Below are 144,179 nucleotides of genomic sequence, written 5' to 3' on the forward strand. Positions count from 1 at the left end.
GTACCCCAGAAAAACCATGTTTCAATCCTTATCCAATCTTGTGGGAGCAGCTGTTTCTTTTAATCCTGATTCAATATAGTGAATGGAAACTTTTGATTAGATAATCTCCACAGAGATGTGGCATGCCCAATTGTGGGTGTGACCTTCTGATTAGATGGATATGTGACTCCACCCATTCAAGGTGTTTCTTGATTAGTTTGCTGGAACCTTTTAAAAGAGGAAGCATTTTGGAGAGACTAAGAAATGACAGAAGCTTCAGAATTTAGTAAGGAGAGACTAAAAAATGATAGAGCCAACAGAAACTTCAGAGCAGAGCTGAATCAGATGCTGACACATGAAGAACAGAGATACAGATGTTTGGAGATGCTTGGAGACCAACAGATGTCACCATGAGATGTTAAATCAAGACAGATCCTGGAGAGAGCCAAGAGAAACCAAGAGATGAAAGCCAACCCTGGAAAAGCAGTCTGAGGAGCCCCCAAAGGGACAGAGGCTGAAAGCAATGGAGCCAAGGAGCAAGGGAACAGCAGATGCCAGCCATTTGACTAGTCGGCTGATGGAGGTGTTCCTGACCCATCAGCCTGCTTTGAGTTATGGTGTCTTTCCCTGGATCCTTTAGCTCAGACAATTTTATAGCCTTGGAACTGAAAACCTGTAAACTATTAAATTCCCCTGTTTAAAATCTGTTCCATTTCTGGCTTACCACATTCTGGCAGCTTGCAAACTAACAAAGATTTTGGTACTGAGAATGAGTGCTGAGGTGTGCAAATGCCAGGATGTTGGAATAGCTTTATAAATGGATAAGGGGAAGATTATGGAAGAGTTGTGAAGATTTTAATAGAGGAGGCCTGAACTGCTTTGCAGAGACCATTGGTAGAAATGTGAACTCTATGGATGTTTCTGATAAGGCTTTAGACAGAAATGATGAACATGTCATTGAAAACTGGAAGGAAGGCATTCTTTGTAGACAGAAGACAGAATTGGAGAGTGATGAACTTGGATATTTAGCAGAAGAAATTTTCAAACCAAATGTGGAAAATGCTGTCTGGCTACTCCTTGAAGATTATTGTAAAATGTTGGAGCCCAGTTCAGGCTTTTCATGAAGCAGGCCTCTGACTGCTGGTAAGCCCATGTCAGAGTAACCTTGGAGGCAAGGCCCCTTGGTCTCCTGTGGAATGAGGTCTGGCTTTGGCTGCTCCATATCTAGTCTGGCCTTACTGTGGGAAAGTTCTGCCTGCACAGTTTCAGGTAGGCTAGTTAATGCTGACTCTGTTCTCAAGAAAGTTCTGTATCCCTATTCATTATGTCAAGCATATTCTCACATACTGCGCTGCCTTATCTGAAATTCTATTATTAAACAGCATAAAATAAACTTGCACTGGCTTCTCAGGATTGTTACCTTCAGTCAGACAATGAATCACCTCACCCCTGCTTACTCTTAATTCTGCATTGTGTCTTTCTTAATCTCCCACTGCCCCTTCTGACCCTGTTTGGGCAGTTGCTTGAGCTGGACTTGGCAGTAAAATGCAAGAGGAAAGAGATAAGTTGAGAACTGAACTCTTGCATACAAAAAGAGAAACTGGTGTTCTAGAAAATTCTGGGCTTCCAGAAAATGAGACACCTGTGAATGAGTCTCCACCTGAGGGTTTAGCGAGCAGAGAAGGGTTCAACCATTACAGGACAAGTGAGGATTGGAGATGGAATTATCTAGAAAGGATTTGTAGAAAGTCCAATAGTCTGATGGGTATTGATCCCAGTATATTACATAGAAAACCAACAGGAGTACTGAGGGATCTGTATAAACACAACCACTGCCAGTCTGGACTAAAAGGGATAGGAAAGGGACAAAGTGAAGGAAAACTATCTTCAGAGGCAGAGCCATGAAGGCTAAGGTATGGAGCCAGAAAACCTTGGGCCAGGAGAGGAGAGGGTGATTTTTGCCCCTGAAGCAGCAGATGGGTCTTCTATTTCATTTCTTATGAAAGGTTGTGTCTCCTCAGGCCTCAGAAAAGGTAGAGCCCATAAACTGGGGATTACCCTAACAATGTAAGGTTGATCCCTGGGATACAATGTTGGTTTGACATCCCAAAGTCAATTAATATGTTACATCTTATCAATAGAGTAAAAACAGTTATGACATGATTATCACAATAGATGCATACATTATTTGACAAAACCCAAACCACTTTCATAATAGGTATACTCAATAAACTAGGAATAGAATGGACTTTCCTCATTCTGATAATGATTACCTATGAAACATCCACATCCAATATCATACTTAATGGTGAAAGGACTGAATGATTTCTGTGCTGGTTTGAAAGGCTATATATACCCTAAAAAAGCTATGTTTTAACCCTAATCCCATTATGTAAAGGCAGCCGTTTCTTCTAATCCCTATTCAGTACTGTATGTTTGAATCTGTAATTAGATCATCTCCCTGGAGATGTGACTCAATCAAGAGTGGTTGTTAAGCTGGGTAGGTGGAGACATGTCTCCACCCATTCGGGTGGGTCTTGATTAGTTTACTGGAATACTATAAAAGAGGAAACATTTTGGAGAAAGCAGGAGATTCTGAGAGAGCAGAATGATATAGCTACAAGAAGCAGAGAGCCCACCAGCCAGTGACCTTTGGAAATGAAGATGGAAAATGCCTCCCAGGAAGCTTCATGAAAGGAAGCCAGGAGAGAAAGCTACCATGATGCCATATTCACCACTTGCCTTTCCAGATGAGAGAGAAACCCTGACCCTGTTCACCATGTGCCTTCTCACTTAAGAGAGAGACCCTGAACTTCAGTGGCCTTCTTGAACCAAGGTAACTTTCCATGAATGCCTTTGATTGGACATTTCTGTAGACTTGTTTTAATTGGGACATTTTCTCAGTCTTAGGACTGTAAACCAGCAACTTATTAAATCCCCCTTTTAAAAAGCCGTTCCGTTTCTGGTATATTGCATTCGGGCAGGTAGCAAACTAGAACAATTTCTTTCAAAGGTCAGGAACAAGACAAGGTGTTTGCTTTTACCACTTACATTCATCATTGTAATGCAGGTTTTAATCAGAGAACTTAAGCAAGAAAAAGAAATGAATGCCATCCAGACTGGAAAGGAAGAAGTAAAATTATATTCAGAGATGACCTGATTTTGTATGTAGAAATTCCTAAAGAATCCACTAACAACTGTTACTGCTAATGAGTTCAGAAAGGTTACAAGGTATCAATTGTATTTCTTTAAGCATATAAAGAAATACATGTATAATCACCATCACACCAAAAAACGATAAAATTCTTAAGAAAATTCTAAAAGTTTACTTTCTGAAAACCAGAAAAGTCAATGGAGAATGTAGATGATTTAAATAAATGGAAAATCATCCTGTGTTCATGAATCAGAACACTAAATATTAAAATGGCAGTAATTCCCAAACTGATCTATAGAATCAATGAAATCCCTATCAGAATCTCAGCTAAATTCTTTGTGGAAATGACCAATCAGATTTTAGCATTCATATGAAATTGCTATTACCAAAGCAACCCTTTAAAATAATGATAAATTTAGATGAGCTATGCTTCCCTATTTTAAAATTAACTGCAAAGCAAAATTAACAAAGATGGGTTATATACATATATATATATATGCACACACAGTATACACTTCATTTGATTTCTTTTGTGAAGAAACAGGAACAGTGCTAAGGTGTCAGACATCATATCCTAAGTTTCTTTTCTGTTCTGGTTTTGAAGTTGTTTAATAAATCAAGTACAGGGCAATTCAGCTGTGAGAATATGTGACTAGACCGCCCAAGGTATATTTCCAGGCTGAGACACCTTTGAGTTACACTGAATGCAGTTCCAAATCATACAATCAGTTGAAGAGCTGGAAGACTAAAATAATCATCCTCTGACTTGCAGGAAGATTGGCGTGGGGTTGGCAGAGAGTATTTGACACGCTGTATACCTCAAGAGGTTTTGGAGAGTTGTTTATGTAAATCAAAATGCACTTTAAGTCTGATTGACTAAGTACAAGAAAGACTTTCTATTTTGTCAAGAAAGGTGGGGAATAGGCCAAGGTGGGGAAGATTAAAGCATTTCGCCTTGGACCAGCTTTGTGGGTTCAAATTACCCTGGTCCTGGAGTAACTTACATAATTTATCTCTTCACAATCTTGTTTGAGCAGTATGAGCAGTAGCTTCTGCTGGTTTTAATGGTATTAACAAAATAGCTCCTTGTCCACCTCACAGATGGCAGATTTTCAGGGTGCTGGGCATAAAACAACAGTGTCCTTCAACTTTTTTTTTTCTTTTTTAGCAGGAAAGCTACTCAGAGAGATATCACCAGACTGATCCTGAGACCTTGATCGGAAGAATATCAGAGTCAAGGAAGGGGATTATGACTTCTGGAAAACTCAAGGCCTCAGGGACTCAAAGACACTTGGACCATGCCAAATTGCAAACTGGGAAAACCAAAGTGACTTTACATGTAAGCGTTCAGTGTCCAGTGCAGAGATCCAGGCAGCCTCTGAAAGACTTCTTAGACCTTACCCTAACCCAGAATTGAGGAACATCCTTACTCTTGAAAGCAGCAGTGTTTATGGGTGTCTTTATTTGAAGGAGCTCAAAGCAGTTTACAAACTCTTGGGAGGTAGGAAGTGAGAAAGCTTTGGGTCAGAAAGGATAGGCAAAAGAAAGGGGCTCATTTCAATCCCTTGAAGTTCTTGTTTGGGACCTCTTTTTTCCAAGTTGGTCTCAAGTGAGGCAATGATTTCTAATGTTGGACTTCATTTTGTTAATGCATTACTATTAAGTCAAGTGTGCAAATTCTGTTTTGATCTTGTTTTGGTAATCCTTCCTGAGTGTGAGTAGAGAATAGTGGTTCACTATTAGTGATGATAGGCAAGAAAAGATAAGTACAGACCTTTCTCTAAGATATTCTTGTTTGTGGTGTCTGGGACCTCATGAATGTCCAACCCGTGGGCAGAGCCAGAGGCACCTTTGTGAGCCATCTCACTAACTCTAGCTGGGTAATCTCCCAGATTGCCAATGGCTGATCCATCTTCCGATAATGGTCAGGTGACTGCAGCAGGAAGTATCTCTGTTCACTTTCCTGGGAATAGGCTTCTGCATCTCCCCTTTGTTCTTGTTGTATCTATAAGGCCCAGATGGGCAGATGAGTACCCACGACAGAGGCAAGGCCAGTCTAATGAGTTCTCTGACTCTTCTGAATCACCAAAGGAGTGGACATAGGACCCTGCCCCTGCAATAGCCCCAGTTGCCCCAACCACTCCAACCACCCCAGCAGCCACTCTCTGACCTCTGATACTGAAGATGTGCTCTCTTCTAATGCACCACTGCAGCTGGACGCCTGCACCTCACCATACATAAATATGCATTTCAGCTAGAACAAAGACCTGAATGTGAAAAACAAAACTTTGAAACTAATAGGGAAAATACGAAGACAAAAATAAGTTATGGGGGAAAATTGAAATTAGAAAAAAATTTAGAAGAATATATTCTCCTTATACTTTGGATTCAAGAAAGCTGCAGACAAGAGTGCTTGGGCAGCCTGCTGTTCATTTCATTTCCTTGCAGCAAGTAATAAGTCTCAAATAAGTGAAATAGCACCAGGAAAGTTTCAATCAGGCCTGTATATGGATGAATATAGTGATAATCTGAGCAATAAAGATAGGATTCTCTTCATTAGAGAATGCAATGATAAATTTATTAATAATGTGTTGTAAGAAAAGATTTTTAGCAAACAGTATCTGCTTAAAAGTCTTTCGGCAAAGAAAGTAACTGGCCAACACCTTTTTTAGGCAGGATTACCAAATATGTAAGGAGCAGATAAATTTAATTTTGTTCAAGATCTATCAAAGAATACTAAAGGAGAAAACACTCCCTAACCAGTCCTACAATGTTAATTTAACACTGATACCAAAGTAGAAACAGAACATAGAAAAAAGTTATATGATAAACACACTAATCAAGATGCAAAATCCTAAACAAAATATTGGGAAACCGAATTTAGCAAAGTACAGCACTTACACCATGATTAAGTTAGCTTATTCCAGGCATGCAAGTTTGAGTCTTAATAAGATTTTAATGATTTAAACCACTGTATTTATAGATTTAAAAGGAAAGAACTCATGTTAATCTCAATAGATATGGAGAAAGCATTTGGTGCAGTTCAAAAACTCTATGTAATAATAACACTCAGCAAACTAGAAACAGAAAAAAGTTCTCTATCATGGAAAAATACAATTGATGTGATACTTAGTGGTGAAAATGTTAGATATTGCCTTTTAACTTAGCAGTCAATTATGGAGTCTTTTGCTTTATCTAATAAACATGAAAAACTAGAAGTCAAAACCAGCACAAAAGGACACGAAAAAGAAATGTTACATGCTACTCTCATTATTCATTGATGATAAGATTATTTCCATAAATAAAAAAATAATTTGCATTTCTTTACATATGGCTCAAACAGACTTTGCCCTAGCTCTAGGTTTACTATCTTCTAGATAAAGGGAAAGCAGAATACACTGATAGGGAAAAAAAGCAGGATGATAGTGAGTTAAAAAAGGAGTTAAAAACATTATTTTAGGGCGGGCCGCGGTGGCTCAGCGGGCAAAGTGCTTGCCGGCTATGCCGGAGGACCTCGGTTCGATTCCCGGCCCCAGCCCATGTAACAAAAACGGAGAAACAGAATACAATAAAACAAGAAAATGTTTAAAAATGTTTCCCTTTCTTCCTTCCTTCCTTCCTTCTATCCTTCCTTCCTTCTCTCTGTCTTTCCTTTAAAAAAAAAAAACATTATTTTAAGTGGGCAGGTACAAACCACAGAGGCCCTAAGAAGATATCCTGACTGGTGTATGAGAATGAGTGGACAGAATGGTACTAGTTTTTAGACAGATTTCTTAGTTTAATTTTCACTGAAGCTCACCCATAGGAATGCTAGAAACATTTATTAGGTGTGGTTTAGCCAAACTTTCCTAATTATGTCCATTGTGGAGAACACTCATCACTAAAGTCTGGAGAATTTCATTGATGAGGGTGAAAATGGAGGTTGGAACCAAGAGTTGTTTTATAACTGTGATACCGTTGCACTGCAATTGCATATGCACATGGAGAGATCAAGTAATAATGCTAAGAGCTAATGATCTTTGAGTACTTACTGTAGTGCAAGACACTATTCTAAGTATGTTTCCATTTTTAAGGTGTGTGCTCTGCATAACAACCATATGAGGAATGTATTATAATAATATGGAGCTTACAGAGGAATAAGCTTAGATGCAGTGAGTTTAGGCAGACAACCAAATATATGATTCTGAACCACAGAGGAACTGACATAGCTGGAGATGGAAACTTGAGCACCATCCGCAGTAGACAGCTGTGAACCTGAGGAGAAATAGAGACAGTGTGATAAGGGAAAAGAGGACTAAGTACTTATTTCTAGAATGATCTGATATTTAGAAGTCAAGTCAGATAAGTTTGAGTTGTGCAATGATATGTCCTAGCTCATGGGACTGCAGTCAATGGCAGTGAAAAGTAAAAACTTATGCCCTCTCTAACAATTTACAGATATGCTAATTTTTGTAATGCTAGCATTGCCACTCTGGCTCTCTTCTTTTCCAAAATTAGAAGTAAGAAGTTGTACATAGTATAATGCCCTCATACAGTCAATATTTACTCACTTTTAAATATCTGTAATGTATGTTTGAGCTAGAGCAATATTATTATTTCTGTTTGAATGACTGTGCATTTAAACACAGCCCAACCAAATGATTTCTGTGCTTCCACATCCTACAGTGTCTCCCTCTAATGCAAAGTTAAGGATGGCATATTTTATTTGTGCAGTCTAACAGTTTTTTCTATCACTTCATTATACATACTCTTTTCTTAGTTTAAAATATTCTAAACTATATTTGGAATAGTCTCAATTTTCTTATTCATCTTTTCACTGGTAAAAATAAAGAGAGCTGGGCATTGTTAAGAATCCCAACATATTCATTTATTCATTTATTGATACAATAATTATTTTTTGAGCACTTACTAGGTTCCAGACACAATTACAGTTACCAGAGATACATTGACAAACAGGGCAAACTTCCATCCTCATGGAATTATTATATGGAGGAGGCAGGTGATACACAAGCCAAACAGCATATAGATAATATAACATCAAGGAATTGTTATTTTAGAGGCATCCCAAATTTTAAAATTTTCTAAAAGATTCTGTGGGGTCATTTTATGTGGAAAAAAATAATTTATATTTGTTTATTGCTTTTATCTACTGCCATGTTGGAATTTACCTTTTAATATAATTTTGCAGCTGACAGTAGAACACAAAGCCATTCCTGCTTGTGGGAATGACAGATGCCTTTTGTGGAGGTGTGAGGATTATGTAATACCTCCAAGTGACTTCCAGAGGAGGTGTAAAGGTGAAGGCACCACAAGGAATGGTTGGTGAGTTATATCTTCTCTTTAAATACTTCCACATAGGTTATTATGCAATAAAAACTTGTCTTCTTATCATCTTGCTACTTTTAAGAGCAAAAGAGTAAAAATGTTTGCTATAAGATGATTGATTTAGCTTGCTAAAGCTGCTGGAATGCAATAGACCAGAAAATAAACAACTTTTAAAAAAGGAAATTTATTAAGTCGCAAGTTTATAGTTCTAGGCCATGAAAATGTCCAAATTAAGGCACCTATAAGAGGTTACCTTCATTCAAGAAAGACTGATTCTGGGCCACGGTGGCTCAGCAGGTAAGAATGCTCGCCTGCCATGCCAGAGGACCTGGGTTTGATTCCCGGTGCCTGCCCACGTAAAAAAAAAAAAAAAAGAAAGGAAGAAAGACTGATTCTATCTTGAACACCTGTCAGCCGGGAAGACATGCAGCTGCTCTGTTGGGATCTTTGGCCTCTGGACACCTCTCACCCTTGGAAGGCACATAGCAATATCTGCTAGCTTTCTCTCCTCATTTCATAAGGCTCCCCAGGGGTGTTTTCTTCTGCATCTCCAAAGATCCCTGGCTTTGTAGGCTCTGTTGGCTCTGAAGCTTTTTCCAAAATGGTTCCCTCTTAAAGAACTTTATTAAGCAACTCCACCTTAAATGAGTGGAGACATATTTCCATGGAAACCACCTAATCAAAAGGTACCACGCACAATTGGGTGAGTCACATCTCTATAGAAGCAATCAAAGAGATCCCACCCAGCAATATTGAATGAGGATTAAAGAACATGGTACATGCACAACAGTTTCAAACCAGCACAGTGATAGTTCAATTAATAAGTGCACAGGACATTAAGTTGCCCTGGGGAAGGAGAAAGGACTGATGGGCTGAAGAGGAATTGATGATGGCAGAGATGGAGAAGCCTCCAGGGATTTCCGAAACGAGAGTTTGAGCTCACAGCTGTTATCCTGACCTCTAGTTCACTTATTCTTTCTTCTGCCTCTTTACATCTGCTGTTGTGTGTCTCTAGTCTGTTTATTTGGTCAACAGAGTCTAGTCTCTGTGATATCTACTATTTTTCTATTTATTCTTTCAAATTTCTCTTTATGCTCTTCTACTGTCCTCTTGATCTTCTTTATGTCTTTAGCCATCCCATTTATTTTATTTAGTAGAGTTATATGAACATCTTTGATTAGTTGTTCCAATGTCTGTCTCTTCAGGTGTTTTAATTCGGTCATTAGGCTGGGCTATATCTGTCTGCATTGTAATATGCTTAGTAATCTTCTGCTGTTTTGATGCATTTAAATATCTTGATTTACTTTGGGAATTGATTTTCTTCAGTAGTCTAAAGCCTTGTGTTTGCAGGATGGATGTGTAGCCTGATGCAGAGCATGGGGCGGGGCACGACAGTGTGGTGATGTGTTGCAGTGCAGGTATAGGTACAGGCTGGGGATGCAATGCTGGTGCCTGTGAATGTGGGTGCCCAGTGGCCAGGGAGGATGTAGTTGTGCAGGTGCACAGATCTAGGGGACATAACCCTTGTAAGCACTTGTTTAGGGTGTGGAGCCCTTTGTGTGTATGCACAGGGCTATGGCAGAGGGTTGGCATTATGCAAGCATGGTCTGGGGGTGGATGTGACCCCCTGCACAGGTCACTGATTTCCCAGAGCTGGGGGATATGACTGGGGCCGTGTGCAGGGCTCAGGTGGGGGTGGAGTGAGTCTGTGCAAGTGTATGGGCTGGGGGGTGGGTGTATCCTGGGTATGGAGGTAGGTGCCTACAGCCTTTAGGCACTGGTGACAGCCTGCAGGGAGCAGAGAGAGGAAGGCAGTGGTCAGGAGAGGTGCAGGAGAGGTGAATTGGACTGCACTTGGGGCGGGGGTGGGGGACAGGTACGCATGTAACATGTTGGTGGGAAGAGGGTGCTTGGAGCACAAGGAGTGGGGGTGGGTGACGGGATTCAGGTGTATAGGGTATGGGGTGAGTCATGGGTCGCGGGGCTCTGCTGGTGAAGGTAGTGTGCGTGTTCAAGGAATATGACTTAGCTGACTTCCGTGTCCCTGTCTCCCCATCTATGCACTCCTGTGGGCTCCAGGCTTCTACTTTAGGCTCCAGTTCTCTGCCTCCCAGTTCCTCAGCTTTTGCAACCAGGGCCACCCTAAGTGGTACATAAGACTCTCCCAGGTCAGTTGTACTCTGGAATCACTGTCTCATTCACCCTCCCATCCCTTCTCTAAATTTTCCTTGGAACAGGGCTGAATGCGATCTACCCTTTTCTGCCATCTTCCCAGAACTTGTAACTGACATCTTTAAAGTTTAGAGGAACAGGAGCTGTGCAAGGCTGTGGGGAATCTTGCCTGCATGGGAACAATGGTCCACCCTTAAGGCAGTGAAAAGAAGGGCATGACAAGAGGACAGGAGGGGATCATGAAATAAAGTGAGTTCATGAAATCCCAGTAGTTGCCTCATAGGGAGAAACTGAATTTGAGTTTATGATAAATTATTTCCTCTTAGTTGAGTGGAATTGCAGTGGTGTAGGAAAATTCCACTGAGTTTTTCTGGATATGACTAGAACCAGAAGTTCATGAATAACTGCTGCAAAAGATTTCCTTGAATATATGAGAACACTATTTTTTCCTTTTAAACAGATTTTACTGTGGCTTTACACACATCATTGACCCCTGTTGGCCTTTACTTTTCTCTTCTCTAACCTGACCTATCCTGAGATCATTAACTGGAATACGATAAGCTGAGAGTAATGGTGAAGAAGGGAGGGCATGTTCTCCTAAAGCTGGACAGAACAACAACTTATATAATTAGTGATGAGGATGGGAAGGGCAAATTCAGAACCAAATTCAATAATAGGCAGAAAAGCCTAGTCAGACTCACAGCATCAAGTCCCAGGGCCTGGGAAGCCCTGGAGGAACCAGGAGCATGTCCACTTCGCTGAAGGAGAGGCCCAGAATGGCATGGGAAAGTCTTCATTGAAACTGGCAGGGGGGTCAGGGCCTCTGGGACTATCACATCCATTCACAATGTAACCTATTTTTTTATATGCTACAATTTTATTTCAATTGCACACATGAAGTTAGTGTGTAGGAAATTTAAATGAAACGGTTTGGTAAAAATAGCAAAGAATTGAAAAAAATAAAAAGGATGTATACCTTAAAGCATGATAATTCAACATTCATTAGTGTTTCATCTTCAGTTTTGATTGACACTTGATGCTTGCAAATTTTTAAACAAACTTTTAAATCATGATGACTATTCTGAAGAGATTTCAGCACCAGTACTAAGATTTGTACATTCAGTTTGTTTGCAATTGACTTGTTAGCCATTTATAATAGTGTATTATAATTTTGATTTGTCACAGATCAGATCACAATGTTGAGAAAAGCAGTACCTTTCTGTAATTAGAAAGGATCCCCTAAACTGTACTTAGCTTAAGACTTCCAATGTACAAAAGCACAAAACCATCATAATAATGTGGTTCCAAAGAACATAGTTTTGTAATAAGGAAAACAACTTAAGTTTCTTTTTCCCATTTTAATTACTGAAATCTCTAACAATGACATGACTGTCATGTATGATAGTGAATGTATACAGTAATTCAATGAAACTTCTTGGAAAGGACACATTTAGTAATTTGGGATAATGCAAGAAATATATATCGTGTGATTCAACCTGGTTTCTTTTTTCTTTTTTTTTTTGTCATTTTACACAGACATTGTGTTAATTTTAGACCAAGGCACAAAATGTTTAGTGCATAAACCAGTTTCTGTTAAGATCTAGGATTTTAAGTCTTTTGTCTTACTTTGGATCACTGTACCCAGTACTTCATCTCTCCTACCACAGACTATATAACTTAACCAACAAAATCAAGAGATTTCTGACCAGATTTATAGGGGGCATAAACGTTCATATCCTCAAAGTGTTTGGATAACCAAAATTACATTAATAAAGATGAAGATGCCTCCTTTATCTTTTAGAAAGCAGAACTTTTCAAGCTTGCTGCATCTTTAATGGATTTATTACCATTGCATGACAATGAATAGTTGATGGTAAAAAGAACTGTATATTTATTACTATTGTATGACAATGAACAGTTGATGGTAAAAAGAACTGTATAATTGAATTATGATAGTGCATCCGTCATAGTTTAATCTTAAAAAGAAGTTTCTATAGAAATAGGAATTATTTAAATATTAAATAATATATTATTTAATAATTGTTAATAATTATTACTTAATAAAGGAATTGCCTAAAACTTTCTTCATTCTAATCTCTTTGAAGAGATAATGGCTGTAAATCTGCAGCATTTAGAAAACAATGCTATCAACAACCTTTTGTCTTATGAACTGAAATGTTTAAGAACTCTAGAAAGCAAATTAAATGAATTTCATCCAAATTTTAGTAAAGCTTCTGATAATCAAAGATTTCAAAACACATACGACACAAAACAACTCAAGCATAAATCAAGATGGAGAGCATGGAGAATTTTTGATTTGCTAAATTTTCCAAAGAGCTGTCCTTGCAACATATAGGATTTCTCCCCGATTTTAATCTTATGTTTCAAAGAAAAGAAAAGGGAGTGGATTACTTATGAATACACTTCCCACCACTGAAGTCTCACTTTGTTTATTAAAATAAATTTATGCAGAACTTCTCCTTGGTTTACCATTACCTAATGATTTCTGTGACCCTAATTGCTGCCATTCTTGTTATTTCTTGTATTTCAACCAGAAACATGTACCTAAACACCAATCTAACTGCAGGGGCATCTTGGTAGTAATAACTGCCAAATTCAGCGGTCAAGCTCTTGAGTTCCAAAATAAGATACTCTTCATGTGAAACTCAGAATTCTGTTTCAGGTCATTGAAATTACTGAAGTTAAAATATAAGTAGCTGAAGACATGATTTAGAAGATTAAGTACTTGGTTCTGTTAACATCTTTATCAATTAAAGTCACAAAATATTCCTCATCATTATACGTGCAAGAAACCGAGAAAAAAATAGTGTGAAAATTAACTTTAAATAAAATATTATTCCTTCCTTTCCTCCCACTCCCCTATACTCTACATAATGTTTTCCCTGGGACTAGACCTTGAAAAGCCCACTACATATTACTGTGGCATGCATTACTGTCTTCAATTTAAAAAGCTAATTTTGTGGTGGTTATAAAATATTTACATGCATAAATCTAAAACAGGTTGAAAACCTAGAGTAAATCTACAATATATTTTCTTACATTTGACCACTGGTTTGTGTCATGTAGGAGTCATAGATTTGGTAAAACATTGTAACAGTTTAGAGAACCATCTAACTCTTTAAATTCTGGATGGATTTTATGTTTTAATCTACAAAATTGCATGAAGGCTAATTCGAGAGACTGCCTGTCATCTAAAATTCCTCAAGCTGGACGAATCATTTCTAAGACGCTTTCCTATAAATATCACTCTCTGAAAACACATACAATTCCATTTGTTCCATATTTTCTGATCTTTGCCTGTAAAAGGCTAATCTCATTTATTCATGTACTAGCAAACATAATAGGGAAACAAACCTGAGAGAAACATTTACAATACAATAGCATAACTTTCTAAATTCTTCATCAGGACACTCTGGGAAAAAACCTTCTTAAGTCTTTGTCCTCTATAAGCAATGGATTGTGGAAAATGTGCAATTTTATCTTGGCATGAAAATATTTTGATGCACTGTGATCTTGCCTGATAAATATAGTTTTTTCTGCATAACTGTTAAAGGAACTCTTCGACGACTCTCTTCCACATGTCATAAAGGTCAGAAAAAAAGCAGCAGACTAGGAGTGAAATAGATTTTCGCCAGAGTAATATGTCTGAAGATTTTCTACATATGTTGGTTTCCCCTCCTTCCAACTGTGTCTCCATTTTCTTCCTACAGCTAACAAAAGGTATGATGATAACAGTTGCTGTTTGTGGGTATTTTTTTTCCTCCAGATTAAAATCTGACCTCTCCTTAGTTTTTTTCCTTATGCAGTGTTTGACTTACTCAGTTCCTGCCTGATTGCATCAATGAGCTCTTTTGGTTTCATTAACTCTTTTCTCATTTAATCTAAAATGTGCTGCTTCAATCTGTCATAGTCTAGCCCTTCTGTCTGGACTCCATTGGCACTGGGCTGGGATAAGGGTGAAGGTTTTGATCTGGAGATAACAGGTGACTTGCTGTCATTCATTGTATTTGTTCTTTCCCAAGGTTTTCTTGTTGGTTCAGGTGTACTTGTGAAGAGGCCTTAGAAGTGCTGTTTCTATCACTGATCCCTTTTCAGCAATTATTCTCCTCCTGGCCAGTAGGACACTCATTTCTTCCACTAAACCACTGCCAGTATCTGTCTTGGATGAGGCCGAATTCACACCAGTGATATTCTCTTGGGAAAAGGCATCCTTCATCCATGATGCTTTCCTAAGTTTTGGTCCAGCAATTACAGCTGGAAGTCCAGTCAAAGGGCATTTGTCTTCTGACCTGGATCTCACAAAAAAATCAAGATGCAGGGAGGGGAGGAGCAGGAGGTGGTGGAGGAGGAGAGGGTACTTGATTAGGAAGAGGGGATGGAGAGGGGGTGGTGGATGCCTGGAGAATGGAAGTGAAGGGGGTGGAAGGGGTTTGGGGGGAAGAGGAAGGGCTGCTGAAGGCTAAGTAGGACCAGCGGGAATGGTGGAGGAGGAAGGGGGGCAAGTGGTTCCAAGATAATGCCCTGTTGGACTGGAGTCTCAGCAGGCTGAGGGGCTGCCTGCAAGCCTGGCTCAGAAGCAGAGGAGTCTCCTAGCACAGAGTTTAGAGTCTCAACAGAGGCAGGGGAAGTAGCATATGATATTCTTCCCTTTCCCTCACATTCCAACTGCTCCCTTTTTAGCTGTTCTTGTCCCTCTTTTTTGCCTTTCTCATTCAAGTCTTTCCCACTCCTGCCTTTGCCTCTCCCGCTCCAGGCATTCGTGCCTTTCCCTTTCTTGTGTCTCTCTCCAGCTGCTCCTGTTCCAGCCATTCCCTCTGGGGCCTTTCCCTTTCTAACCTCTCTCTCCAACCTGTCCCTTTTCATTCTTTCTCTCTCTAGCCTTTCCAGCTCCAGCTCCTTTTTTCATTGCTGCTCTCGAAGTTGCCGTCTTTGAATTTCCAATTCTTCTTGTGATGGGACATTTTGTACTTGGACAGGTAGTTGTAAATTTTGTCTAGCCAATGTTGGCCCTGTTTCTTGTGCATTTAACACTTTTAAGGCATATATCATAATACTTGCAAAGACACCGGCATCTTCTTTGCAAGATGCACTGGCATGGAGACCATACACCTGTCTAGCATCTTACTATTGGTGGAAGGCCTGTGTAGCTTAATTGTACTTCAACCCTTTAGGAATGGCACAATTTATCAATGTCCTGAATCTCCCCCCGCCCCCATTCTGAATGTGTTGTTGCCTGTATGGTGATATATATGAATTCTGCTGAAGCCAGCCGAGCCACCAGCTAGCACCCACTTCTTACTGGCATCTTCATAAACCATCACAGCAGCTCTTGCCTGACTGATACTCTGTTCACTGATGATGCCGGTGGTGCCAAGGCTTCTCCAGCAACTGGGGAATGCGAGAGGCACTAAGCCGAGAAGGGTATTCTCCAGGGGTAGGGATGCAGCTCAGAGATTGGAGATACATGTCCAGCTCTTCCTTCTGATGACAAGGTAGCTACACCATCTCCTCGCAGAAAGCCCAGGTGCCCCATATGCTTTAGTCTCTGTGATATCTGCTTTTTTTCTATTTATTCTATTTATTCCTCTTTATTCTCTCTTACTGTCTTCTTGATCTCCTTTATGTCATTAGCCATCCTGTTGATTTTATTCAGTAGAGGTATATGAACATCTTTGATTAGTTGTCTGTGTCTCCTCTGGTGTTTTAATTTGGTTGTTAGGCTGGGCTGGCTGTATCTGTCTGCATCATGATATGCTTAGTGAGCTTCTGTTGTCTTCGTGCATATAGATATCTTGGTTGGTTTGCTTTGGAAGTCGACCTTCACTAGTCTAAAACCTTGTGTTTGCAGGATAGATGTGGAGCAGGATGCAGAGCTCAGGGCTGGGCACTATAGTGTGGTGATGCATTATAGCACAGGTATAGGTGCAGGTTGTGGATTCTATGCTGGTGCCTGTGAGTGTGGGCACCCAGCAGAAGGAGCATGTGGCTGTGCAGATGCACAGGTCTAGTGTGTGCTGTTCTAGGGCACAGGGCACTATGTGCACACGCACAGAGCTCAGGGCAGCAGGTCAGTGTTGCATCTGCATGGGCTATGGGCAGATGTGGCTCTGCTGTGCAGTCAGCACTTGCCCAGAGTTGGGGCATATGATTGGGGGCCAAGCACATGTACAGATATGGGAGGGCTGTAAAATGATGTACACATGTGCAGAGCTCTGAGGGAGGGGTGCGAGGGGGGGCAGCTGCACGACTGTATGGGCTGGTGGCAAATGTAACCTAGGTATGAATGTAAGCGCCAGCAGCTTTTATGCACTGGTGATCACCTGCAGGGGGCAGGAAGGAAGCAGTAGGGCTTGGGAGGGGTCAGGCGAGACTGTACTTTTGCAGGAGAAGTGGGTTGGGCTGTGGTAGGCATGCCTGTTCTTGGGGTGGGGGTGGGGGATGGGTATGTGCTTGGGGGGTTGGTAGGGCCAGGGTGCTTGGAGCATGGGGAGGGGGGTGGGTTATGGGGTTCAGGTGCGTGGGGTATGGGTGAGTCACGGGTCACCAGGGCTATACTGGCAAAAGGTAGCATGTTCAAGGAACACAATTTGGCTTACTTCCTAGTCCCTGTCTCCTGCTCAGTGCACTCCTGAGGGCTCTGGGCTTCTGCATTAGGCTGCTTGCACCAGCCAGATGGTCTCCAGTTTTCTGCTTTTCAGTTCCTCAGCTTTTGCAACCAAGGCCTCCCCATGTGGTGCAGAATAGGCTCCCAGGTCACTTATACCCCAGAATCACCATTTCAGTCATCCTCCCGTCCTTTCTCTAGCTGTTCTATGGAGCCTGGGTGAACTTGACCTATCCTATTCCTGCCGTCTTTCAATATGCCATTTTGAAACCCACATCAATAGGATGTTGTTGAAGGAACAAGGAGGACATTTAACTCTTAGATATACCAGAAATAACCATGCTTCCAGAGACCAAATGAATTTGAAGTTTAGTGTACCTGGAAGATGAGATTGGATAGAGTGAGTCCTAAGGCTAAACATTCCTGATATTTGTAGAGCACCAGGAGAAATTCAAATACCATTTATATATGATCTATGTATACCAGGTATTTTAATTTCCTAGCTGTTAAAACAAATACCATAAAATATACTGGACTAAACAATGGAAATTTATTGGCTCATGGTTTTGTGGTTAGAAGCCTTTATTTCCTCTTCAGTCAGTAGCTTATGACTGGCTGGTAATTTGGGGGTTCCCTGAAGTTTCTATCACATGGCAATGTACATGCAGTGTCTTCTCTTTTCTCTTCCTAGGCCATGTTTTTTCCTTGAACCATTTTTCCTTTGCTTTTGAAGACATTCACCCTATTGGATTAAGATATACTTTTATTCATTTTAGACACACATTTAATAACATCTTCAAAAGTCCTATTTACAAATGTGTTCATGCCCAAAGGACCATGTGTTGGGACCTGGGCATGACTTCTCTGGGGTACATGATTCAATCCCCAGTGTGAGGTCAGGGCCATCACATCTCTGTCTTAATTTCTTCATCTGTAAAATGGGGGTGATATATTAACTAACTCATATTCTACATGGTAAAGTAAAAAAATACATGTAGAGTATTTTGAAATAAGCTACATAAATACTGATTAATTAACATTGTTAATTAAAATAATAATTAAAAGTGTTATTTTGTTGTTATTGTTATTATTTAGTTTTTATACCCAGTAGTCCTTTCTGAGCCCACAGTCTGACCATTCAAGTCCTCCCTGGCAGAACTATGAAGTTTAAGACCTAAGATATTTTAGCAATTGAGAACATTTTCATACAAGGTCAGCAAAACTATATAGAAATATTTGATTACTGTTTACAACATGCCAATCACAGAAAATAAGTTAATCTTTAAAGAGGAAATGGTTACTGTACACAGCTTTTCAATTTTAAAAAAAATAGTATCAAATGTCTCCATATGAATGATGTATGAAAGGATATTTAACCTCACTGGCTACTAGGGAAATGCAAATCAAAACCACAATGAGATACCATCTCACACCTACTAGAATGGCCATTATAAAAAAAAAAAAAGAAAATTACAAGTACTGGAGACGATGTGGCAGAAGAGTTATCCTTATTCACTGTTGGTGGGACTGTTGAATGGTCCAACCACTCTACAAGACAGTTTGGCAATTCCTCAAGAAGCTAGGTATAGAATTGCTGTATGATCCAGCAATCACATTACTAGGCATATACTGAGAAAACAGAATATCAGGACACAAACAGACATTGTGCACCAGTGTGTATAGCGGCATTATTTATGATTGGCAAGAGAGGGAAACAGTCCCAATGTCCATCAATGGACATGTGGATAAACAAACTGTCATATACATATATATATATATTGGAATATTATGCATCTATAAGACAGAATTAATGACATATGCAACAACATGGATGAATCTTGAGGACATTACATTGAGTAAAATTAGCCAGTACTATATGGTCTCACTAAAATGAACTAACGATAATGAGCAAACACAGAGTTAAAGTTGAGAATACAGGTTATCAAATGATAGAAAGTAGGTAGAGATTGGACATTTGATGCAGAAAGAGTAGAAAATGTTCAACAGGATTGATTTAAAGATCCTGAAATGGATAGCACAATACTATGTGTTAGCACAATACTGTAAGTATAATGAACAAAGCTGAGGATCAGTATAGTTGAAAGAAGAAAGTTAGGGGCAAGTATGCACCAGATGAAAGAGAAAGGATAAAAACTGGGACTGAATAACTAAGCAAAACCTAGTGTGGACAAGGATGGTGATTAAATGTACAAATATAAATACATGTTTACATGAGTGATAGCAAACGAATGTCATAATGCAAGGTATTGAAATTGGATGGTATATGGAAAAACATAATCAAAACAAGCTAGAGTCTATGGTTAACAGTAACATTGTAATATTTTTCCAGTTACTGTAACAAAGGCAATATATTAAAGCTAAATGGTAATTAGAGGGGACATAAGGGAGGGATATGGGATTCTTGTGGTGGTTGTTTCTCCAATTAATTATTTTTTATTCTTGATTTTAAAAGTTTCTGCTCTATTTGTGGAAGAAATGGAAATGTTCTCATATAGATGGTGGTGAATGCATAACTATGTTATTGTACCCGGAACCATTTATTGTTCAGTTAGCATGACTTGTATGTTGTGTGAATAAAACATTTTAAAACATAAACAGAGAGAAACAAGTGCTGGAGAGGATGTGGAAAGAAACATACACCTATTCCTTCCAGGTAGAGAGGTAGAAGGAACAAATAAAACTGCTTGAACGCAAGATTGAAACAAGGCATGCAGTATAAAAAGAGACAGACAATCTTAGTATGAAATTTTGCTGAAGATCATAAATTTGCCTCATCAGTTTAGAGACGCTTACACGGATGATGGCATCTTGGGATCAGCCAATAAAAGGGAACCATAAAAGGGGGATTCCCTTGTCTACAAATTGACTGTTGATCTGAACAAACTCATTGATAGAACGTTTTCCTTTACTCAACCTTTATTCCTCATTTTGTAAACCATTATTTTGTCAAATGAAAGGGAGAAGCATTTAGAGAAATACTCTTGGGAATATATTTTATATTCAGTATGTTTATTTACATAAAGTGCAAATAAACCATCTTTTGGATAATATTGTCAAGGTTTAACTAGCCTTAATGGGCCAGTACCAATCAGTCTAGGTAGGCAAAAGGTACCACAATTCCTCTGTGCACTAGGCTTTCAGATGTCTCAGAAGAATCTCCCAGACTCTAAAAACTGACAGCATGGCTCCACAAGACTCTACTAATGGGTGCTGCCTATATAAAATGATCCAGAAGGGGTAAGAAGGTACCCTGAATTTCCTTTAACTGAGGAGGTAAAAAAAAGGTCTTTAAGCATTGTAGAATAGGGTCTAGCCAAAGACTGATTACTGTCAAGGAGTGACAACTGCTTCAGAAACAAAATAAAACAAGTTTCAAGTGGCTACTACTTCATCAACTTTTGTAGGAAATCACCACCAGAGAGGCTCAAGGGACTATCCCCAATGTTTGAAAACCTCCACTGGGTACTAAATATCTACCTAAATCCATGGGAAACCATCTTCAGGGACATGCACCCAGCTGCTCACAGGAAGGAGTCCCTCTGTGGAAGGTGCTGAGACTAGGAACGGTGTAAAGAGGTGAACATATTCATGTTTTATCTGTACAATTACAAATTAATGTTAAAAAATGTAAAATTATGTCTGAGCTTAGGTGAGAATTTCGAAGTACCCTTAAAGACTGGAAATTTCCACCCTTTGGACCTCCAACAGGCCCTTCTGCATTGACACTGGGTCCCTCTAGGCTCTAATCTCCCTCTCCCAAGATACCCCATGCTGTCCTCACCCCACTCTGGGAGCCCTTGCTGGCATTAACCCCACGGCCTTTCCAAGTTCTAGCCAAGGCCATCCTTGGCTGGAGGGGGCCTTCCTGCAGCTGCTTCACCATGCATCCTGGTGCCTACTCAGGAAGACCTGCAGCAGCTGTCTTTGCTGGCAGTCCAGGCAGCATGGCCTTGGGTCAAGAGGCCTAGGTGGGACCACCAGCAGCCCAAGTTCCCCATACCCTGGCGAGCCATCGAGTTGTGCCCTGGTTGCCAGAAGCTTGAACATGGCTTTCATGGCCAACCCAAGGTCCGGTGGGGATCCTTCAAACACTGGAGCACTGAGTGAGTCCTAGGAGGATCTAAAAGCCAGGTGAGAGAAATACTGTGCCAGCAGTCAGGAGGCAAGCAGACCAGGAATCAGATGGAGAAAGTTGGATAAATCAATATTAATTATGTGTTAGAGTCTGGGAACACAAGGAAGGATAAACAGATAACAAGGGATGCTGGGGCTAGTTGGTGTATTGGTATATAGTATGGAGGTTCCAAAATAAATATTCTTCAGCGGTTTCATTTTGGAACCAAAGTTATGTCAAATTAGAAGGGAGTTGGATTATTATCCACAGTTATGAGAGAGCTTTTGTTTATTTTTTATATTTAAAATTAACATTGCTCTATTGATTCATGTAATTCCCCACTATAATGCTTCCAGGAAGGTGCACATATTTTTGTTTATGCAGCTGAAGCCACAGAGGCACAAAGAGGCCAAGTAAATTGTAGATGCTCTCAGAGCTCATACTGTGATATGATTTCAGTGTCTCAACATTTAATGGACACTTGTATATGCTGTGACAGAAGATGTGTCAGAAAAATGGATAAACCAGTAGTTCCTGATTTAGAATATGTATGGAGAACAATCCAGTTAATCTAGAATAGGACCTAACAAATGCTCAATCAGTGTGGGTAGATATTTTTAATAATATCATCACCATAACATTCTTCATTGTCATCATCATCATCATCATTCAGTGCTGATTTCCCAAAGCCAGAATAATATTGAACTGGCTTCTTCTGGAGCTGATGACTCATGGATCAAGGGCACAGACTATAGACTTGGCACATCTGGAACCACCCCACATGTGGGTGATATGCAAATATAGATAAGCTTATTCCTTTTTCACAGGGCTGTTCAAAGATAGACATGCATTATCGAGTATAAAGTATGCACGCATGGAACGCTGTGAGCCATCACTGTTAATATTTACATCCAGAACACTAAACGCAGGTCTCAGCCAATATATGTGCATTAGGACAAGAGTTCAGGGTTCTGTGGATGTATCAGTGACCCACTGTACTCATTTGTCTCTGCCCATGTCTTTATGACAGTTGTCTTCCATGTGTAGCACTTCTTATGAGACTGTCTTAGTCTATTGGCTAGGTGGATCTTCTATAGAACATTAACCTAATAAATAACAAGAAACTTTGAAGATAGAGGAAGCTATATAAAACAATGTTGCTTTAGGTTCTACAGGAAATTTGCTAAGAGTTATGTGATAAAATCAGTAGGACACATTTAAATTTAAGGCAGCTATAACAGAACAGTGAGGCAAAGAAAAAGAACACGATCAACATCACATACCCAGGCTTCTGACTAACCTAAGTCACAGATATCACATTGTATTGATCTATTAAAGAATGTGGTAATGAGACCACTCACTCAATGGTCCTTACTTTCCAGGAGTGGACACGAGGAATCTGCATTTGCAAAAAGTGAACCAGGGATTCTGATATGGAGCGGAATATTGAACTTTGTGAAAGTGTGTTTGTTAAGCTAAATACCAATCTTAACATAGTTCTGTTCCCCATCAGACATAGCCAAGGTGTATACTCCCATGTTGCTCATTCCTCCATTGAAATGAAGGCCCCAGCTCAAACTGCACACCATTTATGGGCCACTAACTAGTCTGTTTTTTGTATTGTACATGCATTATTATTTCACTGGGACCTCCCTCCTATTCTCAATTTTATCTTATTGGACTTTTCCTCATCTGTCAGAAATCTACTTACATATATCATCTAGGGAGCCTTCTTGAACATTCAACCCAACATTGTTCTATTTTGTGACCTCTCAAATCTCCCAATCTCCACAACAAGACACATACCACTTTTCAACAGTGATTTTTAGCTCAAATTTCTCCTCTTCTGGACTGCTTCAGCTGAAGAGAGTAGAGAAGGCACCTGACTGGATCACCCTTGTACCACAGTACCCACAGAGTGTATGCTGTATGAAGAGACTCAACAAATGTGATCAATGTATGTAATAAGGAATAATTAATATAGAAAAAAAAAGTCTTTGATTTAGACCTATGAGGATTGGGACACATTTCCCAAACTTGCTCTATTAGCTAGGGTTCTCAAGAGAAACAGAATCAGCAAGAAATAGCTGTAGATATAAAATTTATAAAAGTGTGTCATGTAACTGTGGGAACATAGAGTCCAAAATCCTTAGGGCAGGCTGTGAAGCTGACAACTCCGAAGGAAGGTCTGGATGAACTCCACAGGAGAGGCTCACCGGCCGAAGCAGGAAGAGATCCTGTTTCTTCTGAACCCTCCTTAAAAGGTTTCCAGTGATTATGTTAAGGATCACTCACTGCAGAAGACACTCCCCTTGGCTGATTACAAATGGAATCAGCTGTGGATGCAGCTGATGTGATCATGATTTAATTCTATGAAATGTCCTCATCACAACAGACAGGCCAGCACTTGCCCAACTAGACAAATGGGTACCACAACCTGGCCAAGTTGACACATGAACCTGACCATGACACTTGCCATTTGGGATCAATCTCTCTGCCTATGTTTATACCTAGTAAAGGGATGGGAAATGTTTAAATCTTCTACTAAAAATGAAAATGGAGAGACCATTGAGAGAATATCATCCTGGACTGAGCCCCCAATACTTTAAACATCCAATTCCTCTCAGTGAACATTCAGGATCTGAGGACTGCCTACATGCTGATAGCCTTTCTCTGTTCTGGCAGCCTGTTTTCTTAAGGGATTTTTTCTCAATGCAGTGATTAGAGTGATAAATTGCTGCAATTGCCAACTGTGGCATGAAAAACTTAAGGAGAAAAAGTCAGAGATATCCTTGGGCCCATAAGTTGTCCCAACGCCAGTATTCAATTGGTAATACTGAGAAAATGGTTGGGAAATAAGTGGAAGTGCATTACTCAGGCATAGAAAGTGAACTGTCCTTCATGCTCTATTACAATACTGTGGTTTTAGATTCCCAACTTCACTGTGTGGGGACATACCACTGTCCATATAATGGAGAAAGAGAGAAATTATCCTCTTGAAAGTTAAATCCTAGGAATCCTTTTGCTCTGGCTTTAGGTACAAAATATTTCATATGAAGATTAGGTTAGTAGTGATAACTTTTCCCCAGAAAGATTGTCTATGGACAAGTAAAGATAAATGCTTGAACAATTTTTAGAGAACTCAATAAAACAATGGGAACATTTAATTATGTTTAGTTTTTTTGTTTTAGAAGCTTAAATCTACATATTAGACTATTTTATTGATTTATCAACTTTTATCCATATTGAATGATGTGAGCAATACCATAACATAATTGCATTTCTTTTGAGGCCATTATTTCTATGAAAAGCAACTTTCCATTGTCATATTATGCATGGAAAAGTTTTTTCTGTTTGTCATTTTGTTTTTATTAGAGAAGTTTTAGGTTTACCAAAAACATTATGCAGAAAATACAGACCTCTCACATACTTCCCTTGCCTTCTGAGTTTTCCTGATTACTAACACTTCGCATTACTGTGGTAATTTTGTTACAATTGAGGAAACAATATCATTATAATTTTGCTATTAACTATAATCCATCACTTACATTAGGGTTCACTATTTGTGTTGTACAGTCCTGTGTTGTTTTTGTTTTTACATTTTTGAGTATCATATATAAACTTAAAACTTTCCTGCTAACCACACTGAAATATATAACTCAGTGCTGTTAATTACATCCACATTGTCATGCTATCATTACCACCATCCATTACTAAAACTTTTCCATCACCTCAAATGGAAACTCTTTACCAGATAAGCATTAACTCCCAATTACTTACCCCAACCCCACTCTCTGGCAACCTGTATTCTAGTTTCTAATTCTGAATTTGCTCATCCTAATTACTTCAGATCAGTGAGATCATCCAGTATTTGTTTTTGTGCCTGGCTTATTTCACAGCAACATTTTCAAGGTTCACCTATGTTGCTACAGGTATCAGAACTTCATCCCTTTTTATGGATGAATAATATTCCCTTGTATGGATATATCACATTTTGTTTATTCATTCATTAATTGCATGAGACTTGGGTTGCTCCCACCTTTTGGTAATTGTTAATAATGCTGCTGTGGACATCAATGGGCAAATATCTGTTTGACTCCATGTTTCAATTCTTTTGGGCAAATTCTTAGAAGTGGGATTTCTGGCTTATGTGATAATTCTGTACTTAATTTTCTGAGGAACCATCAAACTGTCTTCCACACTGGCTGCACATTTTAAATTCCTACCGACAAGGAACAAGTATTCACATTGTTCCACATTCTCTCCAACACTTACTTTTCATTGTCTCAATAGTTAGCCATCCTAGTGAATGTGGTGCCTGTTTATCTATATTGTATCCTCACATTTTCCTGAAAGTATAACTGGGAAGAAATGTTTGGCTGGGATGAAAATCATTTTCCCCAGAATCTGAAGGGTATTGTGCCATCTTCTAGTCCAAGCAGAATGTGTATTTCTGAATTCTGACCATTTGTCTGTGACCTCGTTTCTTTCTCTGGAAACTTTTAGTATATCCTCTTTGCTTCAGTGCCGGGGTTACGCGGACACGCTTGCAGTGAAAGAAATACACAAACACAACAGGATATGGGTGAACAGGGGACTGCTCTCTTGTTAGAACAGCCTCCAGTACTTAAGAAAGCAGACTTTTATTCACACAATGCCCAACTTTCTCATGAGTAACGGCCTTAGGCAAAACAGCGATCTTAGGTTTATGTCTTATGGACACAGAGTCTGGGAAGCTTATTGGTTCTTATTTTGGGGAACATTTTGCACAAGGTTTATTGAAAGCACCCCTCCCAATTTCCTTGAGACTAGTCACACACAACACTCTTCACTGCCAAGTCAGGAACACTGCCTTCAGTAATCCATGTCCTTGGGCTGGCCTGATTCTGACCTTTTAGAAAGCAGGCCCCTTATTACAACATTCCCCACCATTCATCATGCACTCCTACACTCCAGTGCTTTGGAAATTCTCACACAACGCATCTTTACGCAGACCTCTTTCATCCTTGGTCTTGGGCCTGCCATGGACTCTTTTAGTTCAGAAACTCACACTATTCAGTTTTAGGAAAACTTTGTGAATTATTTTGTGGATTTCTCTCCTCTCTTTATTTTATGGAAGTCTCATGATCAGATGTTGGATTTATTTTTTGTAAGGTACAATAATGTGGCTAAGTACATGAAGAGCATGAGCTCCGGAGCCATTTGACCTGTGCATCTCCATTCCCTACCATGTGATGCTCACTTCTGCTCCCATTTTCTCACCTCTTAAAAAGGGGCACTAAGTGTATCCATTCCACTGGGTTATTATAAGGGTCACGTGAGTTCGTGTGCATAAAGAAATGACAACAATTCCTAGCACACAAATAACCTGGGGGGTGTATTGATACATCACTGTCAAATTTTACAGGGGAAGCTGTGACCAGAGAGTGGTGCCTGTGGCTCCCCTAGTGAGGACAGAGTGGTCTGCCCTATCCAACCCTTCCTCATCCTCTAGTATTGTGGAGGCCATTGGTATTCCAAGTAGCTACCAAGCACTAAAGAGTACTATGACATTATCTGTTTTTTGTTTATCATTATACAGTTTTGAGGATTTCAAGTTTATCTTTCAACCCTTCTATTGAATTGCACATTTCCACTCATGTTTTTAATTTGTAAGAGATCTTCCTCATTTGCCAAATGTTTCTTTATGGCCTCCTGTTGTTTTTTGGAAGCAAAATCTCCAATATCTTTGCAGATATTGCTTTAAGTTTTGGGTTTTTTTTTTTCTCAGCTTCTTTTATCATCTCTGTTCCTTTTAAGTCCCTCTTCCTTTGGTATTTCCCTCTCATATCTGGTGATAATGGGATTTTCAGCTGCATGATCAGGGAGATGCTCCTAGTGCTCCTAGATCACAGGCTGCTGAGGCTTGAGCCTGTAATCTGAGTAGGCTATTCTGCTAGGGTATCCCTATGTTGGTTTCTTCCAGCTTAGACAACTGAATTCCAGGTTTGGGACTGTGTCCAGCACGTGACAATCGCTCAGAGCAGCTCTTCCAATACTATGGATGGCCATGCTTAGTCCCTTTCGGGACTAAAGGGACTCTGCTTGCATACCCTTTAAGACAGACTGGTTTCATGTGCCCCATCTGTTGGGTTGTAGTTCTACCTATTGTTTTCATCAAATCTATGATGCCATCAGTTTTAAGATGCGTTGTTTCCTGAATCACTAGGAAATAGAAAATGTTACCAAATCAACAAGAATCCACCACTCATTGCGTGTTTATTTTAGAGATGTTAAAATGCAGAGTATGCCTGTTAAAATCGATGAAATTACGGCGGTTCTTTCGTCATTTGATAGTTTGGGGGGATGGGCTTCCGTGACTGCGGAGGCGCCTTCATCCTAGAAAGAAGGCGAGCCTTCCCTCCCCAGCCAGTCGTCGTTAGAGTGAGAGCAGACGACGCCCGAAGCGCAGTTCTTCCTCTTTCCGGTGATACCGAAAGAAGCCCTGCTATCGCGAGAGTTCGGTACTTCCGGGAGCTTCCGCCATTCCCACAGCCTGTTAACCAAGGGGAGGAGCGTGGTGGGTTGTCTGAGGCGTCCGCGCTGACGTGAAGATGGCGACCGTAGGTCCGGTAAGTGAGTTCGCCATTCAGGTGGGGTAACTGCATTTTATAGGAGAGGGTCGCTGGCTTGTCCTGGGGCATGCAGGGCATCCCCTGGAGGTGCGGATCCGTCATCCATCCCGGTTGTGCTCACGCCGCCCTTCCTCGCGGAGGGTGAGGGGGGCGGGAGCGTGGCGGCGATACCGAATAGAAGTTTTTAATTGTCTTCTTTTATTTCAGTCAATGAAAATCGACTTACAGAGATGGGGCTGTTGTAATACCATAGCATTAAGGTTTCAAAAAGACTGTGTGTATTAAAATTACGAGCAGTCCCTTGGCATTGCTAGTTCAATACTTCCTAATGGTCGTGATCAATTCGAATACATTTGATAAAAATTTCGAAAGCATGGAACTTTTCAAACTTTTGAAAACATAGGAGAGTTATCACGCCATGTTTCTTGATACCTTAATGTACGTTAGAGACAATTTTGTATACTAACTCATTATTTCTCACAAAATGTAACGAGGTAGTCAGTTATTTTTCACATTGATAGATGAGAAATCTTAGGCAGAGAGGATATGCGACATGACAAATTAGGACAATCAATAGAAGTTGTCACTCGGAATCATCCTCAAGGTGCCTCAGGATGAGCATTTTTAGCTTAAATAATATGTAGTATTACTGTTCCCACTTCGTAGAGTGGAAAATGAGAGCATAGAAAGGCAAAGAATCCGCAAGATCTCACCTACCCTTTGAACCCTCAACTTTTCAGCTAATTATCCTGGTTCAACTTTTGCAATAAAAGGCTTTGCAAGAGTTAGTACACAAACAACTCTGTTCTTTTTTTTGACGTTTGGTCCTTGCATTTCCTTTACCTCAGCCAGTTCCCATTTTCGAAGACCCTGACATCCTGCTTCTGTAACGATATGGTCCTTATCCTTTCTTTGAGATCAGGTATGATGTTGCCAGGGATTGGGGATTTCCTTCTTATTGAATGACAAAAATAACTATGTAATTAAGAATAGAAATATCTACTACAATGTACATGAAATATCCATATCCCAAAAAGCAAAATCCATCTTTAAATAGATCATGGACCCACCAAACAAATGATTCATAAATTAAGATGGAAGAAAACCTCAAAAGTTTGAAAGGGGGCGGGCCATGGTGGCTCAGCAGGTAAGAATGCTTGCCTGCCAAGCCCGAGGACCCGGGTTCGATTCCCGGTGCCTGCCCATGTAAAAAAAAAAAAAAAAGAGTTTGAAAGGGATAACCAAAATTGCCTATTGAAAAGAAAATAGATAATCTATGAACTGAAAATTAGTGGGGAGAACTCTTCTAAATAAACTTGGCAGAAGTTTTTTAAATGTTCATTATGAAAAGAATAGCAGTTGAATATATTACATAAAATTGCTATAATAACAAAGCTAAATCGGTATTCCCAGGGAAAACTATTGGCCTTATGTTGTGAAAAATTCTTATAGTGATTAAAATAAATAATTAAATGATAACCCCTACCTTAAGAAGTTAACAGAAATGCAATAAAGCGTGATTTGAGGAAAGATAGAAGGGAATTAATGGAACAAAGCAAAATATAAATCATTTATAAATAGAAAAATTAGAAAAAAGATCTAAGATCCAGTTTAACATGCCTCGTAGTACTTTCTACAATGAAGATAAAGTTCTTTATCTGCACAGTCCATTACAGAACCCACTAGCCATATGTGGTTAGTGGACATCTGAAGTTTGGCTAGTTCTACTGAAGAACTGATTTTAAAATTTTAATTAAATTTATTTAATTTAAATGTGATGTCCACAAATGGCTTAAAAGTATTCTATGTTTGTAGTATTGAACAGTAAAAACCTAAAATCTTGAAGGAGGCAATTAAAAGTGATGAAATAAATTGAAGACAAAATGGAAAAAGGACACAGTCAAAATAGGAAATGAGTATGGTGAGGCCAAAGTTGGCACAATAAAATGTAAGATGTTGGTTTGATATTAATAAAAGTCTGAATATAGTCATGACTTATAAAAGTGTAAGTAAATGAGGCTTGCTTACATCTGTCCTTTGAAGAACTTACCAGAACTCAGAAATTGGAAGACTGAAGTCAACAAGGTTCTGACACTGGTCCGAAGGAAAGCTTCGCTTTGCTCTTCCCCCCAAATTCTGCCCTGTCCAGCTTCTGCTTCTCAAGGTGAACATTACCCCTGTTTTGTATTGCCTTTGAAACATTGAATAGACCTAATAAAGGCTATATTTCAGGGGACACACCCTGATTACACAAAATAAACATAGTCAGTGCTTCATTCTGTGGGACACTCACTTGTTCATCTTGAGTGGAAATACCAGACTAGTACAAAATTATAATCCTCCATGATGTTGGATGTGGAATGCAATTGTAAAGGGTAGTTTTGTAAATGAAAATTCGTTCAGCCCTTTATTCATAAATATTTTTTACTGTATTATGTGTTCCAGGAAATATTCCAGGTCTTGGAGATTCAGCAGATAACCTAACATACTATCTTTGTACAAGGAAATGGCTGGAATTTCCTGAGATAAATCTGGAAATAAAAATATATGGAGAATGAATAAATATGAATGTTTGCCACATGCCTAATGATGTTACAAAAATGTAACAGGGTACTCAGATGAAGAATAGAGGCTGGGAGTGGTAGAACTCTCTAGAACAGGTTAAAAATATTATCATAAGCAAAATTGGAAGCCAATTTTATACACTTCTGTTTGATAAGGGGACATTATGTAAAATATATATTACATAACATAGTGCAGGACATAATTTCATTACCGTATCATTCCCAATTGAATTACATTTGAGAAGAACTGAAGTATTTTTATTTTGCCATATTTATTTTTCTCTTAATATAGTGCCATTTTTGCTTGAAAAAGAAGTGAGAAAATGTGTTGATTAAAATTTAGAACTATTGATGATTATGTTTATATATAAAAATTTAAATATATATTACATTCCAGAGGAAATTAGACATCTTTGAATAAAATATCATGCAGTTATTATGCTTGGGCTTATCTGCACATCTTTTTATTGAAGTGAAATTCACATAACATAAATTTAACCATTTTGAACAGTATAATCTGCAATATTTAGTACCCAGGGTTGTTCGACAGCTTTATCTTACTTTCACAGCATTTTCATCACCTCCAAAGGAAAGCTCATACCCAGAAAAGGAGCCATTCTCCATCCCATACTTGCTTCAGTCCTTCCACCCATTAACTTTTCTCTCTCTATTGATTTACCTATTCTGGATATTTCATGTAATGGAATCTTTAAAAAATGGTGTCCTTTTTGAATCTGACTTCTTTCACTTAACATGTTTTTTGGGATTTGTCCATGTTTTAGCTTGTACCATTACTTCACTCTTCTATATGGTTGAAGAGTAATCCAATGTATGGATATAATATTTTGATAATCCATTCATTAGTGGACAGATACTTAGTTTGTCTCCACCTGTTAGATATTGTGAATAATGCTGCTAAGAACATTTCTATAATGTTATTTGGATATCTTTTTTTTTCAGTTTGAGTGTATATCAAGTAGAATTGCTGACTCATCAGCTAATTCTGCATACAATTTATTAAGGAAAGTACCCCAATATTTTCCACAGTGGTGGCACCATTGTACATTCTCACCTGTAGTGTACAGGGGTTCCAATTTCTCCACATGCTCACCAAACAGTTATTTTAGATTTTCAAAAATTTATAGCCATCCTAATGGGTGTAAAGTGGGCATCTCATTGTGGTTTTGATTTGCATATCCCTAATGACTAAAGATGTTTAGTGTTTTTTCATGTGCTTGTTGGCCATTTGTATATATTCCTTGAAGAATGGTATATTCAAATCCTTTTCCCATTTTTCATTATATTATTTACATGGTAAGAGATTTTGTATATATATATAGTCTGACTATTAGGCCCTTCTCCAATATATGTTTACAGGTATTTTCTCCCATTCAATAGGTTGCCTTTTCATTTTCTTGCAGGGATCCTTTGAAGAACAAATTTTTATGAACTTTAGTATACCTATTTTTTCATTTTAGTGCTTTTAAAGTCATATCTGATTATTAATTGCCAAATCTGAAATCATGAATATTTACCACTGCTGTTTCCTTTTAGAAGTGTTCTAGTGTTCGTCTTACATCGAGCTCTCTAAATGATTAATTTTTTGTAAATGCTGTATAGTAGGAATCAAACTTCATGTGAATATCCAGTTGTCACACCACCATTTGCTGAAGACACTGTTTTTTTTTCCAGGATGTAAGATCTTGGTCCCATGTTCAAAAATTAATTGACCATAGATGCATGGGTTTATTTCTAGACTGTCGGTTCTGTTCCATCAGTCTATGTGTTTATCTTTTTTTTTTTTTTTTTTTTTTTTTTTTTTTTTTTTAAAGGAAAGACAGAGAGAAGGAAGGAAGGAAGGAAGAAAGGGAAACATTTTCAAACATTTTCTTGTTTTTATTGTATTCTGTTTCTCCGTTTTTGTTACATGGGTTGGGGCCGGGAATCGAACCGAGGTCCCCCGGCATAGCAGGCAAGCACCTTGCCCGCTGAGCCACCGCGGCCCGCCCTATGTGTTTATCTTTATGCGAGTATCACACTATTTTGATTAGTGTATATTTGTAATAAGCTTTGAAATAGAGAATTGGGTGTCTGCCAACTTTGTTTTTTTCTTTAACAATATTATTTTAACTAATCAGGGTCTCATAATCCCATATAACTTTAAAAGTCAAATTTTACATTTCTTTTTTTTTTAAAAAAAAAAAGGGCTTTGGGATTTTTATAGTATTGTAGTGCATCGCTACATCATTTTGGGAGAGTATTGCCACCTGAACTATATTAAATCTCCCAGTCCACGAAATGGCATGTCTTTCCATTTATGTAGTCCTTTTTAATTTCTTTCAGTAATATTTTATAGATAATCAGCATACAACTCTTGCTTGCCTTGTTTAAATTCATTCTTAGGAATTTTATTCCTTTTCATGCCACTATAAATTAATTTTTTTTTCTTAATTGTCTTTTTTGATTCCTCATAATTTGTATGTGTAAATATGGCTGATTTATGCATTTTACTCTTGAACCCTGCAACTTTGCTGTTTTTATTTGTAAGTTTTCATAGGGTGTGTGTGTGTGTGTGTGTACACCCATGAATACAAGTGTGAATGTGTGTTTGTAGTTTATAGGATTCTCTATATAACGTCATGTCATCTACAATAGAAATAATTTTACTTCTTTCCAATTTACATGTCTTTTATTTCTTTTTATATTCAAATGTGCTCTGGCAAGAATATCCAATACAGTTTTTAATAGGAAATGAAAGCAAGCATCCTTGTCTTATTACTGATTTTAGGAGGAAAGCTTTCAGATGTTCTCTGTTGTTTTAAAATCTATTAATATGGAACCCTTCCCTCTGTACTTCCTTTCCTGCCCCACCCCCTCATCAGAATACTGCTCCAAGACATCCAGTTTAGCAAGACCATTCCCGATTACAGCTATTCCTCTGTATTAATATTAAAAAAGGTGTTATTTTATACTCTTTACTTTTAATATATATTGTTTACTTCCATGCATCTAGAAAGACTAGATATTTCAAATAAGGACTTAAATTTGGCCCTGATACAGTAGCATTGAATAAACCATTCACATACAATAAAGAATATAATCTGAAAGTGTCTTCTAAATAGGAACATTCTGCCTAGAATTCTTCTCTTCTTACCTCTATCATCCCAGTTGTTGCATCTGTAATGCTTGTAAGGCATTTTAACAATTTTGCTTCTACAAGTAACATTTTATCATTTTTAGAACGAAATCTTAAATATAAATTTTAACACAATGTACAAATGTATTATTAGTTTACTAACTCTACTTCTGTCAGACACAGGAACCTTCTTTAACATATAGAAAGACTAGAAAAAGAAAATTAAAATCCATTTGTCCATCATATCCACAGTAAAGTAAAAAAAAAAAACAAAAAAACCACAGTACATATATAGTCATGGTTTACCTTACCCAGCTATAGACTTACTGGCATAAAGCCCTTGGAATTTCCTTCTCTCTTCTCCCGGAATCAGCACAAACAGAATGTGTGTTGCTCTGGAGGTGGTTTGATCATTTACTTCCCAAAAGATATTACATATGAATTTTACAAAACAATATCTGTAAAATGTGTTGTTTTACTACTTCTACTTTCAACATAGTTTGCGCACTTCTAGACATCTAGAAAGACTAGATGTTTTAAATAATGACTTAAATTTGTCCACCATATACACAGTAGTATTGAATGAACTACACACTTGTAAAAATGATTATATCTGAAAGTGTCTTCTCAATAGATGCATTCTGGTCTAGAGCCATTCATTCTCCCAGTCCCTCCTGCCCACCACAACCCCAGTGGATGAGTTACAGGAACATGTGTCAATTAGATAAGGTTTTACAATTTCATTTCTTAAAGTCATTTTCAGAAGATAGTCTTTCTATGAATTTTAACACAAAGTATACAGAATGTGTTAATTTACTCACTCTGCTTTTGTCATACATTGACAGCCTCTTTAATATCTAGGGACTAGATATTATAAATTAGGAGTCAGTTGTCCAGTATATACACATTACAGTATAGCAAAGTTAAATGAATGCACATACGGAGCAATGGATGATCAGAAATTTTCTAGTACACACTAGCAAAACGCCATTTGCAATTTCTTCCCCGTTACCCCCCTCAAACCAGTGAAAAAATACAAGGAGTATAGTGTTCAGGGGTGGTTTAACAGTTCCATTCCCAAAGAGTATTTTCCATCAGTTTCTTTTTCCCCAGTTTATTTTTTTAAACTTTTTTTTTATTGTATAGTATAACATATATACTAAGCAAAGAAATAGAGCAATAGTTTTCAAAGCACTCTTCAGCAAGTTGTTACAGGACAGATCCCAGAGTTTGTCATGGGCTAACTTACGATCCTGTAACATTTTTCCTTCTAGGTGCTCCAGAATGTAAGAGGCTAGAGGGCTTAAATATTTTTTTATCATCACAATTGACTTTTTTTCCTTCTTTTTTTGTGAAAAATAACATATATGCAAAAAAGCTATAAATTTCAAAGCATAGCACCACAATTAATTGTAGAACATATTTCAGAATTTGACATGGATTACAATTTCACAATTTTAGGTTTTTACTTTTATCTGTTGTAAAATACTGGAGACTAAAAGTGATATCAGTTTAATTATTCAACACTCATATTCATTTGTTAATCCTGTCTTCTCTGTATAACTCCACCATTACCTTTGATCTTTCCATTTCCCATCAATTTTTAAAAGCTGTTTACAGTGTTGTCCTACTTTATTTTTAAGCACATCAAGCACTTGCAAATATTTAGAATGACTAGGTATTTCAGATAAGAACTTTTTCATGGATACATAGTATTGTTCAATAAAACTACATACACATAATGATTGTAATCTCATAAACATGACCATCATGGCCTGGAACAGTTCCTTCCTCACTTCCTTTTCTCTACTACCAGTTTAGTGAAGAAGTACAAACAAGCATAATGCTTAGAGATAGTTAAACAAATTCGTACCTGTTCTAGTTTGCTAACTGCTGGAATGCAATATAACAGAAACAGAATGACTTTCAAAAAGGGGAATTTAATAAGTTGCTAGTTAACAGTTCTAAGGTTGAGAAAATGTCCTAGTTAAAACAAGTCTATAGAAATGTCCAATCAAAGGCATCCAGGGAAAGATAGCTTGGTTCAAGAAGGCCAATGAAGTTCCAGGTTTCTCTCTCAAGTGAAAGCGCACATGGCAAACACAAGTCTATAGAAACATCCAATCAAAGGTATCCAGGGAAAGATATCTTGGTTCAAGAAGGCCGATGAAGTTCTGGGTTTCTCTCTCAAGTGGACGGGCACATGGCGAACACAGTCAGAGTTTCTCTCTCATCTGGAAAGGCACATGGTGAACATGGTCAGGGTTCCTCTCTCATCTGGAAGGGCACATGGAGAACACAGCATCATCTACTAGCTTCTCCTGGCTTCTGATTTCAAAGCTCCCCAGAAGGCATTTTCCTTCTTCATCTCCAAAGGTCACTGGCTGGTGGACTCTGCTTCTCGTGGCTGTGTTCTGCTCTGCTCTCTCTGTATCTCTTATTCTCCAAAATGTTTCCTCTTTTATAGGACTCCAGAAACTTATCAAGACCCACCCAAATGGGTGGAGACATGTCATCACCTAATCCAGTTTAACAACCACTCTTGATTAAATCACATCTCCAGGGAAATGATCTGATTATAGTTTCAAACATACAGTATTGAATAGGGATTATTCTGTCTTTATGATGGAATTTAGATTAAAACATGGCTTTCCTAGAGAACATACATCCTTTCAAACCAGCACAGTACCCAAACATTTACAGAAGGCAAGCTTTCCAAAGAATTCGAACACGAAGTATACAAAATATGCTAGTTTTAATAGACTAGATGTTGCAAACTTAGCACTCATTTGTCCATTTTATACACTGTAGAGAGCCAAATAAAATGCCAAAACGTACAGAAAAAGTTTTGTCTGAACAAATTAGCATATTACCTATTCCAATTACTTCACTTCCCCCTACTACAGCCCACTGAACAAGTATATGGAAGTAGTATGCTATTTACAGAGTTGGTTTAATCCTATTTCCCAAAGACACTATTTTCTATGAATTTGAATAAAACTATACTTGCAAAGTATTATTTTACTACTCTATTTTAACATGTGTTCTAAACATCTAGACAGGGTTGGTATTTCAAATAAGGACCTAGTTTGCCCACTATATACAGAGTAGTCTTAAATAAACTGCATGCATGAAACAACGATTCTGAATGTGTCTTCTAAATATGAACATTGTGGTGTAGGAACCTTCCCCTTTATAACTCCTCCAGCAACTCTGAGGGCTAAAATGCTCAGAATTTCAGAAGAAAATCTTTACTAGGGATTTTAGTACAAAATATATAAAATGTACAAGTTCACTAACTTTGTTTTTCTAGCAACCTCATTAACATCTAGAAGACTATATGAATTCATCCATCATTTGCACTATATACATAGCAAAGTAAAATCGAATGCACCAACTTAGGAACAGTGGTTAATCTTGCCTCATTATAAACACACTGGCATTGAGCCCTTTGCACTTCCTTCTCTCTCCTGCCCCAAACCATGCACAAAATGTGTATTACTCAGAGATAGTTTGGCCTTTCCAAAAAACCCCACTATTTCACTTGAATTTTGAAACAAATAGATAATTAACAAAATGTGTTCTTTTATTGCCTTTACATTTAACATATATCAGGCACTTCAGAACATCTAGAAAGAGGAGATATTTTTAAAAAGTACTTAGCATTTAAAAAGTACTTAGCATGAGGAATAGTACTGTATATGAAGAATAAAATGCGCACACAAAACAATTGTTGTAATCTGAAAATATCTTTGATATACGACCAGTCTGGCATAGAATCTTCTCTTCCTCTTTTTAGTCTCCTCCATGTCGTCTAACTGACAGAACAAGCATGAATATGGATCACTTCTGGTGTCAGTTCCAGAGGCAGTCTAAATTATTTCAGAGTCATTTCCTGAAGACAGTTCTATGATATTTTTTCTAACCAAATTGGCATCACAAGGTATGTGATTTTCTAACTCTACTTTACCATGCATAGACAACCACTTTACATCTAGAAAGCCTGTATTTACAGAAATTTTATTTTAAAAGTTTGGGTGGGAAAGTTGAGAGTTGCTCTTTTATATTATATGTGCAGGCCTTCTGTAAATGGCCAGCACATCTTCCCAAAGGGTGGTGGGCACTTCTTATTGGCCAGATAGGCATATTGTTCCACCATTTCTCTTCCAGTATCAGAGAAAGTCTTATAAAATGAAGACTAACTGCCCAGAGACCCGCTAACCATTCCACCCTGTCCAGGCTCCATTCACCTTCTAGACTCTTTATGGCTTTGTCCATTGTTGGGATGTGCTGGCATCTCATCCAGTTGGGACAGAGTGGTCACTTCAGGTCCTTGATCTGCATGTCCCCATGGTTTGAAGTGATGGCCTAGCTTGAGTCCTTGCAAAGCTGCCTTCTTGGTGCTCACATCCCATAACTGCCTTCTGCTTTTGGGAAGCTGCCATTCTTTTCTTACCACCATGCCTGAGCATGGCAGGTTTGGGGAGGGAAACTTGGTGGCCAGAGGGGACTGGGTTTTGAGAGGCTACTGCTGCCTCAAGGCCTGGACCAGCCAATGGGCAGTTTCAGAGTGGGCTCTGTCTGCTCATTTGATATTTCATATGTCTGATTCATTTGATATTTGTGCAGGTATCTCAACTCTCTTTTGGTAATAACTTGCATGGTATATATATTTATTTTTCTGTTCTTTTACTTTCAATCTACCTTTTTTTTTTCAATCTACTCAATTTATTTTAGCCTTTATTGCCCCTATTATTTATTTCTTACCCATATTTTTTACTCATCTATCCATACCTTAGATAAAAGGAGCATCAGACACAAGGTTTTCACAGTCTTAGTCACACTGCAAAAGCTATATCATTATACAGTCATCTTCAAGAAACATTACTACTGGGAACCAGCTCTACAGTTTCAGGTACTTCCCTCTAGCCACTCTAATACACCATAAACTAAAAAGGGGATATCTATATAATGCATCAGGATAATCTCTCAGCTCTGAAATCTCTCAACCACTGACACTTTACTTTGTCTCATTTCGCTCTTCCCCCTTTTGGTCAAGAAGGTTTTCTCAATCTCTTGATGCCAAGTCCCAGCTCATCCTAGGATTTCTGTCCCATGTTGCCAGGGAGGTTCAACCTACCTATGTTTTTGAATTTAAGGTGTGTTGGTTGTGTAAGGCATATAGTTGGGATATGGTTTTTTATCTATCCTGCTAATCTCTACCTTTTGACTGGAGAGTGAATTCATTTACATTTTTATGCAATTTTACTAAGATATGTTCAAACAGCAAATAATCATAGTGTCATAGTGACTCATAATAGTGTCATCATATAGCTTTCATTTATCACCACAATAAATTTTAGAACACTTTCATTACTCCAAAAAAAAAGGATTAAAATAGAAAACCCAAAATATCCCATACTCTTTATCCCCTCCCCATTGTTTACTTATTTTTGTCTTTATTACACATCTGTCCATGGATTGGATAAAGGGAGTGTCAATCCAAGGTTTTCACAATTACATAATCACATGATAAAATCTATATAGTTATAAAATCATCATCAGGAATGCAGTCTAAAGGATTACAATTCAACAGTTGCAGGAATTTCCTTCCAGCTTTTCTTATATACCAGGAACTAAAAAGGAATATCTCTATAGTACATCAGAATAACTTCCAGAATGATCTCTCAATTCCATATGAACTCTCTACTGAGCCACTGAAACTTTGCTTTGTTTCATTTATTTCCTTTTGGTCAAGAAGTCATTATCTGTCATATGATGGCAGGGGCAGTCTCATCCCTGTAGTTAGGGAGGGTAGTGAGTTGGCTGATAGGCTACATCTGAGCAACAAAATGGGGGTAGCTCTTAGGCACAATTATACGTAGGTTTAGCTTGCTTGCAGGAATATTTTATAAGGGCAGGCCTCAAGATCAAGGGCTTGTTTTACTAAGTTGGGAGTCCATAATGCTTGCAAGAATATCAGAAATTCCCCAAGCGAGCAATTTAAAATTTCTGCAATTTTTCCCAGTCCCTCAAGAGACAATTACATTTTTATTTTCTCTCCAAATACTCTGGAGAATATTACAGTATTATATTACCTTGTACGGAATGACAAGGTTTCATTCCCTCTTCGAGGTTCCATGTAATTATATTGTTTTAAATAAGCTGACCATACAACTAGGTTAAATTAGATATAAAATAGATAAATATAATTTATAGAAAATATAAATTTTGGACCAAATAAACATCTCTTCCTTTGGTCTTACACAGAAATTGAAGTTTTAAAACTACTGTGAGTAGCATCTATTACTTTGTATTCTTATTTACCTCAGTTCTAACCAAGTCCATTTCATTCATATCTGTAATTGAAATATGATCTCTTTTTCTGATTCTTTAACAGTTACTCTATGGACCAATGCTGACTTTCAGAGCTGCAGAACTTAATTCTGAATCTCGTGACACACAGATACCCAAAGTTCCAAGGAACTACAAGGTTATACACAAAGAGCTTAGTATCACAGAATTTTAAAATGACAGTTAAAACTCAGGAATAGATGTGACTGTTGTATGAGCTTACAGTTCTTGAACCTTTACAATAAGCCTTATTGAACATTCTGTAGTCCATAAACATCAATTGCCCAATCTGTTTGCATTCCTTCCCCTGATAATGTATGCTTTCGAATTCAGTTCCCAGCATTTGCTCATTATACTAAGTGGATATTAGTGAGGCCTTAGAATATTTGTCCTTTTGTTTCTGGCTTATTTCACTCAATATAATGCCCTCAAGGGTCATTCACCTAGTTGTGTGCCTCACAGTTTCATTCCGTCTTGTAGCTGCTCAATATTCCATTGTGTGCTTACACCATAGTTTGCCCTTCCCTTTATCCATCTGTGTAGTCTTAGGCCACCTCCATGCATTGCAAAGCATGCATAATACCGCTATAAATACTGGGGGCAAATGTCTATTCCTGTCCCTGCTTTCAGTTCTTCCACGTATATACCGAATAATGGGGTTGCAGGATCATATGGCAGCCCTATGTTTAGCCTCCTGTGGCGCCACCACACTGCCCTGCAGAGGGGCTGCCACTCTTCTTCCCTACCAATAGTGAATAGCACTATCTCTCCATATGTTTACCACTTGTATCTTTCTGTTCATTTTTTTAAAAACAGTTTTATTCCCACCCCAGACAGTTGATTCCAAGTGAATAATCAATGGCTCCCAGTATAAACACATATTATATATTCACCATCTCTGTCTAAATATAAGGACACTTCCATTTCCTCCAGAAAGAAAGAGGAGGAATAATAATGCAAATTTAAAAAGAAAATAATTAAAAATAAACAGGAGAGGGCAGTGTAGGTGGTGGCTCAGTGGCAGAATTCTCACCTGCCATGTCAGAGACCTGGGTTCAATTCCTGGAGCCTGCTCATGCCAAAAATAAATAAATATATACATCAAAAAAAATAAACAGAAGAAACAAGACCACCACCACCAAGAATTCCATATCCTCCCTTATTGACCTTTAACTTTGAAGTATTGTTTTTATTACAATTAATGGAAGACTATTACAGGGTTACTGTTAACTATAGACTGTAGCCTGCATTGATTGTAGTAGTTCTGTATAGCACATAGAAACAGTTATGTACCCCTACATGTTTTATTTCTTACAAATTATATCTTTGCACATTGTAAGTCCAAAACCATCAATTTTAATTGCTTCTTTGTGCATTTGTATCTTAATACCTGCAAGAAAAACTGGAGTTACATAACAAAAAATGCAAGGTTTGGTGTTTTTAAATGTCCACAACGTTACCTTTATCAGAGGTTGTTGTAGGTTTATGCTACTTTATCCACCGTTTACTGCCTTTTCCTCTCAGTCTGAAGAACTCCTTTTAGTATTGATGATAGGGTAGATCTGGTGGTAATTAATTCCCTCATCTTTTATCTGGGAATTTCCTACTCTCTCCCTCAGATTTGAAAGGAAGTTTTACCAGATGTAAAATTTGGTTGGAATTTGTTTTCTTTCAGCGTGTTAAATATTTCATACCACTGCCTTCTGTTTCCATGGTTTCTCAGTATAAATTGGGACTTAATTTTATTGGGATTCCCTGATATATACCTTGTTGCTTTCCTCTTATGGTTTTCAGGGCAGTCTCTTTGTTCATTGCATTAGACAGTGTGATTACTATTTGTCTGGGTATGGTTATCATTGAATTTCTTGTTTGTGATGTAGCAGTGGAAAACTCTGTCCAAAGTTCTTTGTTTCCAGATTATATAGGCTAGTAAGCAAGGTGGGAGTTACTATGGGAATGGGCCGTAAATACTGGGAAGGTATGGAATTTCTTTTGCCTGAGATGGGACATGCACAGAGGACCCCGGTCCACTGATGTGACTAAGAGTAGGGTCTGCGGATGTGACCAGGGGCAGGGTCTTCGGATGTGACCAAGAGCAAGTGGACATCACAGACATTTTGTTTTACTTCCTGCTTTCTGTATACTTTAGGAGGACGTATACATAAATTTCATACATAAATTCATAAGGTGATATGTACAGATGCACAAAGTAATACACATAAATTCATAGTTATACAATAATAATACTGATGTTAAATTTATGAACTACCTCATTCCCCCCTTTTGGTGATATTATTCATCACATTATATTTTTTAAGACAGCACCATTTTCATTTGTGGAGACTGGCTAATATCCATGGTAATTTGTGGGGTTCAGGTTTCTGAGATGAAGTAGGTGGGAGGCAGTTTTTCTGTCTATTAATGCCTCTTTGGTTTGACTCACACTTTTTATTAAGCAAGGCAGAAGGCAGGGGAGTATAAGACATATACCAAATAGCACTAAAACACTTCCAATCAGAGTTTTGAACCCTTCAAAAGTTGAAAAACATTCTCTGAATAGGTTTTTGGAGTCCCAGCTCTTCCAAGTTTGAACTGGGACATGGTGATTTCCTCTGTTGCCTTCCTTTGGTCATCTCCTTCCAAGCAACAGTTGGAAAGGTTGAATTTTCCACATACCTCACTTTCCTTGGCTAACAGATAATCAAGAGCCAATCGATTCTGATAGATGACTATTCTAAATTTTGTTTGTTGTCATGCCAACAGATTCAGAGCATGGACAGTTTTTTTTGTGATTAGTTCCACTACTGCTTGAAGCCAAATGATGTGGTTTAGCACATCCCCATGATCCATCCTGTGCCCACATTGCCAGCCCATAATACTGGATAATACACAGGATACCAATCATTGTCTTTCTGGTTCCCTATTTGTATGCCTTTTTTTTTGAACCCTGCTATTTTCTGATTCTTAGATGGGATATCTTAATAGTTCCCCTTGCTTTAGGGGAATTAGGAAGAAATAAAGGCGGATGGCTCCTAACACACAGGCTCCTGACCATCCTTCAGGCAATTCAGAATAGGCTGTTCTGCCACAGATGCAGTAACACCCTTCAGAGGCTTTCCAAACCCCTGGAGCTGAAGTATTGCTCCAAAAACGTTTTAGGGTGGAGAAAGAGGCTAATGGTGACAGATCAGGAGCTGTGTGATTTTTATTTGATCCCCACTATAATATGACCTTTAGTACTGTTGCCCCAGACAGACGAGGTTTCCGACTGGAACTGGGAAGTTGTTTCCCCATCTGACTATGCAGTTTTTTCTGATTGTGGAAGTTGTTAGGTCCCATTTACTGGGTCCAGGCTGGGAGATGGTTACATTTTTCTGTTGGCATTAGTTCCCTTACCTCCCACAGTTATTGGTCCCCTATATTTGTTCCTCTACAGACATAACAGAAGGAAACATTTAGGGAAGAGGCCACCTGTTCTCTGTTGAAAGAACAGATTTTGAGTGCTTATGGGAATGGTTGGGGGTTGTACTAGTATTTCCTTATAGAAGTGGAATACTTGGAATTTTTTTCAGTTGTAAGAATTCATGGTTCTTTTTAAATAAAGGGTGGGGCCATAGGTGGATTTTTCTTTTATGGAGTACACCAGGACTTCTTTGTCCTACTGAGTATCATAAATGTTTAGAATGGTAAAATTGGTGTGATTTTATTTTCTTTGCAGGAGGGTACCCTAGGGGCTTCCCACTCAGTTTAATTCACAGTCTCCAGCCGAGTCGGGATCAGGGCAAATCATTCAAGTATGAAAAAAGCAAAAACACTGCTTGTTGGCTTTTTGGAACAGTGGTTTTGCTTACTAGTGCTTCTAGTTTGAGTTTTTCTTCCCAGAATTTTAATTCTACCATAGTTAGGTGCTCAGGCTTGCTAGGGTCATGGCAGACATAATGATGGTCTTCCCCAGGGTCACAGATTGAGTAAATGGTTTGATTGTAGGTACAGAAGCTCTTGGGGATATCTTGACAAGTGTAATGGATAGAGGTAATGGTGCTTCTGGTTCGGGTTGTATGTACACACTTGTAGCAGGAATCTGGGGCAGCGAACCCAAAGGGACAGCGGGAAAGGGCAAACAGAATTAAGAATAAAAACATTTTTTTTTTTTAGCTTATATAGGAAGGGAGAAGTTACCTGTGTACCAAGGATCCTACCAAATTAGGGTAAAGTTAGTTCTTGGGAAGAATTCAGACCACCTTCTTCTAGAAGGACTAATAATGCTAAGTGGAAAGCAAACACAACGAGTTAGATAAAGACAATTAGTCCACAGACCTGGCAGGCCGGAATGTCCATGCATTGATTCCTCATGCATAGATCACGATTGGCCATGCATAGATCAGTCAGCTTCCAGGGTGACTGAAGCAGGGCTCGAAGATTTCCTCAGGCTTCAGCCATGCGTAGACCAGCCAGCTTCCTGAGTGGCTGGAGCAGGGCAGGTAGGTCTTTTACGCAGGGTTAGACACAGCATGGTTTGGGTCAGTTTGGCACTTCCAAGATGGAGTCGACCCGTTTCCAGGCTTCACCTGGGAGTGGTGGAACCAAGGGGTGATCTCAGCGACCTTGACAGCTGTAGGAGTAGGAAGGAAGACCGTATAGGGTCCTAACCAAGTGGGTGTTAATGCCTAATTTTTCCAATCTTTTACCAAGACTAGTGATCCCGGGGTAAAGGCGTGCACAGGAGGTGCTAATTATAGTGGGAATCTTTCATTTACCCAGCTATGCAACTGAGACAGCCTGGAGCTTAGGCCTTGGAGCTGCCTTTTTAAAGTTAACACTCCTAATTGTGTAATGTTTCCTTGGAGTTCTCTTATCATTGGTAGAGGTCATCCGAACAGAACTTCAAAAGTGGAAAATCTGGTTTGTTTTGTGGGACTGCATCTTATTTTTAATAAGGCTATAGGGAGAACATCAGTCCATTTTATATTGGTTTCCTGACAGAGTTTTTTCAGATGTGGCTTCAGGGTGCAGTTAATTTGCTCTGCTTTTTCTGAACTCTGTGACCTATATGCTGTATGGAGGTTTCACTTTATGTGGAGGGTTTTATTGAGATTTCGTATGATGTGGGCCACAAATGCCAGTCCATTGTCAGAGCCCAGGGAGCTTGGCAGGCCATAGCTCGGAATGATTTCTTTGCTCAAGAAATGGACCACTTCCTGGGCAGGCCATGGTGGCTCAGTAGGCAGGAATGCTTGCCTCCCATGCCAGAGGACCCGGGTTCGTTTCCCGGTGCCTGCCCATGTAAAAGAAATAGACCACTTCCTGGACTTTTTCTGAGTGAGTGGGGGATGGCTTCCACCCATCCTGAGAAGGTTCAGACTCCTACTAGCAAGTAACTCCCTTACCTGGGGGAGTTCTGTGTCATCAAACGGTATCTGTCGCATGACTTGAATTCCTAGGGGTGGTTTTAGTTCTTGTTGGGGGTTGTTTTGAGCACAAATTATACATTTAGCATAGACTGCTTGGGCAAGCTGGTGCGGTTAAGGAATGTAAAAGTACTGTTGGAGATACTGCTCCGGGGCTGTCTTTCCGTAATGACTATTTTCATGAAGTTATGAAACTACTGTTGGGCTGAGTGCTTCTGGGGTTGCTTATCGACCATCCTTGAATTTCCACTATCCGTTCAGCAAGATGGCACCACCCTCTTAACTCAGCCAGGTACATTCAGTCTCATTATATTTTGGCTGTATGCCACTTATGGGTTCCAGTAGAAATACTGCTGTTAAGGGGGGGTGAACTTCCCTTAGGGCTACTGCCTTGGCTTCTGTGTCAGCTAGATAGTTCCCTCAGACTATTGTTGTGTTACCTGACTGATGCTTGGGGCAGTGGATAATGGCAACCTTTGCGGGGGGCTGTACTGCCTCCAGGAGGGCCAGGATCTCTGGACCGTGCTTTATTTCCCTCTTCCAGCATTGATTAATCCTCATATATAGGTCCCCGTGCACCTGAGTGGTGTTGAAGGCATACCTTGAATCAGTGTAGATGTTGATAATAGAATTTGTCCCTAACAGCAGGGCTCTGGTGACTGCTGTGAGCTCGGTTTTTTGAGCCAAGGTGCCAACAGGGAGGGGCCCAGATTCTGCAAGTGAGTCCAGGGTTACTGCATACCCTGCTTTTCGCATCCTGCTGTGGACAAAACTTTTGCTGTCTGTATAGTATTCTGGATCAGGGCAGAAGAAAGGCTGGTCCTTTAAATCTGGTCTGCTGGAAAACACTTCTTCTGAGGTTTCTGTACATTGATGTTTCAGTAGGCCTTCTCCTGTCAGCAAGAGAATAACTGGGTTTAGGCTGTGTACGGATTCCATTTGAGTATTCGGGTTGTCGTATAAGAGGGCCTGATATTTTAGCAGTCGGGAAGTAGAAAGTCAATGATGCCCCTTTTGCTGGAGAACTGCCTTGATTTGATGTGGGATGTGAAGAGTTAGCTGCTGACTGAAGGTTAGCTTTTCAGCATCATGAGTTAAAGTGACAGCAGCAGCTATAGCCCACAGACAGGGAAGCCATCCCTTGTCTACCAAATCCAGCTGCCTTAACAAGTAAGCCACTGGGCGAGCTCAAGAGCCTAGCTTCTGAATGAGGACCCCTGTAGCCATTCCCTGTCATTCATGAACGTACAGAGTAAAAGGTTTGTCAATATCCAGGAGACCCAAGGCTGGGGCTTGGGTGAGTTCCTTTTTTAGAGTTTCAAAGACTTTTTGTTGTTTGGCTCCCCAGGGCAGAGGTGAACTTTTAGCTCTTCGCATAGCCTCATATAGGATAGGGCTTGGCATCTGTGGTGAAGTTAGGTATCCGGATGCGGCAGAATCCTGCAATCCCTAGGAATTCAAGGACTTGTCAATGAGATGTGGGTGTAAGAATCTGACAGACACTTGCTTTCTTTCAACCCCCAGGTGCCAGGTGCCCTGAGCAGTGTGAAATCTGAGGAATTTCACCTGTTTCTTGCAAATGTGGGCCTTTTATTTAGGTGCCTTGTAGCTTCTTTGATTTAAGTTGGTCAGGAGTACCTTCTAGACAGTCTTGTGAGGTTGTGCTGGCTAAGGGTAGATCATCCACATATTGGAATAAAACGCTTTTATACTTTTTATTGTGGAATTCCTGCAAGTCCTTCCTAGGGTCTGGCTGAATATAATAGTGGGAGATTTTGAACCCTTGAGGCAGGTGGATCCAGGTAAATTTTCTTCCAGTGCACGGATGTTCCCATTCAAAGGCAAAAATGGGTTGGCTGACCCGTGCCATACGAACACAGGAGAAAGCATCTTTCAGTTCAAGGCAGAAGAAAAATAATGCTGTTGCAAGAATTAGGCTCAATAGAGTGTATGAATTTGGTACTATGGAATGTAGGGTAACGGTCACTTTGTTAAAGGCCTGCAAATCTTGAACAGTGTTGTAGTTGTTGGTGCCTGGTTGTTGTACCAGTAGCAGAGGAGTGTTCCATGGGGACTCCATGGGGACTGGCATTCCCATAGTATACCATGAACAAGTAGGCAGTTGATGTGTGGCTGAGTTCCCACCTGGGCTTCCCAGGCGACTGGATATTGTTTATGACGCACTGGGGCAACTCCAAGATGAAGTTCCATGAGGACTTGGGGGAGGGGGCGGGGGGATTCATTGCTAGCTCCAGTGGACTGTTTTCTGCCCAAGCAGAAGAATTAACTTCTGGCATCTGTGGATAGTCAGGCTGGTTTCGGTTTTCCTTGGTGAGAAAGAGGTACCACTCTTTCATCTAGGTGGCTTTCAGGGTCACCATGACCTTTCTCTCTCTGGGTTTTTCAGCATCAGGAAACATTCCCCTTCTGCATTGAAACTTATCTGGACATGGAGCTTTGTCAGGAGGTCTCGGCCTAGTAGAAGTACTGAGTAGTCAGGAAGGTAAAAAAATTGTTGAGCTACTTCATGAGACTCTAGCAGACACTTGCAGGCTGTTAAGAAAGGGAGGTTGAGCCGAGATGCCAGTGGCCCCAATAATGGTGGTTTGCCTTTTAGTTTTAGTCCCGATTTGCTGTGTGACAATAGAATGTTCTGCGCTGATGTCTACCATAAAGTCCATTTTTTGGCCCCCTACTGTCATCATGACCATGGACTTGACTCCCCAAGATCAAGTATGAAGGGGCCTGATCTGTCTCAGTCCGAATTGTCTTCAAGGCCTGCCTGGACCTACAAAATCAGTAGCCTTGGGCTCCTCCTAGTTAACAGGGTGCTTGCTTCCCCTTTCCAGTTTTTTGCTGGGGCATTCTGCTTTCCATTGTCCTTCCTCTTTACAGTAAACACACTGTTTTCTTCCCAGTGGTGCTGCTCTCCTCCATTCTCCAGGTGGTCCCCAATAAGTGGGTGTTTTATTTTCTGGCCCTGGACCCCTGAAGGTTCTGGGTTTTGAGAATGGAGGCTTTCTGGTGCTCTCGGTGAGCTCCACAGCAAGCAGGTCTACTTTTTTCTTTAGTTGGTGATCTGCTTCTCTCTACCTCTTGATCTCGGTTCATGTAGACTTTTGTAGCTACTTCAAGGAGTTAGGATATGTTCATTCCAGAGAACCCTTCTAATTTCTGAAGCTTTCTTCACATGTCAGGCTGGGCTTGCTGAACAAATGCCATGTCAACAAGTTTCTGGTTTTCTGGTGCCTGAGGGTCAAAAGGAGTATACTGTCTAAAAGATTCACAGAGGCTCCCGTGAAACTGGCTAGGGGCTTCATCTGGCTTTTGCAGGACCTCAGCAGTTTTTGACGCATTTATTGTTTTTTTTTTTTTTTTTTTTGGCTACCTTTTTCATGCCTTGAATGAGTGCATCTTGGTAGAGATTCAAACTGTTTATGCCAGCTTCGGTGTTTGGATCCCACCATGGATCAGCATCTGGGAAGCAGTTTTGAGCATATTGGAATGCATTCCTCGTCCCTTCAGGAGCATTTTTCTCTCACTACTTCAGGGTGGCTTGTGAAATTCATCTGCACTGTTCTATGTTGAAGAGGGTGATGCAGAGCTGACGACAATATTGCCATGTTGGTTGATGGGTGTGTTTAATAAGCTGGAGTAGGTCGGTCATAGCCTAGGGCTTCTCAGTGTAGGAGGGAGTATGGTTTTTCAGTTTATGAGGTCAAGTTGAAAAAGGCTGGTAGATGAACATGGCAGGCCTCCCTGCAACTAACCTTTGGGTCATATAAAATGGTGCTTGAGTTTCTTGCAGGGGCAGTTGTAGAGCTCCTGGGGGTACCACAGGCTTTTCCAGCTAGGGAGCAAAGGTTCCAGGTTTGCGAGATCTCTGGAGAGAGTTTGGGCAGACTGGGACCCAGTGAGATGGGAAACGGCTGTGAAGAGCTGGCTGGGGTCCCTGGCAGATGGAGTTCCCAGTAGAGGGCATCTGGGGAGCTGATGGTGCCTCAGAAACCAAAACCAGTGCTCTAAGGTGGGGGTTGGGGGGCTGGAACTGAGTAAGATGGAGGCAATGTACCTTCTTCTCCACCTGGGAGGAATAGAGGTTTTCCAGGGTTGAGGAGTTAGGAAGGCAGGGATAGAAAATCTCTGTCAGTGGTGGGGAGGGTATTGAGGCTCAGACAATCGCGCCTTGATGTGTGCAGTCACAAAAAGCTTCTTTCAGCAGCGGGGAGCATGCTGAGGCAGGGACAATTGCGCCGTGGCACATGCAGTCACTGGGAGCCAGGGCTGGGAGTAGAGAGCAGTGGCAGCTCGTTTCTTTCACCCAGGTGGTCAGGGTTTTTCTCTTTCAGCAGTGGAGAGCCTTCTGGGGTTGGAAGTTTTGTGGCTGTGCGGGCTAACTTCTTTGCAGCAACTGCTCTGGGCAGCAGAATGCCCAGGTTGGCATGGGCCACCAGGCCTGCCACATGGCTTTCAATGCAAGCTTTTAGCCATGGTGGTGAATTTTGAACAGTTTGGAGCCAGGAGTCAATATATGGAAATTTGTCAGAGTGTCCAGGCTGTCCCGTGATAACTTGCCAGATGGCTTGGATCAGTTGGGGGTCAAACGACCCTTCAGATGGCCATCTGATGCCAAAAATGAGCCAGTCCAATTGGCGAAATTTGTGCAGCTCCTGGGGCTTGAGCTTCACTCCGTAGTCTCCAGAAAACCCTTTCCTAAAGTTCTTAATGAGGCACGCTAAAGGAGTTTTGCTTTCAGTACTACCCATAGTGATCCTCCCAGGTTACCAGACAACAGGTAAATAAAAAACAAGATGACATTTGCTTCATCCATTTCTGGCTGCTTCCCACAAGGGAGAATTTAGGGTTCTCTTGGATTAAGATGGGTTGGTATAAATCCCCAGCCCAGATTCTCACAAGCTCTTTTCTTCATCGCGAGCACCACCATGCAAGCTATTATGTGATCCCATGGACCTGCAGATCGGGACATATACTTTACCACCTGGGTGATACAGCACTGAAGCCTCTGGACAGAGCCATGACTCATTCACACACTTTCACACACCAGGCACTTGACAACACAACAAATTATGTATGACTCCTTCCCAAAACCAGAGTGTATCTAACTGCCGGGGGTTTCTCCTACACCTTCTCTGATGTTACTTGGTCTGGTTTAAGGGGGTATCAGCCTTCTGTTCTGCCTGAAAGGCAGGATCTGACCATCCCTTATACCTGATAGGCAGGCTGTCGGCGAATGGCCATTCTTACCAGTCCAATGGGCAGAGCTCTGGTTCAGTTCTCAGGGCTGCTGAGGTCACAGTCCGGGGAAGCTGGTGCTCCATTCCAGTCAGGTCATCTTGAACTGGAAGAAAGTTCCGGGGGCATCCTGGGAATCATCAAGATTGGTCTGCAGCTCGGGCCTCCCGGAGGCGGGAAGGGAAAACAAGGGTGTCTTTTCCTTGGGATGTGGAGTTTCCTGACCAATGCACCAGAAATGTAGCAGTGGAAAACTCCGAACGACACCCAAGAAAGCACCAGAACCTCTGAGAAGTGGACAAAACTTTTATTGCCAGCAGTCTCAGAGGACTCTGTCCAAAGTCTGAGCCCTGAATATTCTTTGTTTCCAGATTATATAAGCTAGTAAGCAAGGCAGGAGTTACTATGGGAACGGGTGGTAAACACTGGAAAGGTACGGAATTTCTTTTGTCTGAGATGGGACATGCACAGAGGACCTCTATTCTGCTGACATGACCAAGAGGAGGGCCTGCGGACATGACCAAGGGCAGGGTCTGCAGACGTGACCAAGGGCAAGCAGATACCGTAGACATTTTGTTTTATTTCCTGCTTTCTACATACTTTAGAAGTACATAATTTCATATATAAATTCATAAGGTGATACACACAAATGCACAAAGTAATGCACATAAATTCATAGAGTTATACAGTAATGAAACTGAGTTTAAATTTATGAACTAACCTCAGTGGTTCATTTAAATTCATGAATGCATATTCATGTCCTTCATTAAATTTGCAAAATTTTATTTTTCCTTCAGTTATCTAATGTTTGAGTTCACTCATTCTTCTGATTTGCTGTTGAAACTGTAGAGAACTTTTCATTTCAGTTATTGTGTTCTTCAACTCTGGTATTTCCCTGGAGAGATTCCTATATTGTTCCTTCATTGTTTCCTCATACCCTTTAGTTCTGTCTGTTTGTTCTCCATTATCACCTTGAGCATTTTGAAGATCATTATTTTAAAGTTTCTCCCCAGTAGTTTCAGAGTCTGGGCCTCTTTATGTTGGTTTCTTGATTTTCGTCTTGTTCTTTTGGATGGTCCATCATTTCCTGGTCTTGTAATCTTTTGTTTGCACACTATAACTTTTTTTTTGTTACACACAATAAATTTTAATAATTTAGGGTGCTTGGGTGGTTCAGTGATAGAATGCTCACCTTCCATGCCAGAGACCCAGGTTCGATTCCTGGACCATGCACCTAAAAAAAAAAAGAAAGAAAGAAAAAAGACAAATCTAAATTTTAATAATTTAATTCTGGGATTTAGTGCCTGGGCTCTCTGTTCCTTAAGATTGTTTTCAGCTAGTGATAGTTTTTCTTGAATGCTAGGAGCTAATCAAAACAAACTAGACAAGGCAAAAATCATCTTTCACTGTCTTTGCAAAATGTCTTTGCTTTGGCTGTCAATCTCCTTCAGAATAAGATTACCAGCCTAAGGCAAATGGGAAGTTTAGGGTCCTCTATGTCTTTTCTGAGCTTCTGTGGGGCTAAAGCTGGGTGTTCTGCTTCTTTAACTGGGCTTAGGCTCACTAGGAGCTTTAAGAATTCCCCATTTACAGTTTTTAGGAGCGTAAGTGAATGCCCCCATTCCTTCTTTCAAAATAGATTTCCTCCCCCTCTGGGTATTCTCTTCCATTAGTTGATGCTGCCAGTCCTTGGCTCCAGGCTGCTTCAACTTAAATGTTCCTTATAATGTCCCAGCTTCTGTGTGGAGCATCTTTACCCTCAGGACAGACTTTGGGATGGTGAACCCAAGACATATACCCTGACTCTGTCTCAGATTTCTGTATGATAGATTCGCAAAATGTATTTGTACCCTTGTGTGCACAGGGGAAATTCTGTTCCCTGCTGAACAGGGCCCAGGACCCATAGTGGAAGTGCAAATTTGGCTGTACTTTGCATTGTGGAGGGATGAGGGAGGGACCACCCACTGAGCCAGGAGCAGCTTCTGTATCTTTTGAAGCTGTGTTTTCTTGATTCAGCCCTTGTCTTGTTAATGTAGCCTTTTAACATTTTGAGGGACCTTACTGTCTTTAGGAATCTTTGCCTATCTTTACCAGTGTGGGTTTGGACAAGGCCAACTCTCAGAATTGACCTGCAGTGATCTGAATTTGCTGATCAAAGTCGAGATCTGTGATCAGACCACACCTCCACAGGCTAGAGTTTGAAGGATGATGTCTTTGTGTCCCACCCTCTTACCAGTTGGCTGCATCAGGAGCCTGAACTCCATTCCCTGTACTCCCTTCATTAGCCTGCAGTAAAGGGGATGGTACCGCCTGGAGAAAAGGAGAAAGTCACTGATATTTATCATAATTTGCCAGCTTCTGTCTCTTTTTTTTTTTTCTTGATGCTGCAGTGTTCTGCTAGACTCCAGAGTTTAAAAATAGTTGATTCAGATAGTTCCTACCAGTTTGATAGTTTCATTCGTGGAGGAACTGATTCCTGGAGTTTCTTACGCCACTCTCTTCTCACAATCACTCCACTCTAATCTGGTTCTAAAACTCTCCAAGGAATATTTAATGTCTGTTTGGTTCCTTTTTATAATCTCCATCTCTTTATTGATACTCTATTTGTACTCATCTGTGATTATCCTGATTTCCTTTCATTCTTGTGCATGATTTCCTTTTGCTCTTGGAGGATTTTTCTTCTTTAATGTATTTTTTTTAGCTATATTCACACACCATAAAGTCCATTGAAAGCATTCAATCAGTGGCTGACAGTATGATCACATAGTTGCACATTCATCACCATGAGAAATTTTGAAACATTTTTCATTACTCCAAAAGAAAAAAAGGAAAAGAGAATCCAAAAATTGCCTCAAAGTGTTTTAGTGTTTACCTTAGTGAAACACTTTTTACTTATACTTTTCTGGAATAGGTGGGCATTTTTCTCCTCCAGGAGGCCACATCTTCTATTCCCTGTAATTTCTTCAGTTGACTAAAGAGCAGAGTAATAAGGGAAGATATCAGTAATACTAAATATTAGTGGACCAACCTTGTATCATAGTCTTGGGACATGGTGATGTTTTGTTATAATTAACTCTGAATTATCATTTTTGAAAAATATATCAAAAGTTAGTTTTAAAAATATATTATGGCTTATTTGAGGAGGTCTCGAGAAGAAGAAAACACATTTCTGAAATTCTGTATGATCAATTCTGTATCATTGATTTAATGATAATGTTTGGGTTCTCACATCTTATGCTAGTTTGAAAGGATTATATAACCTAGAAAAGCCATATTTTAATCCTGATCCAATCTTGTAGGAACGACTTTTTTTTCTTTTCTTTTTTTTTGTATGCTATATGGCGGGGACACATTTCATTATTTTTCCATGTGAGTGTCCTGTTATTGCAGCACCATTTTGTTGAATTTTTGTTTGTTGGTTTTGCTTGTTTGTCTTCTGGGAAGTGCACAGACCAGGAATCGAACTCAGGTCTCCTGCGTGGCAGGCTAGAATTCTACCATTGAACTATCCTTGCAATCCCGACCTTTTCTTTTAATCCCTAATTTACTACTATAGGTTGGAAACTCGATTAGATTATCTCCACGAAGATGTGACATACCTAATTATGGGTATTAATTAGGGGGAGATGTGACTCCACCCGTTCTAGGTTGGACTTGATTAGTTTACTGAAATTTTTTAAAAGAGAAAGCATTTGGAAAAAGCTTAAGAATAACAAGAGCCAGAGCCCATGCAACCTAGGCCCTTTGGAATTGAAGAGAGAATATGCCTCTGGGAGAGCTTCATGAAAGAAGAAGCCTGGAGAAAAAGCTGTGCAGACATAGCCAGTGTTTGCCATGTGCCTTTCCAGTTGAGAGGGACACCCTGGACTTTATCGGCCTTTCTTGAGTGACGGTAACCTCTTGTTGGTGCCTTAGTTTGGATATTTTTATAAACTTGCTTTAATTGGGACTTTTTTTAGCCTTAGAACTGTAAACTAGCAACTTATTAAATTCCCCTTTTTGAAAAGCCATTCCATTTCTAGTATATTGCTAAACTAGAACATATCTCAAGAATTATAAATAATAGAATCATACATTTAAAACTCTGTCTTAAGGACTGTCGTCTAGCAAATTTCATGTTGTATTCATGCACATGTAATAAAATGATTAATGTTCACAGTAAACTTCCAAAACAATTAAAATTGCACAATTATGTAAAATGAAATGTGTACATTGAAATGTAACTTATTTTGAAATTTAAAATCAGTGACCTAACTCTTGAAACTATTTTTATGACACAATCCACAATTTTCAGATTGAAGTAATTGAGTTGCCAATAACTTGAATATCCAAAGAACATACTCTACCAGCAAATATCATAATTGTAGTATGCATTTGTGTGAATTACTTCAGATTTCAAAGTGGTATATTAAACCAATGTAGGGAATTTCTTTATAAATATACAACAAACAATTTTATTACATGAAAAATAAAAGGCTATTAAATTAAAGCATAATTTGAAGTAATCTATCCTGCAAATGTTCCCTTTTTATCAGTTAATTAAAAAGTGGTAACACTTTATTTGTTGGCCACAGGACACCTCACATAACTTCTGTATAATATTACTGACTTAGAAGTCATTCCATTGTAAATTTATTTAAATTTCATATTTTATTAACTCTAACTAATTAATAATAATGTATTCTCTTATTCAAACTTAATCCTATTCATTAATATCTTAACACCTTATAATTAATATTAATAATTCATAATTATATTTTGATAACTACTTAGTGTAAGGGTGTACACACAGATAATATGAAATGTTTATAAAAATGAAAATTTATATAATTTTTATTAAAATATCACATAATTCAAAGTTGATTATGCTAATCTTTAATATTGCAATTATATTATCAGTTTAAGTCAGATTTCCATTTTAATACTAGGTATTTTAGCCTTGTTTGGTTCTCTGTCAAGATCCCACTAGTTTTTCTTTCAAATTCCAGAAATGATCACAATTAACATCTTATCAAATCCTGTCATTCTGAAACCTGAGGTCTCTTTCTCACTATGTGCTACAGGAAAAATTATAACTAAGTTTTCATCTCAATCATAACTTATATCTAATATTTTATTTAGAAATTTCAAAAAGCACAAATCTCCAATAGTATTCATTTCATTCAATATAGTGGAAAGTGGTACATATGAAATATGTGCCACTCAGAACTATTCCATGCATATGTAATCATGTATCACCAATTAACACCACCCCGTTAACATTTCTGTTAAGTTATCATGGATAGGTGTTAAGCTGGGAAACTATATGAGATCCTATGTGAATATTATTTTAGACTAAAACCTAGAAAACACAACTTAAGTAGCCAGCAGCAATGTAATAGTATTCAGACATTCTCATTTCCTTACTACAATTTTGTGTCACATCAGAACTTCTACCTTTGACATTACGTCCATCATAGCACACATTCATCATCTTTTTTTTTTTTTTTTTTGCACGGGCAGGCACCAGGAATCAACTCCGGGTCTCTGGAATGGCAGGTGAGAATTCTGCCATTGAGCCACTATTGCATCATGCTCATCATCCATTTTTTTCCCCTATTATTTATTTTTATTCCATATGTTCTACTCGTTTGTTGACAAGGTAGATAAAAGGAGCATCAGACACAAGGTTTTCACAATCACACAGTCACATTGTGACAGCTATATCATTATTCAATCATCCTCAAGAAACATGGCTACTGGAACACAGCTCTACATTTTCAGGCAGTTCCCTCCAGCCTCTCCATTATGTCTTGAATAACAAGATGATATCTACTTAATGCATAAGAATAACCTCCAGAATAACCTCTCAACTCTGTTTGGAATCTCTCAGCCATTGATACTTTGTCTCCTTTCCCTCTTCCCCCTTTTGGTCAAGAAGGTTTTCTCAATCCCTTGATGCTAAATCTCATCTCATTCTATGGTTTTTCTCAGTCCTTTGATGCTGAGTCGCAGCTCACTCTAGGATCTCTGTCCCACGTTGCCAGGAGGGCCACACCCCTGGGAGTCATGTCCCACATAGACAGGGTGAGGAGGGTGGTGATATTGCTTGTTGTGTTGGCTGGAGAGAGAGGCCGCATCTGTGCAACAAAAGAGGCTCTCTTGGGAGTGACTTTTAGGCCTAAATTTTAAGTAGACTTGACCTATCCTTTCTGGGGTTAAGTTTCATGTGAACAAACCCCAAGACTGGAGGCTCAACCTATAGCTTTGATTGTCCACACTGCTTGTGAGAATATCAAGAATTCAACTGGGGGAAGTTGAATTTCTCCCCATTCTCACCATTCCCCAAAGGGGGCTTTGCAAATACTTTTCCACTCACTGACTGAATCACTCTGGGATTCATCAGGGCATCACTCTGGACAAACCAACAAAATCTCATGTCCTACCTGAGATTCCAAGTACTTATAGTATTCAATCAAACTATCCACATAAGTTGTATTAGGAAATGCACTAGTCAAAATATAAATTTTTTACCAAATAAACATTTTTTGCTTTAGTCTCACACATAAGGTTACATTTAAAAATATTAATTACCATCTACTTTCAGCACCCTGCAATAATGACATTCCTTTGTTCTTCCTCATGCAAAAACATTTTTTAAAATTTGTACATTGTACATTTCACTATTGTTATATACTCTAGGCATTCCTAGATTATACCATCTCAATCTTTAACATCTATCTTTCTTTCTGATTTCATTAATGTCCCCAGCCCTCCTCCCTCTATCATTCTCACATGCAGCTTCATTCAGTGTTTTAACATAATTATATTACAGTTAGATAGTATTGTGCTGTCCATTTCTGAGTTTTTGTATCCAGTCCTGTTGCACAGTCTGTATTCCTTCAGCTCCAATTACCCAATATCTTATCCTATTTCTATCTCCTCATGATCTCTGTTACCAACAACATATTCCAAGTTTATTCACTAATGTCAGTTCATATCAGTGAGACCATACGGTATTTGTGCTTTAGTTTTTGGCTAGTCTCACTAAGCATAATGTTCTCAAGGTCCATCCATGTTGTTATATACTTCATAAGTTTATTCTGTCTTAAAGCTGCATGATATTCCATCATATGTATATACCACAGTTTGTTTAGCCACTCATCTGTTGATGGACATTTTGGCTGTTTCCATCTCTTTGCAATTGTAAATAATGCTGCTATAAACATTGGTGTGCAAGTGTCCGTTTGTGTCTTTGCCCTTAAGTTCTCTGAGTAGATACCTAGCAGTGGTATTGCTGGGTCATATGGCAATTCTGTATTCAGCCTTTTTGAGGAACTGCCAAACTGCCTTCCACAGTGGTTGCACCATTTGACATTCCCACCAACAGTGGATAAGTGTGCCCCTTTCTCCACATCCTCTCCAGCACTTGTCATTTTCTGTTTTGTTGATAATGGCCGTTCTGGTGGGTGTGAGATGATATCTCATTGTGGTTTTGATTTGCATTTCTCTCATGGCCAGGGACATTGAGCATCTCTTCATGTGCCTTTTGGCCATTTGTATTTCCTCTTCTAAGAAGTGTCTGTTCAAGTCTTTTTCGCATTTTGTAATTGGATTGGCTGTCTTTTTGTTGTTGAGTTGAACAATCTCTTTATAAATTCTGGATACTAGACCTTTATCTGATATGTTGTTTCCAAATATTGTCTCCCATTGTGTAGGCTGTCTTTTTACTTTCTTGATGAAGTTCTTTGATGCACAGAAGTGTTTAATTTTGAGGAGATCCCATTTATTTCTTTTTTTCTTCAGTGCTCTTGCTTTAGGTGTAAGGTCTATAAAACCACCTCCGATTATAAGATTTATAAGATATCTCCCTACATTTTCCTCTAACTGTTTTATGGTCTTAGACCTAATGTTTAGATCTTTGATCCATTTTGAGTTAACTTTTGTATTGGGTGTGAGATACAGGTCCTCTTTCATTCTTTTGCGTATGGATATCCAGTTCTCTAGGCACCATTTATTGAAGAGACTGTTCTGTCCCAGGTGAGTTGGCTTGACTGCCTTATCAAAGATCAAATGTCCATAGATGAGAGGGTCTATATCTGAACACTCTGTTCGATTCCATTGGTCAATATATCTATCTTTATGCCAGTACCATGCTGTTTTGACCACTGTGGCTTCATAATATGCCTTAAAGTCTGGCAGGGTGAGACCTCCAGCTTCGTTTTTTTTCCTCAAGATACTTTTAGCAATTCGGGGCACCCTGCCCTTCCAGATAAATTTGCTTATTTCTATTTCTGAAAAGTAAGTTGTTGGAATTTTGATTGGTATTGCATTGACTCTATAAATCAATCTAGGTAGAATTGACATCTTAACTATATTTAGTCTTCCAATCCATGAACACGATATGCCCTTCCATCTATTTAGGTCTTCTCTGATTTCTTTTAACAGTTTTTTGTAGTTTTCTTTGTATAGGTCTTTTGTCTCTTTAGTTAAATTTATTCCTAAGTATTTTATTCTTTTGGTTGCAATTGTAAATGGAATTTGTTTCTTGATTTTCCCCTCAGATTGTTCATTACTAGTGTATAGAAACGCTACAGATTTTTGAGTGTTGATCTTGTAATCTGCCACTTTGCTGTACTCGTTTATTAGCTCTAGTAGTTTTGCTGTGGATTTTTCAGGGTTTTCGACATATAGTATCATATCATCTGCAAACAGTGAGAGTTTTACTTCTTCCTTTCCAATTTTGATACCTCGTATTTCTTTTTCTTGTCTGATTGCTCTGGCTAGGACTTCCAACACAATGTTGAATAACTGGTGATAGTGGACATCCTTGTCTTGTTCCTGATCTTGGGGGGAAAGTTTTCAATTTTTCCCCATTGAGGAGGATATTAGCTGTGGGTTTTTCATATATTACCTTTATCATTTTGACCAAGTTCCCTTGTATTCCTATCCTTTGAAGTGTTTTCAACAGGAAAGGATGTTGAATCTTGTCAAATGCCTTCTCTGCATCAATTGAGATGATCATGTGATTTTTCTGCTTTGATTTGTTGATATGGTGTATTACATTAATGGATTTTCTTATGTTGAACCATCCTTGCATACCTGGGATGAATCCTACTTGGTCATGATGTATAATTCTTTTAATGTGTTGCTGGATTCGATTTGCTAGAATTTTCTTGAGGATTTTTGTATCTATATTCATTAGAGAGATTTTTCTATAGTTTTCTTTTTTTGTAATATCTTTGCCTGGTTTTGATATGAGGGTGATGTTGGCTTCATAGAATGAATTAGGTAGCTTTCCCTCCACTTCAATTTGTTTGAAGAGTTTGAACAGGGTTGGTACTAATTCTTTCTGGAATGTTTGGTAGAATTCACATGTGAAGCCGTCTGGTCCTGGACTTTTCTTTTTGAGAAGCTTTTGAATGACTGATTCAGTTTCTTTACTTGTGATTGGTTTGTTGAGGTCATCTATTTCTTCTTGAGTCAAAGTTGGTTGTTCATGCCTTTCTAGGAACTTGTCCATTTCATCTACATTGTTATATTTATTAGCATAAAGTTGTTCATAGTATCCGGTTATTACCTCCTTTATTTCTGTGGGGTCAGTGGTTATGTCTCCTCTACCATTTCTGATCTTATTTATTTGCATCCTTTCTCTTCTTCTTTTTGTCAATCTTGCTAAGGGCCCATCAATCTTACTGATTTTCTCATAGAACCAACTTCTGGTTTTATTGATTTTCTCGATTGTTTTCATGTTCTCAATTTCATTTATTTCTGCTCTACTCTTTGTTATATCTTTCCTTTTGCTTTCTTTGGGGTTAGTTTGCTGTTCTTTCTCCAGTTCTTCCAAATGGACAGTTAATTCTTGAATTTTTGCCCTTTCTTCTTTTTTTGATATAGGTATTTAGGGCAATAAATTTCCCTCTTAGCACTGCCTTTGCTGCGTCCCATAAGTTTTGATCTGTTGTGTTTTCATTTTCATTCGCCTCGAGATATTTACTGATTTCTCTTATAGTTTCTTCCTTGACCCACTGGTTGTTTAAGAGTGTGTTGTTGAGCCTCCACATATTTGTGAATTTTCTGGCACTTTGCCTCATATTGATTTCCAACTTCATTCCTTTATGATCTGAAAAGTGTTTTGTATGATTTCAATCTTTTTAAATTTGTTGAGACTTGCTTTGTGACCCAGCATATGGTCTATCTTTGAGAATGATCCATGAGCACTTGAGAAAAATGTGTATCCTGCTGTTGTGGGGTGTAGTGTCCTATAAATGTCTGTTAAGTTTAGCTTATTTATTATAATATTCATATTCTCTATTTCTTTATTGATCCTCTGTCTAGATGTTTTGTCCATTGATGAGAGAGGGGAATTGAAGTCTCCAACTATTATGGTAGAGGTGTCTATTTCCCTTTTCAGTGTTTGCAGTGTTTGCCTCACGTATTTTGGGGCATTCTGGTTCGGTGCATAAATATTTATGATTGTTATGTCTTCATGTTGAATTGTTCCTTTTATTAGTACATAGTATCCTTCTTTGTCTCTTTTAACTGTTTTCCATTTGAAGTCTAATTTGTTGGATATTAGTATAGCTACTCCTGCCCTTTTCTGGTTGTTATTTGCATGGAATATCTTTTCCCAACCTTTCACTTTCAACCTATGTTTATCTTTGGGTCTAAGATGTGTTTCCTGTAGAAAGCATATAGAAGGATACTGTTTTTTAATCCATTCTACCAGTCTAGGTCTTTTGATTGAGGAGTTCAATTCATTAACATTTTGTGTTATTACTGTATGGGTAGTAGTTTCTTCTACCAGTTTGCCTTTTGTATTTTATTGTCATATCTAATTTTCCTTCTTTCTACACTCTTCTCCACACCTCTCTCTTCTGTCTTTTCATATCTGTCTCTAGTGCTCCCTTTAGTATTTCTTGCAGAGCTGGTCTCTTTGTCACAAATTCTCTCAGTGATTTTTTTGTCTGAAAATGTTTTAATTTCTCCCTCATTTTTGAAGGACAATTTTGCAGGATACAGAATTCTTGGCTGGCAGTTTTTCTCTTTTAGTAATTTAAATATATCATCCCCCTGCCTTCTTGCTTGCATGGTTTCTGCTGAGAAATCTACACATAGTCTTATTGGGTTTCCCTTGTATGTGATGGATTGCTTTTCTCTTGCTGCTTTCAAGATCCTCTCTTTCTCTTTGAACTCTGACATTCTGACTAGTAAGTTTCTAGGAGAACTTCTATTTGGATCTGTTCTCTTTGGGGTGCACTGCACTTCTTGGATCTGTAATTTTAGGTCTTTCATAAGAGTTGGGAAATTTTCAGTGATAATTTCTTCCGTTAGTTTTTCTCCTCCTTTTCCCTTCTCTTCTCCTTCCGGGACACCCACAACATTCATATTATCATTCAGTTCCCTGAGTCCCTGCTCATATTTTTCCATTCTTTTCCCTATAGTTTCTGTTTCTTTTTGGATTTCAGATGTTCCATCCTCCAGTTCACTAATCCTATGTTCTGTCTCTTGAAATCTACCATTGTAGGTTTCCATTGTTTTTTTCATCTCTTCTACTGTACCTTTCATTCCATAAGTTCTGTGATTTGTTTTTTCAGACTTTCCATTTCTTCTTTTTGTTCATTCCTCACCTTCTTCATATCCTCCCTCAATTCATTGATTTGGTTTTTGATGAGGTTTTCCATGTCTGTTCGTATATTCTGAATTAATTGTTTCAGCTCCTGTATCTCATTTGAACTACTGGTTTGTTCCTTTGACTGGGCCATATCTTCATTTTTCCTGGTGTGATTTGTTATTTTTTATTTTTTGCTGGTGTCTAGACATTTAATTACCTTAATTAGTTTATTCTGGTGATTGCTTTCACTTATCTTACCTAGGGTTTTCTTGCTAGATGAGTTTGTTGTCTATCTGTTCTTTGACCTTCAGTTCAGCTTTTTCTGGACCTCTAGCTTAGGTTTTGTTTAACGGAGGATAATTTTTCAGTTCTTGTTTTATTGTTTCTTGCCCTGCTTCCTTAGGAGGGTCTACATAGGTAATATAGACTCCAGCCAGGTTTTCCCGGACTAAGCTGGACTCCCCTCAGGGGAAAGGAGTCACCTGCGTCAGTTTTTCCTGAGGGTGAGGCCCAGCAGGTTAAAAGACTTTCCTGTGAAGTCCCTGGGCTGTTTTTCTTATCCTGCCCAGTTTGTGGCACTTGCTTGGCTGCGGGTCCCACCAGCAAAAGATGTTGTGGCACCTTTAAGTATGGGAGGCTCTCCCTGCTGGAGGTGTGGTGGAGACAGAGGAGAGGTTGTAGGCTGGTTTTAATGGCTTCAAATTGCCGAGCCCTGGGTTCTAAATTCCTTGAGAGAGGGATTGCACCTGAGTTGGGTTTCACCCCTCTCCTGGTGAAGGCACAGGTGGGAGACAGCCCTGAAAGCAGTCTGTTTCTGCCTATGCCTGGGGCTGTTGCAGCCTGAGTAGTCCCGCCGCTGAATTCCCAGGTAGCCAAGCCTCCATAGAGACGGCCACAAAAACCTCGGTTTCATCCCCTTTCCTCTTTTTCGATTAGCCCAATAAGCGACCTCTGCCTTGACCAGGTTTGCCTGATTGGGAGCCTATTTTTAGTAGTCAGAATTTGTTAATTAATGCCCCAATTGGTGTTTGGTTGGACTCAGTCCCTGCTACTGTTGAAGTGTCTTTCCTTTCCCTCTGGAAAGCCACCTGTGGGGGAGGGGTGCCGGGCACCGGCCACTGTGGCTTGGGGAACTCACGGTTCTGGGGGGGCTCACAGCTGGTCCAGGTGGTCCAGACTGGGGTACGCTGTGTGTCCAGTCACTGTCGTGGCTCCGGGAGCTGTTCTGTACTGTTTCTAGTTATTTAGTAGTTGTTCTGGAGGATGAACTAAAACGTGCACCTTGCTAAGCTGCCATCTTGGCCCCTCCTCCTAGCTCTTTCTTCATATACTGTAAGATATAGCAGACAAATAGATGAGAATCAGGAGTGGTATGTTTATTTTATTTTACTAGTAAAAAAATAATGTCATATAAAAATTAATGATAGGTATGAAAAAATCAGTTACATTAAATCATGACATTATGCTATAGCTTCATGAGCAAAAGATTGACAAAGAATTGGTATTTAAAGCTATTTTGAATCCTTGTGAACAAAGATCTTTGAGGGAAATGGATCCTGTCATCAGTTGGCAAGATGTACAGAGTAGTGCCTTCTGTTTAATGAGGCCATGAATTAGGATAGATGATTTCCATTTTAAATGTAAAAGTAAATACTTATTTAAAACAAATATTCAAACTACGGTGCAGTTTTTATAGACACTAAAATTGTGTTTGTTTTGAGCTATATGTCTCCAGAAAAGACATGTTCTTAAAGTTAATTCATTCCCATGGGGATGTTCCCCTTGTAAGTAGGACCTTCTGATGAGGCTACATCAGGTTTAGTGTGAGCCACCTCATGCGGTATGGGTCTTAGTCCTGTTGCTGGAGGCCTTTGTTAATGGAAGCAAGACAGAGAAACATGGAAACAAAAAGCTGAAGCCAATGAAACTTGATTGATAAAAGCAAAGAAAAACAGTTACTGCCATGTGGCATGTGGGTCAAGGATCACCAGGATCTAGTCTTCAGGAAGAAAACATCAACTTGATGATGCTTTGATTTGGTCATTTTCCCAGATTCTAACTTGATATGTTAGTAATACATTAAGATGAATAAATAAATTCCCATTTCTCAAGGCAACCCATTCCCTGGTGTTTGCTGGGGCAACATAGGAAACTAAAACAGATTTTGGTAGCAAGAGTAGGGTTCTGCTATTGCAAATATTAAACATGTGAAAATGGTTTTGAAATTGTAGTTAGCAAGAGTAAACTCTTGCTAAATACATACAAAATTGACAAGTTTTTGGTGGAATCTGTATGAATCAGACCACTGCCAGCCTGGACTGAATGTGACAGAAAAGGGACAGACTGAATGAAAAATGTTCAACATCTTTAGTCAGTAGGTAGATGCCTATCAAATCCACAATTAGATTCTATTTCACAACCACTAGAAAGACTGTTATTGAAAAGCATGGAAAGTGATGTGTTGGAGAGGACATGGAGAAATAGGAATACAAGTAATTGCTGTTGGGAATATAAAATTGTCCAACAAATGTGGAAAACAGTTTGGCATTTCCTCAAGAAGTTAAGTACAGGATTACTACAAGACCTGGCAATCCCACTTATTCATGTATACCTAAAACATGAAAGCAGGGACTAGACAAATATTTGTACATTAATATTCATAGCGACATTCACAACTGCCAAAATATGGATACATCCCAAAGCCCTAACAAGTGAGTAGATAAACAAAATGTGATATATATATACATGGAATATTTAGTCATAAACAAAAGAATTTTTTATATGTGTGAGAACATAGATGAACCTTGAAGACATCATGTTGAGTGGAATCAGCCAGACATAAAAGGGCACATACTATAATATCTCACTGATGTATTAGGCAGTGGTTTCAATAAATAGAATAACAAACTCATTAGAACCGGAATCTAGAATATAGGTTAAAAAGGGATAGGATGAGTGTAGGGAATAGGCAGTTAATGCTTAAAATGTAAGTTTCTGTTTGGGATAATGAAAATTATTTGCTAAAGGGTGATGTTTGTGGTGGCATATCACTGTGAATATAATTAATGTGGTTTAAAAGGTGACTTGTGGATTGTATACATGCTGCTAGAGAAAAATCTCTGGAAATACACAACACAAACAGTGGACCCTAAGTTAAATTATGGGGTATATTTAGAATAATTATAAAAAGTGTGTTCATCAATTTTAACAAATGCACCACACTGAGGCATGAACTTGATAATTGTATTTAAGGTGGTTGCATAAGTTAATGTTCTTGTGATTAATAAATATACAAGGAAATATTAAGTGTTCAGGGAGCTTGATGTTTACATCAGCCTTTTCTCAAATGTTGAGAAGATAGATATATAGATGATAGATAGATTGATAGATACATAGATAGAGAGAAAGATACTGAAAGTGTGGGAGAACTTTAAAAGTTTATGTTACATTCATTTTTTTCTCCTTCATGTAAACACTTAGCTTACTTATATTTACATATATTCCCCATCATTGTTCACTCTATGTTTTGCTAAATTATACATTTGCAGTTTTTATCCTCTGTCTTTCTTTCTGATGATATAATTCCCCTGGCCTTCCTCTTTCAACCATATTTACACAGCTTTGTTGATCATCCTTACAATGTTGTACTGCCATCACACAGTATTGGACTATCAATTTCTGAAGTTTTACATTGAATCCTGTTGGACATTCTGTACTCCTTTAGCATCAAATGCCCACTTTCTACCCTTTTTCTGTCTCCTAAAAACCTGTGTTTTCAATTTTAACTCTCAGAATTTGCTTATTATAGTTACTTCATATTAATGAAACTATACTGTATTTGTCCCTTTGTTTCTGGCTTATTTTGTTCAACATACTCAAGATTCATCCATGTTATTGCATGACATCGTGACTTTACTTTGTCTTACAGCTGTGTATTATTCCATCATATGTGTATACCACAGTTTGTTTATCCACTTATCTGTTGATGGACCTTTGCGGTGTTTCCATCTTTTGGCAATCGTGAATAATGCCACTGTAAACATACGTTCATGTCCTTGCCTTCATTTCTTCCGAATATATATCGAGTATTGGATTTATTGGATCATATGGCAATTCTGTACTTAATTTTCTGAGGAGGCATCAGACTGCCTTCCAGAGCACTTGTACCATTTTACATTTCCACCAACAGCCTCTTTTTCCTCATCCTCCCCAGCATGTGTAATTTTTTTTTTATTGGCCATTCTTCTAAGCATGAGATGATATCTCAGCATGTTTTTTTATTTTCATTTCCCTAACAGCCAGTGAGGTTAAGCATCTTTTCATATGCTTTTCAGCCATTTGTATTCCCTCTCTGGAAAATGTCTGTCTGTATCCTTTGCCCACTTTTTTATGGGCTTGTTTGTCTCTTCTTGTTGAGGTGTAGAATTTCTTTATATATTCTGGATATTATGCCCTTTTCTGATATGTGGTATCCAAATATTGTCTCCCATTGTGTCCCATTTTTACTTACCTCACAAAATCCTTTGATGCACAAAAGTGTTAATTTTGAGGAGATCCTATTTATCTCTTTATTAATTGCTTATGCTTTGGGTGTAATATCTAGGAAATAACCTGCCATCACAAGATCTGTAAGATATTTCCCTATGTCTCTTCTAAAAGTTTATCCAATATTTCAGTCACTGGCCCTTTTTGGAATAATTTTTTAATAAGGTGTGAGTTAAGAGTCCTCTTTCTTTTTGCTATGCACAGTGAGCTCTCCAGGCTGCTGTGTTCCACTTTCTTTAACTTGACCACAGTATCAACGATTAATTGTCTGTAGAGGAGAGGGTCTGTTGATGAACATTCAGTTTGATTCCATTAGTCAGTATACCTATCTTTATGTCCGTACCATGCTGCTTTGACCACTGTAACTTTTTAATATGCTTTAAAGTCAGATAGTGTGAGAACTTGCACTTCACTTCTCTTTCTCAAGATGGTTTTAGCTATTTGGAGCACCCTGCCCTTTTAAATAAATTTGGTTATTCATTTAACTTATGCCTAAATATTTTATTCTTTGTCTTGCTATTCTAAATGGAATTTTTTCTTGATTTCCTCCTCAAGATTGTTCACTTCTAGCATAACGAAACACTACTGATTTTTGGGTGTTGATCTTGTTCCCTCTCAACTTGTTCTACTCATTTATTAGCTCTAGTAGCTTTGCTGTAGATTTTTCATTTATAGTATCTTGTCATCTGCAAACAGTGAAAGTTTCACATCTTCATTTCCAATTTGGGTGACTTATATTTCTCTTTCCAAATTGTTCTAGCTATAACGTCAGCAGAATGTTGAATAACAGTGCTGACAGTGGGCATCCTTGTCTTGTTCTTGATCTCAGAGGGAAAGATTTTAGTCTTTTCCCTTTGAGTATTGTTAGCTGTGGATTTTTGAAATATTCTCTTTTATCATATTGAAGAAGTCCACTTATATATTAATTTGCTAAATGCTGCCAGAATGCAATATTCCAGAAATGGATTGGCTTTTATAAAGGGAATTTATTAAGCTACAAGTTCATGGTTCTAAGACCCTAAAAATGACTAAACTATAGCATCCAGGGGAGCATGTGTTGACTTAAGAAAGGTCAATATCTGTCATATGAGAAGGTGTGTGACTGATGTCTGCTGGTCTTTATTCATGGTTCCATTGCTGCCAGCTTCTGATGCCAGTGGGTTCCTCTCTTGGTTCTGGCTTGCTTAGCCTCTCACGGGAAGGCACATGATGACTGCTGGCCTCTGAATCTCCACACATCCATCTCTTAGGTGTCTGCTCTTTCTGTCTGCTCTCCAAGCATCTCCAAATGTCTGCATCTCTGTCAGCTGTGAAGCAACTGTTTTCAAAGTATCTGAGTTTCCTCTAAAATGTTTCCCCTTTTAAAGGACTCCAGGAAACTAATCAAGATACACCTTGAATGAGTGGAGTCATATCTCCCTTTAATCAAAAAGCCACACCCATAACTGGATGCATCACATTTCCATGGAAACAATATAATCAAAGGTTTCTACCATATATTATTGAAAGGACATGGCTTTTCTGGGATACACAACACTTTCAAACCAGCACACCTTTGAATCCTATCCACTGAAGTGTTTTCATCAAGAAAGTATGTTGACTCCCATTGCATAGCCCACCTTTTTACTTTCCTAACAAAGGTCTTTGTTGCATAAAAGTGTTTAATTTTGAAGAGTTCGTATTTATCTATTTCTTTTTTCAATGTTTGTACTTTGTGTATCAATCTAGGAAACCAAGATTTGTAAAATATTTCCCTACATTTTCTTCTAAAAGTTTTGTAGTCTTAGTTCTAATGTTTAGGTGTTTGATCAATTTTGAGTGAATTTTTGTATGGGGTGTGAGATATGGATCCTCTTTCATTCTTTTGCATGTGAATATACACTCCTCCAAGCACCATTTATTGGAGAGGCTGATCTGTCTTAAGTGGATTGGCTTGATCACCTTATCAAAAATCAATTGTCTACAGATGAGAGGGTCTATATCTGAACAATATGTGATTCCATTGGTCAGTATGTCTATCTTTATGCCAGTACCCTGCTGTTTTGACCACTGTAGCTCCATAATTTGCTGTAAAGTCAGATAGTTTGAGATCTCCCACTTCACTTTTCTTTCTCAAGATATTTTTAGCTATCCCGGGCATCCTGCCTTTCCAAATAAATTTGATTATTGATTTTTTTGGTGGTTGATATTGCATTTAATCTCTAAATCCGTTTAGGGAAAATTGAGAACTATATTTAGTCTTCTAATCCACATGAACACAGTATGCCCTTTCATTTATTTAGGTCTTTGTGATTTCTTTTAGCAATGTCTTGTATTTTTGTGTTTATAGGTTATTTGTATCTTTAGCTAAATTTATTCCTAAATATTTCATTCTTTTGATTGTTATTGAAAATAGAATCTTTTTTCTTGATTTTCTTTCTCAGATTGCTCATCACTAATGTATAGAAACACTGTGGATTTTGAGGGGTTGATCTTTACCCTGTCACTTTGCTAATAAATTACCTAGAGCTAATAAATTACCCTGTCATTTATTAGCTCTACTATCTTTGCTGTAGACTTTTCAGGATTTTCATCATATAGTACCATATCATCTGCAAACAGTGAGAGATTTACATATTTGTTTCCAATTTGGAAGCCTTTTATTTCTTTTTCTTATCTAATTGTTCTGGCTAGAATTGCCAGCACAGAGTTGAATATTCTTATACGTTATATAGATTCCCTTTTTAGTTTATGGTATATTGGAGTAGCTGGAGGGAAGTACCTGAAACTGTTGAGCTTTGTTCCAGTAGGCTTGATTCTTGAAAACAAATGTATAAAGGTATAACTTTTACAGTGTTGCTGTGTGATTGTGAAAACTTTGTGTCTGATGCTCCTTTTATCCAGGGTATTGTCAGATGAGTAAAAAATATGGATTAAAAAATACATAGTAGCAAGGATAAAGAGTGAAATAAATTGGGTAGATGGAAATACTAGTGGTCAATGAGAGGGAGGGGTAAGGGGAATGGGATAAATGAGTTTTTTCTTTTTTTTATTTCTTTTTCTGGAATGATGCAAATGTTCTAAAAATGATCATGGTGATGAATAGTCAACTGTGATGATATTGAGTGCCATTGATTGTATAACATGTGATGACTATATGTGTGAAAATCTGTCAATAGAAATATATTTTTTTAAAGTATGTTGAATTTTGTAAAATGTCTTTTTTTGCACCAGTCGGCATGATCATCTGGTTTTTCCCCTTTGATTTGTTGATGTGATGTATTATATTGCTTTTCTTGTATTGAACCAGCTTTGCATATCTGAAATAAATTAGTAGTGGTCATGGTGTATAATTTGTATAGTGTCCTACTGAATTTGATTTGCAAGTATTTTGTTGAGGGTTTTTGCATCTATATTCATTAAAGAGATTGGTCTATGATTTTGTAGAATCTTTGTCTGGCTTTAGTATTAGGGTGATGTCAGCTTAATGAATGAATTAGGTAGCTTTCTCCTCCTCTTCAGCTTTTTGAAGGGTTTGAGCAGAATTGGTACTAATTCTCTCTTGAATCCTTGGTAGAATTCACATGTGAAGCCTTCTGTCTCTGAACTTTTATTTTTGGTTACTTCTTGATGACTGATTCAATCTCTTTACTTGTGATTGTTTGTTGAGATTGTCTGTATCTTCTCGAGTTAGTGTTGCTCATTCATGCTTTTCTATGAAGTTGTCCATTTCATTCACATTGTCCAGTTTACTAGCATGTTAGGTGCACATTGTATTCTCTCATTATCTCCTTAATTCTGCAGATTGAGTAGTTATGTTCCCACTCCCATTTCTGGTTTTATTTGCATCCTCTCTTTTTCTTGTCAGCCTGCGTAAGACTCCATTGGTTTTATTGAATTTTTCTCAGAGAAACACCTTCTTCTGTTGATTCCATTATTTTCATGTTCCGTATTTCATTTATTTCTGTTCTAATCTTTGTTTTATATTTCTCGTGTTAATTAGTGAGACACAAAGGTCTATACAACCCCATTCAATCTTGTTCATCTTCAATATGCTAATATTACTTATAGACTAGAGAACCGCCTTCACTTCTATCTATTCCCTAACTTTGGAGTTCAACCTTATTAGCTGACAGTTCACCCATCTCTAGCTTCTATGTATCTCTAAGTCCCCTATATTCTGTATTATAAGCCTCTGATTATACCTTTATACTGATCACAAACGTGGAATCATACAGTATCCTTTTGTGTCTGGCTAATTGCACTCAGCATAATGTCCTCAAGTCTCATCCATCTTGTCATGTGCTTTAGGATGTCATTTCATCTTACTGATGCATAATATTCCATTGTATGTATATGTCACATTTTGTTGATCCACTCGTCTGTTGATGCACATTTGGTTTATTTCCATCTTTTAACAATTGTGAATAATGTTGCTATGAACATCGGTGTGCAAATGTCTGTTTGTGCCATTACATTCAGCTCTTCTGGGTATGTACCAAGTAGTGCTATTGCAGAGTCAGTTGTAGGGCAACTTGATATTTAGTTTCCTAAGGAATTGCCAAAGAGTCTTCCATTGTGGCTGCACCATTATATATTCCCACCAGCAGTGCATAGGTGTCCCACTTCCTCCATCCTCTCCAACATTTATAGTTTCCTATTTGTTTTATCCTCAACTACTCTTCCTAGCCCTTTACTCCTCTTTTCTCCTTCTGGGACATGAATGATTCTTAGATTTGTGTGCTTTATTTTGTCTACAGTTTCCCTGAAATCCAATTCAAATTTTTTCCATCTTTTTTGCCATGTGCTGTTTTGAGTCTTCAAAGTCAGTTATCTTGTCTTCTATGTCACTTATTCTTTCTTCTGTCTCTTCATATCTGGTGTTGTGTGTCTCTAGTATGTTTCTTATTTGTTCAACAGAATCTTTAATCTGTGATATTTTTCTATTAATTCTTTCAAATTCCTCTTTATGCTCTTCTACTGTCTTCTTGATCTCCTTTATATCATTTGCCATCCCACTTATTTTATTAAATAGAGTTGTATGAACATCTTTGATTAGTTGTTCCAATGTCTGTATCTCCTCTGGTGTTTTACTTTGGTTGTTGGACAGGGCTATATCTTTCTGCATTGTGGTATGTTTAGTGATCTTCTGTCTTCGTGGCATGTAAATAACTTGATCAATTTACTTTGGGAGTTGATTTCTTCAGTAATCTTCTTGTGTTTGTGGAATGGTTGTACAGTAGGGAGCAAGATATGTGGTGTGACAGTCATTGTAGTGATTTGTTTCAGGGCAGGTATAGGCGCAGGTTGGAGATGTAACGCTGATGCTTGTGAACTTGGGCACTCAGTGGCCAGGGAGGATGTAGCTGTGTGGTCTGGGGTGTGTAACCCTGGTATGCACTGATTTGGGGCCATTTGTGTATATACGTAGTGCTGTGGCAGCAAGTCAGCATTAGGCCTTCATGGATTGGTGGCATATGTGACTCAGCTGTGCAAGTCAGCACTTTCTCAGAGTTAAGAAGTGTGACTAAGGGCTGTGTACATGCGTGGTTCTAGTACCGCTGTAAATTGAGGTTCCCAGAGGTGAATGATGTGCTCATGTGTGGGTCTAGGAATGCCGTAAACTGATGTACAGAGCTCATGCGGGGGCTGGGAGAGGCAGTGTGGCACTGGGCAGGGGGGCGTGTATAGCCTGAGTATGGAGGTTTGTGCCCACAGCCTTTATGCGTTGGCAACAGCCTGCAAGGAATGAAGAGGGGGAGGGTACTGCTTGGGAGGGGTGGAGGAGAGGTGGGTTGGGCTGTACTTCAGTGGAGGGGTGTGGCAGGTACGTACCCTGGGGGCTGGTGGGGTGGGGGCACCTGGAGTGTGGGAAATAGGTGCAGGTGATGGGGTTTGGGTGCATGTGTTGTGGGGTGAATCACCAGTCACGGGGCTGCACTGGTGAGGGCAGTGAGCCCAAGGAATGCGACCTGGCTTACTTACTAGTTCCCTGCTCCTGTCCCTGCACACCCACCTGGCTCCATGCCTCCGTGTCTGGCTCCAGCTTTCTGCCTCTCAGTTTCTGGCCTCTGCACCTACGGCCTCACTATGTGGTGCAGAAAGCTCTCCCACATTAGCTGCACTCACTCCTGAATCGCCACGTCAGTTGCCCTCCTGCCCCTTCTCTAGGTTTTCCATGGACTGGATTGGTTTTTTAAAAAGGGATTTATTTAGTTAAAATTACAGTTCCCTGGAGGAAAGTCATCTGGTTTTACTCTGGGTTCCTGTGTCACATGGGATGTCACAACATGACATTTGCTGGCCTTCTCTCTCGGCTTCTAGGTTTAAATGTCTTTCCCCAGGGCATTTCATTTCCACATCAATCATCTGGTTTTATGTTGGCTCTGAGCCCTCTCTCCTGACTTCTCCATTTAAGCTTCCAGCTGAATAGACTAAACATCACTCATTGTGGAAAGCACTCCCACAGTGGATCATAGATGTAAGTCCTCCATAGATGAAATTCATGTGCTGATTATTTAAGTCCACATCTGCAAAACAATTGTGTATCATCACCTGGACAAGTTTACAGCTGAACCTGTCCCATATAGTGTCCTTCATGCTTTTTAAATTTTTTTATCTTTTATTTCCTTTAAGAAATTAAGTTTTTTTGCTGATTATTAAGACAATGTATTCTATTTATAGGAAAATCCGAACAGAACATCTGTAAAGGAAGAAAAAATTACCATTACTTACATAATACAGATAAGCATTATTAGTGAATGATTTTAGATACCTTTTTTGTCTATATCTTTTAATACAATTGAGGTCATAATATATGCTATATTATATCATCCATTTAACACTGGATATTATGTTGAAAATATCTTTCTGTGTCATTACACATGGTTTTTTTTTGTTTTTGTTTTTGTTTTTTTTTAACATGGGCAGGCACCAGGAATCGAACCCGGGTCCTCTGGCATGGCAGGCACACATTCTTGCCTGCTGAGCCACTGTGGCCTGCCCCTTACACATGATTTTAATGTTCACCTAATATTAAGTACTTTGTGTATCTTCTGTCTGAGTTCATTTACTTACTCTTTTAATGTTATCGGAGCAAAGATTTGAAGTCTAAAATTATTGATATGTGTTTTTATACTTCTACCTGTCATGTTCAATATGGGAAGATATTTAGCTATAGGCTACAATTTTTTGACGTTATAATGACATTCTTCAATTCCTCTATGCCCTTTGTTTTTTTTTTCCTATATTATATATATATAAAACGTACATTCAATAAGACAGAGGCTCATACAGAATATTACATGGTTACTTATCAATGAAAACCAAATACAAAATAAGTCTTTCTGTTCTAACGAACACATCTGCCCAATAAACTGTGGTGATTTGGGTTCCTTACTTTAGATGTATCTATTTTCTTAGTAAAGAATATTTCATAAATTGCTTAGAGTTTTTAAAAATGTTTTTATTCAGAAATGCTCACACACATCCAGTCCTTCCATAGTATAATCAGTGGTTCACAATATCATCACATAGTTGTGATCATTTTTAGAACATTTGCATCACTCCAGAAAAAGAAATAAAAGGAAAAAACTCATACATCCATTCTTCTCCTTGACCACTTGTATTTCAATCTACCCACTTTTTTACCCTTTATCCCCCATTATTTATTTATTTGTTTATTTATTTATTTTATTATTTCTTTACTTGTTTGTCCATACCTGAATAAATGGAGCATCATATATGAGGTTTTCAGAGTCACATGGTTACATTTTAATAACTATATATCGTTATAGAATTGTCATAAAAAAATCAGTACTGGAACCCAGTTCAACAGTTTCAGGTACTTCCCTCTAGCCATTCCAATACACCATAAATTAAAAAGGGATATCTATATAATGCATAAGAATAACCTCCAGGATAACCTCTTGATTCTGTTTGAAATCTCTCAGCCACTCAAACTTTATTTAGTCTCATTTCTCTCTTCTCTCTGTTGGTCAAGAAGCCTTTCTCAAACCCATGATGACAGGTCCCAGCTCATTCAGGGACCCTGTCCCATGTTGCCAAGGAGATTTACACCCCTGGAGTGAAGTCTCATGTAAGAGGAACAGGGTGGTGAGTTCACCTGCTGAGATTGCTTAGAGAGGCCACATTTGAGTAACAAAAGAAATTCTCTGACAGTGACTCTGAGGCACAATTATAAGTAGCCTTAGCTTTTCCTTTGCAGGAACAAATTTCATAGGGTTCTCATTGCTTGCTAGAATGTCAATAACTCCCCAGATGGGAAAGTTTAATATTTATTACTTTCTCCCTAGTTCCCAGTCAGTTGTAATTGGTTTTACACTAGATGTCTAACTTGTTTATTTTATAGCTACCCCTGCTGTATACTGGGGGTTTTTTGCATGAAAAATCTTTTCCAACCTTTCATTTCCAATGTGTTTTAGTCCTTGGGTCTAAATTGAGTCTCCAGTTAACAGCACATAGATAGTCCTGTTTTTAAAAACTCTCTTCCAGCCTTTGTCTTTTGACTGGGGAGTTTAAATCACTTAATATTTAATGTATATTCCTATAATGGCAGTACTTCTACTATTTTGTCTTTTGGGTTTTATATGTCCCATCTTTTTTTTTTCTCTTTTTACACTTACTGATAGTATTCATTTCTGTTCCCCAAGCCTCACTCCTGTCTTCCTATCTGTCTGTAGCTCCCCACTTAGTATTTCTTGTAGAACAGCCTCTTTCACAAATTCTCTCGTGGTCTGTCTGGAAATATTTTAAACTTCATTTTTGAAGGACCATTTTGCCATATAAAGAATTCTTGATTAGAAATTTTTCTCTTCCAGTATCTTAAATATATCCTACCACTGTATTTTGCCTCCATGGTTTCTGCTGAGAGATCCACACTTAGTCATATTGAGTTTCCCTTGCTACTTTCAAAATTCTCTCTGACTTTGACATTTAACAATCTGATTAGTGTCTTGGGATAGGTCTATTTGAATCTCTTCTGTTTGGAGTATGCTTCAATTTTTGGATCTGTAATTTTTTCTCTTTCATAAGAATGGGGATATCTTCAGTGAATATTTCCTCCATTATCCTTTGGGCCTCTTTTCCTTTCTCTTCTGCCTCTGGGGTGTCTAGCTCATGTATATTCATTCCCTATGACCCTTAGGAAATTTTTCCATTCTTTTCCCTATTTGTTCTTTGGCGTGTAGGAGATCAGCTATCCTCTCCTCTAGCTCACTTTTCCTTTCTTCTGCCTCCTCAAATTTGCTATTGTATGTCTCCATTGTACTTTTTATCTCTTCTGTGGAGCCTTTCGATTCCTGTGCTGTTTTGACCATGGAATGTCATGTGTCTGTGTGTATCTGAAAGGCAGATGGATGCTCACAGTGACAGTGATCTTACTGGAATTCCAAACACATTTATACATCCATATACACAGTCTGTGCTTTCTCAGTGCTGTCATTTTGAGTATCACACTCAGGAAATTGGTAAGGAAGGCCCTGTTTATCCATATTTCTGTGATATTTTAGGAGTTAATGACCTTCAATGATGTAGCTGTAGACTTCACCCGGGAAGAGTGGGCCCTGCTTGACCCATACCAGAGAAAGCTGTTCACAGAAGTGATGATGAAGAATATCAATCATCTGATCTCAGTAGGTGAGTCTCAGAATTTTTCTGTCATTGGTATGTGTCTACTCTATCCATCTACTCTGCCTATGATATCTTTCATATATCATCTTCTATTTATTCAGGTATCTAGATCAGCTCCTCCATATCATGTAACCTTTTTATATTCTGGGTATTTTTATATTTTATATTGTTAACACATTAAATTCTTTATCATGTACAACTGCCTAAAATAAATGGTTCTGTACTTTTTTTCCTTACTTTTTACTTATCTACTGAAATAAATGTTTCCTTACTTTTTACTTTTTATTAATCTGCTTCAACCCCTTAGAAGTTAATCCTCCTGACAAGCTACTGTCTTTCTTGAATCTCAATCTCTAACACTTAGATCTGTACTATAAAGTCAATGAATAATTGTTTAATGGATTAGAAGAGACTAAACATTTTAAAATAATTATTCTACTCTGAAGCCCAAGATGATACTTCACAACACAATAGTAAACGTACCCTCCATGTGTAATTTTCCATATACAATTTAGATTGTTTGGGTAGAAATTATATTTATTGTATTATCATTATTATTATTATTTTATTTTTTTGGCATAGGCAGACTCCAGAAATTGAACCCAGGTCTCTGGCATGGCAGGTGAGAACTCTGTCAGTGAGCCACCATTGCCTGCCCTGTATTATTTTTGTAAAGAATAACTGCTATAGAAACAGAATTTCTCTGAATTTAGAATACGAAGGCTTCTGCCTTTTCTCTTTGAAATTGTGCAAGGGGAGTAACAATTAGAAGTCCCCACTCTAATGGGCACCAGGTCAAACATTACCCTTTTGCTTGTGAAACGTTTTCAATGTTATGTGTTTAAAGTACTTTTGTCTTTGTGTCTTTCAGTTCTTATCTTTTTCTTGGGTAGCCTGCCATGGACTTGATAATGCACAATTATTTACACTTAACTCAGTATCTGGGTATCTTTTTTCCTACAAACAGGATGTCAGGTCTTCAAATCAGATATACTTTTCAAGATGGCACAAGTAAAGGAAGTGTGGAGAGAAGGAATAGGATTTCTCCAAAACCAAAGTCAAGGTGAGCTCCCCGAACCTATGCATCACAGAAGCTCCCGATCAATTAGTAGGTACTCTGGAATGTCAACTTCAGATTTCCTTTAGTGAGGGAATTTCTGTATTGTAGGTAAGGATATTAGGGGATTTCTCTTCATATGCGGTCATTATCGCCCATACTTATCAGGCTCTGTTGAAATGTCTTTGATCATGTGCAAGATAATTCATGTACTATTGGAATCCAACTTTCACATAATGAGCTGTGTCCTCATCCTACTTTTTAAGTTTTTTCCCTCTTTTTAACTCCCTGGCATCTCACCACCTTTTTATTTCTCTCAGAAAATGTTTTGACTGTTAATGTCCTATGATGTGTTCTTCTGCCTAAAGTATTCCTTGGTTTATTCTTTCCTAGGCAGTGTCAGTGTTTGAAACATACTGACAAGGTATTTGGGACTTGCAAACATTTTTCTCTGCCTCATGTTTCTCTAACAATTTATTGTTCTTTTTCCCAATAATTACAGTCCTGAAAAATGCCTTTAAAAAACAAGAAATAATACTCATACAATCTGCCTGCAAGAAAAACACTTATAACATCATGTCATTGGTAAGCTTCATTGGTGTGAATCTTAATTTTCCAAATAGATACCTGTGGCTGGAATAAATGGGGAATTTGGGTACAATCACCTAACTGTAATTAATTTTGAGATGAGATGCTAATCTAGCAAAAATCTGTGAAAGTTTGAATTTAAAGACAAACTGACCTCAGAACTCTACTTAGAATTCTTTTAAAAAGATAATTGTATAAATATGCTTCACATATATAAACGTTCTGATATCATGAAGTTCCAAATTGTTCCAGTAGCTCTGTATCCAAGATGCTGTTTGGTGAAAATTTCCGTGAGTGAAGAATAATGTGTATATAAAATAACATGCAGCAGATTTCAATTTGTGACTATGACCAATGGATCTAGAATAAATATATAGGTTAATGAGGACATTAATTAATACGGACATATGTTTTACAATCTCTCACCTGACTCCCCACAGCAGATACCTCACACTCAAAAAAATTCAATTAACTGCAGTTATTTGCAAGAAGATTCCACACACAGATCCGCAGTGAGACAACAAGCATTAATTCAAATAAGAAAGAAACCATGTTTCCACAAACCACTTGAGAAAGTTCTCAGTGAGAAATCATCTTTTAATCACATTGAAAGTAAATCACATGAATGTCATCAAAGTGCTAAAGCCTTTACTAAATGCTCTGAAAACAGACAATATAATGGAACTCACACTGGAGATAAACCATATGAGTTCCTTCTGTCTAGGAAAGCCTTCAGTCATTACTATTCCCTTAAAGAATATGAAAAATCTCACACTCGAGAGAAACCCTACAAATATCATTTATTTGGGAAAGCCTTCACTCAATACTCTTTTAGAGAACATAAGAGAACTCACACTGGAGAAAAACATTATAAATGCCTTCAATGTAGAAAAGCCTTCAGTCATTGTTATTCCCTTAAAACACATGAGAGAATTCACACTTGAGAGAAACCTCATGAATGTCAGCTATGTGGGAAAACCTTCAGTCATTCTTCTAACCTTCACCAACATGAAAGAACTCACACAGGAGAGAAACCCCATGAATGTCATTTATGTGGAAAAGCTTTTAGTCAGTCAGCTCACCTTTGCCAACATGAGAGAACTCACACAGGAGAGAAACCTCATGAATGTCATCTATGTGGAAAAGCATTCAATGAATGCTCTTCTCTTAAAATTCATAAGAGGGCGGGCCGCGGTGGCTCAGCGGGCAAAGTGCTTGCCTGCTATGCCGGAGGACCTCGGTTCGATTCCCGGCCCCAGCCCATGTAACGAAAACGGAGAAACAAAATACAATAAAAACAAGAAAATGTTTAAAAGATGTTTCCCTTTCTTCCTCTCTTCCTTCCTTCTATCCTTCCTTCCTTCTCTCTGTCTTTCCTTTAAAAAAAAAAAAAAAAAAAAAAAAAAAAAAAATTCATAAGAAATCTCACACTGGAGAGAAATTTTATAAATGCCTTGAATGTGGGAAAGCCTTCAGTCATCGCTCTTCCCTTAAAACACATGAGAGAATATACACTGGAGAGAAACCTCATGAATGTCACCTATGTGGGAAGGCCTTCAGTCGTTCTTCTAACCTTCGCCAACATGAAAGAACTCACAAAGGAGAGAAACCCCATGAATGTCATTTATGTGGAAAAGCCTTTAGTCAGTCAGCTCACCTTCGCCAACATAAAAGAACTCACACAGGAGAGAAGAAACCTCATAAATGTCACTTGTGTGGGAAAACCTTCCATCTCTCTGCTTATCTTCGTCAACATGAGAGAACTCACGCAGGAGAGAAACCCCATGAATGTCACTTGTGTGGGAAAGCCTTCCGTTTCTCTACTTATCTTCGTCAACATGAGAGAACTCACACAGGAGAGAAACCCTATGAATGTCAACTATGTGGAAAAGCCTTCAGTCAATGCTCTTCTCTTAAAATACATGAGAAATCTCACACTGGAGAGAAACCCCATGAATGTCACTTGTGTGGGAAAGCCTTCCGTCTCTCTGCTTATCTTCGTCAACATGAGAGAACTCACACAGGAGAGAAACCGTATGGGTGTCATCTATGTGGGAAAGCCTTCAGTCAGTGCTCTTCTCTTAAAATACATGAGAAGTCTCACACTGGAGAGAAACCCCATGTATGTCACTTGTGTGGAAAAGCCTTCAGTCTCTCTACTTATCTACGCCAACATGAGAGAACTCACATAGAGAAACCCCGTGAATGCCAAGTATGTGGAAAAGTCTTCAGGCACTCTTCTAACCTTCGCCAACATGAGAAAACTCATACAGGAGAAAAACCCCATGAATGTCATCTATGTGGGAAAGCCTTCAGTCGATGTTCTTCCCTTAAAATACACAAGAAATCTCACAGTGGAGAGAAACCTCATGAATGTCATCTATGTGGAAAAGCCTTCATTCATTCCTTTTCCCTTAAAATGCATGAGAGATTGCACACTGGAGAGAAGCCCCATAAATGTCATCTATGTGGAAAAGCTTTTAGTCAATCTTGTAATCTTAAAAAACATGAAAAAACACACAGGAGAGAAACCAAATAAATGACATCTGTGTAGGAAAGTCTTCGGTCATTACTCATCCCTTAAACAGCATGAGGGAACTCACCGGAGACAAACCCCATGGTTGTCATCTATGTGGGGAAAGTTCATTCATTGCTCTGCCCTTACACAATATGAGAGAACTCATATTGGAGAGAAACCGTATGAATGCCATCCATATGGGGATATGGATATATTGCTTTTTCCTTTCAAAGACATGATAGAACTCATACAGGAGTTAAAACATACATATCAACTCTGTGGGAAAGCACTTACTTATCTTTATGCCCTCAGCTAACATAAGAGAAGCACAGAACAGAAACCATAAGAATACCATCTATATTGGAAAAACCTCAATTTTCCAACTTCAGACAATGTAAAATTATTCAAACTTGAGAGAAACCCTATGAGTTTCATCAGTGTGGGTAAGCCTTCAGTCAGTATTCTGACCTTAAATAGAATGAGAGAACTCTCAATATAAATGTTTTGAATGTAGAAGAGATTTCAGCCATTATTTAACTTTTGCACACACCAAAGAACACATACTGAAGAAGCACTATGTTTTTATTCACTATGATAGTGCTTTTAGCCATTTGTACCATTTCACTTAGTGTAAGGAAATTCATATAGGATAGTAGAGAATATGTGAATTTCACCTCTGATAAAGCCTTTAAGTAGATGGTTGCATTATCATATGGCAGAAATTATAAATCCAGTGGAAGTGGACAGTGTTCATTTGCCACTCTGTGTGATAACCAACCTAGATCATGTGTGATAGATTCTGTCTGTGCTTAATGTGTTCCTTTAAAGACAGTGTAACTCCATGAGCCACCAGGTATGTAATCACTGTGCATTATCATACAGTGTAACACAAGCATTGGTGTCTTAAACTAAACTCAGTTTAGGAATAACCATAGAAACATGAATCAGAGGGGAAAGTCCTTCATAGGCGGATGAATCTCCTTGGGTGAGATCCAGAAATTTAATGATAGATAACGTACTCAATGTAAAATCATGGGAAACCATCTATTTAGTAAATGGAACTTGTGGGCATCAGTTATTGTACCTTTGTGTATAATAGTGCTTGACAGGGCTGGACAAATTATTGGGCATTTGAGGCCTGAGTTGTGGACATCAATGATGGGAATACCATAGGTTTAGGAATAGAAGAATGTGGGAAGTGTATGATTTGTGAGTCTTCAAAGATAAATGTATATGATTCTATGGTTGCCTCAAATGGATGAGTGGTATTTTCTGTCAGTGACTCATTGTCTGAAGAGTAGGAACAGATATGTTTGCTTTGTTTCTGATCTTAGAGGAAACAATACTTCATCTTGATGACTAGAATGTTAGTGGATGAGTGTCATGCCCACAATATGTCATTAGTCAGACTGAGGTCAAGATAGTTCCTATTTCCCCTCACTAAGAGCCAATTAGGGAGTATCAAGTCAGAACCCACTGAAAGAATTGTCTCAATAATAAGAGGTAGTCAGTTCTAAAGTGTACAGAATCCATAGGCAAGGCCATTATGACAATCCAGATGTGGAAATCCAGTCATTGGCATTAATTCTACAAAAATTATGATCCAGAGGATGCATATATGAAAACCTTTGAGCTAATTTCATGACTGTAAAAGACTGTTGAACTCTTCCCTACTGAAATTGAGCCTTCTAGAAGTATGTCTCTTCTCACCACTACAGCTCATATTTTTTGACGCATTCAGAGAGTTACTGATTTATCCTAAATAGAGACCAAGAAATGGTTGTTTTCTCTCATCACTTCCATTATATAGATATAAAGATGAATTTAGTGTAACAAGTCAAAGGGTTGAAAGAAAAAGCAGAAAGCAGAAAACTACTTTTAGTGTAGTTTTATATTAAGTTTACTGAAAATATTAGAGGCTGCTAGTAAATTTAGCAAAGTCAAACATTCCAAAGTAAAGATAAAATTCAGTTTTTTTATACCAGAAATGTGATGAGAGATATTCTGTGTATTTTAATCCATAGCATCCTGGTATCTGAATTTCCATGTCCACTTGGTGGTTGTGCTGATGTGAAACTGTTATGTATCCCAGAAAGCTAGTGTATTTTAATCCAGTTTTATGGGTGCAACCTGTTCTGGGTGGGATTGTTTACATGGAGATGTGACCCCACCCATTCAAGATAGGTATTAATCTGCTTACTGTAATCCTTTATGAAAGAGACGTTTTGAAGAGAGACACATGCTTTGAAAGAGAAACACCCTGGATATTCTAAGACCTTGAGACACAGAGAAAAAGCCACTGGACTCAGAAGCTGAAAGCAACAAACTAGGAGCAAAGGCCAGCAGATGACAGTCATGTGCATTCCCAGATGATGAGGTATTCCAGATACCAGCGGCCTTTCTTCAGAGTCCAAGTATCTTGTTGATGCCTTAATTGAGGTATTTTCATGGCTTAAGAACTATAAATTTGTAACCTAATAAATCCCCTTTGTAAAAGCCAATCCATTTCTGATATATTGCATTTTGGCAGTTTTAGCAAACTGAAACAGTGGTGGATCCACCCAGCAGTCATGGGAAATTCAGCTTTTTCATCGAAGTCAGTGAGGTTAAGTCCATTATCCTCATCTTACAGGCAGGGATCATCTTCAGCCACTCTCCCACCAGAATTTCAAGTCTCATTCTTGGTGTGAAAAGGAGTATCATTCATTGACAATGTCATTCTAAGATGTTCATCATAATAGGACCCTTGTCCTGTGCATCAACATGAGTGACATCAGTGAAGCCTTTCCCCACCGCCAGTTGTTTCCAAAGTTCTCTTTGCCACATATTTGATTCTCCTATTGCATTCTTTCCATGTACCGATGATGACTTTCCCTTGAGGCAATAAATATGTATGAGGGGGATGTTTAGGTCCAAGTGTTCCAGGACAATTAAAGTCACTCATAATTCAGCATGTCCACAAATCAAGCTTATCTAGATTTCAAGGCATGGAGGAAAGGGCCTTCTGGTTTTACAACATGATCATTGTTTTTCACTGTTCTGCCAACTTCTCTCTGCAAGCACAGTCCTCAATTTACCAGTTCCATTTTATGGTATTGTCATTGGGCACTGCCTGTGTAAGTGTTCTGATTACCTGGGACCCAGGATATCATTAGGATTTCTAGCATCAAGAGGTAATATTGGTAATCTCATGGTAATCCTTTCCATTTCCCCTGAGATCTGAAAACACAACAGAAGTTACCTTTCAAAGAGTACTGCTTGTCTGCATCTGGGAACTTTGTAGTCTAAAAACCTATGGCTCTTCTTTATGTGTGACCCATTGTCATGTTTCCCTTCCACTGAAATGCAGTGTTTAGTGTCCAAGTAGCTTTAATTAAACAGGGGTGCCATGCAATAATTTATTCTTCTTTATGGCTTTTGTGTAGTTGGTACTTGTGTCATCTCTTCCAATGTTCTGTTGCCCCATTTGCCTGGTCATGCCAATGTCATGCAGTGGGAGCACACCCATAGCTGGGCCACATGTGCTGTTAATGAAATACCTTGATTCGATTTTGATTTTTATTTATCAGGTCACATCCTGAGTTTCTCCAGAGTTACACTGGTGGTCCCAGCATCCACATGGTCCATGTGAATTTCTATTCCATATCAAAAGTACATGTATAGGCGGGCCGCGGTGGCTCAGCGGGCAAGAGTGCTTGCCTGCCGTGCCGGAGGACCCCGGTTCGATTCCCGGCCCCAGCCCATGTAAAAAACAAACAAACAAACAAAATATAATAAAACAAGAAAATGTTTAAAAATGTTTCCCTTTCTTCCTCCCTTCCTTCCTTCCATCCTTCCTTCCTTCTCTTCCTTCTCTGTCTTTAAAAAAAAAAAAAAAAAAAAAAAAAAGTACATGTATAAAGTGGTGAGATACCACTGGAACATATGACTAGGGATAAATAGTGTAAGGTGGCTGAATTCCGACTAATGCAGGGCCTGCTGATATGGCCTAGATCACCATGCTGTGTGGGCCTGAGCTCACTGTCAGAAATCATATAACTGCTTTTGGCCCCGGTCTCTTTAGTTTCTCATGATTTGGCCCATTCTTGCATCTCTGTTGGCCTTCTGTGTCCTACTTTGTAGTGGATCCAGCATGCAATCATGGCATAATTGGGTACATGGTTGGTCAATATGCAATTTCCATTTGTGGTCTGCTTCACATGGCCTCTTGTAATGAATGGGTGTCAACAATGGTGACAAATTGATCTGCTTTATACCTCACAAGCTGTTGCTATAGCCCCTGTGCAACATGCAGGAGCTTCTTACACTCTAATTATTGATTTGCTAGTCACTGGACAATACAGATAGATTCTAAGAGTCCATAAAACTATAAGTATGTAGCAGGAAGTTGGAGTAGCCTCCATTGTCATCACCACCACATGGAGTTTATCTGATTAGACAGAACACTCTCATCCAGCCTCAGTCAAAACATGTGCATTCTAGAAACAAGTGGCCACAGTGAGCAAACAGACTTCATTAGATATAAGTTGCAGGTTGATCTGTGAACCAAGCCATACCATCATCTGGACTCTCCCACTTAGCCAAGGGAGTGGCAGAATACTACCCTCTGGGTTTTCCAGTCCCATACACAAAGTAGGACTTTGTTTATAGTGTTGACTAACTCCCTGAGGTCCTGCTCAGGTTTGCATTTGGATTTACCATTTCTGGAGCTTTGTTGAACATATCCTTCTTTATTAGTATAATGACTGAGTACCCAATGTGATGATAGGCAGTTCTGGCCTTAGAGTCACAGAAGGCACATCAGTTGTTAAATGCTTAGCTCCACTGCATCCCAATAACTGGCAAAAAACTAGTTATAGGAGCGTGGAATTTAGGGCCACCTTGGATAGTTTTCATGTTCAAAACCCAAGGACCATCTGGGCTATAGTTTTTTTGTTTGTTTGTTTATTTGTTTGTGTTTATTATTATTATTATTATTTTCTCTATATTATCATTCTATATCTTTTTCTGTTGTTTTGCTAGTTCTTTTCCTAAATCGATGCAAATGTACTAAGAAATGATGATCATACATCTATGTGATGATATTAAGAATTACTGATTGCATATGTAGAATGGAATCATTTCTAAATGTTGTGTTAATTTCTTTTTTTAATTAATAAAAAAAAAAAAAACCCAAGGACTAGTAAACTGCAATGGTATTTTCTTCTCGGCACAGACTCCCACCTGTCTGAATAGGAGTCATTGAGACCTGTAGTTTCATTAGAATGGCAAGTCCCATTGGTCCCAGTGGCAGATAGTGCCACTGCATATTGTATGGGTTCTAGAACCTCTGTTGTGTTGTGCATTCATAGGTGGCTACGTTTTGGGTGACCTAAACTAGATGGTCCAAAGTATGCCCAGATGTGGCACACGTTTTCTCTTGTAGCCGAAGATGCCTTTCAGCTTTTGGAACTGTCTTGGTAGTGGGAGCTGCCAATGACTTTGCCAAATATGCCCCTCTGATTATTAACTCTGCTAGTTTGAACGTGTTTGCATCCCAGAAAAGCATGCTCTTAAATCTAATCCATTTCTGTGAAGTAAACTCATTTTAAGTAGTATCTTTTGTTGAGGCTTTTTCCATTAATGTATAACCTACCTCAATCTGAGTTTTTTTTTTTCACATGGGCAGGCACCGGGACTCAAACCCGGATCTCTGGGATGGCAGGTGAGAACTCTGCCTGCTGAGCCACCATAGCCCGCCCAGTCTGATTGGTTTTTAATTCTCTTACTGCAGTCCTTTATAAGACAATGAAATTCAGACAAAGAAAGAAAGCCACAAAAGGAAGAAGTTGAAATTGATAAAACCTACAAGAGAAGGGAGAGACCAGTGGATACCTCCATGCCTGGCCGTGTGGCAGAGGAGCCAAGGTTCACCAACAGCTGGTCTTCATGAAGAAAGCTTCTCCTTGATAATGCCTTGATTTGGACATTTTCCCAGATTCTAACCATGAGCAAATTTCTTTTGTGCAAGCCTAACAATTTTTTTTCCCTTGGTCACTAAAATGCCAGCCCAGTGGCCCCTAAAATTTGTTCCTGTGGGGCAGGCCTCTGGAAGTTGTAAGGGATGATTGTCCAACCTGTAAATGTTAATCTACATCTGATATCTAAAACATCTAATATCTAATCTGATAAGGACTGTATGCAGGACATGTTCAACCAGTTCTTCATTAGAGCCTTCTGTGAGGATGCATCAGTATATCAGATGACAAGTACTTCTTGGTATAACTATGCTTGTTTCAAGTCTACCCCACCCACTAGTGACATATTCCAGAATAATTGAAATATCCTTCAGGAAACAGATTAGGTGTATATCTACATAAATGCAAATTGATCTTGAACCTTGTCCCACAAAGAGATTGAGAAAAAGGCATTAACCAGGTGAAAAACAAGCATACCATTTCTGAGTTGGCTGCCACCATCTTGATCACAGCAATGATATGAAGTAAAGCAAGAGCAAAGGGTAACATGTCAGCATTTTATTCTTGATTTGTTAACTTCTAGGCTCCTGATGTCTATTTGAAGGGCCAGACTAGACTATTAAATGGCGACAAGAAGATTCTTGACACTCCTTTGTACACTACATCGTGAAACAATGGGGCAGTTTCATTTGTGCAGCAATACCAATATTGTTGAATATCCCAGCAGGGCTTGTAATTCAGGTGGCAAAAGGAAAAGACATATCTCATGGATATGACTTGGATTCTTTCTTGTGAGAATGTGTACTCCCTCAAGCAATGGTGGCGTTGCATGCTGCAAGCAGCCAAAATATGAGGACCTAGAAAGCACTCAGCAGTTGAAACCACAATCCTAGCAGCATATATAACCCAAAACGCCTCCCCTATATACATTTGCCTTTCACAGACAAAATCAAGTGCATTCCAAAACCCCCAGAGCCACTTGTTTACCCTTGCCACTGGGCAGTCTCTGGTTTACTGTCACTTGGTCATCCTTATGTAAGAATGACATTGAAGTTTGGATTTCCCATGTTTAGTGGTTCCACCCTAAAAATAATGGCATGCAAATGACTCTCATTAGTGGAACTCTGAGACCATGGTTGCACCCCTAGTTTTTCTTTCTAAAAGGAGTAATATTGGTAAGCAGGCAAGGAAAATCACACTCCCTATGTGACTCATTACTCTCATGGTTTAAATTGTCTTCCTCACTGTTCTTGTTGGGGCACAGGGAAGACTTATCAACTCATGCATCCCCCTCAGTACACAGTCCCAGTACTCAAAGGGAAGCTATGCAGTGTTCTAAATCATTCCAGTCCTAACAGCTATCATCCTTCTGCTCTTTATGACATCTACGAGGGTCTTAACCTCTAATTCAGAGGGACTCCCTCCTGATAGCATTGGCATTAGCAGTGTGTTTTACTGGAGAGATAATACCAGTTTCTGCATTTATCTTGTTTTAGTAACCAAAGCCACAGTGCCCTGAAGGTGGGACCCACTCCTTCCTTTGTCTTTCTTTGAAGTGCATCTTCCTGTTACCTGGATTGTATCCATCCAAGTCTGCCTCCATGCCCCTGCTTCCACTCATAATCAGCTGTGGTGTTATATATTTTCCTCCACTTTGACCACCATCATACCCAGGGAAAACAAAGATACAGGTGTGTCTTCCACTGGAGAGGACCATGTTTCATGAATGTCTCCAGTGCGATTGAGGCCAGACCCACATCCATGTCCTGACTAGGGGTGGAATAATTTATCCATGACTATCACTTAGCCTGAAGGGAAGTGTGGTCCTTATGAACAGTTTTGCATGGGGATTTTATTTGTTGAGCTGTTCTCCCAAGTTTAAAACACTATTATGCTCCAAGCAACCCAGGCAGAAAATGACATGGGGTTCTGTCTCTGTCCTGTTGATTGTGTTGTTTGGGGTGGGTAAAAGTGTGTTTAATTAGGATATTTTATTAGTTGTTAATTTCCCCAGGCTTTCCATTTAGTTCAAGACCACTAACATTGCAATGGCCCTTAGTGTACAGAAGCACTAAGCCATATGATACTCTCCTGGCTTTTGTCCATATCTGTCTTTTAATTTCTGTATTTCACTTATACAAAAATATCTCATTTTAATAGTTTTAATTTCTGCGATGCCATCAGTAGTTTTGAATTATATGAAATTTGATGTAAAATAGGTTCCATAAAAAACCTAGAGTGAATGAAACTCCTTGCATAAGAGTCACAGATTCCCCTTGGGAGACATTTGGGACTCGAGAAATGATGGTGGCTAGTGGATTGTGTGGGAGCCACCATACAGAGTGGAAGTTAAGTTTTCCTTCTCTTCCTAGGACCCACTTCTCACATCTCCATCCTCAACCATCACACCAGTTCACTATTGTTAACGTGAGGATTTCTCATATCCCAATTTTCCCCATGAAGCTAGAGGGAGACAAATACCTCAGTCAGCCAGTCATCCTCCAGAGTGCCAAAGCCACTCTAAGGTTATATAACTGAATAATACTTATGCATCCACTATGCTTTGGGGTGCTTAGTGATCTTACTCACTGAACCACACTCTTGGGGGGAAGAGTTACTTCTTACCATCTCCAAGTTAAGAGTCCTACCTAAGAATTGTTAACCCATTTAGGTTTGCCCCAAAAGACTCAACTTAGAGAGGTAGTGAATAGAGCACCTCTTAATCACATAAAGAGACAAAGTGAGATCAGCTTAACAAGTGGGCATCAGTTCCCTATGGGCAGCAGGACCCTCTGAGGCCACAGGGTGATCTACATGCATACCTCTTTCCTATGTGTTATCGCTAAGGGACATTACTCCCTCCCTGTTGGGAACATACATAGCAATGGGGATAGGACAAGTAACATAAAGTATATATACATTGCCAAGGAATCTCCAGTGAATGTTTACATATGCTCTGAGAAAAAGGGTATGGAATGAACCAGCAGGCAGGCCACTATTAGCAAGAGGAGGTGTTTTCTTTCCAGGCACCCCCAAGAAGGTAACCAGCTAATAGTTATCCTCCCATTCTAGGTGCCAGGTTGACATATCTTTTTTCCCAAACACAGTGTTTTTTATTTGTTACAGGAAAATATGGATAGTAATCCTTGGACTTATCCCTTCTATAGTAAAAAAGAACATGACAAGAAAACAAAGAAAAATAATAAATGTACTTGCTTCCGGTAATAATTATTTCAAAAAAGTCAAATTTTAAAGCTCCTGAGGTGCCTGAGGATTATAATTCTCTTGTTGCAAAATTCTAGCCACCTGAGTTGCTGAAAGAATAGTGTAATCTTAATTTAATATATTTATAATCCTTCAGGGAATAGATAATCCATATATATATTGTTTTGCATTCTCATAAATGGAAAGTTCCAAACATCCCTGGAAATCCATGAAGGGACACAAGCTTAGTATTCAGTGGATTTCTGTCTGATACCTCTTGAGATGGTTATTCTCTAGACATATAATTGACTTGGTATATTTGAGGCTATGCCATACAATCGTGACATTTCTCTTCATGAGAAATTTTATCTATATGCATAAAAGGTGCATTTTTTAAACTTCATTCTACAACTGGAAAACTCTACTATTCAATAATGCAGTAGAATTTGTGTTTGGTGTGGGGAAAAGCGTGTGTGAGGTATTTTTTTTCTACATTATATGAGATGGCTAGCAGCCATTGAAACTTTCCCATTTCTGTATCCTCCATTTTCACAAAGAATCCTGCTCTCATCAGAGGCTCTCCAAGAAAATGCTGGTTGCCCCTAAATCCTGCAATGACAGTTTTCAGTCTAATGTATACTATAGCTTTAATATCAACATTTATCCTATTGTCTGTAGAGTGAGCAGTAATCTCTTCCAGAAGAGGAGAAATAGCCAGAAGCTAGGAGACCCAGAATCAGGAAGCAGCAGAAATAGTGGGCTGCATCTCTTCATCCCTTTCAATTCAGTGCAGTTCTAGTATTAGGCTTGGGATGAAATAATCAAAATGTAACTAAGCTGTCACATTACCCTTAGAAAATATTAGTCTGAGTAAGGTAGAACCAGGGGAGACTTATCTGAGAGACATAGGAACCCTGAGTAAGAAATTGGAAGTTCAGTTGCCTAGGGTTTAGAGGACAGCTGGAGCCCCTTGAAGAAAATCAGCCATTTGAGAGAGCCCTCAGATAAGAAAGGTTTGTATTAATTTTCAGATATGTTAGCAAATACCACAAAATGTCTCAGTTTGAATAATGAATTTATTTTCTCTGGTTTGTGGGTTAGATGTATTAGCTAGGGTTCTTTAGAGAAACAGAATCAGCAGGAGATATCTTTAAATATAAAATTTATAAAAGTGTCTCACATAACCATGGGGATGTAGAGTCCAAGGAGATGTAGGGCAGGCTGCAAGCTGGTAGCTCCAATGAAGGTCCTCAATGAACTCTCAGCAGAGGCTGGCTGGCTGAAGCAGGAAGAGTGATTGTCTCTTCTGAGTCCTCCTTAACAGCCTACCAGTGGTTAGGAGAACTGTGGGCTGAATTGATTTGGTACTGACAGATCAAGTGACTAAGGGGAAGTATTTTCAACATGAGAATGGAACGTTCCAAGAAAGACCATGCAATTATAAAGTACAATAATAAAAGTCCTAGCATTCACTGGAGTATTCAGGTAACTGAAAAACAGCCACAAAAGTAGGGATGAAGATTAAAGCTCCATCTCTTGGTGCTCCAACACTCAGTCCCAAGCACAATAAATCATGTCCCAGTATCTTACATCCTTTCAATATATAGACCACCCCCTATTAAATTGTCTCATGCTTGTTTCCTAAGAGCATATTTGTTCAGAATTCTATGCAATATATATGAACTATATACTGCCTCAACAAAAATGTTTATTTATGGTGATTATATTTATGGGATTTGTATCTTTCTATGAGTGCCATTACATTTCTCAAGTTGTGTCCCAAACCATCACAGCCAGCTGCATTGTCAGTTTCTCCATGGAAGCACTGGCCCTCACATAAGTAAGATGATTGGGGATCTTTCTTAATTTTCAAGAACTAAGGGTCACTGTTATAATAACCTTTGTGGGAAAATGCCACCATCCTTGCTAACAGTATTTGTATTATTTATAATTCTGAGTACTTTACATGTAATGAAATATTTAACTTTTAAAATCTACATGAACTAGTTTCTATGATTTCCCCCACAATGGAGAATCAGCAGTCAAATAACTTGTTCCAAGGGCATTTGGCTAGTTGGTTGCTGAGCTGGTATTTTGCTCAGTGTTGCCCCAGGGATCAAGCTGTTATGCACAATTCTGCACTGGTCAGATCGTACATAGCACACACCTTTGGGTAGGTTGAGATATATGGTTTCCAGCTCTGTCCACCTGAGCATCTTCTGAAGGTACTTTCCATGCAGATTTTTTTAACTTTTTTATTGTATAGTATAATATATATAAAGCAAAGTAATAAAAAAGCAATAGTTTTCAAAGTACTCTTCAAAATGGTTACAGGATAGATCCCAGAGTTTGTCATGGCCTACTACACAATTCTCTCATATTTTTCCTTCTAGTTGCTTCAGGATATAGGAGGCTGGAGGGCTTAAATACTTTTTTATCATCACAACCAAATTCTTTTTTTGTGTGTGGACAATAGCATATATACAAAAAGCTGTTTTCAACAGTTTTTAAAGCACTTTTCAACAAGTAGTTACAGGACAGATCCCAGAGTTTGCCATGGGCTACCATACGATACTCTCACATTTTTCCTTCTAGCTCCTTCAGAATATAGGAGGCTAGAAGGCTTAAATTGTTTTTATCATCACAAGTGACTTTTTTCTTTTCTTTTTTTGTGAAAAATAACATATATACAAAAAGGGAATAAATTTCAAAGCACAACACCAAAATTAGTTGTAGAATGTATTTCAGAGTTTGACATGGGTTACAATTCCCAAATTTTAGGTTTTTACTTCTAGTTGCTCTAAGATACTGGAGAATTAAAGAGATAACAATTTAATGATTCAGCAATCATTCATTTCTTAAATCCTACCTTCTCTGTATAACACCACCATCACCTTTGATCTTTCCATCCCTCTCTTTAGGGGTGTTTGGGCTATGGCCATTCTAACATTTTCATGTTGGGAGGTCTGTCACTAATATGAGGTACAAAGATGGAACTATCTGATGTTCTGGAGAGACTGGGCCTTCTAGGTTTCAGGATTTATCTGGCCTAGGGGCCCATCTGGAGGTTGTAGATTTCTGAAAAGTTACTGTAGTGCGTGGAGCCCTTGTGAAACCTTATCTATTGCCCTAGGTGTTTCTTAGAATTGGCTGAAATGGTCCTGGTTGGGGTTTGGCAGATTATGATAGATAGCGATGTCTAACTGAAACTTGTATAAGACCAACCTCCAGAGTAGCCTCTTGACTCTATTTGAGCTGTCTCTGCCACTGATACTTTATTAGTTATACTTCTTTTACCCCTTTTGGTCAGGATGGAATTGTTGATCCTATGGTACCAGGTCCACATGCATCCCTGGGATTCATCTCCCATTTGCCAGGGAGACTTTGACCCCTGGGTGTCATGTCCCAGATAGGGCAATAATTTCACTTGCAGAGTTGGATTTAGTGAGAGTAAAGCCACATCTGAACAACAAAAGGGGTCCTCCTAAATTCTTAGGCATACCTATAGGTAGTCTGTGTTTCTCCACTACCTACATAAGCTGCAGAAGAATAACCCTCAGGATCAGGGGCATAGCCTATTGATTTGGGTGTCCCTAAAGTTTGACACAGTATCAGGGGACTCCATGATGGTAGGGTTGAACAATTCCATACTTTTCCTCCCATCCCTCAAGGGACTTTGACAATACTTTTTAATTATCTGTTTGATATACCTCAGGATATATCCAGGCATTACATTAATCTGTACAGGATTAAAGGACTTCTTTCTTATTCTGGGCTCTCCGTGGTTCAATTGTTCAAATGAGCTATACAGATAGGTTAAATTAGATTATGCACTACAGAGAATTTCAGTTTCAGACGAAATAAACCTTTCTTCCTGTGGTCTCAAAGAGTATGTGTGGTTCTAAAATATAGACAAGGTCTTCTTTACCCCTGTGCTCTGAATTACTTTAATTCCAACCTAATCACCTTCTTTCTTACCTCTAAATGTCAGGTTATACATACATAGTAAACAGCCTCTCCAAATCCAGAAATAATAACCACCACTTTGGACTTAAATGTTTCTGCTCTAAAAGCTTACAATGTAGGCCCCTGTTTTCTTATAAGCAGTTTCTAAAGGAGACCATACCATTGTTGTTCTTTTGTTTCTGGCTTATTTTGCCTCACCAAATGTCCCACCTGTTCATTCACATCGTTGCATGCCTCATGACTTCATTCCTTTTTGTAGCAGCACAACCTTTGTTCATAAGTATACGCCATTGTTCTCCAATCTACTTCTCAGTCAGTGGATCCTTCAGCCACCTGTGTTCATCAGGCATCATGTATACTGCCCAAAGTCCACAGTCCATCCACATTCTCAATTTTAGGTAATTTCACTGTCCCCAAGAGAAAGAAAACCAATAAACACACCCTTGCCAAATAGGAAATCTAAACCTCCCCTTAACTCTTGTCCCTCCCGCCATTATTTACCACTGCTGTTGCTGTGGTAGTGCTGACGTTTTCCTTTTGAACATAGCACATAACATGCAATAGCAGTTTTCCCCTATACCCTAGACTTAAACACTCTTTGTACATGAATCATACCTTTGAGGTAATCTTGCAAGAACTAACTTCTACTCCTAGTCTTCAGCAGTGGGACACATAGGTCTATACTACTCCTTTCAATCTTGTTCATCTTTAATATTGTGATATTAATTATAGACCCACTAGAGAACCAACTTCACTTCTATCTATTCCCTTACATTGGAATTCAACCTCATTAAATAGCAGTTCACTCATCTTTACCTTCTATGTATCTCTAAGTCCACTATATTCTGTATTATAAGCCTCTGATTTTATCTTTATGATGATTATAGAAGTGGAATCATACATTATATATCCTTTGTTTCTGGCTTATTTCATTCAGCATTATGTCCTCAAGTCTTATCCATCTTGTCATATGCTTCAAGACTTCTTTTCATCTTACTGCTGCGTAATATTCCATGGTATGTATATACTACATTATGTTGATCTACTCATCTGTTGATGGGCATTTGGTTTGTTTTCATCTCTTGGCGATTTTGGATAATGCTACTATGAACATCGGTGTGCAAATGTCTGTTTGTGTCATTGCTTTCAGCTCTTCTGGGTTTATACCAAGTAGTGCTATTGCTGGGTCATAGTGCAACTTGATATTTAGTTTCCTAAGGAACTGCTAAGCAGTCTTCCATAATGGCGGCACAATTATACATTCCCACCAGCAGTGCATAAGTGTCCCAATTCTACACATTCTCTTCAACACTTATAGTTTCCTGTTTGTTTAATAGCAGCCATTCTTTTTTTTTTTAACTTGTTTTTTATGGCATGGGCAGGCCCCATTAAATGAACCTGGGTCTTCAGCATGGTAGATGATAATTCTGCCACTTGAGCCATGGTTGCCCATAGCATTCATTCTTATAGGTGTGTGGTGGCAGTTCATCGTACTCTTGATCTGTATTTCCCTTATAACCAATGAACATGAGCATCTCTTCATGTGCTTTTGAGCCATCTGTATTTGCTCTTTAGAAAAATGCCTATTCATATCTTTAATCCATTTTAAATTGGGTTGCTCTTTTGTTGTTGAGTTGTATGATTTTTGTATATACAGGATATCAAACCTTTGTCCAATATGTGATTTCCAAATGTTTTCTCTCATTGAGTTGTCTCCTCTTCAACTTTTTGACAAAGTCTTTTGAAGTGCAGAAGCATTTGATTTTGAGGAGTTTACATTTACCTATTTTTTCATTTGTTGCTTATGCTTTGGGTGTAGAGTTTAGGAAACCACTTCCTATTACTAGGTCTTTGAAGATGTTTCCCTACATTTTCTCCTAGAAGCGTTATGGTGTTACTTTGTATATTTAGGTGTTTGATCCACTTTGAGTTAATTTTTGTGTAGGGTGTAAGATAGGAGTCCTCTTTCATTCTTTTACTATTGATATCCAGTTCTTCCATGCCCAATTATTGAAAATACTATTTTGTCCCAGTTCAGAGGATTTGGAGGCCTTGTCAAAAGTCATTGACCATAGATATGGTCATCTATTTCTGCACTTTTGATTAGATTCCATTGGTCAATGGTTCTGTCTGTGTGCCAGTACCATGCTGTTTTGACCACTGTTGCTTTATAATAGGTTTTAAAGTCAGGGAATGTTAATCCTCCCACTATGTTCTTCCTTTTTTAGGATGCTTTTGGCTGTTCGGCATTTCTTTCCCTTCCAGATGAATTTGGCAACTAGCTTTTCTAAGTCTTCAAAGTAGGTTGTTGGAATTTTGATTGGTAATGTGTTAAATCTGTAGATCAATTTGGGGAGAATTGACATCTTAACTATGTTTAGCCTTCCTGTCTATGAGCAGGGAGTGTCTTTCCACCTATTTAGATATTCTTTGATTTCTTTTAGCAGTGTTATGTAGTTTTCTGTGTACAAGTCCTTTACAACCCTAGTTAAGTTCATTCCTAAGGACATGGTTCTTTTAGTTCTATTTGGAATGGAATTTTTTTTCCTTAATTGACCCAAGAGTTAGGTCATTGCTTGTGTATAAAAATGTTACTGATTTTTGTACATTAATTTTATATGCCTCCACCTTGTTGAATTTGCTTATTAGCTCAAATAACTTTGCTGTAGATTTCTCAGGATCTTCCAAGTATAGTATCATGTCATGTGCAAATAATGAAAGTTTTACTTCTTCCTTTCTGATTTAGATGCCTTTTATTTCTTTGTCTTGCCTCATTGCTCTAGTTATAACTTCTAGCACAATGTTGAATAATAGTAGTGACATTGAGCATCCATATCTCCTTCCTGATATTAGGAGGAAAGCTTTCAGTCTCCATTTAGTGTAATGCTGGCTATCGGTTTTTCATATATTCCCTTTATCATATTGAGGTAGTTGCCTTTGATTCCTATCTTTTGGAATGCTTTATCAGAAAAGGATGTTGAATTTTGTCTAATGCTTTTTCAGCATCAATTGAGATGATACTGATTTTTCCCTTTTGATTTGTTAATGTGCTGTATTACATTAATTGATTTTCTTGTGTTGAACCATCCTTGCACTCCTCATATAAATCCCACTTGGTCATGGTGTATAATTCTTTTAATGTGTTTTTGGATCCTATTTGCTAATATTTTGTTGAGAATTTTTGCATCTATGTTCATTGGAGAGATTGGCCTGTGGTTTTCCTTTCTTATAGAATCTTTACCCAGTTTTGGTATTAAAATGATATTAGCTTCATAAAGTGAGTTAGGTAGAGTTCCTTTTTCCTCAAGTTTTTTGGAAAAGTTTGAGCAGGATTGGTGTTCGTTCTTTTTGGAATGTTTGATAAAATTCCTCTGGCCCTAGGCTTTTCTTCGTAGGAGATTTTTGATAACTGAATCTCTTTACCTGTGATTGGTTTGTTGAGATCTTCTATTTCTTCCTGAGTCAGTGTAGCTTGTTTGTGTGTTTCCAGAAGTGTGTCCATTTCATCTAAGTTGTCTAGTTTGTTGGCATATAGTTGTTCATAGTATCCTCTTATGATTTCTTTTAGTTCTTCATGGTCTGTGGTTATGCACTTCTTCTCATTTCTGATTTTGTTTTTTTGCATCCTCTCTTTTTTTTGTCAGTCTTGCTAGTTGACCCATCAATTTTATTGACTTTCTCAAAGAATGAACTTTTGGTTTTATTGATTCTTTCCATTATTCTTTTGTTCTCCCCTTCATTATCTCTGCTTTAATCTTTGTTATTTCTCTTCTTCTATTTGCTTTGGGGTGAGTTTGCTGTTATTTCTCAAATTCCTCCAGGTAAGCAGTTAAGTCTTCAAGTTTTTGCTTTTTGTTGTTTATTAATATGGGCACTTAGGGCAATAAGTTTCCATCTCAGCACAGCCTTTGCCACCTCCCATAAATTCTAATAAGTTGTATTCTCATTTTAATTCATCTCCTGATAGCTACCTGATTTCTTTAGCAATTTCTTCTTTGACCCACAGGTTGTTTAAGAGTGTATTATTTAATCTCCATATATTTGTAAATATTCTCATTCTTTGGTGATTATTGATATCCCAATTCATTCCATTGTGATCAGAGAAAGTGCTTTGAATAATTTCAGTGTTTTTAAATATATAAAGATCTGTTTTGTGCCCCAGCATATGCTCTATCCTGAAGAATGTTCCATGAGCACTAGGAAAGAATGCATATCCTTTTGTTTTGGGGTGCAATGACCTATATATGTTTGTTAGGCATAATCCATTTATCAAGTAATTTAACTTCTCTAATTCTTTGTTGATCTTCTGTCTGGTTGTTTTATCTACAGAGGAGAGTGTTGTATTGAAGTCTCCTACTATTATTATTGAAACATTTATTACTCCCTCCTGCTTTGCCAATATCTCTCTCTCATGTACTTTGGACCTTCTTGATTGGGAGCATAAACATTTATGATTGTTATTTCTTCTTGGTGAATTCACCATTTAATTAGTATATAGTGTCCTTCTTTGTGTCTTATGATGTCTTCACATTTACATTAAAGTCTATTTTGTCTGTTACAACTCACATGGAAAATCTTTTTCCATCCTTTCACTTTCAACATAGTATTCTCTTATCCAAAATCAGTCTCTTTTAAGCAGCATAAAGTTGGGTTATATTTCTTAATCCATTCTGTCAATCTGCTTCTTTTAATTGGTAAGTTTAGTCCATTAACATTCAGAGTTATTACTGAAAAGGCATTTCTTGAATCCACCATCTTATCTTTTTAATTTTGTCAGATCTATATATTCTTTTCCCTCTTTCTCTTTTTATCCTTTAAATTACCCTTACTGGTACTCTTCAATTCTGTGCCCTCCTCCAAACCTCCCTCTCCTGTCTTTTATTTTCAGCCAGCAGACCTCCCTTTAGTATTTCTTGTAGGGCCTGTCTCTTGTTGCCAGATTCTTTTCGGACTTGTTTGTCTGTGAAAACTTTAATCCCTCCCTCAGTTTTGAAAGACAGTTTGGCTGGGTACAGAATTCTTGGATGGAAGTCTTTCTCTTTCAGGATCTTAAATATATCATACCACTGCCTTCTCACCTCCATGGTGCTAGTTGAGTAGCCTGAACTCAGTCTTATGTGGTTTTCTTTGTATGTAGTAAATTGGTTTTCTCTTGCTGCTTTCAGAATTTTCTGCTTCTCTTCAACATCTGACAGACTGATTAGGATGTGTCTTTGGGAAGGCCTATTTGCATTTATTCTGTTTGGAGTTCGTTGGGCCTCTCTGACTCATATATTTATGCCCTTTATAACAGTTGAGAAGTTTTCCCCCATTATACCCTCCACTACTCTTCCTAGCCCTTTACGCCTCTCTTCTCATTCTGGGACACTAATGATTCTTATATTTGTGCACTTTGTTTTGTCTATCATTTCCCTGAGATCCAATTCATATTTTTTCATCTTTTTTTTGCCATTTGCTGTTTTGTATGATCAAAGTCAGTCATCCTGTCCTCTATATTGCTTATTCTTTGTTCTGTATCTCCAAATCTGCTGTTGTGTTCCTCTAGTATATTATTTGTTTGTTTGTTTGTTTGTTTTATGTGTGGGTAGGCACCAGGAGTCGAACCCGGATCTCCAGCATGGCAGGCAAAAGCTCTGCCTGTTGAACCACCATGCCCCGCCCTCTATTATGTTTTTTTTTGTCAACAGAATCTTTAATATCTGTGATATCTGCTATTTTCTGTTTATTCTTTCAAATTCCTCTTTATCCTCTTCTACTGTCTTCTTGATCTCCTTTATATCCTTTATCATCCCACTTATTTTATTAAATAGTGTTATATGAGCATCTTTGATTAGTTGTTCCAATGTCTGTGTCTCCTTTGGTATTTTAATTTGGTCATTAGGCAGGTGTATATCTGTCTGCATTATGATATGCTTAGTGATGTTCTGTTGTTCTTGTCACGTATAAATATCTTTATTGACTTACTTTGGGAGTTGATGTCTTTTATTAGTCTAAATCTTGTGTTTTTGGTATGCCTGTGTGGCAGGGTGCAGTGTACAGGGTGGGGCAGAACAGTGTAGTGATTTTTTGTAGGGCAGGTATAGGCAAAGGTTGTTGATGTTATGCTGGTGCTTGTAAACGTAGGTATCCAGTAGCCAGGGAGGATATAGCTGTGCGGGTGCACCGGTCTGGGGGGCATAACCCTGTTGTATGCTGGTCTAGGGTGTGGGACCCTTTGTGCGCATGTGTAGAGCTGTGGCAGCAGGTCAGCATTATGCCTTTGTTGGTTGGGGGCAGATGTGACCCGGCTGCACAGTTCAGCACTTTCTCAGAGTTGGGAAGCGGGACTGAGGGCCATACACATGCACAGGTCTCATTGGGGGCCAATGTAGATGTGCAGGTCTAGGAGTGCTGTAAATTAATAGTCCTAGTACTGAAGGATGTGATTGGAGGCGCATACACATGTGTGGGTCTAGGAGTGCCATAAACGTGCACAGAACTCGGTGGGTGGGGGGTGAGGTGAGGCTGTGTGAATACTATGGGCAGGGACAGGTGTAGCTGGAGTAAGAAGGTATGCACTGGCAGCTTTTATGCCCTGGCAACAGCTTGCAGGGAACAGGGAGAGATAGTACTCAGGAGGAGTGCAGGAGAGGTAGGTTGGGCTGTGTTTGGGGTGGGGGCGTGGGGTGGGCATGCACATGAGCGTTTGTGGGGCAGGGGCACTTGGAGTGCAGGAAGTGGGGGTGGGGGACCGGGTTCAGGTGCGTGGTTTGTGGGGTTCAGATTCATGGGGTGTAGGGTGTATCGCTGGTTATCAGGCTATGCTGGTGAGGGTAGCATGTTCAAGGAACATGGCCTGGCTTACTTCCTAGTCCCTGTCTTCCCATACATGTACTCCTGTGGCTCCTTCTTCAATGCCAGACGCCAGCTTTCTGCTTCTCTCTTCCTCAGCCTCTGCATCCAGGGCCACCCTATGTGGTGCAGAAGGCTCTCCCAGGTTAGTTGCACTCTTGAATCACCATCTCAGTCATCCTCCCATCCCTTCTCTAACTTTTCTGTGAAGCAGGGTTGAATTCGAGCTACCATATTCAGCCATCTTCCTAGAACTTCCCCAAAGCTATAGTTTTGAAATCCAATCTTGTGGATGCAGACTGATTATGGGTGGGATCTTCTGATTAATATGCTTCTACAGAGATGCAGCCTGCATGGTTGTGGTTGGGATGTTTTGATTAGGTTGTTTCCATAGAGATGTGACCCTGCCCATTCAAGATGGGCTTTAATATGAATACTGGAGCCCTTTAAGTGAGGGACATTTTGGAAAGGACACAAAAATTTGTAGATGCAGAAAGAAATTATAGCAGGTGAAGCAGTTTGAAAGCAGAAGCCAGGAAAGAAGGCAACAGAAGTTGCCATATGACTTCCCATGTCTCACCCTGGGTGACCTAGCCTTTCTTCAGTGAAGATACCCTCTTGTTGATGCATTAGTTTGGACATTTATATGGCCTTAGAACTGTAAATTTATTATAAACTAATAAATCTCCTTTGTAAAAATCAAACATTTATGGCATATTACATTCTGGCAGCTTTAGCAAACTGGAACAGATTTTTCTACCAGAGAAATAGGGTGCTGTTGTGTTTGCAAATACTAAAAATTTTGGAATGGCTTTATAAATGGATAAGGGGAAGGTTCTAGAAGAGTTGTGATATTCTTGATAGGAAAGGCCTAAATTGCTTTAAAAAAAAAAAACATTGGTTGATATGTAGACTGTGAAGATAGTTCTAAAGAGGCCTACAAAAGGAATGATGAGTGTGTCATTGTAAAGTGGAAGAAAGATGATTCACATTTTAAAGAGGCAGACAATTTGGCAAAATTGAATCCTGTGCTGCATGGAGGGGAGAATTTAAAAGTGACAGGATTGTATATGTAACTGAAGAAATTCCCAAACTAAAGGTAGAGAATGTAGCCTGATTTCTCCTTGAAACTTATAACCTAATGTGCCAAGAAAGGGATAAGCTGAGAATTGAACTCTCGGGTACAAAGAAACCAGAAACTGATGGTCTGGAGGATTCTGGGCCTTCACTCAGACAGTGGTGTCCCAGGCCTCAGGACAGTGGAGCACATTCCCAGGGGACTGAGGAGAGTCTGGCCACCACCCCATGTTCTGAAAAGGTTGAATGTGTGACTCAGAGATGACACAAAGTCTGGATTCCACCCTGATGCTTGAGAAGGGTGTGGCCAAGAACAAGGTGGTCTTCTGAATTTTGTCAAATGCTGTGACCCTCACCTCATTGTTTGAAGAAAGCAAGGCCACAGTGTAAACCCTTAGAGAGTGTAGGACTGCTACTTTCTCAAGTCCCCAGGATAAATGGCTTTTAGACTTTGAAATCTAATGGAGCTTGATCTTCGTGTTTTTCCAATTGTTTGGTTCCTGTGACCTCTTTTTGTTTTCAGTTTCTCTCTATGGTAATGGGAATGTTTATTCTTTGACTGTCCCACCTTTGTATATTGACAGTGGATAACTTGCTCTGAGTTTCACAAGTCCACAGTCAGAGAAGAATTTCCCTTAGGACTTATCATGCCTGTAACTGACTTTGATGAGATTCTGTACTGTTTTTGACTTTGTATTGGTACTGAAATGATTTAAGGCTTTTGTGATATTGTAAAGAATGAATGTATCTTGCACTTGGAAAGAACATGTCTTTTTAGGTTCCAGATGGTGTAATGTACTGGTTTGAAACTGTTTTGTATCCCAGAAAAGTCACACTTTTTAAATCCAATTTTGTGGGTGCAGACTTATTGTAGGTGGGACCTTTTGATTATGTTGTTTCCATGGAGATGTGATACAACCAAATGTTGGCTGGACTTTTTAATTAGGCTATTTCCATGGAGATGTGAATCTTCCCATTCAAGGGTGATCTTAATCCACTTACTGGAGTCCTTTGAAAGAGGGACATTTTGGAGATGCCACAGACATTCAGAGATGCAGAAAGAAACCTTGCCAGGAGAAGCTGTTTGAAAGTAGGAGCCAGGAGATTGCCAGCAGACTTTGCCATGTGCCTTTCCATATGATAGAGAATCCCTATATGCCATTAGCCTTTCTTCATTGAAGGAATGCTCTTGTTGATGCCTTTAGTTAAGACATTTTTATGGCCTTAGAACTGTAACTTTGTAATCTAATAAATCCCCTTTCAAAAGCCAACCCATTTCTGGTATACTGCATTCTGGCAGGTTTAGCAAAGCTAAACTGCTAACTTCCAACTTGGAGAAAAAATTCAGGATGTATTGCAGGATGTATCAACCCAGGAAATGCCCAGTGTTCTTCCTGGAAGGAATTTGAAACTGAGGATGTTGGGCTGCTTTGAAAGGATGTATGGACCCTAGAAAAGCTATGTTTAAATCAAAATCCCATTTTGTAAAGGCAGAATAATAATCCCTATTCAATACTATATGTTTGAAACTGTAATCAGATCATCTCCCTGGAGATGTGATTTAATCAAGAGTTGTTATTAGGCTGGAGTAGGTGATGACATGTCTCCACCCATTTGGGTGGGTCTTGATAAGTTTCTGGAGTCCTGTAAAAGAGGAAACATTTTGTAGAAAGCTAGAGATTCAGAGAGAGCAGAGAATGCTGCAGCATCATGAAGCAGAGTCCACGAGCCAGCGACCTTTAGAGATGAAGAAGGAAAACACCTCCCAGGGAGCTTCATGAAACCAGAAGCCAGCAGAGAAAGCTAGCAGATGATGCTGTGCTCACCATGTGCCCTTCCAGCTGAGAGAAAAGCTCTGACTGTGTTCACTGTGTGCCTTCTCACATGAGAGAGAAACCCTGAACTTCATCGGCCTTGAACCAAGGTATCTTGCCCTGGATGCCTTTGATTGGACATTTCTATAGGCTTATTTTAATTGGGACATTTTCTCGGCTTTAGAACTGTAAACTCATTAATTCCTCTTTTTAAAAACCATTCTGTTCCTGATATATTGCATTCCAGCAGCTAGCAAACTAGAACGGATGTAAAGCCAACCAGAGTGCTCTAGACAGAGAATCAGACAGAGATGGGACAGTGCACAGAGAAAGAATTCCAAGGATGTGAAGCAGAGGGCCCCCTGCAGCCTTCGGCTGAGTACTGAACTATACAACTAGGATGAAAACTACTTGCAACTGAGGAAAACCACTCCGAGTCGCAGAGAGAGCAGTAGTTGCTTCAGACATAGAAAACCTGAAGCAATTACTCAAGAGGAGTTCTGTAGTACAAGAGCTATTAAATGAGGTCCTTCAGGCAGAAGAAAATGGATATCAAATTGAAGTTGTGAGCTGAACAAAGAAGGGGAGATCATCAGAAATGGTAAATATGTGGGAACTATAAAAGCATTTTTCCTGATTTTTAAAATATTTAAAAGATAACTGGGTGTAGTCACCAATGTGGTGGTGTGAGACACTCCAGGTCTCCATGCCATGCACAGAGGATTTAGGCAACAAGCAAAAACTGATAGAGAAAAACAATTACTCAAAAAACAATATCCATAGAACTCATTTTTATTTGCATATTTGATTAAGAATAGAAAGATACAGTCTTTAAGCAAACAAACACTGGGGAAAGCCATCTCCTGGGTAAAATATACAAGATTGAGAGACATTAAAACTTAATAATAACCACACAAAACAACCATGAAAACTCTGCTTGTAATCCATGTTAAGATAATTAAGCATTTAACTTTTTGACAAAATTTAAAGTGTAGCACTAAAAATCGCACTGTAGTTCTTTAAAATGATCAAAAAGATAAACCCAGCCCCTGCTGCCTCAGTCCGATTTTTCTCCAGGGTCTTTATTAACATAAGAGGCACTGCTGACACTCAACACTATTTCATGCTTTGGCTGTGCCCACCTACAGAGAAATGAATAGATTGCTATTAGAAATACATTAGATAAACTGGAAAATATTCTAGGCTACCTGTCAAAGAAAGTAAAGATGTTATAAATCATTAAATTATAAGAAAGAAAATTGTATTTCAATAGATACTTTAAAAATGACTATAACTTTAAAATCAGCATTGAAACCTGCATATTATAACCATATTTTACCCCTTCAGTTATCAGTCTCTACCTGAAAATGTATATAATATCAACTGAAAAATTTGGAAGGGTAACAACCAGGCATAGGAAATCTAAATATTGGTATGTATGTTCACATGTAGAGATGGTTAAATAATTGGCCACCTTAAAAAAAAAACAAAACTGGTAGAAACCATCATTATCAGAACTCTAGAAAACGGATAAATAGTTTTAGTAACATGACAAGTGCCCAGTCAATAAAGTTGACAACTTTAAAATGCTAGTAAAGCCTCCTTACTCTTTTGTTGGATCTTTCTCCAACCCCTCCATTGCTTAGTGTGGAGACTGCCTGTGCATGAAGTGCCCTTCCCTAGTTCTGGTAACAGGAAGCAGAATAAGGCTTGTACTTAATGGGATTCATGTATATTTGTACCTGTTCTCTGATGGAAGCCTGAAAGACTGAACCAGGACACTGGCCTCTGATGGGCTGACCCAGAGATTGCTCTGAAGTTATTAACAGCTCACAGGTCAACTAAACTACTGTAGGAAAATCAAATCTTATAGGGCTAGAGAATTACTTGTTTTAAATCATTTAATATAGTACACAGAACTAAACGTAAATACTATTTCCAGAGTGGAAAGTGAAATCTGGATCGGTATAAAGAGTGGAATTCATAAAGCTAGGAGTGCATGCCCAAGACATGACACATGGTATCAAAATAAAAATAAATGGATCTACACTTTCACTTTGAGTGTTCTTGGGGCTAAATTCTTAAAGAAAGAGTATTCACACAGTCATATTTGTAAAGTCTGGAAAAGATGTTTTCTTTCTTTTATTAGCTCCAGGTATTTTCAAAATAGCTCCCTCATAACACTAGGCAGATTCATGCTTGGTGAACAGACAAGTCAGTCTATAAATTCCAGAAATAACACATTAAAGTATGGAAATGCCCAGTGTATATTAAAACATTATAAGGCATACCAAGAAACAGGAATTGATGGCCCATTGAAATAAAAAGATGAAACATCAGACACATATAAACATCAAAGAGGAAGCCTAATATTTGGACATGCCAGAGACTGATAAAAGCTTTCTTAAATATGATAAAAGAGCTAAAAAAATAATAATAATAGAAAAGGAAGTAAAGGAAATCAGAAAAATGATACATGAAAAAATGACAATTTTGGTAAAGAAGAACAAATTGTACCAATTATTCAGTCTGAGGAGCCAAAAGTGAAAAGAATCAAGAAACATTAGCACAGCCAAAGATAATTTTAAAATAATATATATATATTATCAGAGTCTCTGACTGAGAGTAAAGACAGGCAGAAAGACTATCTGAAGAAACAATGACTGAAAACTTACCAAGTTTAATAAAAGATATGTCCAACATGATCAACAAACTCCAAACAGGATAAACTCAAAGAGACCAACTTAGGCACCTTAGAATCAAAATGTCAAGTGTAAAACACAAAGAGAGAATTCTGAAAGCCACAACAGAGAAGCAATGTATCATGTACAAAATAGCCTCAATTCAATTAAGTGTAGATTTCTCAATAGAAACCATGGAAACATGAAGGTAGTGGGATGATAATGTTAAAGCACTGATAGAAAAAGATGCCAATCAAGAATACTATATATGGCAAACTATTTCCATAATGAGAGCATCCCTCCAAAAAAATGGCAGAGTAGGGAGTGCTAGGATTCAGTTTCTCCTCCTGAGTGGCTAATAAATAGACAGAAACTCTGAAAGAACTGTTTGAGGAGCTTTAGTGACCAGAATACCATACACCATCCAGGTATGACCAGAAAAGGAAGAGACTGATAAATTGTGGTGAAAAGCTGTGAGTAGATCTCTTCATGTTGTGGAGCCTGGTGCCCATTTCCAACTGGGACACCTACCTGCCTCTGGAGCCATTCTCTGCCTGGAATTAGAAACCCCATCCTAAGGAACAGAATGAAGGGGCACTGAGAGGCACTATATTAGTTAGGGTTCTCTAGAGAAACGGAATCATCAGGAAACACTCGCCAATATAAAATTTATAAAAGTGTCTCACGTGACCGCGGGAATGCAGAGTCCAAAATCCGCAGGACAGGCTGTGAAACTGATGATTCTGATGGAAGTTCTGGATGAACTCCACAGGAGAGACTCACAAGCTGAAGCAGGAAAAGAGCACGTCTCTTCTGAATCCTCCTTAAAAGGCTTCCAGTGATTAGATTCAGCATTGCTCATTGCAGAAGACACTCCCCTTTGGCTGATTACAAATGAAATCAACTGGATGCAGCTGACATGATCATGATTTAATTCTATGAAATGTCCTCATTGCAACAGACAGGCCAGCACTTACCCAACCAGACAAACAGGTACCATCACCTGGCCAAGTTGACACATGAACCTGACCATGACAGGCACCAATTGCAATTTTTGATTAGCAGAGTAGGACTGCTGGGCACCAGCTCTAAGCAGAGCTAAATTTACAAGTCACCCTGGATAGAAAACACCTTGCAGGTTCAGTTTCAACCCTGCCCCTGATAGGGGAGGAAGCAGGGTTGAATGAGAGACCCAGTAACTTCTCAGGGTTTTAGGAATACACTTGCTTAGAAGAAGCTCTTCCAAAGGAAAGGGATGGAGGCATGGCTAGGCTCCAACTCAGACTTTGAATCAGCAAATTTTTTTTTATTAATAAAAAAAAATAGCAACAAACAAAAATATTAACATATCATTCCATTCTACATATATACTGAATAATTCTTAATATCATCACATAGTTGCATATTCATCTTTTCTTAGAACATTTGCATTGATTTAGAAAAAGAAATAAAAAGACAACAGAAAAAGAAATAAAATGGTAACAGAGAAAAAAAAAGATTATACATACCATACCCCTTACTCCTCGCTTTCATTTATCACTAGCATTTCAAACTAAATTTATTTTAACATTTGTTCCCCCTATTATTTATTTTTATTCCATATGTTCTACTCATCTGTTGATATGGTAAATAAAAAGAGCATCAGACACAAGGTTTTCACAATCACACAGTCACATTGTGAAAGCTATATAATTGTTCAATCATCCTCAAGAAACATGGCTACTGGAACACAGCTCTACATTTTCAGGCAGTTCCCTCCAGCCTCTCCACTACATCTTGAACAACAAGGTGATATCTACTTAATGCATAAGAATAACCTCCAGGATAACCTCTTGACTCTGTTTGGAATCTCTCAGCCATTGACACTTAGTCTCATTTCCCTCTTCCCCCTTTTGGTCGAGAAGGTTCTCTCAATCCCTTGATGTTAATTCTCAGCTCATTCTAGAGTTGTTCTCAATCCCTTGATGCTGATTCTCAGCTCATTCCAGGATCTCTGTCCCACATTGCCAGGAAGGTCCACACCCCTGTGAGTCATGTCCCATGCAGAGAAGGGGAGGGTGGTGAGACTGCTCATCGTGTTGGCTGGAGAGAGAGGCCACATCTGAGCAACAAAAGAGACTCTCTTGGGGGTGACCCTTAAGCCTAGATTTTAAGTAGACTTGACCTATCCTTTGTGGGGTTAAGTTTCATATGAACAAACCCCAAGACTGGGGGCTCAGCCTATAGCTTTGGTTGTCCACACTGCTTGTGAGAATATCAAGAATTCAACTTGGGGAAGTTGAATTTCTCCCTGTTCTCACCATTCCCCAAAGGGGGCTTTGCAAATACTTTTCCACTCACTGATCGAATCACTCTGGGATTCATCGGGGCATCACTCTGGACAAACCAACAAAATCTCATGTCGTACCTGAGATTCCAAGTACTTATGGCGTTCAATCAAACTATCTACATAAGTTATATTAGGAAATGTATTAGTCAAAATATAAATTTTGTAACAAACATTTTTGCTTTAGTCTCACACATAAGATGACATTTTAAAATATTAATACCATCTATTTTCAGCACCCTGCAATAATGACATTCCTTTGTTCTTCCTCATGCAAAAACATTTTTAAAATTTGTACATTGTACATTTCACTATTATACACTCTAGGCATTCCTAGATTATACCGTCTCAATCTTTAACATCTGTCTTTCTTTCTGATTTCATTTATGTCCCCAGCCCTCCTCCCTCTATCATTCTCACATGCAGCTTCATTCAGTGTTTTAACATAATTATATTACAGTTAGGTAGTATTGTGCTGGATCAGCAAATTTTAAGTGCTTTATTCCAGCTCCAAGAGAACAGTTAGTTTTAACCAGCCTAGGGCAGAATGTAGCTGGAAGTCTATTTCAGCCATTCGCTAAGCAGGGTTGGAAGTGGGCCTAATTGAGGGCAGTAATTTCCAGGGAAATGAGGAACAGGTTGCTGAAGGGTGGCTGTTCATCTAGAGGGTGATGGAGATGGCAAAGCTAAGCAGTGTATGTCTGTTGATTAGAGAGTTCAGATCCCAGCCTCTGGAATCTGAGCAACAATTTCAACCACTTCAGCCAGAAGCAGCTGCCGGCTTCTGTATCAGCCATGCACCAAGAAGGGGAAGAAGTGGGGCTGACTGAGAGACAGTAGAATTTTTCCATATAACAGAGAAGATGTTGAGGGGCAGCCCTTTCCCAAATAAAGGGAGGAGTAGGACTCAGTGCAATTTGCAACTGTTGATTAGGGGCTTCATATTCATTCCTGGGCCTGGAATCTGAATGACAGTTTGACTCCTTGTTCTAGTTTGCTAGCTGCCAGAATGCGATATATACCAGAAGCAGAACGACTTTTAAAAGGAATTAATTAAGTTGCTACTTTATAGTTCTAAGACTGAGGAAATGTCCCAGTTAAAGTAAGTCTATAAAAAATTCTAAAGTAAGGCACCAACAAGTGGTTACCTTCACTCAAGACAGGCCAGTGAAGTTGAGGGTTTCCCTCTCAACTGAAAAGGCACATGGTGATGTCTGCTAGCTTTCTCCCCAGGTTTCTTGTTTTGTGATGCTCCCTCGGGGGCATTTTCCTTCTTCATCTCCAAAGGTCTGGCTGCATGGGCTCTGTGGTTCTCATGGCTCTCTTGCTCAATCCAAGAATGTTTCCTCTTTTAAAGGATTCTAGCAAACTAATCAAGACCCACCTGAAAAGGGTGGAGTAACATCTACCTCTAATTAAAGGTTACTACTCATAATTGGGAGACTCACATCTCTGTGGAGATAATCTAATCAATATTAGCTTCATAAATTGAGTTAGGAAGTGTTCCTTTTTCCTCAATATTTTGGAAAAATTTGAACAGGATTTGTGTTAGTTCATTTTGGAATGTTTGATAAAATTCCCCTGTGAATCTATCTGGCACTGGGCTTTTCTTTGTAGGAAGATTTTTTTTTGATGACTGATTGAATCTCTTTACTTGTTATTGGTTTGTTGAAATCTTCTATTTCCTCCTAAATCGGTGTAGCTTGTTTGTATTTTTCCAGGAATTTTTCCATTTCATCTAAGTTGTCTAATTTGTTGGCATATAGTTGTTCATAGTATGACCTAATGGTTTCTTTTATTTCTTCAGGGTCTTTGGTAATGCATCCTTCTCATTTCTGACTTTGTTTACTTGCATCCTCTCTCTTTTTTTCTTTGTCAGTCTTACCAGTGGCCCATCAATTTTACTGATATTCTCATTGAACCAAATTTTTATTTTATTGATTGTTTCTATTCTTCTTTTGTTCTCCCATTCATTTAACTCTGCTTTAATCTTTATTTTTCTTCTTCTGTTTGGTTTGGGGTTACGTTGCTGTTCTTTCTCAAGTTCCTCCAGGTAAGCAGTTACTTCCTTGATTTTTGCTCTTTCTTGTGTTTTTAATATAGACATTTAAGGCAATACATTTTCCTCTCAGCACAGCCTTTGCCACATCCCATAAGTTCTTATATGTTTGTATTGTCTCTTTCATTCATCTCCAGAAAGCTATTGATTTTTCTAGGAATTTCTGCTTTGGCCCACTGGTTGTTTAAGAATGTCTTATTTAATCTGCATATATATGAAAGTTCTTATTCTTTGGCGGTTATTGATTTTCAGCTTCAATCCACTGTGATCAGAGAAAGTGCTTTGAATAATTTCAGTGTTTTTAAATTTATAAAGACCTGTTTTGTGCCCCAACATATGACCTATCCTGGACAATGTCCCATGAGCACTAGAGAAGAATGTTTATCCTAATGTTTTGGGTTATAATGACCTATATATGTCTGTTAGGACTAATTCACTTATCAAGTTGTTTAACTTCTCTATTACCCTTTTTTATCTTCTCTCTGGTTGTTCTATCTATAGAAGAGAGTGGTGTATTGAAGTCTCCTACAGTGATTGTTGAAACATCTATCACTCCTTCAGTTCTTCCAATGTCTCTCTCATGTAGTTTGGAGCTCCTTGATTGGGAGCATAGACATTTGATTATTTCCTCTTTGTGAATTGTTCCTTTTATTAGCATATAGCATCCTTCTTTGTCTCTTATGATGTCTACATTTAAAAGTCTATTTTATCTGATATTAGTATAGCTACTCCTGCTTTCTTTTGGTTATGACTTATGTGGAATATCTTTTTCCATCCTATCACTTTCAGTCTATTTGTATCCTTGTGTCTCTCTTGTAAACAACATAAATCTGGATTATATTTCTTAATCCATTCTGCCAATCTGTATCTTTTAATTGGTAAATTTAATCCATTAACATTCAAAGTTATTGCTGAAAAGGCATTTCTTGAATCAACCATCTTATGTTTTGGATTTTACTTGTCAGATTATTATTCTTTTCCCACTTTCTCTTTTTATCCTTTAATTTACCCTTACTGATACTCTTCAGTTCTGTGCCCTCCTCCAGACCTCCCTCTCCTGTCCTTTTTTCAACTGGTAGAACTTCCTTTAGTATTTCTTGTACGGATGGTCTCTATTTGAGAAATTCTTTCAGGATTTGTTTGTGAAAATTTTAATCTTTCCCTCAGTTTTGAATGACTATTTGGCTGGATATAGAATTCTTGGCTGGAAGTCTTTCTCTTTCAGGATCTTAAATATATCATACGACTGCCTTCTCACCTCCATAGTTCCAGTTGAGTAGTCTGAACTCAGGTTTATGTGGTTACCCTTGTATGCAGTAGATTGTTTTTCTCTTGCCACCTACAGAATTTTCTGCTTCTCTTCAACATTTGACAGACTGATTAGTTGTGTCTTTTGAAAGGCCTGCTTGAATTTATTCTATTTGGAGTTTGCTGAACTGCTTTGACTTACATATTTATGCCCTTTAAAAGGGTTGGGAAATTTTCCCCCTTTAAATCCTCCACTAATTTTCCTAGCCCTTTACTCTTTTCTTCTCCTTCTGGACACCAATGATTCCTTTGTTTGTGCACTTTTTTCCCTGAGATCCAATTCAAAGTTTTCCATCTTTTTTGCCATTTGCTGTTGTTAGTGTTCAAAATCAGTTGCCCTGTCCTCTAGTTCACTTATTCTTTCTTCTGCCTCTTCAAACATGCTGTTGTGTTTCTAGTATGTTTTTTATTTGGTCTACAGCATCTTTAATGTCTATGATACCTGCTATTTTTCTGTTTATTCTTTCAAATTCCTCTATATGCTCTTTTAGTGTCTTCCTAATCTCCTTTATGCCATTAACCATCCCATTTGTTTTATTGGTAGAGTTATATGAACATCTTTGAATAGTTGTTCCAATATCTGTGTCTCCTGTGGTGTTTTAATTTGATTGTTAGGCTGGGCTATATCTATCTGTATCATATGCTTAGTGATATTCTGCTGTCTTCATGGAATGTAAATATCTAGATTGGTTTACTTTGGAAGTTGATTTCCTTCAGTAATCTAAAGCCTTGTATTTGCAGGGTGGATTTGAAGCAGGATGCAGGTCATGGGGTAGAGCACAACAGTGAAGTGATGCACTGCAGCACAGGTATAGGTGCAGGTTGGGGATGCTACAATGGTGCCTGTGAGTTTGGGCACCCAGCAAGGGGGAGGATGTGGCTGTGCAGTTGCATGGGTCTGGGGGTTAGGGCCCTGGTGTGTGGTCATTTAGAGTGTGTGGCCCTTTGTGTGCCTGCACAGAGCTCAGGCCAGTTAGTGGGCATTGCACCTGCATGGGCTGGAGGCTGATGTGGTCTGGTTGTGCAGGTTAGTGCTTGCCCAGAGCAGGGAGGCATGACTGGGGCACATGTACAGATCTAGGAGAGCCTTAAACTGATGTACATGTGTGCAGTGCTCATAAGGGCAGGGTGGTGTTGCATGATGTTATGGACTGTGGGCAGGTGTAAACTGGGTATGGAGGTAAGTGCATGCAGCCTTTATGCACTGTCAGCCACCTGCAGGGGGCATGGGTGGGGAGGTAGGGCTTGGGAGGGGTGGATTGAAACTGCCCTTTTTCAGGAAAGGTGTTGGGGTGGGACACGTGTGCATGCTTTGGGTGCATGTGTGGGATGGGTACGTACACAAGGGATTGGTGGGATGGGGACGCTTGGAGCATGGAGAGGGGTGACGGTTGATGGGGTTCCGGTGCATTGGGTTTAGGGTGAGTTGTGGGTCATGGGGCTGCATCTGTGAGTGTAGTACATTCAAAGAACACGGCATGGCTTATTTTCTGGTCCCCATCTTCCTGTCCATGTACTCTTGACAGCTCTGGGCTTCCTCATTAGGATATTTGCTCCAGCCAGATAGTCTCCAGTTCTCTGCTTCTCAAGTTCCTCAGCTTTTTCAACCAGGTCCTCCCTATGTGGTGCAGAAGCCACTCTCAGGTCACTTACACCCTGGAATTGCCATCTCAGTTGACTTCCCATCCCTTCTCTAGCTGTTCTTTGGAGCAGGGTTGAACTTGATCTATCCTATTCTGCCATCTTCCCAGACCTCCTCAAATTATTTTAAATTCATCTATAGGTTGCACATATGCAAAAGTTTTCTCTAACATTATCTCTTGCTGTGATATTAGAGGAAGAATTTACTGAATGCTTTTTACACATTCTACGATATCCCACATTGCTTAGTGAATTTTCCCATATTTTACTTGACAATTTTTGTGCTGATCCTTAAATATTTATCTCTAAATTATGGTGTGAGTAGGAATTATTCATTTTTGTCATTTTTATATTGGTTTACCAACAGAGTGAGCATTCAGAAACTCTAAAATTGAGTTTTTTTATTGAACTAAATCATAAAATTATTTTTGTCATATCATTCACCTTATCCTTCTGGTAACATCAATTTTATCAGTTGTGGGTTTCTGTTCAGTAACTTTCAGTTTCTCTCTACTCATTTAAAAGTTTTACTAAATTCATTTTGCTTTATCTAATTTTCAAACTTGTCTTCCATGTATGCTGATTACATTTAGCAGTGCTTTTTTCCTTTTCTTTTATATCTATATTGGTTTCCTCCTGAGAGGTTCTGTTTGGCTTTTCCTTGAAGTTTTAGCACCCTATCAAATTAATTTTCCCATCTTTTAACTTAAAGTTTCTTACTTGTATTATTAAAACTCTCCTTTGAAGTCCTATCTGATAATATTTTAATTATTTTTTTCACCAATTCATTCTCATTGTATTAATGAATATTGGAGATTAGTGTCATCTCTAGATATGCTAATTTTTCTTTTGGGGGAAGGGATCATTGGGGTGAAGAGTGTATGGCAGTAGTGTGTTATAATCCAGTCCCTAAACACCACCATGATAAAAGAAATAAAGCAGGAGGCATGGCAAGATGGTGGCATAGTGAGGTGTGCGATTTAGTTCATCCTCCGCAGCTATTAGTAAATAGCTAGAAACTGCTGGGGGAGCACCAGTAACTGGATACACAGCATACACCAGTCTGGAATAGGTGGATTAGCTGAGACCCCACACAGAACAGACTCCCACGCTGTGGAGACTCGTACCCCTCCCCCACAGGGACAGCACACTAGTTCCCTGAGGGGAAAGGAAATGGGCTTTACTAGTAGGAAGGACTTAGCTCAACCAAGCGCCAATTGCAGAATTAATTAACAAATTCTGACTAGTGAAAACAGGCCCAAGCACAGATAAACCTAGAGTAAGCAGTAAAGGAATGAGAAGTTTTCACCCCAGAAGAGATGGGATGGGGCTGAAGAAAAAAAAATTTTAACAGAGCCTTTTTGAGTTGGAAATTACAAAATAGTGGGAAAGGGCTGTACCTCACAAAAAGGGGACATGTAGAGCTTGGGGACAAATAGAACCACATACTAACTCAAACTCTTGATTAGCAAATATAGGGAGTGGGGGTTCAGCTCAGAAAAGGCTTTAATTTTTTTATTTTACTTCTTAGCAACTCCTTAGATAGAACTGCAAGCACATTCAGGCTCTAACTCTTCCCAGGCAAGGGCGAAAAAAAAGGCATGTCTGAGAGACAAAGTAACTAATCAGCTGAAAGGGATTAATTCCTTAAAGAGCAAGAAAAGGGGGTCAGGGCTTAAATGGGAGCCCTCTGGAACCTTAGTCAGGGATCTCTACAGAAACAAAACCAGCAGGAGATACCTGTAAATACATTATTTATAAAAGTGTATCATACAACCATGGGAATGGAAGAGTCCGAAATCCACAGGGCAGGCTGTGAAGCTGGAAGCTCTGATGAAGGGTCTGGATGAATTCCACAGGAGAAGCTCACTGACTGAAGAAGCAGTGAAAAAGTCTCTCTTCTTCCTTAAAAGCTTTCAACTGATTTGGAGTATGTCATTGTGGGAGATATGCCTTTGTTGATCACAGATGTAACAGCCATAAATGCAAATCAATTGACAGAGGATGTAATACACCAACCTTCTGGTTTATCAACCAGCCATGAATTATCCTTGCAGTAACAGTCAAGACAAAGCTTGTCTGACCAGAGAGTTGGGCATAATCATTTGGCCAAGTTGACACCAGAACCTAACCTTTACAACCTCTTTCCAAGAATTCAGGCCACATGGGCTGGAAAACAGAAGCAATCAAAGTCTACCCACTACCTCAGCCTCTGTATCAACCACGCCATTGGAAGGGAGAGGCTGTTGAAATTAAAGGTACCACATCATTTTATGCCAGTGGAGAGCTGTGGGTTGATAAGTGGCACATACTAGGCAAGATAGGAAAAGTTCAGAGTTAAGAAGATTCAGAGGAAAGTCTGACAGCCTTCTAGGTCTCACCCTCAGGGAAACTTGATACTGGATACTCTCTTGTCCTGAAATGTGGGCCTATCTGGTCTGGGAAAATCTGACTGGGGTCAATAATATCTGATGAGACCTTCCTCAAGAAGAAGGCCATATAGGCAGGGCAAAAAACAGAAAAACAAGAACTGAAAAATTCTAATCAGTTAAAAAGAACATATGCTAGAGGTCTAGAATAAGTTGAACTGAATGCCAAATAACAGAGAACAAAGCCATACAACAAGAAAACCCTGGGTAAAAAAGTGAAAACTATCTTCAAAATAAACAAATTAAGGAAATAAAATGCCTAGACAATAACAAGAAATAACAAGTCACACTAGGAAAATCCAAGATATGGCCCAGTCAAAGGAACAAACCATTCAATGAGATACAGGAGTTGAAACAACTAATTCATGTTGTTTGAATAGACATGCAAAATCTCATTAAAAATCAAACCAACTTCTTGAGGATGGAGGATGGACATAAAGAAGACTTCGAGTGAACATGAACTCAAAAGTGTGAAAAAACAAATCACAGAAATTATGAGAATGAAAGGCACAATATAAGAGATTAAAAAAACAATGAAGGGTGGGCCACAGTGGCTTAGTGGCAGAGTTCTCACCTGCCATGCCATAGACCCAGGTGTGATTCCTGGAGCCTGCCCATGTTAAAAAAAAAACAATTGAGAGGGGTGCAAGGGTAGTTCAGTGGTAGAATTCTTGTATTCCATGTAGAGATCTGGGTTAGATTCCCAGCCCATGCACTTCCCAACAAAAAAAAAATCAACAAATGGTGCTGCAATCATGGAATAGTCACATGGAAAAAGAATGAAATTTGACACACACCATACAAGCATACCAATAAAAAGTAATGGAAACCTACAAGAATAGATTTGAAGAGGCAGAAGAAAGGAATAATAAACTGGAGGACAGGACATCTGAAATCTAACACACAAAAGAAAATATAGGGAAAGGAACGGAAAAATAGGAGCAGGGTTTCAGGGAACTGAATGACATGAAGCTCATGAATATACATGTCGTGGGAGTCCCAGAAGGAGAAGAGAAAGAAAAAGGAGCATATAACATAATGGAAGATATAACCACTGAAAATTTCACATCTCTTATGAAAGATATAAAGTTATAGATCCAAGAAGTGCAGCATACCTCAAACAAGATACATCCAAGTCGGCATACTCCAGGATACTTATTAATCAGATTGTCAAATGACAAAGACAAAGAGAGAATTTCAAAAGCAACAAGAGAAAAGAAATCCACCACCTACAAGGGAAGCTCAATGAGACTATGTGTGAATTTCTCAGGAGAAGCCAGGGAGCTGAGAAGGCAGTGGTATGATATATTTAAGATTCTGAAAGAGAAAAACTGCCAACCAAGAATTCTAAACCCAGCAAAACTGTCCTTTAAAATGAGAGGGAGATTAAAATATTTTCAGACAGTTACTGAGAGAATTTGTGACAAAGAGACTAGTTCTACAAGAAATGCTAAAGGGAGCACTACAAGCAAAGAGGAAAAGACAGGAGAGCGAGGTCTGGAGATGAGTGTAGAAATGGAGACTATCAGTAAAGGTAAAAAGGAAAAAAAGGAAAAAATTAGATAGGACATATAAAATCCAAAAGACAAAATGATAGAAGTACTGCCTTTACATTGATACATGAAATGTTAATGGATTTCATGTATCCATTCCCATGGATACATGAAATACCCCAATCAAAAGGTATAGACTAGTAGAATGGATTAAAAAACAGAGCCCATCTAAGTACTGTATATAGGACATGAACTTTAGACTCAAAGACAAAAATATATTGAAACTGAAAGGTTGGGAAAAGCTATTTCATGCTAGCAACAATCAGAAAAGAGCAGAAATAGCTGTACTAATATCCAACAAATTAGACTTCAAAAGTAAAACAATTTACAAAGACTAACTAAGACACTATACACTAATGAAAGGAACAGTTCAACAAAGCATAACAATCATAAATATCTAAGCACTGAGCCAGAGTACAAAAATAAATAAATAAGTAAAGACAGCCTCACAACATTGAGAAGTAGACATTTCTATAATAACAGCTGGAAACTTCAATATATCAACCTTATCAATGGATAGAACATATAGAGACAGGATCACCAAGGAAACAGAGATTTTGAATAATGCAATAAATGAACTAGACTTAACAGATATTTATAAAACATTACACCCCACAGTAGCAGGATAAACATTTTTCTTAAGTACACATGGATCATTCTCAAGGATAGACCATATGCTGGGTAACAAATCAAGTCTGAATAAATTTAAAAAGATTGAAATTATATAAAACACTTTCTTGGATCATAATGGAATGAACTTGAAAATCAATAACATATGGAGGCTGAATAAAATGGTCTTAAACAGCTAGTGGGTCAAGGGAAAACAAGAAAAAGCCATCTGAAAAGTTTTTCACTCATGCATATTCCAGTACAGATTGACAGCTCTCCAGCACAGGTGTCCGTTATATGGCAACTCCATTGTGTAGGCAACTTTAATCTTTTAACTCTACTGTCTCCACATAAGATCTCTGTGGACTATGGGATACTTGTATATTGCTCATCAATTATCCATTTGCTACCTTCAATTTTCAGCCCACCCTTGTAGTTATTCTGGACAATGGAATTGGTGCAGAAGTGATATGTCTTACATTTTAGCCAAACATTTGAAAAGCAGGTGTGAATTTTTCATTTAATCCCTTCCCTTCTATCAGCCTGGGGCAGGAGTTGAGAGACATATCCAATGACAGATACTACCTCAATACCTGAGTCATCTCATGGAAGGCAGGGGCACTGGAGGCTCACCTGACACAACAAATCTAGTTTGAACATGTTTTTATCCATGGCCATGTTCCTGGGTAAGAGTTGTTTGAGCCAGATTTGGGTATTTGTCCTAAAATTTGATTTAGTGAATTCTCTCTCTCTCATAAATTTAAGACTGGAGCAGCTGTTCTTTTTAATACAAGATGTTTGCTTGTTCTGAGGTAATAAACACTAAAGATATAGTAGGGGTGGCCATCTCGCACTCATCACACACTTCTGTAGAGAAAGCTTATTTTTTCTTTAGAGAAGAAATGTACCTCATGGAGATAAGCGGAGACTAGAAACCATATCTTTGGTTTATTATGAGGGGGAAAGAAATATCATTTTGCCATGGTCCTTGAGATCTTTCTAATCTCCTTGACAGGTCCTTTTGATGATGAGCTGTCTTTCTGTGGGAAACAAGAGATGCCTTTGTGTCATTATAGTCCATCTTCCTTTCTTGTTTAAGTTTGAATTTGTTTATATTTCTTAAAATCACAAGAGCCTTGACTGAGGAATCTCCTATACCTTATTATGGAAAAATAAAAATAATAGTACCTCCTGATGCCCAGGCATTCCAGCCCCCAAGGTTCATGAGCCTGGCACAAAGTTGTCCCATGTTCCCAGTGCAGATACCTGATTCTAGTTCTGTAGGGAATAGAGGAACATTGTGCACATAATAGGATCATAAATGGCATGATCTTCCAGATGGTGACCTGAGGAAATGAACAAGGGCACTCATAACAGCATTCAAGAACTTCCCCATATGTAGAAAACAGTGCACACAGCACTTCTCCAGAAGTCAGGCTGTGGCTGTCTCAGACAAGGAATTGCTGGATTTGGGACATAGAGTACAGCAACAAGGTGTGTGAGGAGACTGTCATATAGAAGAAGGGACATTCATATCACTGCAAATTGGGAATTCCTACAGCCACACATGCATACATAACACAAGATTCATGCACAGAAAAGATCAGGGGTGTCCCTAAGATTTGTGCTCAAGCTATTTCCTAACCTGATTGTATAGATAAACACTACAGGACAATTCTCACATAATTCAATCAGCAGAGGCTGGGAAAGGTGTTTTACTCTTTTTTCTTTTTGTTAGCTCTTCACATTCAAGGAAAGCTCTGTCGTAACAGTATCTGGCTGCTAGCTTAAGAAACAGACCATAGAGAATATAAATACCTGTGGTAGCAAAGTAAAAAAACAAAATGTCCAGCTTTCAAGAAAATATAACAAAATACACAAAGAAACATGAAGGGATGGCCCAGACAAGGGAGCAGTTTATAGCAGTAAAAACTATCCATGAGGAGGACCTGCCCTCGTATTTATCATATAGACTTTAAGAATAATCATACTAAAATGCTTAACCAACTAAAGGAAATCATGGACAGAGAACTAAAGGAAATCAGGAAAATGATAAAGCATCACAAAGTGAATTTCACTATAGAGATGGAAATTTTGAAAAGGAACCAATTAGAGCTGAAGACCACAGTAACAAAAATTTTAAAAATTCCCTAGAGGGTTTGCACAACAGATTGGAGCTGACAGAAAAAAGAACCAGAGAATTTGAAGATAAGATAATTGAAGTAATTCAGTCTGAGGAGCAGAAAGAAGAGAGAATAAAGAAAAGAGAATAGGGTCTGAGGAAACTGTGGTACACCATCATTTGTACCAGTATATACACTGTTGGAGGCACAAGAAGGAGAAGAAAAATTGGCTCACAACTTCCTAAATTCAACAAAAGACATTATGTATACATCCAAGATGCCCATTGAACTCCAAACAGGACAAAGGAAACAGATTTACATTGTGCCATTTTAGAATCAAACTGGCAAATGCAAATGATAGAGAATTCTGAAAACTGAGAGAAACAACTTGTCACATATAAGGGAGCATGGTAAGATTACCCCCTGATTTCACCATGTAAACTCTGGATGCAAGTAGGCAGCGGGATGACATATTTAAAGTGTTAAAGCAAAAAAAAATGTCAACTGATAATTTTATATTTGACAAAACTGTCTTTCAAAAATGAGGGAGAGATTAAGACATTATTAGATAGAAGCTGAGGGACTTCATTGCCACCAGACCAATCCCTATAAGAAATTTTAAAAGGAATTCTCTAGCTTGAAAGTAAAGAACAACAGACAATATAGTGAAGCTGGATGAAGGAACACAATCTCCACTAAAGATAATGAAATGGAGACTTTTTATTTCCTACAGGATCTAAAAGGCAAATGCATACATAATATGTATGAATAGATCTGTGGTTTTGAACTCATAATGTATGAACATGGAATTTATGGCAACTACATAAAGATGGGTGGAAGCGGTATGTTGAAACATAGATTGGGTATACTGTTGAATTATTTTCATATCAAAGCAAATGAGATTTAATAGATTTAGGATTTTAAATTTAAGGTCCATGATAAAATTTCAAAGAAAATATCTGAGTATATGCAAGATCATAGAGAATAAAATTAGAATGAAGATTTTGAGAGGTGGGAGAAAGAAGAAATGGAGTGTTTCTGTTTGGGAAGATAGGAAAGCTTTAGAACTGGATGTTGGGGAAGGTACTGCAACACCGTGAATGTGATCAATCTCTCTAATGACAGACTTGGAAGTGGTGAAAGTGGGAAAGTTTATAATATATATGCTATCCCACAATTAAAAGGAAAACAAAAAGAAGACAGGGAAACTAAAGAGACAATGACAAATGAAATATGTGATACTGGACAGGATTCATCAAGGGAGGAAAAGGCTCAAAAGGAATTTATTGGGTGTGCTTGTTTGTATCTCTTAGGTAATCCAGAAAAGGCTGTGCTCTTTCAATCCATTCTTGTGGGAGTAGCCCTATTTACTGAATTTCCTTTATTTCAGGAAATGTACATGGCAAGGAGTGTGTTTTATGCAACCTATATCAAAATGTTAAAAAAAAGATAGATTTATCATGCAGACATAAAGATGGATAGATAGATGATTGATAGATGATTGATAGATGGACAGGTAGAATGATATGGCTAATTTGGTAAAATGTGAAAATTAGTATATCTGGGCATATGGAGAGATGTGAATATATTGGATTCTGTGTAAGAGGTTTGTAATACTTTTGCAACTACTTTGTAAGTTTGAAATTATTTCAAACTAAGAATTTTTAGAAAATGGTACAGCAAACAATACTAGGTGATAGTAAAGAAACAAGACTCTCACACTAATGGGGGGCTTATGAATTGGTACAAAGTACAGTATGTATGAAAACTAAAATACAGCTCTGCAGCTCAGAGTTACAGGGAATGACAGGTTATAGATAAAGAGCTCAGTATCTCAGAATTTAGAAATAACAGTTACAACTCCGGAATAGATGTGACTGCCTAAGATCTTAGTCTTAGAACCTTTACAGTAGGCCTCCAGCTGACTGTTGGATGTAAGCTTAAAAATGAACTGCTCTGTTTCTTGGTGGTTATATTTTCAGTTTTTCTTTTACTTTTTGGTTGTAATGAAAATGTTCTAAAAATAATTATGGTGGTGATAATGTGTAAAACTATGTGATGATACTTTGAGTGATACATTGATTGTATACTTTATATTGCATGGTGTGTACATGTATCTCAATAAAATTGCATTAAAAGACAAAAAGATTACCAAGACCCCCAATGCATAACACTGATGGTATCAATAGGATATACTACAGAAAAGATTAGGGAATCACTGAGAGAAGAAAAGCATGATAAAGCCATGGCAATTTATCCTCTGCTGCAATATCACAGGAGCAGGAGGGCTCTGCCATGGCACTGCAGCCCTAGCCCTCACCTCATCAGAAATACAGCAACACTCCATCCCCATACCACATATGAAAACATGGTGTGTCTGCCAAGCATATACAGCAGAGATTTAGTGAACCTTTGATTCCTTATCTAAAAACATTCAGAGATACAGGCAGTTCAAGTGCCCTAAAAAGGATCAGACTTCAGGGAGGAAGGCCTGGGGCATAGTCAACATTCCTACCAGCTTCCTGCCAGACCAGGATGGGGAGAAACATACTCCACATGTAATCTTTCCACAAGCACTGGTCTACTCTGCAATACCCATCAGCTAGAGAGGATCAGCCTTGACCTGGTCTTCATTGAGAAAGGCAGAGAAAACAAAAGCACACCAGGGTTAGGAGCCTCCAAAACTACTGCTTCAGACACACACTTCCTGGTCCTGCCCTGCCTGTAGTAGGAACCTCTGATGGCCTTGGTTCAGCTCAGTCAGGGGTTAGGGCTGTGACCCAGGGAGTAGGTACCATGCACAGGTTCCCAGCTTGGCCCTGTGGCCTTACCCTCTGCCCACATTAGCTGCAGTAGGGATGGAGACCCTGGAGGAAACAATTCCCCCCTAGCTGTTTCCAAGAGGAAGTGTCCACATGGGCCAACACCATGTGATGAGTGAGCATAGGGATTTGTCATGAGGAATGAAGCCAGTCTCCTTTTCTGGCAGCAACCAGGGCCATCAGATGGTTCATGAAGTTTATCTACAGCAATATATGCCTGGTAGTGTCAGCATGAAGCAAGAGAAAGTGGAGAGGAAATACCAAGGAAAGAAGGTTCAATACTGAGGAGGCCCAGCAGCACTTACAAAATTTTAAATAGAGCATGAAAATCATGAGCTCCCTGGAGCCCCAAAAGATGATGTGGAAGATCTGCAAGGTGTTCAGTGATGCATCTGGATATAAGTGGGACCTAACAAAGCACTATGGGCTGCTGTGTATCTGTGAGACACCAGTCCAGGAGGACTTTCTTAAGTGAAAGATGGAGGTATGTTCACTGTCATGGTGGTGTCTTCATGGGTGCAAGTGAAAAGGATATCCTGGACCTCCAGTATATCAAAACCATTGCTACCAATCTAAACAAGGAGCTTCAGTTTTAAACAGCTTCCAGGATTTGACTGGGAGACCAGAGGAAGGGTATGCATGCCCTCACTGCCAAGGTGCCACTTTGCATACCACCTGGGCAAAACTCCAGAGACTGGACTGATTTGTTTCTCATGGGGAGCTGCTCTCCTCTTCTGTCCTTCACCCAGCCTAGTGGAGAAGGCCAGTGGCCCCCATTTTGACTCTCATGTGTCTCTTGGAATCCTGGTAAAGAAGAAGCTCCTTTGTAATTATTAAGGCCATAGTGGTGTTGGAATCTTTCTCAGTGTAAGCCCACTGAGAACCCACCATGGCATCTGCACACCTCCATTCTGTCCTGCACAGCATTCCCAAGGCTGGCATGACAAATATCACAGCATCATATACTGGTTGTTCAGTTTCCCCTCACAAATGTTTGCATTCACCAACTGCCAATTTCCCATACCATCTCTTTTGTCTCTGTGGAGTTCATGATCTTCATCCTCCATGGAAAAGCTAGGGAGTGTACCTTGGTTTTCTGAGAATTCAGTATCTCTCCTAGGTATTTCTTTTGAGGTTTATTGAAATTCTTTCTGTCAAACCTGACATGCATATATCTGCATATAACCTTTAAGATGCTCCCATCAGCTCCCTGATGGCCCTGGCTGTTGATAGAACAAGAGACTGGGATCCCACAGTAGGGAAATTTATCATGCTTACCTACCTGGCAGAATTGCCCAATATGAACAGAGCTCTCTTTGACTCAGTCTGGGGAAGAATGTTCCTCTTAGGATCCCATCCATACTGCTGATGTTGTAGATTAGTTACATCTACATTAGTTACATGGTCACATCTTAAAATTTTTATAGTTATTCAATCTTCAAGAATCAAGGCTATTGGATTACAGTTTAACGGTTTAAGGTATTTTCCTCTAGGTACTCCAATATGCCAAAAAATGAAAAGGGATATCTATATAATGCATAAGAATAACCTTCAGAATGACCTCTCCACTCTAAAATCTTTGAGTCACTGAAACTATATTATATTTTATTTCTCTCCCTCATTTTGGTCAAGAAAGCTTTTTCATTTTCCACTTGCCAGGGCCAGGCTCATTCCCTGGAGTCAAGTCCCCTAGGAAGATTTACACTCTGGGAGTCATGACTCACATAGTTGGTAGGGCAGTGAATTCACCTGTGGAATTTGGCCATTTGATTTTTGGCAGGAGGTGAAGACCATGAAGTTCAGAGAGAATAGTCTCAATGACACATCTTGCTAGGAAAACTTTATCTCAATTTGCCAAAAAAGGGAGGACCTCTGTTTTGCTTTGCTAGTGCTGCCAAAAGGCAATGTACCAGAAATGGGTTCACTTTTATAAAGGGGCATTATTAAGTTACAAGTTTACAGTTCCTAGACCATAAAAAGATCCAAACTAAAGCATAGTTCTGCTTTAGGTGTCTGGAACACCTATCAGCCTTTTGGTTTCAAACAGCTTCCCCAGGGATCTTCCTCTCTGCATCACCAAATGTCTTTGTCTGTGTTGGCTCTGAATTTTTCTAAAATTGTTCCTTCTTAAAGGACCCCAGTAAGTGAACTAAGACCCACCTTGAATGGGTGGGGACACATCTCTACGGAAACCACCTAATCAATAGGTTCCACCCACTATTGGGTGAGCTACATCTCCATGAAAACAATTTAATAAGAAAGATCTCACCCTATAATATTACATCAGGATTAAAGAACATGGCTTTTCTGGGATGCACAACGGTTTCAGATCAGCATGTTCTACCCACTGAACCACAAAAAGACATGTTCTTTCTATATGTAAAATACAGTCATTCCATCACAATATCACAAGATACTTAAACCATTTCAGTAACAATACAAATACAATACAAAGTCAGAAACAGTATTAAAAAATCTCATTAAAGTCAGTTCAGTCACTGTCTATTCTAAGGTAAAAATTCTTCTCTAGCCATTGACCTATGAAACTCAGAACAAGTTATCTTCTTGCAATATGCAATGTAAGGAAAGGCACAGGATACATGTTCCCATTGCCTTGAAACTAGAAGGCCCACCAGTTTCAAGGGTCACTTGACCCAAAATGTTACTAAAACCAGCAGGGCAAACTCCATTAGATTTCAAAGTCTGAGAGTCACTTATTCTCAGGGCTTGATAGAGCAGCAGTCCTACCCTCCTAAGGGCTTACACTGTGGTCCTGTTCTCTCCAAACACTGGGATGAAGGTTGCAACATTGGGTAGGCATTCTTAGCTCCATTCTATCCAAGCACTGGAGGCAGAACTAAGGCTCTCTGCCTTCTCTGAGGCACATACTCAATCCACTCAGAAGAATGGGGCAGCTACAAGGTGCTCCCCAATCCCCAGGGAAGGTGCTCCACCCTCTTCAAGGCCCAAGGTAGCAAAACTTTACCTGAGCAATGAAGTGGAAGGCCCACTCTCTGCTTCTGGAGCAATCCCACCCTCTCCACATGTGTAAGTGGGCCCACTCTCCTGACCTGAGATGTCTTGGCTCCAGACCTTAGCTTCCATGGTTCTGCAACTGAAGTCATTCTCACTTTAATTTGTTCCTTTTCTGTTCCTTTTAGTCCAGACTGGCAGTGGTTCCACTTATATGGCTCCCACAGCACATTTGTTTCCATGCAGTATTCAGGTATCATAACTATCAGACAGTAGGACTTTCCACAACTTTCCTTTGGATAACTTCATCTACAGCCTGGATTGCCCTGTAATAGGTGACTGTTCCCATGTTTGTTTTATATCCTCAAGTGTGGCACTATTCTCTAGGATCTCACTTTCTGGAAGCCCAGAATTTTCCAGAACATCAATTTCTGATTTCTGTATGCCCATTTCATTATCCCTTTCCTGTTGCATTTCACTATAAGCTGCAAGGAGAAACTAGGCTACATTTTCTGCATTTAATTTGGAAATCTCTTCAGCTAGGTACCCCAAGTCATGGCTTTTTAAATTCTCCACAAATATTAAAATTTGACAAATTATCTGCCATTTAAAAAAAGTATCTCCTTCCTTCCAGTTCAGAATAACACATGCATCATTTCTGTCTCAGACCTTATCAGAAGTATTTTTAGTGTCCACATCTCTACCAACAGCTTCAAAGCAATCTAGGCTTTCTCTCTATGAAGCTCCTCACAGTTCTTTTGTAATCTTCCCCTTATCCATATAAAGAGCCATTCCAACATGTTTGGTACATGCAAACCTACTTCTCTGGTACCAAAATATGTTTTGGTTTGCTAAGACTGCTGGAAAGCAAAATACCAGAAATGGCTTACCTTTTATAAAGAGGATTTATTAAATTACAAGTTTACAGATCTTAGACCATAAAAGTTTCCAAACCAAGGCATCCAGAGAGGCACCTTGACTCAAGAAAGGCTGATGGTATCCGGAACTCCTCTGTCAGCAGGGAAGCCAAGTGGCTGGCATCAACTGTTACTTTGGCTTCTGGTTTCAAACAGCTTCCCCAAAGGCATTTTCTTTCTGCATCTCTAATCTTCTCTGTCTTTGTTGGCTCAGATCCTTTCCTAAATAGACTCTTAAAGGACCCTGGTAAGTAGACTAAAGCTCACCTTGAATGGGTGGTAACACATCTCCATGGAAACCACCTAGTCAAAAGTTCCCATTGACAACTGATTTGGTCACATTTTCATGGAAACAACTTTATCAAAAAAGATCCCACCCTAAAGTATTAAATCAGGGTTAAAGAACATTTCCTTGGGTACACAACAATTTCAAACAGGCACAACCCCATGTCACAGCTTATACAAATATGTACCAAGAAAAATTGAAAACAGGGACTCAGATATTTGAAAACAGATGTTCAAATAGGTATAATTCACAATTGCTAAAAGATGGAAGCAACCCAATAATAAATGATGGAATGTTATTAGCTATAAAAAGAAATGAAGTCTTGACGCATGTGACAGCATTGATGGACACTGAGGATGTTATGCTGAGTGAATTAAGCCAGACACAAAAGGACACATATTCTGTGACCTCACTGATATGAACTAATTATAGTAAGCAAACTCATACAGTATCTAGAATATATATTACCATGGGACAAATTAGGACTAGGAAATGGGGAGCTGATGCTTAATTTGTACAGAATTTCTATTTATGTTAATTGTTAAAGTTTGGAAACTTTGGATGGTGGTGATGACAGAACATTGTGCCTGCAATTAACAGTGCTGAATTACACATGTGAATGTGTTTGAAAGAAGAAATTTTGGGTTATGTATGTTACTAGAAGGAAAGTTAGAAAATAAAACATGGGACTCTATAACAGAGTGAACCCTGTTGTGAATGATGGGCTGGGGTTAATAGTACAAGTATTAAAATGTTTTCTCATAAACCTTCTTGACCAAAGGGGGAATAGTGAAATGAGACTAAGTGTCAATGGCTGAGAGATTCCAAACAGAGTCGAGAGGTTATCCTGGAGGTTATTCTTATGCATTAAGTAGATATCACCTTGTTGTTCAAGATGAAGTGGAGAGGCTGGAGGGAAGTGCCTGAAAATGTAGAGCTGTGTTCCAGTAGCCATGTTTCTTGATGATGATTGAACAATGATATAGCTTTCACAATAAAATTCTGTGAATGTGAAAACCTTGTGTCTGATGCTCCTTTTAGCTACTTTATCAACAGAAGAGTAGAACATATGGAATAAAAATAAATAATGGGGGGAACAAATGTTAAAATAAATTTAGTTTGAAATGCTAGTGGTAAATGAAAGCGCGGGGTTAGGGGTATGGTATGTATAATCTTTTTTTTTCCTATTATCGTTTTATTTCTTTTTCTGTTGTCTTTTTATTTCTTTTTCTAAATTGATGCGAATGTTCTAAGAAATGATGAATATGCAACTATGTGATATTAAGAATTACTGATTGTATATGTAGAATGGAATGATATCTTAATGTTTTGTTTGTTAATTTTTTTAATTAATAAAAAAAGTTTAAAAAAGTTTTCTCATGAATTGTAACAAACGTATGACACTAATACAAGTCATTAATAGTAAAGTAGTATACATAGTAAAATACACCTAATTTAATCTATGGAGTATACTTAGTACTATTTTAATATTCTTTCATCAGTTGTAATAATGCCACACTTTAGCAAGGTGTCAACAATCGGGGGCATATATGGGAAGGCTATATTTTTTATATGAGTTTTCCGTAAACTGCAACTTCTCTAATTATATAAAAAAGTAAAAATTATACTAAAATAAAAATAAACCATATACAAAATACTATATATTTTATTATTCACTTTATATAAAATGTAAATATGTAAATGTAAATAAATTTATAGAGACAGAAATAGACTAGTGGTATGTAGGGCTGTGGAAAGATAGAGGGATTGAGAGGTCACTGCTGAGGAATATATGGTTTTTCTTTTGTGGTAATAAAAATGTTCTAAAATTGATTGTAGTAATGAATGCAAAACTGTGAATATGCTAAAAGCCATTGATTGTACATTTTAGATGGATTGTATGGTATGTGAGCATATCTTGATAAAACAACTTTTTTAAAAAATGGCAAAGGAATTGAATAGATATTTCTTCAAAGAAATTTTATAAATGACCAAAGGGTACATGAAAATATGCTGAATATTATTACTCATTATGGAAAGGCAAATTAAAATTACAATTATATACCCCCCTACACATACAAGCATGGCTATAATCAACAAGTCAGGTAATAAGTATTGGTAAGAAATCCTCATACACTGCTGGTGGCAATGTAAAATGGTGCAACCACTTTGTGAAACTGTCTGGCAGTTCCTGAAACAATTAAGCATAGAATTACTACATGACCCAGCAGTTCCACACTTTGATAATAAGAAAGGAAAATATATGTCCACACACAAACTTGTACATGAACATTTATAACAGCATTATTTATAATAGCCAAAAAGTGGGAATTGCTTTCCTTATGTCTCACTTAAACTACACCATTAAAATTTTATACCTTTGTCCCTAAAAGTCTTATAAAATTTTTATTTGATTTATTTCTAAATATCTCATATTCTATTACATTTATCCTGTGACTATGAATTCATATTATTTCATTTTCTTTTTATAAGTGTTTACTACTTGCATATAGAAGCACAATGTTTTTTCTATATTTGCTTGCTTTTAATACATTTCAAGATTCTACTTTTATTATAAAATTTAGGAAGAGAAGTATAAGAGGTATCCTACTATTCCTATAATTAGTAGAGTAGCCCTCTGATAGCAAAAATATTAGAGAAATAATAGGAAGGAGAGCCAAGATGGTGGCTTAGTGAGGTGGGATTTAGTTTGTCCTTCATAACAGCTAGTAAATAGCCAGGAATAGTACAGGACAACTGCTGGGGCCACGTCAATGTCTGGACACACAGCATAACCCAGTCTGGACCAGCTAGACTGGCTGCAAGCCTCCCCAGAACGTGAGTTCCCAAGCCGCGGTAGCTGGTGCCCCTCCCCCACAGGTTGCTCCCCAGGGGGGAAAGGAAAGGGACTTTATCAGCAGCAGGGGCCGAGTGCAACAAAACTCCAATTGTGGAATTAATTAACAAATTCTGACTACCAAAAATAGGCCCCCAGCTCAGCTGAACCTCAAGTAAAGGTGGAAGTCACTGATTTTTGCCCCAGTGCAGAGGGACAGGGCTGACACTAAAAGGAAAAAGAAAAAAACGGGGGTTTTTTGGATCTGAAAAGGTCTGGGCCCCACAGGAAAGGAGGAGGCATATAGGACCTGGAGATACACAGAGCAACATACCAACTTAAGCTCTTGATTGGCAAACCTGAGGGATGGGGGCCTGCTCTGTAAAGGATTTTTCTTTTTCTCTTTTGTAGCTGCATTTCTCTGGATTGATTACTCTTTGAATACAGCTGCAAGGCTTCTTGGGCTCCACTGACCCAGGCATAGGCAGAATTGAGCTTGTTTGAGAGCTTGTCTGGTGCCTGTGCCTTCCCCAGGAAAAGGGTGGAGCCCAGCTCAGGTGGAATCCCTCCCTCAAGGAATTCAGACCCCAGGTTCTGGAAAGTGAAGTGATTAAAGCCAGCCCACAACCTCTCCTCTGTCTCCACCATACCCCCACAGGGCGAGTCTGCTGAAGTTAAAGGTACTGCATCACCTTATGCTGGGGGGACCTGCAGGCATAAAAGCACCACATACTGGGCAGGATAGGAAAAATGCAAAGTCCAGAGACTTCATAGGAAAGTCTTTTAATCTGCTGGGTCTCACCCTCAGGGAAAACTGATGCAGATGACTCTTTCCTCCTGAGAGGAGATCAGTTTGGTCTGAGAAAATCTGACTGGAGTCTATAATACCTAAGTAGACCATCCTAAGGGGTGGGGGAAAGGCACCATACAGGCAAAACAAGAAACAAACAAACAAAAAAACAACTGAAAAATTCTGATCTATTAGACAAAACCTAAGCTAGAGGACTAGAATAAGCTGAACTGAATGTCAAAGAACAGATACACAACAAAGTCATCCAGCAAGAAAATCCTAGGTAAAAAAAAAAAAAAAAGGTGAAAATCTTCAGAACAAACTAATTAAGGTAATTAAATGCCTAGACACCTGCAAAAAATAACAAATCATGCTAGGAAAATTGAAGATATGGCACAGTCAAAGGAAGAAACCAAGAATTCAAATGAGATACAGGAGCTGAAACATTTAATTCAGACTATACGAACAGACATGGAAAACCTCATCAAAAACCAAATCAATGAATTGAGGGAGGATATAAGAAGGCAAAGAATGAACAAAAAAGAAGAAATAGAAAGTCTGAAAAAACAAATCACAGAACTTATGAGAATGAAAGGCATGGTAGAAGAGATGAAAAAAATAATGGAAACCTACAATGGTAGATTTCAAGAGACAGAACATACGATTTCAGAACTGGAAGATGGAACATCTGAAATCCGGCAAGAAAAAGAAAATATAGGGAAAAAATGGAAAAATATGAGCAGGGACTCGGAACTGAAAGACAATATGAAGTGCACGAATATACATGTTGTGGGTGTCCCAAAAGGAGAAGAGAAGAGAAAAGGAGGAGAAAAACTAATGGAGGAAATTATCACTGAAAATTTCCCAACTCTTATGAAAGACTTAAAATTACAGATCCAAGAAGTACAGCGTACCCCAAAGAGAACAGATCCAAATAGAGGTACTCCAAGACACTTACTAATCAGAATGTCAGATGTCAAAGAGAAAGAGAAAGTCTTGAAGGCAGCAAGAGAAAAACAATCCATCACATACAAGCCCAATAAGACTATGCATAGATTTCTCAGCAGAAACCATGGAGGTGAGAAGACAGTGGAATGATATATTTAAAATACTAAAAGAGAAAAGCTACTAACCAAGAATTCTATATCCTGCAAAATTGTCCTTCAAAACTGAGGGAGAAATTAAAACATTTGCAGACAAAAAATCACTGAAAGAATTTGTGACCAAGAGACTGGCTCTGTAAGAAATACTAAAGGAAGCACTAGAGACAGATAAGAAAAGGCAGGAGAGAGAGGTGTGGAGAAGAGTATAGAAATGAAGACTATCAGTAAAGGTGAAAAGAATAAAAATTAAATATGACATATAAAATCCAAAAGGCAAAATGGTAGAAGAAAGTACTACCCGTACAGTAATAACACTAAATATTAATGGATTAAACTCCGCAATCAAAAGACATAGACTGGCAAAATGGATTAAAAAACAGGACCCGTCTATATGCTGCCTACAGGAAACACATCTTAGATCCAAGGATAAACATAGGTTGAAAGTGAAAGGTTGTAAAAAAATATTCCATGCAAATGAGAATCAGAAAAGAGCTGGAGTAGCTATAGTAATATCCAACAAATTAGACTTCGAAAGGAAAACAGTTAAAAGAGACAAAGAAGGACACTATATATTAATAAAAGGAACAGTTCAACAAGAAGGCATAACAATCATAAATATCTATGCACCAAGTTAGAATGCTCCCAAATACCTGAGGCAAACACTGAAAACACTGAAAAGAGAAATAGACACATCTACCATAATAGTTCAATTCCCCGCTCTCATCAATGTACAGAACATCTAGACAGAGGATCAGTAAAGAAACAGAGAGTTTGGATAATACAATAAATGAGCTAGACTTAACCGACATATATAGAACTTTACACCCCACAACCTTTTTCTTAAGTCTCCTGGATCATTCTCAAGGATAGACCATATGCTGGGTCACAAAGCAAGTCTCAATAAATTTAAAAAGATTGAAATCATACAAAAAAAAACTTTCTCAGATCATAAAGGAATGAAGCTGGAAATCAATAATAAGCAGAGGGTGAGAAAATTCACAAATGTATGGAGGCTCAACAATACACTCTTAAACAACCAATGGATGAAGGAAGAAATTACAAGAGAAATCAGTAAATATCTCGAGGCAAATAAAAATGAAAACACAACATACCAAAGTTTATGGGATGCAGCAAAGGCAGTGCTAAGAGGGAAATTTGTTGTCCTAAATGCCTGTATCAAAAAAGAAGAAAGAGCAAAAATTGAGGAATTAACTGTCCACTTGGAAGAATGAGAGAAAGAACAGGAAATTAACCCCAAAGCAAGCAAAAGGAAAGAAATAATGAAGATAAGATCAGAAATAAATGAAATTGTTAACATGAAAACAATCGAGAAAATCAACAAATCAAGAAATTTGTTCTATGAGAAAATAAGATTGATGGACCCTTAGTGAGGTTGACAAAAGGAAGAATAAGAGAGAAGGTGCAAATAAATAAAATCAGAAATGAAAGAGGAGACATAACCACTGACCCTATAGAAATAAAGGAAATAATGAGAGGATACTATGAACAACTTTATGCTAATAAACTAAACAATGTAGATGAAATGGACAACTTCCTAGAAGGGCATGAACAACCAACATCAGCTTGAGAAGAAATAGATGACCTCAACAAACCAATCACAAGTAAAGAAATTGAATCAGTCATTAAGAAGTTCCCCAAAAAGAAAAGTCCAGGACCAAATGGTTTCACATGTGAATTCTACCAAACATTCAAGAAAGAATTCGTACCAATCCTGCTCAAACTCTTCAAACAAAGAGGAGGGAAAGCTATCTAACTCATTCTACGAAGCCAACATCACCCTCATACCAAGCTAGACAAAGATATTACAAGAAAAGAAAACTACAGACCAATCTCTCTAATGAATATAGATGCAAACATCCTCAACAAAATTCTTGCAAATCGAATCCAGCAGCACATTAAAAATATTAAACACCATGACTAAGTAGGATTCATCCCACGTATGTGAGGATGGTTCAACATAAGAGAATCAATTAATGTAATACACCATATCAACAAATCAAAGCAGAAACACCATATGATCATCTCAATTGAAGCAGAAAAGGCATTTGACAAAATTCTATATCCTTTCTTGTTACTTCAAAGGATAGGAATAGAAGGGAACTTCCTCAACATAATAAAGGGAATATATGAAAAACCCACAGCTAACATCATCCTCAATGGGGAAAAACTGAAAACTTTCCCCTTGAGATCAGGAACAAGACAAGGATGCCCACTATCACCACTGTTATTCAACATTGTGTTGGAAGTTCTAGCCAGAGCAATTAGACAAGAAAAAGAAATACAAGGTATCAAAATTGGAAAGGAAGAAGTAAAACTCGCACTGTTTGCAGAATGATACTATATGTCAAAAACCCAAAAAAATCCATAGCAAAACTATTAGAGCTAATAAATGAGTACAGCAAAGTGGCAGGTTATGAGATCAACACTTAAAAATCTGTAGTGTTTCTATATACTAGTAATGAACAATCTGAGGGAGAAATCACGGAAAAAATCCATTTACAATTGAAACCAAAAGAATAAAATGCTTAGGAATAAATTTGACTAAAGATTCAAAATACCTATACAAAGAAAACTACTAAGAAACTGTCAAAAGAAATCACAGAAGACCTAAATAAATGGAAGGCCATACCGTGGTCATAGATTGAAAGACTAAATATAGTTAAGATGTCAATTCTACCTAAATTGATTTACAGATTCAATGAAATTACAAAATGGGTGGTTCCTCAGGAAGCTAAGTATAGAATTGCCATATGATCCAGCAACACCAGTCCTGTTGCACAATCTGTATCCCTTCAGCCCCAATTACCCAATATCTACCTATTTCTATCTCCTGATGGTCTCTGTTACCAACTGAAATTCTCCAAGTTCATTCACTAATGTCAGTTCATATCAGTGAGACCATACAGTATTTGCCCTTTTGTTTCTGGCTAATCTCACTCAGCATAATGTCCTTAAGGTCCATCCATGTTGTTACAAGCTTCATGACTTTATTTGTCTTACAGTTGTATAATATTCCATCATATTTATATACCACAACTTGCTTAGCCACTTTCCTGCTGATGGGCGTTTTGACTGTTTCCATCTCTTGGCAATTGTAAATAATACTGCTATAAACTTTGGTGTGCAAATGTCCGTTTGTGTTCTTGCCCTCATGTTCTGTAAGTAGATATCTAGCAATGGTATTACTGGATCATATGGCAATTCTATACTTAGCTTCCTGAGGAACCACCACACTGCCTTCCACAGTGGTTGTACCATTTGACATTCTCACCAACAGTGGTTAAGTGTGCCTCTTTCTCTACATCCTCTCCAGCACTTGTCATTTTCTGTTTTATTGATAACGGCCATTTTGGTGGGTGTGAGATATCTCATTGGTTTTGATTTGCATTTCCCTAATAACCAGTGAAGTTGAGCATCTTTTCATGTGCCTTTTGTCCATTTGTATTTCCTGTTCTGAGAAGCATCTGTTCATGTCTTTTGCCCATTTTGTAATTGGGTTGTCTGTCTTTTTGTTGTTGAGTTGAACAATCTCTATATATTCTGGATACTAGACCTTTATCTGAGATATCATTTCCAAATATTATCTCCCATTGTGTAGGCTATCTTTTTACTTTCTTGATGAAGATCTTTGATGCACAAAAGTGTTTAATTTTGAGGAGTTCTCATTTATTTATTTATTTCCTCAATGCTCGTGCTTTGGGTATAAGGTCTAGGAAAACCACCTCCTATTATAAGATTGAAGGGATACAGATTGTGCAACAGGACTGATTGTAAAAATTCAGAAATGGATAGCACAATATTACCTAACTGTAATACAATAATGTTAGAACACTGAATGAAGCTGAATATGAGAATGATAGAGGGAGGAGGCCTGGGAGCATAAATGAAATCAGAAGGAAAGATAGATGATAAAGACTGAGATGGTATAATCTAGGAATGCCTAGAGTATATAATGATAGTGACTAAATGTGCAAATTGAAAAATGTTTCTGCATAAGGAAAAACAAAGGAATGTCAGTAATGCAGGGTATTGAAAATAGATGGTAATTAATATTTTAAAATTTTAACCTATGTGTAAGACAAGAAAAAAATGTTTATTTGGTACAAAATTTTTATTTTGACTAGTGCATTTCCTAATATAGCTTATGTAGACAGCTTAATCAAACACCATAGTACTTGGAACCTTGTGTTGGGCAGGAGATTTTGTAGGTTTGTCCAGAGTGATGCCCAGATAAATCCCAGAGCAATTTGAACAGTGAATAGGGAAGTATTTGCAGAGTCCCCTGGGGGGAATGGTGAGAAAGGGGGAAAATTCAACTTCCCCAAATGGAGAATTCTTGATATTCTCACAGGCAGTGGGGACAACCAAAGCAATAGGCTGAGCCTCTAATGTTGAGATTTGTTTATATGAAACTTAATCCCACAAAGAATAGGCTAAGCCTACTTAAAATTAGGTCTAAGAGTCACTCCCAAGAGAACCTCTTCTGTTGCTCAAATGTGGCCTCTCTCTTTCGGCCAATATAGCAAGCAAACTCACTGCCCTCCCCCTCTGTACATGGGACATGATTCCCAGGGGAGTGGACCTTCCTGGCAGCATGGGACAGAAATCCTAGAATGAGCTGAAACCCAGCATCAAGGGATTGAGAAAATCTTCTCAACCAAAAGGGGGAAGAGCAAAATGAGACAAAATGAAAGGTCAATAGCTGAGAGATTCCAAACAGTGTCGAGAAGTTATCCTGGAGGTTATTCTTACGCATTAAATAGATATCAACTTTTTAGTTAAGGTGTAATGGAGAGGCTGGAGGAACTGCCTGAAAATGTGAACCTGTTCTCTGGTGGCCATGTTTCTTGAAGATAATTGTATGATGATATGGCTGTCGCAGTGTGTCTGTGTGGTTATGAGGGCCCGTGTCTGATGCTCCTTTTTTCGACAGACAAGTAAAACATATGGGTTAAAAATAAATAAATAATAGGGGGAATGAATGTCAAAATAAATTTAGTAGATTGAAATGCTAGTGATTGAAGGGGAGGGGTAAGGCAGATGGTATGTACAAATTTTTTTCTGTTTTCTTTTTATTGCTTTTTCTGATTTGATGCAGATGTTCTAAGAAATGATCATGATGATTAATATACAACTATGTGATGATATTGTGGGTTATTGATTATATAACAAGAATGGAATGATCATATGATAAGAATGTTTGTGTTTGTATGTGGTTATGTATCATAAATAAAAAATATATAAATTTTTAAAATATTATATTAGAAAAGTAGGAAACTTCCAGTTGCCCCACATACTTGCAGATGCTTGATATTTTCATTCCTTTAAAAATTTTATCATTCAGATGAGTATGCAATGGAATCTCATTGAGATTTTAATTTGCATTTTACCAATGACTCTTGCAGTTGGGCATATTTTCATATATTTACTGTCCTTCTGGATATTCTTTTTTGTGAAGTGTTGGCTCACAAATTTTCCCTATTTTTATTGGTTCATAGGACATTTGAAAATCACCTGTAGTTCTTTAAGTATTCCTGAAATTAATAATTTGTCAAAGCTTCCTTTATTTTTTGACATCAGTTAAAATTAGCATAATTCATTGTCAACTGAACCACATGCACCTTGTTTTAAAAAACTGTTGTCAGCCCCCAGTATTATGTTTGCTTTTGAGTTTAATGCATCCTTGTGGTCAATAGCAATTTTAGAATCTCAATTCTGTCTCAATCATAACCACCTATGTACCAGATACACATTTAATCAGTATGCATTTTAGCTTTTCCACTAAGTCAGTATAATGTAGCAAGACATATCCTAATAGAGAGTCAGTTGTATCCCAGACCTAGAATTTTACTTCAGCTTAATAGTGATTGTCATGTAAGTTGTCCTTACTAAATCCCAGCAGTCACCTAGTGAACATCCTAATCCCAGCCCTTCATTGAGAATTCTATAAGAATAAGAGATTTAAAAAATGGCAGTCTAAATTAAGCTTGCCCTTAGACTTGCAAATTTTCATTTAGCCTCATTAGAAAATCAAAATATTTTTATATCTCTAGCATTTTTTTGTAGAGATAATCACAGAATTATAGCTTATGATATTTTCTCATATCATTTCTATGGTTATATATCTTTATGGGTATATAGAGCCTTAAATACTACAAATAGATAAGTGCCCTCTTGTCATTGTCCTACATAGCCTCAAAGTTCCCCTTAATTATTTTCATTTTGTGCTTTAAATAGTATTTTTATTAGAAAATAAGCAAAAGACTGAGGCAAAATGGATGTTAAATAATGCTGCTTTTAAATGTAAAGCATATTACACAATTTTCATTCTACAGTGGATTTAAGTCTTCCTTATTCCTTTATGCTATTAACTTTTATTAAATCACATGCATGCCCACATCAACACCAAAAAATAGTGGTATGGGACAGTTAACAGGGGAGTATAAAGTCAGGTTTGTCACCTCATTGTGGAAATAAGCATCTTAAGGCAGAGACTACTGAAATTACTATTGTTTATCCCAAGTAATAAGAGACATGCTTGGAATGTAAAAGGTGTCAATATGCATTCAGGGAATAGCTAGAAGAGTCTGAGATCTAAATAAGATGAGTCCTAGATCAGTTGTCATTCCAGTAATAGATATTGAGTACCTTATTACAAATTGGGTATCTGTTTCTAAATTCTCTGTATCTCCATTTTTCTTCCCTTCTTATCTCTTTATATCACTTTTCTCTACCTTCACCACACTAATCTCTCCTCTTCTTTCATAAGCATAATTTTTCATTATTGTAACATGAAAAGAACTTGCTACATGGATATGTGATGTATTCTCTTGACAGTTTTGACATGATGTGCCTGCCATGTTCCCTTCTTCTGAGTCTGGACACTTCACTTTTCAATTGGAAGCCATACCACAAAGGTATTTGAAAGCCTACCAGAACTATTAAAACAGAGAGATCTGGGAAGGAAGTATCTTCAGCCCACTAGATTTGAAAACTGAGTTTGGACCTATAAGAAAAGGATTCCTTATCCCTCAAAAGCCACATATTGTAAAGTAAGCAAAGGTTAATAATAGTCTGGTACCATAAGGAATAGGTCACAACATGTCAGGGGTGTTGTGGCATCATAGATAGAGACCTAAAGTAGAAATATGGAAATTGGATTCTTTCCACTATTATTAATAACATGGTTTCAATATATCATTTTACTCCTTCTAAGCTACAGTTTCCATACCCATAAATAATAATAATAAATAATAGCTAACACTTACTGAATATGTAGTAAATGTCATGCCTAGTGCTAAAAGCTTTCTGTATAGTAACTCAATTAATCCTAAGTGTTATCTCAACTTTTCAGATGAGGACATTGAAACAAAGGGAAGTTAAATAGCTTGATCAAAGTCTCATAGGTAATACAGGATGGAATTAAGCAATCTTTATGGCCATATTTCTACATGATTGCTCTTAAGAGCTCTGTGCTTTTTAGGCACAATTCATGCTTCATGTCCTGGACTATTATATTCAGATTAGAAACCCATTGAGAAGAGAAACAAATGGATTTCTATTCTCAAAAACAGCTCAGTCAAGGAATCAACTCCACTTGGAGTTCAGTTCCAGGAAGCACATAGAACAGGTAAAATGGATGGAGGGGCTAAGTCAATAAAGTATTTAGAATTAGAGCAGGAGAATTTCTTAATAAAGCAGAGTTTTCAGTCTAGCCCTTTGGAAAGGAGGCAGTGAAGTACAAAGGGAGGGAATGGAGAACAGCAGTCCCTTGAGTCTTCACCAATCCACTTTCAGCATCTTTTTGTTATCTTATTAGAGTACCACATAATCTTTTTGAAACAGGCAGTGAAGAAACTAGAGTAACCATGTATAAAACTAAAGCTCAGGGTTGTCAAGGGCACTTTCACCCTATAATCTAACTGGCATGGCTGTCCTTCCCATGAGTCCTACCACAGGAGTCAAGTTGCAGGGCACACTGTCTGATACTGAGATTTCACACCTGGGTCACATGCTTTAAATTTATGTATTAGGCTCTCTGAAATTCACCTCCCCTGCACCTCATGGGTCCATAGGAAGTCACATATGTATAGTCTATTTTGGCTGAAAGGGGCTCCTGTGCTTATTGACTGACTTGTTCAGATTTCTCTTTTTACATATGAGAAAACTGATGTTCAAAATGGAGTCACTTACCAAAGCTCTCACAGAAAAAAACAAAAACTAAACCTAGTTATCTTGACACCTGACTTGGTTCTGTGCATAAAATGACTTATAAATTTTGCCCAAATAAAGAGGTAATTGAGTTCTCTGGGGTCCCAAAGTCATGATCTAAGCAATTGTATGGTTGTAAAGAAACAGAAAGTCAGATCTTCCAGGGTATGTCTCTGTCCCCTCCTCATCTTAAAGTGATGGAAGAAAATAAAGGGCTACTGTGTAGTCTTTGTGTGGGAATCTTTAACCTAAATAATGACCCAAGATCTACCTCCCTATCTATCTTTTCCAAATACTATCCTAAATTTAATTCACTGCTCCCAACTGAACTGGATCCAGAACAGCAGAGATGTTAGTCATCTTTTCATGATTTTCCTATATCCTTTTTCAAGTTCCTAATTCTTGCATACCCTTTTTTTTTTCAGCTACCCACCCATCTTCTAGAAAGAGTTGCAGTCCATTATAGTTTGATCTAAACTACAGCAGGTTAAGGCTGTGAATTAATGATAAGGAAATAAGATTTTAGGTGGCTTGCAGAGGCATCTCAATGTGTAAGCTTTGAGTACCAGAGACCATGTTTTCCTAAAAACTGTAAACAAGATCCACCTGAGTTTCAGACATATATAAAATAGCTTTTGTGATATTGGAAAACTCACACTAACTTTCTGAACATTATCAATACAATGAACAGTTTGGACAAGCTGACTTCTTAAACTAATAGTCAAAGATTCACCTAGCCCTTTCTGATGTATATTTGAGGATGTTGCAACAACTCTAAATTCTATTAAAAGTGAGAAAGATTTGCAGAATAATTCTCTTCACCAAAGCACCAAAAATTTGAGTAAAAGTGTTACTTATTGAAACCTTTTAAAATTGTAATGCAATACCTTTAAATTTCTTACCAAAATGGGGAAAGAAAAATCAAACTTTCACAAAGCCCACAATACACATTTCAAAAACTTGGATAAAACTCGAACCTACTCTATCATAATCACACAATAAGGTTCATAATAAGAAATTAAATAAATTTCTGAATAAGTATTACTGCTTCAGTCTATGTCTGAAGGTTTTACTGAAATTATGGTCCAGTCTTTGGGGAGATTTTCACAGGAAATTATGATTGTAAATTTTGGAAAGGAAGTATTGATTTTCTCCAAGGTTATGATTATGAAGCTCAATAAGGGCCTGGATTTCTTCCTCCATGAATCTCAGTTGTATGTGTGCTATTTTTTAATCTTTCTGAAAGAATTCAAAAGTCTTTATTGAACATCCAGTGCCTGTGAAAATGTTCTACAGATTATCTATTGTAACAAAAGGGGGATGTTGGAAAAATGTCGAGTGGCTGATGGTATGAAGATTTTTTAAAAGTTTGTAGAGTCAGGCTTTTTGAAGGAAGGTAAAGGAATATATGCTGAAATCCTTAGTCAGCCCTTGGTCTTCTTTTCTTTCTCAAGAAAGCTGAACGATTTGATGCTTGAACAGTGTAACATGATGCATTTTTCTAAAAAGTCTCTGACCACTCAGATGTTTCATTACTAGATTAGCTTGATTTGCATCTGCCATCTGAACTAAGGCTTTTTTTTCTTATTACACATAATCTCCACTTGATATATATCACCATACACTCCATATAGGAAAAAAAGCCCACATGATGTGATAATATCAGGATGGAAATCATTGACTAGGGAAACAAAATTTCCTAGTGTCTCATTGGCCTTATTAATGACCATCCTTCCAGTGACAGCAGAGGAAGAGATTGTGAGAGGACCAATAGCTCCAGGAACAGCTGGTACTGAAAGACCTATAGCTTTGAGGAAATCCAGGGGCTGGGGTAAATTTAGGAGGCCCTGCATGTAGGGAGGAAATCAAAATGGATATCCTGAAAGCAGTAGGAGTTCAAGGAATGGCTCGCTATCACCAGTTGGAAGGTCTAAGCAAGTGAAGTCTTTGCTTTTATCATTCTTGTTTTTCAGATTAAGGTGAACTCAGAGAAGTCAATAGACAGAATGTTGCATGCATTATATCATTCTGACCATCCATAGCCATTCTGGAATAATGTACATTCATTGGGTCAGTATATTGAAGCAAGTTTTGAAACTGATTATTCTTTGTATAGGTGATATTCCTCAAGATTGTGCCCTATTTAGAAAATATCTGATTAAGAGCTTCATAGCAACAGGATAAAAGAGGTTGTAATAATCATTCAGTGTACTGGGCTGTGTCCAGCCAGATGGTGCCTTCATTGGCAGGAGCTCCAACAAGGGCCAGACTTCCTAATTGGACAGCACTGATGGCTTGTCATGCAGCTTGGGTTCTAGTTTGGTGAGGCAACTTGTCAGTCCTGAGTTCTCTGTGATTGGAATACTGGATATTATCCAGCTGATTTTGAAGAGGATGAGTAACAGGAATGTAATCATTCACCATGGGAGCAGCAGCTTCCTCAGAAGCCATTTCTAAGACAGCCTGAACTTTCTTTTTCAATATAAAAAGATCAGTTACTTTGCCAAATGGTAGATCAAATGCTATAGCCTCTGCTTCAGTGATATCACTTGGGATTTGGCAGAGATGGAGAACAGAGAAGTTGAACAGAGAAGTCTGTCTCCTTTAAATCTCTTGCAGTCAATACCATTAGCATACATACCTGTAGTAGGAACAGAATTGTTCATGATAATAGGGCCATTAATGATGCCAGAAGACAGAAGTTCATCAGATTCCTGCCCATCCATGGCCCAGATGGAGGAGTAGACTGTGCAGAAACTAACAGGCTCACTGTGAGCTGAAAGGAGGCAGTGGGAGCAGTGTAGCTCTGGGGACAGGTAGCAGAGCCTCTCTGGAGCCCAGACTGTTGGAAGAGGAAGGAGAGTGGGAAACAGCGATATGGACCAGATATGCTCCTGTCCCACCCCTGTCATGCCCCCAACTTTCCCTCATGGAAGCTTGTCCCTGTTTCACTCAGCTCTGCCCCAACAATGCCAACACACCCCCTCGGATGTTACTAGATGTATACTTGGAGAAAATGAAAGCAGGGACACAAAAAGATAATTGTATACTGATATTTATGGTGGCATTACTTGTGATTGCCAATGAATGGAGGTGGTCCAAGTGTCCATAGACTGGTGAGTGGAAGGGTGAACTGTGGTGTATACGTAGGATGGGATACTGTGCAGCTGTGGGAAAGAATGAAATTGTGATGCATGAAACCATGTGAATAATAAGCCAGAAACAAAAAGACAAATATTGTATGGCTTCACTAATATGAATTAACCATAATGAGCCAACTCTGGAAGTTAAATTTGAGAGCATAGTTTATCAGAAGATAGAAAGAGGGCAGAGATTGGGCTATTGATGCTTAAAGAGTGCAAAATGTTTAATAAGATTGATTGTAATGGTAGTATATATATAGCTGGGTCCTATTTTTTATCTTAGCATAAGAACCTCTACTTATAAGTGGGAAGTTTACACAGCTATATTTAGTGTTATCATTGTTGTACCTGGGTTTGTGTGTACTATTTTGCAATCTGTTTTCTATTTATTTTATCTGATTTCCCCTCTTTTTCTTCTTTTCCTGCCTTCCTTTGTAATGAGTATTTTTATTATTCCATTTTATTTCTTTTGTTGACTTTATATATCTAATTCTTTTTCATTTAAATGATTGCTTTAAGATTTAAAATACATATCATTAAATTACCTTTGTAAACTTTAAATGTAGGAAAATTGCCATACAATTCCTGCATTCCCCTTTCCCACTTTGTGCAAATGCTGTTATACATTTTAGTTTAACATTAAATTACTTCTGTAATACATTATTAATTTTACATTAAACAATTAAGTTTTGGGTTGTTTTGATTTCTACCTTAAATCACTTATAATATTTTGTTATTATTGCTTCAAGAATTGCTTTCCTTTTTCTTTCTTTCTTTTTTTTTTTTTTTGACATTGCAGTGCAATAGCTGGGGAGCATTTGTTTATCCTTGTTATCATAGTAACATATA

At 38.4% G+C, this 144,179-nt stretch overlaps 1 protein-coding gene and 2 pseudogenes across 1 annotated transcript; 1 reads left to right on the forward strand and 2 right to left on the reverse strand.

Annotated features, from left to right (window-relative positions):
• Nucleotides 1-14,449: 14,449 nt before the first annotated feature.
• Nucleotides 14,450-21,332, reverse strand: LOC143675561 (protein enabled homolog pseudogene; annotated as a pseudogene).
• A 6,400-nt stretch (nt 21,333-27,732) lies between these two features.
• On the forward strand, nt 27,733-86,417 carry LOC143677336 (uncharacterized). Its single transcript, XM_077153197.1, is given in 11 exon segments — nt 27,733-28,001; nt 28,853-28,926; nt 37,504-37,647; nt 38,504-38,619; nt 40,105-40,197; nt 76,367-76,493; nt 77,455-77,550; nt 78,047-78,129; nt 78,573-79,301; nt 79,541-80,646; nt 80,648-86,417. Coding segments are annotated over 9 exon segments (2,412 nt in total). The 5' UTR covers nt 27,733-28,001; nt 28,853-28,926; nt 37,504-37,613; the 3' UTR covers nt 80,676-86,417.
• A 54,728-nt stretch (nt 86,418-141,145) lies between these two features.
• LOC143677339 (polypyrimidine tract-binding protein 3 pseudogene) lies at nt 141,146-143,069 on the reverse strand (annotated as a pseudogene).
• Between the last annotated feature and the right edge of the window lie 1,110 nt (nt 143,070-144,179).

Source organism: Tamandua tetradactyla, chromosome 3 (genome assembly GCF_023851605.1).
Source record: "Tamandua tetradactyla isolate mTamTet1 chromosome 3, mTamTet1.pri, whole genome shotgun sequence".
NCBI classification, from domain to species: domain Eukaryota; kingdom Metazoa; phylum Chordata; class Mammalia; order Pilosa; family Myrmecophagidae; genus Tamandua; species Tamandua tetradactyla.